The following is a 139815-nucleotide window of genomic DNA, read 5'->3' on the forward strand; positions in this document are numbered from 1 at the left end:
AAATACTGATTCAGAATCTCATTCATTCATTCCATTCCAAATATTGGCGTCTGAAAAAGACTTGCTTTTGAATGAGCTTCCAAACCCCTCATTGATTGCCCAATTTCAAAGCTTATTCCGCTGCTTAATGCAATTGGTGTCGCGTATTGTTGCTGCTGCGGCTGCGGCTGTGGCTGTGGCTGCTGGACATAAACCCCGCCGTAAACCCCGCCCTCATTCTCGTTCGAAGATATGTTGGTGATGGCGGGGAGCATCATGTGTGGTCCGGGGTTTGGAGATTGCTGAAACGGCGACGATGATGGCACTGGAATGCTGTCGGGTTTGGAGACGACGGTGCTGAAGCTGCCCATGCTGTAGCCGAGGACCGACCAGTATTGATCGGATGGGTCTTGCTTGATGGGGACTGCGAAGCTTAATGTGGCAGTGGAGGACGCCGGGGAATGGTGGTCTCGTTCTTCGGTTGATCGGCTTCCACCGCTGTCGGAGGCAGCTGAGTCGGAGGCTGTCTTGGATTTGCTGCCCGACATCCCTCCGATGGGGAGGTTGCTGCTGGCGATGCTCTTGACGTCGTAGCGGCTGATGTCGAAGTTGGTCACCGCATTGAGGCCTCGGAATTTGATGGCTGCAATATCGTAGGCCTCTGCTGCTTCTTCCTGAGTGCCTAAAATATATTGTAACCTATGAGATTAAACTTTAGGATAAGTTAATTTAAGGCCTGTAATTTACATTTTGAAAGAAACACATGTTAAGAAAAAGAAGAAAATTTTAGCTTACTGAATGTTCCAAGATAGAGATCTTTGTTGCCAGCGACTCTACCAATTCTTGCTTGCCATCTACCATGTTGGTGGTGCCTGAAGAAAACGATGTCGTTTTAGCAAATGGCCAGAATATTATTTCAAATTTTAAAAGAAAAAAAATACCCAAAAGGTAAAATACCTTGTTACACCTCTGTAAATGGAAGCTCCTCTAGAAAAACCACTGCTTTTCCTATATAGACACCAAGAAGGAACAACATATAAAATTTAATTTTATTAAAAAAAAAACCAAATGCATTTGAGACCTTAATTAATTCTATTAATCAAGGGTTAACTTTTTCTATACCTTCTTAATGAAGCAACAAATTCTTGTCTGGTCATGTTCTTCATATCCTCCAGTTCTTTCTCGTAATCCGACACCTTTAATGATCAAAACCCAAAGAGATTTAAAAAATAAAAAGTTAATATAAGAAATTGGAAATAGAAAATTTTGAAACCCACCGGAAAGTTGGTGGTGGTGGTCGGACCCCAGTACTTGAGAGCGGCGAGATCATAAGCTCTGGCTGCTTTTTCTTCCTTGTCATAACCACCTAATCACAAAAAACACCATAATAATTTAAACAATCAATTAATGGATGAAGAAAAAGAGAAAAAAAATTTCAAAATTCAAAATTCAGAATTCAGAATAAATCTTTAACAGAATCTTGGCACTGTGCAAACCCAGACAGTCACTCTGTCTGATCTGCGCCTTTTTGATGGCTCAATCATACATTTTTATATTAAAAAATCAATAAATTAACCACAAAATAAAAGGGAAAAAAAAACTCACCCAAATAAACTGAGGAGAAATTAGGATCCATGGCGGCAACGATCGATCACGTCCGGAGAAAAAAAGAAGACCCAGATCAGAAAAAACCCTAATTTATTCATATTATAATTATAATTTTATTATTCTTCAAAGAAAGCCAATTGATTAGAAGAGCAGAAAAACAGCCTTTTTCTTGTTCCACATTTGGAAACCCTAAAAACAAATTTTCTTTTTTCGGTGTGCATTTGTAAAAAAACAAAGAAAGAAAAAGAAAAAGAAAAAGAAATGAAAAAAATTACCTTGTCTTCCTTTCCTACTCTGACCCTCTCTTCTGCAACTATTATCCCACAAATGAGCTTCGTATCGACCAGTCCATCGATGCCTAAACAAAACCAAGAACAATAAAAACGACATATTTATCAATTTATTATTTTTCTTAAAAATGGTTTTTTTTTTGGGCGTGGGGCGTTAAATGTTACCTTGTGACGCCGCGGTAGATGGAGGTGCGTTGGCCGAAGGAATCAACGGCCTTCTTGGGCGGAGGCGGGGGCGCGTCGGGCAGAGGCGGGGGCGGCGCGTGGGGATGGTGCAGTACATGTTGTTGTTGGGGAGGGTCCCCGCGGAGGAAACTGGCGGCGATGGTTTTGAGGTCAGAATCGCACGGTTGGGAAAAGGCGGCGGCGGCGGAGAAGTGAAAGGGCGGCGAGGGGCGGAGGAAGTCCTCGAGCTTGGGGGCGGCGGTGAAGATTTCGAGGTCAGTGGGATGGTGGTGGAAGAGAGAGAGATTACTGTTGTGAGAGAGAGAGGAGAAGGGAAGCCAATTTTGAGAACAAGAGTTGTCGTTGTTGGTGCTGTTGTTGTTCATGTTTTGTGTTTTGTTTAAAAGTTATGGTTTTTGGGGAATTATGGGCAGTGTTTGTGGGTGAGCGTGAAAGAGAGAGATTTGGCTTTGGAAATAGAGCAAAGGGAGAGAGTTTTGGAGTTGCACTATTTGTTGTTGGGGTTTAGAGAGAGAGAGAGAGAGAGAGGAAAATAGGGTTTGGGTTTGGGGTTTGAAGTTTATGAATGAAGGGATGGGATCCTTCAAGTCTACAACTACGATCAGAATTCAGAAATGACACACATATAGAGGAGAGGAGGAGGACTCCTTCAAGGAACTAAAGAGAGGGAGAGAGACACAGCCTCACCTTTGCACGCCCATCGAGGCTCTTACATAAAACAAAACAAAGCCATATATTATTAACTCTATTTATTACTAATTTGGTTTCTAACCACTTGTTCTCCTTTCTTATTTTTGTTTCTTCGTTTTTTAACGAAGAAAAATGGAGTGTATGGTGAACAAATAGGAAATAAGGACAAGAAAGAACAACCTTTTCTTGGTTGCTTCCAAAATGTATAATATGTTATAAAAAAAAATTAGAACACAATAGAAAATGAAAACAAGAAACAAGAAATCGAAATTATCATACGAGCCTTAAATGTTCGTCTCAATCGTGGACTTCAACATAGTTTAATGAGTTAAAAGTATTTTTGTTAATATGAACTTAGCTCAACTATTTGTAACTACGAGGTCATGCTTTTGAATCTTTCATCCTTATTTATTGTACTAAAGGAAAAAAAAATTGGTTAATGTATTTCTGTTCTACTAAGAAATTCGTAAATTCAAATCTCCACTGCACATATTGTACTAAAAAAAGTGAATTTTATGAAGAAGTATCGAATAAATATTTAATGATGTGCTTAGTAGCTTCTTAAAGTTTTTAAAAAGATATGTGAGAAGTTTTATTTTTGTATTCAATAAGTTTTTGATTTATGAGATATTTTTTAAAGTTTAATAACCTAATAAATGCAAAACTAATAGTTAAACAAACTCATTGAACACTAGAAGTTCACAATCTGTTAGACAACATTTCTCCCTAATATATTAAACATAATTCTCAAAATTTATATCGGTTAAACTTTAATTTAATATAGACCCTATTTGGAATTGGGATTCACAGCAAACACTTGATATTTTTGTCATCCTAAAAATGGATCTTTTTTTTTGTTTTTCTTGTTTAATTGAACTAAAACCCCATTTAATAATATGGGTTTGATTTATCCATGCAAATACGCGTACAAATTAATACGATCTCATCTCTCTTGCTGTAATAAATCAATAATTTTGAAGAATGATAAATATATTAATAATGTTAGAGAGAGAGAGAGGGGAGAGGGAGGGAGCAAAGTGGAAGGGCTTGATTGGGTTGAGAAAACGGTGAGTTTTTTTTTTCTTTAATTTTGAATTTTGGGTGATAATTGACCAAAGCAATAAAATAAAAGAAAATACTTTAATTGAAGAAAAAAACAAGAGAATGGAGTTAGAGAGAGAGAGAGGGGAAGAGAGGATGGGCAGAATGGGAAGAAGGTAATATGTGTATCAAAGTGGGGAAGCAAGAGGGTAGAAGAGGGGACAGCAGCTGACCCCTTTTTTTTATTTTTTGTTTTTGCACAAGACCCATTTTAATTTCTTTTTTTTTTTTGAATTTTTGCTTTAATTTATATCTCTCTCTATCTTAAATTAGAGAGAGGGTGTTTTTGATGTGAGTAGTCATTTCTTTTGACTCATTGTTCATATAAGACAATTCCCGCCTCTTCTTTTGGCTTTTTTCATTCCCCACTTTCTTTAACCAGACCAGCAATTAATTACCTCCAAAAAAGAAGAAAAATAAAATACTACCTTTCTTTTATTTCCCTTCTCCACTCAAATATTTAACTTTCACCTTATATATTTCATTACGCTGTTTCCACTTTATACTTTTTTTATTATTATTATTATTTCAAAGGTTCAAATTTTATTTTTCCTACCTAAAGTTTGAAAATTGAAATTGTATGTTTTTACTTTCAAACACTTACTTTTATTTTAAAATTTTGTCTTCATTCTCATATGTAGACAGGTATTTATGATAGGTAAGGTATTGAGTTTTGAAACAAGTTTGACTTTTCTTAAAAAGATAATAAAAATATTAAAATAGTGTTTTTAACATAGAAACAAAAATATTTGAGAGAGAAATTAAAATGGGATAAGTATAAAAAATTCAAGAGCTGAAATAAGATTTTAATTCGATCTTTCTATTTCTTCGTTTGCATTCAAATTACTAACTTTATCTTAATCAAATCCCCTATTCAATTTCGGTGGCTTTTTTTTTTCTTTTCATAAGTTGGCGTTTTTTATTATTAAAAATTAACTCTACTCCGTTCCAATTAAATAAAATTCATCAAACTACTCAAAATCGTAGTTAAAATTAAAAACATATCTATTTAAAAAAAATCGATCAAGACATTAACAATAAATATATTAAATCAACAACAATGACATGGTTATTTAAATTTTAAAAAAAGAACGTGAAGGAGGTCATAGAAAATAGTAATATGTTAAATTATACAACATAATTTGATTTTTGGAACAAATTTTGCAATGAATAAAATAGAAGATTGATAAGAATTTAGTTAGTAAAGAAATAAAGAGAGAAAAAAAGGGAGGAGGGGCAGAGAACTGCAAGTGGATCGGGAGATGGATGGATGTCGTCTGGTAATGGCATCCACATGACTGCATGTTACCCTGTGGACACGTGTACATTATTTTACCCAATAATGTTTTAATATTTCGACACGTGTCGTCCTCGAGTTGAAGGATGTCAGAAATTGCATGCAATCAGTATCTTTGTTGAGGGTAGGGCTTGTGTGCTGCCCCTGCCGCTATCAGTGCCCTGTATATTTTCTTCTTTACAATTTGGATTTAGGTCCACACTTGATGGTTAAAAAATGCAGAAAAGATATATATATTTTTAAATTGAAAAATATCAAATTTTTATTGGTAGTTAATGCGAAGATAAATGTTGATTTGTAAATATTTAAGAACTGTTTCTTCCTTCCCAAAAAGAATGTGATGCTTTCCGTAGTATTTAAAATATCTACCTTCTTTTAGGAGCAGAAGACATAAGAATGTAGTTCAATTCGTGATAACATTACTTACCTGTTAAACAAAATGATAATAATAATAAATTATTATCTATAAAATATTTAACAATAAAGTTACATTACATCAATTTATCACTGGGAAAGCTTTTTTTTTTCTAGTACATAGTTGGGATAACTTGATGATTAAAATATAACATTTTAAATTATAAGTGAGAATAAATTTAAGAAACTAAAGGTATTCTTTAACGTCATATATTGACGTCTAGATTGCTCCAATTTATATTATCTCATACATGACGTCTTAGGTTCTGGTTGACAGACAAAAGTCGAGACGAATTTATTGAATAACTTAAAGATAATCTATTCTTTAGTCCTTACACATTAAGAGATATTATTAGACAATCTCAAAACGGCCAAAAAAATGCCAGATGTGATTAAATTAAATGAAAAGAGAAATATCCATCATTTATCTAAAATCATTGATTTTACTGGTTTAATTCAACAATCGCTAGTTGTAATAGCACCAAGCAGCTTATTCTGAAATAAACCATTATAATAAGGCTTAAAATGATATGATCATGCTCTAAGGAGGATACCCAATTTCAAAAGCCATACCATACCTGTGCTAAGTAGAAGTCTATTTTGTACACCTAGTCCGAAATATCACAAAATTACGTTACATTAACAGAGGAAATTTTAAAAATATAATACATATAACAGGTAAAGAATACTATAACAAGAATATACAATATTGGCCGACATGGTTCATTTTTTAAAGAATATGAGTCCAATAAATGGAGCATGAAAAATAGATGGAGGTGATGGTTTTTTAAAGTAAAAAAGAACAAGTGAGATGTGAAACGTGGAGGCAAAACTGAATTATTCAGTACAGAATGGTAGTCTAAAAGAAGAAAGATGCATGAAAGGATTAAAGAGTGAATTTGGATGAGAAGAGAATCCCTTTAATTTAAAGCATCAATTCAATATAATATAGTATGAATTATGAACATATCAAATCGGGCGAAGGGGCTTTAAATGGAGAGGCTGTCTTTTTGTGTGTACCAAAAGAGAATAGAAAAAGGGCATTGGCAGAGAATTCGGCGGGGCTTTGTTTGAATTTGCTTTCTGATTCCCCTTTTCATTATTAGTAATGTGAACCTGAAACTAAATTTCAGAGAGATAAGGGGAAGATAATGGGAACTTGGGATGATAATGTCTTACGGTCAAAATAAGTATACAAAGTTATGGGGATTTTGTGGATGGAATGATTCCTCACGTTACTGGCTTCCTATTTGTTTATGATCCATTTTCACATGCCTTTTTAATGTATTTTATTCCATGTTTTTGTAAAGAATATAAATCATTATCTGAATCTTTGGTTTCTTACTTTAGATTTTTCTTTTCCCCTACATACAGCTTCTTAGCAATGTGGGGCGGGGCCTCGTTGAATGATTTTTATTCTAAATCAACTGATTAAAGTTACTTGTGATTACATTTTATGGGGGTAGGTTGTTGATAAACTCTTTTTAACTTTTCTGATTCATATATTATATCTTGAGGTAAATTAAAAAGATCAACTTCCTGCTAATTTGTTATAGGATTCCATGTTTTTCAAAGTAAAGAACCCATATTTTAAACCCTACCAAAAAATAATATCTAAGATTCAGCAGAGACAGTTTTTGAAGGCACAAAAGATAAAAGATTTTGGTTGAAGTTTTGAGTTGGTCGGTAATGCATGTAAAAATAAACAAGGCTTTAGCTTCTAACATCCCCAAAACAAAAGTAAGCTACAGTTTTTTGTGGATTAGAAAGAACATACCATAAGATCCTGAGAATCAGCCAAAATCACCTCTGTAGGCTGCATCTGTGCTGAGCATTATATTAGTTCGTTTAAAAAATGTTGCACAATAGAAACAAATGTCATTATAATAGTTTTAACAAGCCATAGCCGTGGGACCATTTGTTCTCTCCTTTTTTTCCTCTGTTCGCTTGGCAGGTCACATAGTAAAGGCTAAAACAGACGGATCATATTTTGACTACAAAGATTTTCCCAACTTAAACCATATGAAAAGGACGGCAGGAATTAAACTTGCCTTGAATTCATTAGTTACAAACATAATAGAGACGTCAACCATTGGCAGTTGATTTGAAGTGGTAATCATCAGTTGTTGAGTAGATTAGGCCTTCCTCTTCAAGATTTTTCATTGCTGGGCTGCAAAATAACAACCAAAACGGTATATTTAGTTAAACCTATACTTGCAAGACAAGGGTGACAGAGGCAAAGAACCCGTACACTTCACATACGCATGAAAGAAAATGAGTCAGACAGAAATTAGTTAGACATGGGAGTGCAGGGTGAGAGTGGGGCCCCCATTTTTGTAAAAGGTTGGTACGGCCATAGACCGTTCTGGGGAGGGGTCCTTTGAAAGGTTGGGCATGGAAGTTTCTATTTTCTTAGGCTGGTATTTTGTTAGGCTTAGACTTGTTCTAAGAGGAGAGTGCCTGGCCTTTTTAAGTGGTAGGGAATTGTCTTTGCTGTTTATCTTTCTCTTGTTATTGAATCTTAGAGATAGGTCACCTGAGACCTATCAAAGTGCTTCTGTCAAGTAAAAGCGAAAGGAAGAGAGTAATACATGAGCTTTTCCATTGGAACATTGAGATTTTGTGCAATGACATCACGGTGTGCCCCCCTCTCAGTACTGAAACAAAAGAAAAGTGAATGCATAAGTCCTAAGGTTAAATTGAACCTAAGAAATAGATGAGCCGGGGAAGAAAATAGTGAAGGAGCACAGAACAGTAGTAAAATTCAGAAAGAGGCTATACTTCGAAAATATGGATCAGCCATACCTTATATCATGTCAGCTGCTTGGTAAATAACATTTCATGTCATTTATTTTGCTCCAAAGGAAACACACGCACAAAATGAACCCAAGCACAAAGGAAACATAATAAATAAACTAAATAATGGTCAAATCATTGTAACCCTTGCTTAATATATTGAGAGTCCATATTGACAAAATATTCTCTTGTCAATCGAACATAACTCATGCATCATTCAAAATATAAAGCTTTTCACTATAGATGGTTGCTTGTAGTGAGTCAAATATTTTTAATTCTGTACACCATTAAATACTTAGTTAGATATCCAGCCCCTATACTCCTGAAAAAGCAAAAAACAAATTAAGTAGATCGGGACCACACATTCTCTCAATAAATCCCATCTTGGGACAAACTTTTTCTATTGGTGCTTCAGCAATTCAACTACCCTAATAATAAATGTTTACCAAGCTATAGAGATCAAGTTTCACTAAGGGAAAAAAAAGGGAAGGGAGAAAGAAAGAAAGACACAGGCATTGATCAAGGTCACGAAAACCAAAAAACTTATAAAATGATTTCTCTTATAACAACATCTGATCTGACAAGATAACAAGTTCAAGACAAACAAGCATGGAAATACAAATGGGAAGTATGAAACGTGAAAAAGGCACTCACTCGCATGAAGGAAGTTGCAAAAAATCTAAGACCATCTGCTCAAGGCTTTTCCAACGATCACCACCTCCTACTTGACCAGAGTACTGAAAAAGATCATCAGAAGGATGCATATACAAGCGATAGCTTATGAAATGTGAATTGCGACAGGGTCTTACTTGATTTGAAGAGGCAGCTTGATATCCTTTCATAGGCGAATTAGATAAATTTGTCATTTGTGGCCGAGTAGTCATACTACTATGTTGTTTCTATCAACACAAATTAGACATAATCCAAAAAGAGAAGCATAGTATGACAATCAAATATTACTTCACACTTAATCAAAACATCGAGTAAATTTTGAAAGAGCTTGATCAATACCCGTAACCTGGTGTTGTAGAAATGAACATATATGCATTCTATGAAGTGACTTGTGATCTCATTATAGTCGGTAACAGACCTGCAAGCCAAATATTGTATGTCAAAACTCCAATGCAGCAACGTTATAGATATCAAGTACACAAGTAACAGAGAACAAGCACCACAGGGAAATTTTGAGGTAGAAAAGAACTGCTCACGAATGATTTAGTTACAAATAATCAAACTTTCAGTAACAGAAAATCATAATTAAATTGTTAGTTAACAATGTGGCTCACCATAACTCAATTTCAAAAAATATAACCATAAACTCAAATTCAGTATAATTCAGGAAGTGCATTGATGCAGTTAGAGTTTCATCAGGAGTAACAAAACCATCCTCCAAAAAATCCAAGGGAAAGGTATACTTGTACCTGATAGAAAAGACATTTAAAGTTGTTTTACCCTGAAAGCTTTTCAAGTGGCCATGGACCCGAACATACATGCCATCCCTGCAGCATGAGGATTTTATTTAAATGATAGAGATAAATAGGTCTAGATTATGAGAGATGACTCAATGCATCACTTAGTACAAATAGTTATCCCAAATGATCCAAAACCCTCGAGATCTTAATTCAAGTCACACACTGGCTATAATCCAGAAGAACCACAAGAGATATTTCAATGTACAATAATTGCAACATTTGCAACTTGATGGATATCTTACGGACGTGAACATGATTCCAGCAATCTCTCATTCTTTATGTGCGAGGTTCATGTATGATACACAAAATGTCTCGTTAGTCTAATATTGGTCAACTGAACTGCAAGTTCACATTTGGAGAGAGTAAAACGAGGGGAAAATAGGGTCCATAAAATGCTAGATACATACAAGTATAACAGGTTCAATCCAACAATTTACATATACCTGTTCAATAACACTAGATGATCAAGTTCTTATTATGATCAAGTTCTTATTATGATCAAGTTCTTATTATGATCAAGTCCTCATTATGAATAATTTGTTTAAATTGTGATATACAATGGGTATCTGATCAAAAAAGAAAACAGGTACACTCCATTTTCCATCAAAACTCGCCATGTCAATAGAATTGAGACAAATATGAGGCATTGGTATACTCTACAGCAGCATGGACTACAGGTTTGTAGTTCACTTTGCTGGAAAAAGCAAATTAGACTTAATCATAGCATGGCTAGAGGAAAAAAAGAAAACATCTATGGTATAAGACAGAACAATGAATTACATATATATATTAAAAATAAGACTGCTGGTTTAGTCATAGCCTCACAGGCATGCTCGTAAAGCTCTATACACGTTACAGAGTGAATGTGTACTTTAGCTACAATAATCATATTTCTTGAATCCTGTTATGTATGCAGAATCACTGTGTTCAGCTATAGCTTAAACCAAAACAGCTAGTTTGCAATTTTTTCACCCGACAGAGAGGATCTCATTTCACTATGAGTAAATAATAGAATTCCCCAAATGAGTAAAACTGTAAAAGAAAGCTTAAAACCATAGAACACTCATCAACCTCCATGTCTACAACATGCTATGGCACACAGAACATGTCAAGTTTCAAAGTTCCATCCGAATTACCGACATATTCTAGGAAATGAAGGAATGAAAACCCAATTATGAAAACTTTAAATTATAATGGCACAAAGGACATTATAATATTGGGGGAATATTTTAAATGTTATTGAGACAGGGTAAAAGGAACATTACAATATTCCCTCAACTTCATTTGAATCTGCTGCTTCATTGACCCTATGAATACATCGAAACAAAATCTATATTAACAAGGGAACAAAAGCTCAACTTCTTTCTCATCTTAGAAGGGGGAGAGAGTGAGAAAATCAAACCATTTGCTACAGTCAATCCGTCCTGTGCCATCGTCCAGTGCAAAAGTCACATCAGTAATTCTTCCTGCTCTATTGCTCACCATCCCTACAAGCTTAACCTGAAAAAAATAGGAGTATCAATAACTAACATTATTAACACGAGTATCAATAACAAGCAACTCAACAAATTTATAAAATTTATAAGAAAATAATAACTAAAAAAATACGAGTATCAATAACTAACATTATTAACATCAACACCATTAATGACAAAGCTTGATTTATCATCATTAGACAGGAATGCATCATTTATCTGCTTCACCGTTAATGGAAGCAACGCTTGGACATCTCTATTCTGCAAATCAGACACGAAAAATATAAGGCCTCATTATGTCGAGAACACGCTTTCTAAAGGAGATACAAAAGGTGAAAACATGTGAAACCAAGTGTTAAATAACTCACGACATAAAAGGCATGAAGGTCCTTTCGTATTTTTCCAATAGACGAAGACATACAAATACAAACTTAATTTTTCCGGCAACCGCAAGGAGAAGGAACTATCGTCCGCGGAAAACGTAAGGGCAAAAATACCATCATACCAAACATACTTCAATTATATGAACCAAACATCAAATCCAAATAATATATCCATTATCCACCAAATTAACTATAAAAGTTTGAATCATTTCAAACCACTGTGACGAATTCGGTCAGAAAATACATCAAACGTATGTGATAAATACAAATAGCGGAAATTATGAATCTATACGCAATTAAAAGGAAGCTGAAAGAGAGCTAATACTATATCTCGAAACAGAACGTACTTTCGCCGGAGATAAGGAATGATCAGGGGCCTGGGTGGTCTGAGATGGCATGAATCCGCCACCGGAGAAGGCAGCGTTGCCATCGAATTGACTTCCATACATCATTCTTCCACTATAAGAGCATCAAATGACTGATCGAGAGCGAACTGAAGTGCAGTCTTCGGAATGAAATTTTCTTCTGTTAAAACCTAGAAATACCAGTTCAGCTTCCCTCCCGCCATTTCTTTGACATTTATTTAATTTATTTTTCAATAACAGATATCTTTTTTGAATTACCTTTTTACCCTTGATACTTGCCCAATAGGGAAATTGTTTTAAATGTCATTAAACTTTCATTTTGGGGAAGATTTGTGGCTAATTGGACATTCAAACTCAGATTTTTATGTTTGATCTATTATTTTGATTGGGAGTGTTTTATTTATTAAATCGATTGATTTGACCATTTTTAAATTTAATCTTAAACATATATTTATTTGATGTTATTTATGTGAATGTCTCAAAATTTTAACTAAAACTATAATTCATGAACGGGATGAGACTTGAAGCTCACGTTGAGAATATATATTTTAACCAATTGAACTACGTATAAATTTACCGCTTAAGAAATGTCACTTGATAATGTAGTCTCAAATTATATTTAATGCAATATGTCACACTATTTTGACTTTACAAAATCACAATGTGTGGTATTTTATTTTCAACCAATTTTATCTTAGTTTATTGTGACCGTCATGATCTTTACTATTGGATAAAGATAACTTAAAACGAATGATAATAAAACATATTTTACGTCCAACTTAATTATTAATTTTTATAAAGATTATAGTGAGAGAGTCGTCACTTTAAATATTTAGTTAAACTATCAAGTCTATATAGTACTTTAGATGTGTTTGGATTAAACATTTAAGTAATTTTGGAGAAGAAAGAGTGGTTTGTTGTAAAATATAATGTTTTGGTGATAAATAAGTTACTTTTAAAATAATCACATTGGTCTAAAATTATCTTTTTGAAAAAATCATTTTTTAAAGTTGATTCTCAGTAAACTATCATAGGCGACTCATCGATCCAAAGAGACTAGTGTTAATTAAGAGAGAATGAATTTAAACCTCACCTATCTGTGAGATTAGTTAGTCGAGACGAGACGCACGTAAGCTAGTTCGGATACTCATAGATATTAAAAAAAAATTGATTCTCTGTTAAAAGTAAGTAACTTTAGTTTGGTATATGTAAAATCACTTTTGAAACCAAAATAGACCAAACCCACTCCTAAGAAAAGGTAACAAAACACAAGTATTTTAACTAAAACATATATATATATATGTTAAGAAATTTTTTCTAATGTTTAAATTAGAAGGTAGGTTAAACTCTTTGCCTAAAAAAGTGTTTAATGGGTCAAACTAGCTGCCTGTTTGACATTGATTTTTAGAAAAATAGATTCGATGATAATTGATTTTGTGAAAGTAGCTTTTATCTAATTATTTAAAATATTTGGTTACACTTTTCAGGTGAGTTTTATATAATTAAAAATGAAAGATAGAATTTGACAAAAATGTAAGAGAGAGATCTTATAGAGCAGGAGACTGAAACTTTAATACTTTTGAATTCTTGCAAAACATTTTATTTTAAAATGGAAATGGTTTTGGCACGAGTAATAGTGATTCTAGTCATGCCAAAAGCTAAAATCACTCTCAAACATGTCTTAGATATCTAAACTTTCAATCTTTCGTGTTTAAAAGGTCTACATTTTTAAACTTCATAGATGACATTTTTTTAATGTTCAAATATCTATTATTGGCCAACTTGAGGTTAAGGTACCTATGTCCGACCAAAATGTACGAAGTTCGAATTTCTACCTTATATGTTGTACTAAAACATATATATTAATGATTGGACGCAACCCTTAAATTTAATATCTTGTAAACTTATAATTTAACCAAAACAAAATAATTACTTCTGTCAGAAAGAAAAACTAAAGTAGACCTAAATGATCTTATTTATACATCGTTCCTTATTTGAACTTAAAAGAAAAACCAATTTTATATATTAAAATAATAACTAAGAATAAATATCACAATGTTATATATAAGTCTTTGTTACTCAACTCAAGTAACAAAAAATCAAAAAATTTTGGGACACTGATAGAAGCAAAAACTGGAAGAGTCTACTTCCATTGATCTCTTCTCTCATCTCATCTCTATAATAATGAAAGAAGGTTATTTCTCGTATGATCATCATAAATATTAAGATAAAAAGAAAGTAAAAATAGATAAAGAACACATAAATTGAAAGCTAAATTTTTTGTTGTACTTAAAAAAAACTTTTTCTAAAAAGTTTATAGCGATAAAAATCTATAGATATATATTTTGATATAATATATCATTAATCATATGGACATTTAAAGAATGTAAAAAGACCCTAATTAAAACATATTATTACTCCCATGCATTTTCTTATATCATTCCAATATAGTAAATAATTAGTAACAATATAATAGCTTTTGAAATTCGGGGTGGGTTTCCACTCATTAGACCTCATAAAAGACTAATAATAATAACAATAATTTCAAAGCTCTCTTAAGAGGTGATTTGATCTCATTAATAATAATTTCAAAGCTCTTTTAAAGGGTGATTTGCTCTCAATCGGAATTAATTATATAAAAATTGTAACACCATTTAAAAGTACATATTATTGAAGATAAAAATTGATTTTTTTTTCCTCCTTAAATTCAGATGAGTAGAATATAATACTAAAAAACTGTTGAAACACAACCAAACGACTAACAATTCAACACCGAAATTCTCTAAACTAATCAAACCAGATACTCAACACAACTACGAAAATCAACCCTAACAAAATTCAAAAGTTAAATAAAGGAAAAAAAAATTTCCTATTACAACCCTCCTCACTTTATGTAAATAATTATGATTTAAAATTTAAAAAAAAAACAACATTATATTAATTAGATCCGTAAAAGCTAAGATGCACAAATACGAAAACCAGTGGACAAAATTCCCAATTGAAAAAAACCTAAATTAATTACTTAACCATACAGCTACAAATGAGAGCTTATTCTGATACTGAATAAACGTACGCGAAATAAAACTTTTAGACGAAAATTGTCACAAAAAGGAAAAGGAAAAAAAATGCAAGAACTCTTTCAGAAGGCCCACCTTACGAAGCCCTTGGCGAGGCGGCCGAGTTTGGAGCGGCGTCGGCCATAACCATTAGAGGAGGCCGAAGAAGAGCTGGAGGATAAAGAGTAAGAAATGCAAGACGATGTGGACGACTCGTCGTTTGATTTTTTACATAACTGATCACTCTCGCGATCGACTCGTCGTCTGGACGATGAGTCGAACGCACCGTTTTTCTTGGGGACGGCGTTATTGTTATGCCTCACGGCCTTTCTCTTCGGTTTCTTCCAGAACCAAACCCGAACCGGCTCCTGCTGCTGCTGCGGCGGCTTGGGGACTACGTGGAGGTGCTCGGCGGAGGGCGCCGGCGGCGGGAGGGCGATCGCCGGCGGGAGATTTTGATCTGGGGTTTGGAGTTTGGGCAGTCCGGGCTGTGTCTCCCAGTTGAAGGGGACTTGGCCGGGCAGGCGGCAGGCGGCGAGACGGGCAGAGCGGCCGAAGGAGGAGTTTCTGGAGAGAATTTTGTTGACGAAAATTTCATTTTCTTGGAGTAAGGAGATGGGTTTCTCAGACAGAAGAAGAAGACGATGATCAATATTTGCCATGGCTGATTGTGAATTGTGAATTGTGAATTGTGATTGAGAATTTTTGGAAGTAAATTATTTGTGTTTGGTAAATAAGGGAGGGGATTAGGGGGTAAATGAGAAGTGAATAAAGTAATTTGGATATTAGTTAAGATTGTTAAGGGAATTTCTATTTCCTTTTAGAATCCCTGGATTATCTCCCATTCATGCACCCTCCTAATTTGAATTTTACAAATTAGTTTTGCCTTTTTTTCCTAATTTCCAAACTTCACTTTTATAGTTTTATATGTATTTTTTTGTTTCCTTATTTTGCTTTAACCGTCATTTTTCGTTCCATACGTTGTTTTTAATTATTCTAATTCTGTGATACTTATTGTTTTTGTTTTTTCCTTCCATCTTTTTGTTTTAACCTTAACCTATAACTATAGAACTAAGCGTGTAAATAAATATTTTTGGCTTTTGATCACTTAATATCATGTTGTAAAATAAAGATTTTTTTGGCTTTTGATCACTTAATCTAAAATAAATTTGAAGAGTGATATATGCATCAAAGATATTGGAATGAAATATATTCAATAAATTTTTTTGCTAACATTTAGTGTTGCGCGGTATAGTTAGCCCAAAATATAGGCTCCACCAAGCTTAATTCAAGCATCATCAACTTGAATATTTAGATCAAACTTTTGACCATTTAAATAAAGATAAATAAAAAATATAAGATTTACATACTGTCAAAAAAAAAAAAAAAATATATATATATATATATAAAAGATTTATAGCATTTTTCTTGGACGAGATTCACATAAATATTATATATTTATATTTGTTTAATAAATTTTAAAAAAAATTTGTTAAGTTCAACATGTGAGGGTGGGGGTTCAAACTCATAACCCTTTGGTTAGAAATAGGTGGTTTAACCATTTGAGCTATACTCGATTTGGCAATAAAATAAAATCTTTAAACCTATATTCTGCCTTGCATTATCTAAAACAGTCATTAATAATATTAACCGCATTTGTCTATTGTAGTTTACATATTTTTGAAATGTATGTTTTGATTACCTTTAAAAAGTGATTTTTTTCCTTTCATTTTTTTTATCTCATTCTTTGGATCATAATATAATTTCAACACAATATTGTACCAAATAAATTTATTCAAATTTTATATTATATTAAAGAGAATGAGTTGAAATTTTGCAAAAATAAAAACTAAAATAGTTCATTTTCAGAAGAAAAGAGAAAAAAAAAAAACGTTTCAAAGTACAGCAAAAACAAATCGGAGTTGAAAGTACAGACAAAAGCATATACATTTTAAAAAGAAACCAAAGCTAAAATTACAAGCTAAACCATTTATTTCTGTTATTTACAAACTCTTATAAAGTAATATCAAATCAAAGTCGCCTCCCAATTGCAATTTTAATTATGTTGATACTCCACGGACCGCAACCCGGCCGCCACCGGCCGGAAGATTCCGCCGCCGGCAAGGGCGGATCCTTAGAGATCGACGACGACGAGAAAGAAGAAGAAGAAAAAGAAGAAGAGGAAGAGGTTGTTTTGGTTGGAGATTCCATAAAATCACAGCCGTCGGATCCACAAGACCGAAATCTCTGATCGAACGACTTATCCAAACTGGAATATTTCTTGGCCTTGGAATTTGATTGCTTCCTCCACGACCCAAACAGCGGGTTTCTACTCGGCCGGCGACCCACAAAAATGGGCTTGGGCAGTCCCCGGCCGAGCGCCGCCGGGGGAGGGCTGATCGGCGGCGGAACCACCGCCTCGTGCGGCGGAATTATATCATCAATATTATCATTCTTGGGCGTCCCCGGAAGCATCTCCCACTGAAACGGAACCCCTTCAGAGCTCCGGTAGTACAAACGAGAAGAACAACTCATAGAAGAGTTTCTGGAAGGAAGCCTATCCAAACACAGCACAAATTGATCCCCATCTTCATCCTTCGCCTCCTTCATAACTTTAATTTAATTAATTTCCTCCCTCTAACTCAAAATCTAGATCCAAATTTTGCAGAGTATTCTATTTATATAGATTTTTGATCGGGAGTTGACGTGACAAAAATAATAATAATAATGAATTTGAATGGGGGATTGAAAATGGGACTAATTGGGGTAAGGGGGGGAGTTGTGAGAGTTGATTAATTTGTACATAATTAAGCACTTTAGGTTAAAATATCTAATCTAATTCGTCGTGTCTCGGGACAAGAATTAGGGATGGTGTGGAGGGGGAAATTATATAAGCAACAATTAATTAAGCTTTCTTGACTATACTCATTAATTATTTATTTATTATTACTAATATTATTTTTTGTTGTTATGCGTTAAGTAAAAAATATTGGTCATTGTTGAGGGGCAGGGGCAGCTTGGCTTTGCATTGCCAATTACCTAACCCTTAAGACTTGCTACCTAACTTTGCTTCCTTTTTACATCTCCCCTCTTCTTGTTCCCTCACTCCATATTGTCCCTAGCATTTTGAGTTTTTTGGTATAGAATAATATTTAGGTGTTTTAGAGATTTTTTTTTATCGACAAATGTTAAATTTTTAACAAATAAGAGAGAAGTATATATAATTAAGACCATCATTTCCAACGTCATTTATTTTTCCAATGTGTCGTATTGGGAACATATAGTTTCCTATTTTTTGAAAATTGAAGATATTATTTCGGCATACAGGTAAAAATTATACCTTCTTTGGGTGTTTCTAGGATGAGTGTTTTTAGTAAAAATGTTATGAATCGTAAATTATTTTTTGTAAGAAATGCTTGATTTTATTTAAAAGTGTTTCTTAATTAAGCACTTGGTTCAAAAACACATTATACAAACTGATTTTTCGCACAAAAGCACTTTAAATAAGAATTTCTTTTACCAATAAATCAATAGCTCTCGATCATACCCCTTAATGAATCCAAATTTAGACATAATTTAATTAATTAGAACTATTTTTTTTATTTACATATTTGAAAATTGTTAGTGATTATGTTTAAAATGTTATATTAAGGTGAGAGCTTATAAAATTTTTTTTATCAAGATTTAGAGATTATGTTATTTGAATTAGCTTAATTATGATCTGGCTTACATATGGATAGGTAGATATTATTTTATTTATATTTTATTAGTATAAATATATTTTTAAATTACATATCTTTTAAACAATTCTAATAATAAAACTTTAGCAGTCCCGTATTCTCTCATACTCTCGATTTTCCATTCCCCTAAATTCACAATTATGTTATATTTCTAAAAATAAAATAAAGTAAAATACAATTATAGAGATATATAATAGAGACTTTTGCTTCCAACTAACTAAACAAGCTAAGTGACACAACATTATGATGGATGACCTTTGAAACTTTCAATTGTGACAGACTCAGTCCTTAATTAGTTTAATTAATTTAATTTGATCACATCAAAGTCTTAATCTCTCATACTCTTTTTGAACTAACCACTTCTCATAAGAAACACCATCATTGTTTGGATTCTTTTTTTGTACTCTTCCATTTGAAACCTTATTCCCATTTCCAATTTTAATTAATAAATTAATAAAAACATCCCAAACCTTAAAATAACCTAACATATATTATAATAACCTCGTCTCTTTCTCTTTCATTAGGTGTGAAATTTCCAAATTTAATTTCAATTAATTGGTGCTTTACAAAAATAATTAATATATTATATTTTTCTCTTTTTCATTGCAAAGTTGCCTATTTGGCTATATCTTAGCTTTAGATATATTAGAGGCGGCTAGACCAATTGGATATTAAACTAAAATAATAATAAGGAATAAAAACAATGTTAAACTAAAGTTTCTTTTTTATTTAATTATTAATTAGTAGACTTTTATTGGTTTTGACCTATTGTTATTTTTTCTCGTGGCGTGCATGTGATTTGACTGGCTAAGTAGTTAACCAAAAGAACATGCAAAAGAGAGGTAGCTTGGCTTCTGTTTCAAGCGATGATATATCCTCTTGGTAAACAATGATTTCTGTGAAGAAATTTTGCTACAAAGTAATGCTAATTAATTTGTTAGTATGAAAAAAAATCGATGTCATCTAGTTATTTAAAAATAATATTTAAATACTTTTTTGTCCCTCTAACTTGTTTATTTTTGTTCATTTGTTCATGTACTTTCAACAGATTTTTTCTCATTTCTATACTTTCAACATCTATTTATTTTCATCTATGTATATCCAAGCGTATCTCTTGGTCTCTAAACTTCTATAAAGGTCTATTTGAGTTTATTTATTTTCATTTTTATCTCATTTATTTTGATAATAATTTTAAATGACATTTCACTTACTAAATTTCTTCGAATGTAGCCATAAATTTGTGTTAAAGGGTTTTCAATATTATAAAATTTGTGTTACAAATTTTGTAAATATGGATCAAATTGTACACTTTTAAAAGGTACATAAATTAAAACAAACATTAAATAAAACTTTTTTAAAATATAAGAAGCTAAATGAACCAAATCAAAAGTATCCTCGTCAAAATAATAATTTTTTTTTTGTCCATTTGCCTCATGGCATGTACTACCTTAATTCTTCATTTAATTTTAAATTTCAATCCTTGGTCATATATATATATATATATATATATATATATATATATTTTGAGACAATGGTAATTTATAATTTATAACACACCATTAAATGGATCAAGTTGAAGAGTATAGCGGTCAATTGTTAAATTGATAATTGGTATTAGATTATATACAGCGTCAGACATAAAAGGACAAAAAGGGTGAAATTCTAATAGGGTATATAAAATAATTATTTTTTCTTTTTTAATACCACATGTGAGAGAGTAGAAAATCAAACTCATATGCTTAGGTTAGCATCAGTTTTAATTTTATGTGACTATCCATAAAAATTTAATAATTCTTTTATTTTTGAAAGAAAAAAAAATTCTTCCACATTTATCTTTCTTACTTGTTAAAAATTTAATGGTGATTAGAAAAATATAGGTAATTACGAGTAAGTGCATCTTAGTAATTTTTAGATGTATAATATGAATAACAATAATTAGGTGTTGATTAGTGACTAGTGAACAGGCACCTAACTCTATGTTACATTAAGAAATTGACGGTTCATTATTTTTTAGAAAAAATATATTTCTTTTTTTCCTTTAATATTTATCTCTTTTATTTGTCAATTTACATCCATTTCTTGTAAACCATTCTATTGGGCTTTTTATCCTGTCTGGAGAAACATGGGCTTTATTAACATGCACGTGAAAAAGTGGGAATTCTAGGCCAAGCCTTGTAAAAGAGACTTATTTGGGGATCGCCTTGTGAACTTTTCACCATTGATGGGCTTAACCCCTAATGTTTTGGGTTCCTGATTTTGCAACCATCCGTAGCATCTCTCATTTTCATATCATGACATTTGTAACTTGAAACATTATTGTTTTTTTTTTTAGAACAACATTATTGGTCTTTTAGTTCAACCGAGCGGGGAATTTCGAATCGTAACCTTTAAAAAAGTAAATAATATATTGATCTAGTTATGTTCTTGCAGACTCTTGTAACTTAATTATAATTATTTTGTTGCAATTTTGAACTTTCACAAGGTGAGTATTCAAAGTCTTATATTTATTCTGTAGGAGTAATAAGATACCGAAAAATCTCAAGATACACAAATAGTCTGAGATACCTACATAGGGCATACAAAATTCCAAATAGCTTTCATGCCCTCCTCAGTCCATTAATTTCATAATCTAAATTTCTCTAATTTGTTATCTGTTTGGGGGTAAACTTACCCAGGACACGTGGATGACTATTATTCGTGTTGGAATAAATTAGATAAAAATGATTGCTTAGGTCCACCTCGGCCCCGCCGAGGTGAACCGAGTTTGCCCCTTAAAAGATGAAGTATGGGCACCAAAGTTCGACCCGATTGTGGTCTGACCTGCTCGGAACCCGACAGGTCCGATATGAGAAAAGACATGTAACCGCCGGTCGTGCGTGCTGTCGGGCCCATTACCTATAAATAGAGGAGTACATTTCGCGCTCAAGTATCGAATCTGACCTCGAACTAAATAAGGAGTCCGATCTATACTGACTTGAGCGTCGGAGTGTTCACCCTCTTGTGCAGGTCCACTCTAGTGTTCAGGTCGGAACCAGAGACCGGGTTCGAGTTCGATTCGTGAAGAACCGTTGTGCAGATTTCTGCATAAACATTTGGCGCCGTTTGTAGGGACGACATCTTAAGTCATCCCGATCTAAAAAAAATATACGCAAAAATGATGCGTCCAGCAAACTCTGCCAATACGACAGAACAGAGGGGTGTGAACGCTAATAACGGCCCTCAGCGAGACCTCGATGCAAGAATAGTCGAGGACCAGGTCTGAGCAGGGCAAGAGGGAGATCTGCCGCGCAGCTCTGCCCGTCATGCGAACCAGGAGCTACCACCTGCTCACCCGAAACCCTCAAAAGCCAACAGAGGCCGAGGAGGGACGTCGAGAAAAACCTCCCAAAAGGCCAACCAGGCAGCAGACCCTGAAGCTCTGTCTGCTCTTCAGCGCGAGTTGGATGATATGCGTCATCGGTTGCGCACAATGGAAGAGATGTACGCCGAGGCAACGCGCGCTAACCGAACTGCGTCTCCCTCTATGGCTCTGGGCGCACCCGGTGAAAAGGGAGCTCCATCTATCCAAAATGGCGATCGCAAGCCCATTCCAAACGATGGGGGAGTGGATTACAGCTTGCGAGACAACGATTTGAGAAAGCATCTCACTGAAAAGAAGAAGAGAGCATCTCGGGAGTCGGAAGACTCTCCCTCCTACTCCCGAGAATTCTCCAACTCGAACCTAAAGGCTCAATCAAAATACAAGCCCCTGACACCAGAAGCTGTGATCACGAGGGAAGAGTTCGACCTGATGAAGCACAAGTTCGATGAGCAGGTCAAGGCGCTTAAGGCCAGGTGCGAGAAGAAAGACTGTTCGTTCGACGATGGCGACTTGGGAGAATCGCCATTCATCGCGGACATCCTGGAGGCTTCAATCCCTCCGAAGTTCAAGACTCCCGTCATGAAGCCCTATGACGGGTCTAAGGACCCTAAAGATTATGTTGAGGTTTTCGAGGGCCTCATGGACTTTCAAGTGGCGACGAATGCGATCAAATGCCGCGCCTTCCAGATCGCGCTTACCGGTAGCGCGCGCCTGTGGTATCGAAGACTGCCGGCCAGGTCGATCTCGACCTACTCCCAGCTGAGGAAGGAGTTCATTAGTCAATTCTCCTCTCGGCATTATGATAGAAAGACAGCGACTCACCTTGCCACCATCAGGCAGAAGGAAGGAGAGACGCTGAGAGAATATGTCACACGGTTCCAGGAAGAGCAGCTTAAGGTCGTGCACTGCTCTGACGATTCGGCTATGTGCTACTTCCTCACCGGTCTGGCCGATGAGGCCTTAACCGTAAAACTTGGAGAGGAAGCTCCAGCCACTTTCGCCGAAGTGTTACAGAAGGCGAAGAAAGTCATTGATGGGCAGGAGCTCCTCCGAACCAAGACTGGCCGACCTGAAAAGCAGATCGATTAGAAGAAACTTAGCCAGGAGAGGAGGAGGATTGATGTCAAGTCCAAAGATAAGGGACCATCCTCCTCCAGTGGCAGAACAGAGTACCGAAGGTTGGAGGGCGGCTCCATCCGGAGCCGACCTTATGAGCGGTATACACCAACCACCATCCCCATCTCCGAGATACTCACGAACATCGAGGAAAGTGGGATGGAAAAGCTCCTCAAGCGACCTGAGAAGCTCCGAGGAGACCCAGAGAAGCGCAACAAAGATAAGTACTGCCGTTTTCACCGCGATAACGGCCATAATACGACAAGCTGCTGGGAATTGAAGCGCCAGATTGAAGATCTCATTCAAGATGGCTACTTCAAAAAATTTGTGGGCAAACCGAGGTCTAACTCGGTCGAAAAGAAAGAAGAGAGGAAGCGTTCAAGAACGCTGCCTCGCCGGAATGACCGACTTGCAGTCATCAACACTATTTTCGGAGGCCCAAGCGGGGGCCAGTCCGGAAACAAGAGGAAGGAGCTAGCTCGCGAAGCCAGGCGCGAGGTATGCGTCATCAGGGAGCAGAAACCTACTTGCTCCATCACTTTTGGCGATGCCGATTTGGAGGGGATTTATTTGCCCCACAATGACGCGCTCGTGATCGCCCCTCTCATTGATCATGTCCTGATCCGAAGGGTATTGGTTGATGGAGGCGCATCTGGGAACATCTTGTCCCTCCCAACATATTTAGCATTGGGATGGACCAGGTCACAATTAAAGAAGAGTCCAACACCCCTGGTTGGATTCTCTGGAGAATCGGTCTCCCCATAGGGGTGCATCAACCTGCCGGTAACTATAGGGCAAGATGCCACCCAAGTAACGCAGATGGCCGAGTTCGTGGTAGTCGACGGCAAATTGGCCTACAACGCCATTTTTTGGAGACCCATTATCCACTCATTTCGAGCTGTTCCTTCCACGTTGCATCAAGTCTTGAAGTACTCAACCCCTAATGGAGTGGGCACGGTCCGAGGTGAACAAAAAACTTCAAGAGAGTGCTACGCGTCCGCGCTCAAGGGATCGTCGGTATGTGCCCTGGAGGAACAAATCAATCGTGGCAAGCAGCAGGAGTCAGGGACCGACCTGCCAAAAGAAGGTAAAAGGCAATTCTCCCCGCCAACAGAAGAGCTCGAGCTTGTTCCTTTACTTAGCCCCGAAAAACAAGTAAGTATAGGAACCAAGCTGGGGGCCACTGACAAGGAAGAACTGATCAACTTCCTCAGGTCTAACTCAGACGTCTTCGCATGGTCTCACGAGGACATGCCTGGTATCGACCCGAAGATTATGGTGCATCGCCTCAACATAGACCCATCATTCCGACCTGTAAAGCAAAAAAGAAGACCTGTAAATAAAGAGAGGAGTGATGTAATTGTTGAGGAAGTAAACAAACTCTTAAAAGCTGAATATATACGAGAAATTTTGTATCCTGAGTGGCTCTCTAACGTTGTATTAGTTAAAAAATCCAACGGGAAGTGGAGGATGTGCGTGGACTTTACAAATTTAAATAAGGCGTGCCCAAAAAATTGCTTCCCCCTTCCAAGGATCGACCAGCTCGTGGACGCAACAGCCGGGCACGAGCTACTCACCTTCATGGATGCCTACTCCGGATACAACCAAATTAAAATGCATATACCAGACCAAGATCACACTGCGTTTATAACAGACCAAGGTATGTACTGCTACAAGGTGATGCCTTTTGGCCTAAAGAATGCAGGTGCGACCTACCAAAGGATGGTGAACAAAATGTTTGCCAAGCAGATCGGTCGGAATATGGAAGTGTATGTGGACGACATGCTTGTTAAAAGCAAGCAGTCAAAGTCGCATCTTTCCGATCTGACTGAAGCCTTTGGAGTGCTACGGAAGTACCAAATGAAGCTCAATCCGACCAAGTGCGCCTTCAGAGTTTCCTCGGGAAAATTCCTTGGTTTTATGGTAAATAACCGCGGGATTGAGGCTAACCCAGAGAAGATAAAGGTCGTGCTCGACATGGAGGCACCCAAGACTCTAAAGCAGCTTCAGTGCCTCAATGGCAGGATTGCAGCCTTGAATAGGTTCGTGTCAAGATCGACGGACAAGTGTCTTCCGTTCTTCAAAGTTCTTAGGAAGAAGGGACCGTTCGAATGGACGGAAGAGTGTGAGCAAGCGCTGGGGCAGTTAAAAGACTATCTCTGCTCGGCACCTCTACTCGCGAAGCCATAACCAGGGGAAAAACTCCATTTGTACCTGGCGGTATCTGCTAGCGCCGTCAGCTCGGGACTGATCAAGCAGAAGGGCGCAAGCCAGAGACCCGTTTATTACACCAGTAAGGCCATGACCGAGGCCGAGACCAGATATCCCCAAATGGAGAAGTTGGCCCTCGCTTTAGTCACCTTGGCCCGAAGACTTAGGTCATACTTCCAAGCGCACACGATCGTAGTACTTACAAACTTGCCCCTGAAGAATATCTTCCTTAAGCCTGAAACATCAGGGCGTCTGATGAAGTGGGCATTGGAATTGAGCGAGTACGACGTCCAGTTCGAGCCCAGAACTGCGATGAAAGGACAAGCGGTGGCCGATTTTATCGCAGAGCTCACTCCACCACCTCAGTTGGTCAAATCCGACTTCCCGTGGACGATCTTCGTTGATGGGTCTTCTAACGAGAGGGGGTGCGGGGCAGGAATCCTCTTGCTCGCACCAGGAGGTGAGCGATTCGAATATGCTCTGCGGTTCAACTTTCGGACCTCAAATAATGAGGCCGAGTACAAAGCACTCCTAGCAGGCCTGCGCGTTGCCAAAAGACTGGGGGCCAGTCACATAAAGGTCTTTAGTGACTCCCAGCTGATTGTAAATCAGATCAAGGAGGAGTACCAAGCGAAGGACCCCCGGATGGAAAAATATCTGAGCAAGGTCAGATCGCACCTCGCCCAGTTCGGGACTTACGAGGTGAGTCAAGTTCCAAGATCTGAGAACTCTAATGCAGATGCCTTAGCCAAATTAGCGTCAGCATACGAGACTGACCTGGCTAGGTCGGTCCCGGTCGAAATCCTAGACACTCCTTCAATCTTGGAGCCAGATGTGATGAAGGTTGATACTCCGTCACCCACTTGGATGGACCCAATCGTGGAGTTCATCAAAGGAAGCCCACCGCAAGAGCCGAAGGAGCAAAAGAAGATGACGCGAAGAGCAGCTCGGTTCACGCTCCGAGAAGGAATGTTGTACCGACGTGGCTTCTCCCTGCCTCTCCTCAAGTGTGTGACTCCCGAAGAAGGCCTCTACATTCTTAGGGAAATTCATGAAGGGGTGTGTGGAAACCACTCCGGCGCCAGGTCGTTATCGGCTAAGGTAATTCGACAAGGGTACTATTGGCCAAGTGTCGAGCAGGATGCAAGGCAGTTTGTGAAAGCTTGCGACAACTGTCAGCGTTTCGCAAATATTATCCACCAACCTCCCGAACTGCTCACCTCCATCTCGGCTCCATGGCCATTTGCCTAGTGGGGGATGGACATCATAGGTCCTTTTCCTTTGGGCAAAGGGCAAACAAAGTTCGCCGTTGTCGCTGTGGACTACTTCACTAAGTGGGCTGAAGCCGAGGCACTATCCCACATCACAGAGTCCAGAGTCACGTCGTTCATATGGACAAACATTGTGTGCCGCTTCGGCATACCAAATGCTATCGTGACAGACAACGGAAAACAATTTGACAATGCAAAGTTCAAGGACTTTTGCAGAAAACTTGGTATAAGCCACCTCAGTTCGTCCCCTGCGCATCCAAAAGCGAATGGACAAGTTGAAGCAGTAAACAAGATCATAAAGCGAGGACTCAAGCTAAGGTTGGGCTCCAGAAAGGGAAGGTGAGCCGATGAGCTACCTGAGGTTCTGTGGTCATATCAAACCACCCCACGGGAGTCAACTGGCGAAACTCCGTTCTCACTAGCCTTTAGTTCTGAAGCTGTTGTACCAGTCGAGATCGGCATACCAACAGACAGGGTAGAACAGTACGAGCCAACGAAGAACGAGGAAGAGCTACTTCTTAACCTGGACTTGTTGGAAGGGAAAAGGGAAATGGCTCAGCTGCGCTTAGCAGAGTATCAGAACAGAATGACCAGACATTACAATGCCCGAGTTCGACCTCGAAGCTTCCAAGTTGGACATTTGGTCTTGAGAAAAATTCAAAGTCATGTTGGCACCCTTGACCCAAGTTGGGAGGGACTGTTCGAAGTCAAAGGCATAGTCCGACCTGGAACTTATATGCTGGCCGACTTGGAAGGAAGGGTGCTTGCGCATCCATGGAACGTGGAGCACTTGAAGCGCTATTACCCCTGAAATGTCAAAATCGTCCCAAAATGGGCTTGTCAAAATTTTCAAGGGGCGGAATTTTCAATAAATGGAGTTATTTAATTTCATAACTCCGAGTTCGATTAGAAATTAAATGGGGGCCACGGACTCCCATAGGACTTAAAATTGATCAAATTCGATCCTCAAAACCCACGAGTTCGAGGTGCGATGTCAAGATCAATTACAAACCAAAATGCAATCCTTTGAACGCTTAAGTTAAAGATGCGATGTTGAAGGTTCAAGAAATTCAATCCTCTAAACCTACGGGTTCGAGGTGCGATGTGAATATTAACAATGGACACCAAAATCAACCCTTTGAACGTATAAGTTAAAGGTGCGATGTAAAAAGGTTCCAATTGCTTCATGTTCTTCCGGACTTCTGAGTTCGAGGAGAAATATTAAAAGTTGATAAAAGAAACTCTCAAATTCAAACCTTAAGTAAGAGGTACGATGTGAAAAGAGTTATCTTGAAGCTTAGCCCAAAGTTAAGTTAGAGGCGCGAGATGAATTTATTTATTGATAAGTTCCAGCTTACAAAAGTAAGTTCAAAAAGTTTAAGGAAAAAGCAATAGAAGAGTCAGAGCTAGATGCAGAACTGCAATTAAGTATATGGAAGGAATTCATTAATTGGAGGACAGAGCCAAGGCTTATAGACCTTGCAGCTCTGCCCAAAAAGAGAATATATATAAACACAGAAGGAAAGAGAGCCTCAGCTACTTCCAAGGTGGGAGGACAGCTCGCCTTGGGAGCCTAGAAGGTTAACCTCCTGAGACCCATCCTGCTGAGAAGGAACCACCTCTTGCGTTGTGCCGATCTCATTGGGCTCTTGGCTAGGAGCGTCCTCTTCTTCCATGTCGGAGTAGTCAGAGTCCAGCTCCCTGACATACTTGTCCACCAGCGGTTGGGGGCTAGGAGTCCCGTTAGGCCCAGAAGCCCACTTCTCAGAGTATTTCTTCTTGAGGTCGCTGAGATCGATCTGAAGGTGAGGCATGTCGGCAGCAATACCCTTCATCAAGTACTTGAAGCCGGCGTCGCTAAAGTCCTTGGCGAACCCATCGAAGTCTGGGTGTTGCCGGAACGACTCCTCCAGCAGAGGTCCGCTAGTGAGGCGCTCCTTCAGGTCTTTGAGCTCAGCTGTGAGACGCCCAATAGAGGCATCCTTCTCCTCAAGAACTTGGGCGAGATCGTCCTTCTCCTTTAGGAGTTGGAATTTCTCCTTCTCCAGCCCCTTGGTGATCGCATGGGCTGCTCGGAGGTGGGCCTTGTGCTTCTCACCCTCCTTCTTCAAAAGTTCGGCCTTGGCATCCATCTCGGCCCTTAAGATACCCACCTCGCCCTGGGCCTTTAGCAGCTCGCCCTTCAGCGTGGTGGCAGCCTCTAAGGCAGCAGAAGAGTTCTCCCTCTTCTTTGCTGCCAGAGCCTCCCTTCCATCCAGCTCAGCCTTGACCATAATAGTTGAATGAATGGAAGCGACAAACGCCTGCGAAAGTCAAGGAACACAATGGTTAGATCAAGCTGAGAATCGAGAAAAGATAATAATAAAAAGTGATGCAAAGCATATCTTACCTCGGCAGCGTTATCGATGGTCCTCTGCAGTACGGACCCAGGATCACTCACGAACTTGGATGCTCTCCTCAGACAGCGGTCCAAGCACGTGGCCGAGATGCGGGACACCTGGTCCTTCACCCTAGAGCTTGACGGTTCCATCCTGAACCGCTTTCGCACGTCGAATGTTCCCCCCATCCGAGCTGCGGGGTCGTCCACCAGGTCAGCATGGCTCGCGGGCAGGGTCCCACGAGCCCCAGCCTCCGAGAGGGAGGAGGTCTTCTTCTTCTTTCTTCTTCTCCTCAAAGGAGACTCTCCCCTCACCTCGTTCAGGGGAGATACATCAAGCGCCTCGGACTCCTCCCTTGGACACTTCTCTTCAGATCGACCCCCAGACAGGTCCAGTTTGATCACGGGGGTGGGAACTACAGAGGATGGCCCGGAGTTACCCTGAGCCTCAGTCCGTGGCACCGAAGGCGTCACTGGTTCAGAGCTCACCACGGTCTTGAGGGCGTGAGCACGACCCTTGGACTTGCGCTTCACACTTCCAATGAATCCGCACACCATTGCTGCAAAATAAACAAGTATAAAACTAGGGATTAAAGGAAAAATGAAATCAAGACCTAGGTCAAGCACGACTTACCGAGTTCAGAGTTCGGCCTTGAAGCTTCGATTGGCCGAACTAGAGGGTTGTAGTCAAGAAGCCCCGACTCCAAGAGAAGCTTGTCGGTGACCAAGGCTCCGATCTTTCTGCCCTTGGGGAAGTTCTCTTTGTAGAACTTGAGTGTGTCGAAAGTGGCTTGATCGAGCTCAGGGATCGGCTTGATCGACACTGCACAAAGTAAACAGAAAGTCAGAGTTAGACATGAATACCAAGAAACTAAAAGAAAAAGAAAGTAAGGAAGACTTCATACCTAGGTTCCCAAACCTAGCAGGCACGTCAAAAAAGGCACGACCTGATTCGTCCTTTGCCAGCCACTCTCCAGAGGCAAAGAACCATTTGCCTACCCATCCTTTGATGGAGATCGGCCCCTTAACTATGTCACTCGCGCCCTTCCTTGCGCACATATAGTACCGATCTGGTTTTTTGGCTATCCTCTTAGCCTCAAAACACCCAAGAAGCTGGTCGACACTTAGCAACTCGGCCTCATCCTCATCCCGAGCTCGCAACCAAAAAAGAATGGCTAAAGCAAAAATGACACCCCACCCATTGGGGGCCACTTGAGCAGGAGCCAGTCCGGTTCGGTTTAAGAACTTCTGAGCAAAGGGATGAAGGGGAAGTTTGAGGCCGTACTCAAACATCTTCAAATAAAGAGTGACCCATCCCTCTGGAGGATTGTCAGCTCTTTCCCCTTCCTCCGGAATCCTAAGGAGGACGTTATTCGGAATGTTAAACCCCCTACGAAGGGGTCCAAGGTAGTGCTCGGGCATCCTAGAAGGGTACTCCAGACCCTAGCCCGAGGTGGAGGTATCGTTATCCTCTTCATCATCTGAGAACCTAAAGTTCTCTATTTCTTCCAGCTCAGACTCTAACCTACGAGCTAAGACCTCCCCAGAGTCACTTGGCTTGGGGGACGAACTACTTATTGTCCGACCTACACTACCCAGGCTATCGCTACTGGAGGGGGAAGATAAGAAAACTACCATGTTTTGAAAGAAGAGTAAGAGCAAAGAAAAGTGACTGACCTAGAAGAGAGGGTTCGAGCTGGTTTCAGATCGAACTCCAGAAATTCAAGAAACGTAAGGTTTGACCTGAAGTTTCGGCACTATTTATAGCTGATCGGAAAAACCTCTGCGCCGTACACGTGTAATCAACGAGCGGCTGAGATCTCCTCGGGATACGCAACGGCGAAACGCTTGAGTACTCCGACAACCTGGCAGGTCGAAATGTATTTCGCAACGGTCATATTCCCTCTACAAATAGAAAGTCGCCACGTGTCCAAAAGAGATTCGAAGGGACTTCTCTGTCAGGTCGAGATCAAACCTAACAGAGAGGGGGCCAGTGTTTGGGGGTAAACTTACCCAGGACATGTGGAGGACTATTATTCGTGTTGGAAGAAATTAGATAAAAATGATTGCTTAGGTCCACCTCGGCCCCGCCGAGGTGAGCCGAGTTTGCCCCTTAAAAGATGAAGTATGGGCACCAAAGTTCGACCTGATTGTGGTCCGACCTGCTCGGAACCCGACAGGTCCGATATGAGAAAAGACATGTAACCGCCGGTCGTGCGTGCTGTCGGGCCCATTACCTATAAATAGAGGAGTACATTTCGCGCTCAGGTATCGAATCTGACCTCGAACTAAATAAGGAGTCCGATCTATACTGACTTGAGCGTCGGAGTGTTCACCCTCTTGTGCAGGTCCACTCTAGTGTTCAGGTCGGAACCGGAGACCGAATTCGAGTTCGATTCGTGAAGAACCGTTGTGCAGATTCCTGCATAAACATTATCTATGACTAAAGCATATTTTCATAATCCAAACCATATTTAAAATTAAAAATAACAAAAATAAAATCTGGCTTTTTTCTTTTTTTTTTTCTTCTAAATCTTGGAATCTGGCTTTAAGGCATGCAACGTTGCTCTATAAACTAGTGGAGGTGAGTGACGTACACTTTACAGCTACATGCCAACACAAAACCATATGGCTATCTTATGATCAACAAAATTCCAAAAAACGCCTCTTCAAAATTCTGAAAACAGTATTAAATAAAATCTTCGACCATATATTTCTCTATTTTATTTATCAATTCGACAAAAAAGTTTATTGTCCAATAAAAGTGTTATTTGTGGTTATAATTCTGACCTATGGAAATGTCAAAGAGAAAAAATTGAATGAGGGAAAGAGGGAGTAGTTGGGTGTTAAAACAGCATTTCTAATTGAAAGGAAGAAGAAAGTAGGTGAAGTCCAAATTTAGCTGCAAATTGACTTATTTCTCCCTGACTTGTTGCCATTTACCAACCCACTCCTCCCACCAACTTCCAACCAACCACAAACGCGGCTCGTCTTCTCCTTTCTCTCCCAAAATTAATTATTTTTTAAACTAACTTTTATCTTTTCTAAAATTTTAAAATATGTAACAGGTCCATAAATTTTTTATGTTGCGTTGAATTCGTCATTCACTGGTAAAATTTACAAAATTTTTATTTTGTAGGTAATAAGATTTTGACCTATTATAAATTATGTGCCTCCGTTGAAAATAATAATAATATTATGTGTCTGGTTAGATTCAAAATTAAAAATTTAGAATTCAATTGGTTTTAAACAACACAATATTGAAAGTTCAATGATATTAGATACTATAAAAAAAAAAAAAAACTAGATACATAGTATGTTAAGAATGACTAAATCACTATTTAACCAAATACTTAACCAAAAATAAATTTAATTCGTGTATATGGATTATCACTATAATAAACACCATCTTCCGAATTTTAAGAATCAAATTTATAATTTAACTTCAATTAATTTACCTTTCTGAATATATGAATAGGGAAATTTATAGTACTACAATGGTGTCAATGCTCTCTCTTTTTAATTTAACATGTGGGGTGTGATTTAAAACATCCTGACTTATTCGTGGAATTATAGTTTAGGTTGGCAATCATTTTATTTAATTAACTTATATATACTATTTTATTTTATAGACTCCACGTCATTTTTAAGTGACGATGATATGGATTGGCCAACATGAACGAGCAACGACGAATAGACATTTTATTCATTTTTTAGAAGTTAGACGTTTAATTTTATATCTTCATATTTTATTGTACTAAAAAAAAGTGTCGTTGATATGACCTAAAGAAAAGTGTGAAATTGTCATACATCCTACTTCATGTTTTGAAACATGTGCTAATTAAGCATATTTTTGAAAAACTAAAATTTTATACAACGATTCATAATATATAAATATTTGTTTAGAGCGATTTAAGAAATTTTAAACCTTCAATATTTAGAAAATAAATTATAATCAGTATAACTCAACGGTAATTAACTTATGCCTCTAACCAACAAGTTGTGAGTTTAAATCTCCTCTCCAATATATTATACTTAAAAAAGAAAAGAGACCTTTCATCGTTAAATTATCTTCATTTCATTGAATGAAACGGTTATTAGGCTAATGACGCGATTGAACGAGTTAAATAATAATGTGAATTTAATTACGTTGGGAATTTTGAATGATCTGGCAAGCTTGACTTGGTAACTCATTGATTTGGAGCAATTAAAAAACTATATATTAGTAGGAAAGAAAATTTTGAAATAATCAAATCAAATGAAACCTTCAGAAAACTGTGGGCGTGGAAGTGGGGTCGGCTTTTTGATTAAATTATTTACGAAAAATGTGAATCACGCTACCAATAATTCCTTTACACCTTTCCACTGACTATATATATATATATATATATATAAATATCTATACATACTTATATTTAATTATAAATTAGAGGGAAGGATTCAAATCATAGACCGATGCCAACCCTTATACTTTCAAGATGATATGATATTGTCTGGTTTGGAGCATAATCCTTATAGTTTTGGTTTTGGTTTCATCTACAAATGAAAATAATTGATCTTATCTATATTAGAGATCAATCATTTTTTTTATACTATTTACAAATCCAACAATTATTTTCAAAATCACATGTTCGAAGTTCAAACTTCCATGCCTCCAATTTGTTATACTAAAAAATATCCATATGTAAATATACATATTCAAAATTATCTCATTCATCTATTAAACTAAAATAACTGGAATCACAGTAACATTTTTTAAATAAATTTATAAATTAAAGAGAGACTTTCAAAGTTGGAGGAAGGGGTCTGAAATAAAATTTATGGAAGTTTAAAGGAAAATGAACGAACTTAGATACTAAAACAGATATTTGTGAGATGAAATGAAATAATCCGAAGAAAGAAAGTAAAACTGAAATTCAAACTGTAGAAAAAGTTCGCTTATTTTAGTATGAAAAACGGTCCACTTGCAAATGAGGAGGTGCTCCGAATCTGTCCACGTCAAGACAAGAGAGACAGAGAAGTGTTTAAAAATTAAAAGTTAAAAAGTAAAACTAGTGGAGGGAAATGATGGGGATCTTCAATTTTGCAATTTATTATTATTATTATTTTTTTAATATGAAAGTTTTTTCCACCACAAGTTTCGTCTCTTATTTCCAGCGAGCAAATTTATGTTAATTGTTGATATAATGTTACTTAATTTTGTTGTCATTTCTTTTTTAACATTTCATCGATATTTTAGGCACCAATCAAACTTTCAATAGAAATATTGAATATTATTATTTTCTTCTCTTTTGGAGTTCCACAGACTTAAAGTATTACCATAGATTTTCCATCTCTACAAGAGCAAAACTGGAAAATGTCCTAAAAAACAAGAATTTCATATTTATTATTGTTTTTTTTTCCCTAAAAAGAAAAAGAATGAATATTGCCTTTCAATGTCAAGTCTTTTTGTGCTATTTACTATTTTCTTCTTTCTTCATTTATTGTTTATTTTTTGTTTACTTCCTCGTATTTGCCTATTATTTATTAGCTGGTGTAGGGGAACTGCCATGTATGAATGTAACACGTGAAATATCGAGATTGCCAGCCGCACAACTTCTTTGCAAATATTTGTGGAATAAAGTTAGATTTCAGTATTTTCGTCAACTTTTTCAGGTTAAAATTAGCTTAGTATTTTTCTGTTCTCTAATACAGATCCCGTAATTATCTTAAAATTTAAAATTTGTTTTAATTTTTTTTATTTATTTCATTTTGGTAGTAGAATTTCAAAATGCCTATTTTAAGTGATTTCAAATTCTTATTTTGTTTGTCATCCTATGTGTGAAATGATTTAACATCTTAATTACCTGATTTCATATCATGTTTTTAAGTAAAAAAAGTTAGGATTAAAAGTATAAAACGTTGCATGGTTTAATAAACTTTTCAAGTAAATTATTTATTTAGTCTCGTCATCTTTTAATTTTTAGTTAATAAATTAAGATTTAAAGTCTATAGTAGCAAATTTATTGATTTTTTTCCTTTCCAACCGACGCTCAAACAAACAAATTTAATTATATTTATTTCAAGTAAATTATTTTGAAAAATATTAAAAAAATTTAAACTTTATTAATGTGAGGTTACTTTACGACTTTAAACATAACTATTTTAGTTTTGTATCCAGACTTTTGGAATATTTATCATAGTTATTAAGCTTTAACAATTAATTATTTTGATTAATTGGTTAAGATGGCATAACTCTACAGTCAAAAGACTAGAGTTCGAATTCTCACCTTACATATTATCCTAACAAAAATAATTTGTAATCGTTGTATAAATACATTAATCAATGTTTTGATTCTTTTTTTTCTATTTTTCTAAAAGTCAATTCCTAGTTTATATGTAGTTTTAGTTCAACTGCGAAAATATCAATATTTTATTATTCATAAATTGACATGGTTATTTTTAAAAATTTTCGAAAATCAAAAGTGAATAAGCATCAAAGTTTAGATGAAAAATATATATATATATATTTTAAAAGTTTACGAACCAAAATAAAAAGAATTCAACTTTGTTTGAAGGCATGCCATTTGGGCGTCATCGATGGTTTCAAAATCATAAATTTGTTTTCTACTCAAATTCTTATTTAACAAATTATATTATGATACTGTTATATTATATTGTTTTTCCATTCTCTGTCAATTTCTTAAATAAGAATGAGTATTTTGTAATCATTCCTTAAATGTGGCTTTGTCCTTAAATATTCATTTAAAATTAAAATTTATCATGTGATTTCTGGTTTTGTTATTCTCAAGATACGGATCGTGATTCATAGTGGAAAAACAATAATGCCAACTTACTTTGGTAAAATTAAAAATTTTGAAAAAATTCAACAAACCAACTATTTTTAAATCTTGTTTGTCAATGATTTTGTTCATTTTTTAATTAATTATGTGCAACAATATCGCTGATTTGGTATGCAGATTATGCACCAATTTGTTGCCCATTATTTATAGTTTTTTCTTCTTTAGCTTCTAAATTTCGAACAACATTTTAGAATAATTTCAACTAATTAAATTCAAATGTATGACACAAATATTTAAACTGATTTCCCTATCCACTCTCAACTCTATTTGTAACCTGTGTAAGTAACTTGGATGGGTACTGTTGATGTCGAATTTTGTCCATAACAGAAAGTCGGCTACATTTTTCACATAGACGAGTCAGCAAGTTTGTTAGAATCCATACAAATGAATTAAATTTACCCAACCCATTAACTTAAGTTTTTGAGTTTATGGGTGGTTTATTCATCTTAAGATGGTATCAGAGTGGGAGGTCTAATGTTCGACCGGAAAATAATATTTCTGTTATGACATCAATTGGTTTTTTTTAGTTGGTTATTAAGGTTGTTGAGCAATTTTTAACTATTTTTTAATGCTATCAGATTCTCATGTTGGCGTTTTATCTAATCCTTTTGAAACTATTAATATTCATTCTATTTCAAAATCAATTGTTAGTGAGAGGAGTAATCATATTATTATCCCTTATCAGATCTCTTATTTTATCGATGAGATTCTTAACAAAGTCAAGCATATGCTAGCTTTTAAGAAACAACAAATCTAAAATAAAATAACTATGAAACCGAAATATATTATATAAAATAACAAGTTTTACAATTTTATATGAGATATGAAAGATATTATCAATTATTTTAATTATTTTTTCTTTTGCATGATTTTTCGAGGCACGAGAAAGCACTATATATATAATTATCAGATTTCAGTTATAGACCTGCAATGTGTGATTGGTCCAAATTTATTAATTTATTTTTAGTTAGTGGTCCAGTTTCGAAAATTATTCGAAATTTGCGAAAGAAAGAAAGACTGCTCGGAGTTGTCGGAATTCCTTCTGCCGATTCTTCATTTTCTAATTATTATATTTTTTCCTTTGATAAAAATATAATGCAGGAAAAAATGATCTATAATTTGAAGCATTTAAGCACGTGAAACACGACGTACTTCATATCAGAGGTAAACGACAATTTCGCAAGATTCATGTTAAGCCACTACCGAGTAAAAAAAAAAACTTAAGTTGATGGTAAATATATTTTATTTTGTCTCCTCCCATTATCGTTGTTTTTTATTTCTCAAGTTAAAAATAAACGTAAATGAAATTTTGGTAAGATAATAATAAGATATCTTAATTGCGATGCTGTTTAAATGATTAAATTTACCTTAACTCATCTTTTAAACTTCTAAATTATTGGTGGTTTAATAATATTTAAACTTATGTATATTTATTCTAAAAATTATATTAACAATCACATAACATAGATTCTTTTATTTCGTGATTGATAAATTTACGTTGGCTTGATTAATTTTTTAATAAAATATTATAGCTTGTTTAATAGTGATTTGTGTTGTTATTGTATTTTACATGTTTATAACTCAGAAAAAAAAAACTTAAAAAAAAGTTGTAACCAATTTTTAGAAAGGTAAAACGAGTTTTTAAATTATTTCGAAACTTAGTTGATATATATAAAAAAGGTGAGATTGATATTTAATATGACGTGTGGTGTACAATCACTGAACATATGAGGTCACATGCTAACTTTTTATTTACTATATTTCAATTTCTTATTTCTATCCCTTTATTTATAAAAATAAGTAAATTTGGTAATATGAAATACTTTTTGTTTCCTCTCCAAAAAAGAAACTTTTTGTTTCTACTTTTAAAAATAAATAATATACCTAAAGTTGTAGAGACAAGTGAAAAAATCGTAAACAAAAACGATACTTACTAAATTTGTTTTAGTTCATTATTTTAATCAGATTCTTTATTAGAGCTCTTAAAATTTTGAAAGTGATAACCATAATTATAGTTTGAAAAATTACTTGTTTGGTTTTTAAAAGCACGATTCTTTACTCTGAAAACTTACTAATTTAATAAAATTCAAGTTTTGCACAAATTAGATTGATTACATAATAACATCTAATAATTTCACCAAAATTTATAAATTTCAACAAACAAAAAATCAATTATGAAGTAGATTTTGTCATGCAAATCAATCCCTTACCAAACATATGTTTTGTAATTCATTTGATACATATGAACAAATATTTTTAAACAAATTTTCAGACAAAAATTATTTCACATGGAAAAAACTACTATATCTAAGTTTAAGTGTGATATGATAAAATTAGAAATATATATTAAAAATCGATACACGTCATTAAGTTCACGGTGAAAATTAATATATTTTCATTATATCTATATGAATCTGTGCATGCTAATTACCACTGAGTTCTGCTCGCTTTGGCTTTGGATATACACTCTTGATTATAGTTGTGTTTACTTTTTTAATTGGATACTTAAATCTATTATTTTTGTGACGTTAAAAAAAATATTAAAAATGTACCTAGTGTCGTAGATAAACGAAGGATAATTCAAAACTATATATCATAAAAGGGTAAATATATCAAATGGTCACTAATATTTTATATTTTTTTCTCAATATTTTAAAATTAACAATTTTACTTTTATTGTATTAGAATTTCTCAATTTGGTTTACTAAAAAAGAATTGCTAGGAAAAAAATACATACACCATTAAGTTATTATTTCATTATTTATTCAAATATTAGTTGATACATAAATTTTAATAGGTTCAACAAGAAAATCAAATCCACCATAAGTTAATGGTGCCTTAACTAAAAGATGTTGTACTCCTTTAATTTCAGTTTCTTTTTTCTATACGTACTAAAGAAACAGCAACAACAAAATCAAACCTGTCTATTAATGCAATCAATTTCGTCCCATTAACAAATCTAAATATATTAACAAAACATAACTTTCTCTCCAAATTATCTGACAATGTTCTCAATTAAAAAAAAAAAAAGACTATCGTTTCACGTATTTCTCTTTTTAAAAAGAGAAATCCACGTTGTCTGACGTTGTTTGGCTGTCAAAAGTATATACATTATTTATTTTTTTATTGTGCCGGCTAAAACAGACTTCAAGAAAAATAAAAAAAATCATTATCGTTTTGTGCCGATTAAAAATAATCAAGTTTACAAAAAAGGTAGAATGATCCCACATTAGTTGAATAATTTTTTTTCGAAATTCATAATCTTGATATATACTATAATTAGTTAATCATAAATAACAATTTTTTTCAAAGGAAAAAATTATTTTTCTAAATTAGTAAAATTAATCTCCAAATCTATTTTATATTAGCAAAGTTACATATCTCGTTTGATCAGTATAACACGATATCTTCTTATTTAATTTCTGGATTTCCTAAATACAGATTTTTAAGAAAATGATCACGCGGGGATTAACACTGAGTAGCGGCACATGAATTGAATAATAATCCTGTATAACATAATGTAATATACCTTAGCAAAAAGAACAAAAAAAAAAAAGAATAATAATGTAATATAATATAGTGGAATGAAAAAGGGGAAAACGTGGAGGAGAGGGCGGTTGAGTTAACCATGGTTAAAATCGTGGTGTTAGGTGGGTTCGACCGGTCTGGTTTGGTAGGCCGTAGGCGTTGGTTTGGTCACGCGCTCCTTCACCCTCCCAATATAAACCCCTCCCTCCGCAAAATTAACGCCAGCGCAGCGCACGGCCACCACTTCCGACACCGACTTTCTCGCACCCGCATCCCATTGATACTTTTAATACTGCTGTTTACATTTTGCAGTTGCACCTCCTCAAATTATCAATCGGATTCCGGTGGTCTTTCTCCGTCTCCGCGCCACCGGATTCCAGTGAGATTTTTAGTCTCTGTGTTTCAGGTTCCAACATGCAATCGGAATCAAGTTCTATAAGGGTTTCTCCATTGGAGTTCATGTCGGCCATAATTAAGGGCAGGAAGGACCCGTCTAATTCTTCATTTGATTCGACCGGCGAGGTTGCCTCGGTTATCTTCGAGAATCGCGAGCTGGTTGCGATCTTAACCACCTCGATCGCGGTCATGATTGGTTGCTTCGTTGTTCTTGTGTGGCGGAGATCCAGCAATCGGAAAGTTACGGCCGTGGATCTGCCTAAGCCGTTGATTTCGAAGGAGCCGGAGCCCGAAGTTGAAGACGGCAAGAAGAAGGTTACGATCTTCTTCGGTACGCAGACAGGCACCGCCGAAGGATTTGCAAAGGTTTGCTAACGAAAAAACTTGAAGAAATTGAAATTTCCTTATGCTAATTCGTTTTTTTTTTTTTTTTTGTAAATAATTGCTGAATATTGCTCATGAATGACTTCGTATTTAGGCTCTATCTGATGAGGCGAAAGCACGGTACGAGAAGACAACATTTAGAGTTGTTGATTTGGTAAGCTTCTTTTTCTTATTTTGTGTTTTGAGTTGTGGTGATCTTTTGGTGCATTCTACTTTTTGTTGACGAACTATGATGCTGACATTTGGAGTTGGACCTTATTTCGTAGGATGATTATGCAGCCGACGATGAGGAGTACGAAGAGAAATTGAAGAAAGAGTCCCTCGCTATCTTCTTCTTGGCAACGTGAGTTTCAGCACACACAAGCTTTTCTGTTTATCTGGATCGCTTGTCTTGAGACCAAGATTTAAGTTTGTTTTCTAGCCTTTTAAAGTGGTTAATTGGTGAGGAATGCAGGTATGGCGATGGGGAGCCCACTGATAATGCCGCAAGATTCTATAAATGGTTCACAGAGGTAAATTTTTTATGGCATGTTTGATTTTTTGCGGATGACTATAATTGTTTATCTGATTTGAATATGCATGTTTATAGGGGAAAGAAGAGAGAGGGGAGTGGCTTCAGAACCTTCAGTATGCTATCTTTGGCCTTGGCAACCGACAATATGAGCATTTTAATAAGGTTTTGAAACTTCTTTCAATTTTCTAGACGTTGATTGTTGAATACTGTATTGGAATCTGGTTGAAATTAAAAGTTGTTAACAAGTTTAGGTTGATCTCTTTGGTTGTTGACAAACAGATTGCAAAGGTAGCAGATGAGCGGCTTGAGGCACAGGGTATATTCATGCCTTCTTTATTTTCATTTTCTAGGAGTCCATACCAAATGAATTCTTGAAAACATTTTAAAGCTCAAGGGCAGATTAATGTTTTGAAAGATAAATTTAACTTATCAAGTTTACCGATAAGATATTTTATTTTGTTTACAGGAGGCAAGCGCATTGTTAAAGTTGGTCTTGGAGATGACGATCAGTGCATCGAGGATGACTTCACTGCTTGGTACAGAGAAAGTGACTTGGTTAAAGTTACAGAAGTTTGCTAAATAAGATTGCCCCCTCATACTTCCATTATCTTCTCTGTTTTTAGGAGAGAATTGTTGTGGCCTGAGTTGGATCAGCTGCTTCGAGATGAGGATGATGCAACAACAGTGACCACACCTTACACAGCGGCTGTATTAGAATATCGAGTTGTATTCCATGATTCTGCAGATGTAGCTTCTGAGGACAAGAGCTGGATTAATGCAAATGGTCATGCAGTACATGATGCTCAACATCCATTCAGGTTGTGACAATTCGTTATATTGAATTTTAATTCGTAATTGGCACCACCTTGCCCCTCTCTGGAATTTTTTTTCCTAATTAAGTGAAAAAAAGTAGAATGAAATCTAACTAGTTGTTTTCTCCCTTGAAGATCTAATGTCGTTGTGAGGAAAGAGCTCCATACTTCTGCATCTGATCGCTCCTGTACTCATCTAGAGTTTGATATTTCCGGGTCTGCGCTCAAGTAAGTGGCCTTGACTGGTGTTTATGAGGTTCTTTGGGTATACTTCTTCACAACTCTTATTATTTACCGAAATCTTGTGGGGTAGGTTGCATAGATGAAATGTAGGAAAGACGAAATATGGAGTGCAATCAATTGATACCACAATTTATAGGCAATTAATAGATACTGCAATTTATTAGCATTACAATGCCTTAAACATCCGTTCTCTTTCTCAGATATGAAACAGGGGATCATGTTGGTGTTTACTGTGAAAATTTAACTGAGACTGTGGATGAGGCACTAAACTTATTGGGTTTGTCTCCTGAAACGTATTTTTCCATACATACTGATAATGAGGATGGGACTCCACTTGGTGGAAGCTCTTTACCACCTCCTTTCCCATCCTGCACCCTCAGAACAGCATTAACTCGATATGTAGATCTCTTGAATTCACCCAAGAAGGTTGGTGTCTTTTTTTGGAATTATTACTTCATGCTTCTCATTCATTGGGGAACATATCTGTTATTTGAGCTGACTAATGTAATCTTAATGTATGCATTTTCAGTCAGCATTGCTTGCATTAGCAGCGCATGCTTCAAATCCTGTGGAGGCTGACCGATTAAGATATCTTGCATCACCTGCCGGGAAGGTGGTGAATTTAACATGGATATATAGAATGATAGATTGGATGCTCTCGTACTTCTCAAATGTCACTCACTTGTTTGTTTGGTTGAAATTTTGTAGGATGAATATGCCCAGTCTGTGATTGGTAACCAGAAAAGCCTTCTTGAGGTCATGGCTGAATTTCCTTCTGCCAAGCCCCCACTTGGTGTCTTCTTTGCAGCTGTTGCACCACGCTTGCAGCCTCGATTCTACTCTATATCATCATCTCCAAGGTATTTACAGTTTCCCTACCTTCTTCTTTAGCATTTTTAATAATCTATTCTAAATTCTATAGATAAATTTGGCAAATCACCCAAGAGAATCTTGTCTGTGATTAGAATGAAGGCATTTCTAGTGCTATGTTTATTTTTCATTACATAGATGTAGGTGTGCATGGGTATAGAAGTTCTACTTGGTTTCAGTTGGTTAAAAATCAAATTTATAAAATTCTCTTTGGGTAAAGCACATTGTGAAGATTAGTCACAAGGAAGGGAATGTAAGTTTGGATTTTAGCGGGACTTTCATGGGAATAAAGTTTTGATAGCCGTACAGTGAGAGAAATGTGATGTTTGGTCGAAGGTTAAAATTTAGGAAAGAATATAATTTTTCATACCTTGTTCTTTACAAGACACGTTACTGTTGAGTTGTTGATATCTGTATTTTTTGCACTTAACAGGATGGCTTCATCTAGTATTCATGTTACTTGTGCTTTAGTCTATGACAAAATGCCAACAGGGCGTATTCATAAAGGAGTGTGCTCAACTTGGATGAAGGTATGCTTCATTTATTTCTTGCTTCCGTGTCCAAAGATGAATCTGATATAATGCACAAGAATCTATAAGAGTTACTCAAGATTATTGAAGAGCAATAACCCTGAATAATTGGTTTTTCTGAGCAACTTGAGATGGTTCTTGGTGAAGGATTCCTGTTAAAAACTTGAAACATCATGGATTATCTTTTCCTACAATTACTTGGTGGCTATCGGTTTTAATATACTAATAAGTGAAGGTTCTCCACTTAGAGAGAGGTTCTGGGGTGATTTCTGACCTTACTGGATCTATGATAACTATGTGCTTGAAGGAGCTTTATTATTGTCAAATTCATGTTTTATTCTGATCGTCTATGTTGTTCTTCAATTCTCTAATTGGTGCAGATAAAATTTAGTGCTTCAGCTCATAATGTAGGTCACTTCCGTTGGACTTTGGAAATTTATTTAATAATTTTTCCTCATTCTTCAGAATTCTGTGCCCATGGAGAAAAGCGATGAATGCAGTTGGGCTCAAATTTTCGTGAGGCAATCAAACTTCAAGCTTCCTGCAGATAGTAAAGTGCCGATTATCATGGTTGGTCCCGGAACTGGGTTGGCTCCTTTCAGAGGTTTCCTACAGGTACCTGCGAACTTGCTTTTGAGTCTCTTGGCTTACTTCTACATGACTTTTGTGATCCTAAATATTAATAAATTTGAACTTCTCAATTTTCAGGAAAGATTAGCTTTGAAAGAATCTGGAGTAGAATTGGGGCCTTCCATATTGTTCTTTGGATGCAGAAACCGTAGGATGGTATGCCAAGTTCTCAAATTCAAGTTTTTAGTCCGGCTGTCGAAGAAAATATTATTCATGGATTTTTTTACCTATTCATTTTGCATATTCTTTCTGAAGGATTACATATACGAGGACGAGCTGAACAACTTTATTGAAACTGGTGCTCTCTCCGAGTTGGTTATTGCCTTCTCACGGGAAGGGCCAACAAAGGATTACGTGCAACATAAGATGGCAGACAAGGTGAAAAGATTAACATATTCAAGGGTGTGACCTATGATTCTGAGTTCATAGAAGATATTAAAGCACCCTTTTTCTTATTCTGCAGGCTTCCGATATCTGGAATCTGATTTCACAAGGGGCTTACTTATACGTATGTGGTGATGCGAAGGGCATGGCTAGGGATGTCCACCGAACTCTCCATACTATTGTACAAGAACAGGTAGATTCATGAGTCCTTTATATGCATTCTGATTCTTTTAGTTAATACATATTTTCCATTTTCTTTTCACTCGAATCATTTAATTTCCATTCAATATTGATCTTATCATTCAACCTCCTCTCCTATCACAAACTTCATTATGACTCTTAGCGAATAGCTCAGCCATCCAACAGTTCCAAATTCGTTGTTTGGACCTAATATTGTTGTTGGTCTATACGCTAACTACAGTTGCTTGATATCGATTTCAGGGATCTCTTGACAGCTCGAAAGCCGAGAGTATGGTGAAGAATCTGCAGATGAGCGGAAGGTATCTGCGCGACGTCTGGTGATGAACTCCCTCCATGTGTTCTCCAAAAGCATATATCAGAATATTTAACGAAAATTAGATCTGGTTGAATGAATTATTGAGAAGGTGTTTGCAAATTGAGTCCCTTTGTCAAGCTGGTCTTCTTCTCACATGGCAGAGGTTTAATTATAATTATATCGTCTTCTTTTCAATCCCCTTCTCTCCCATTTTGGTCCACAGCTCGTATGTGTTATTCTTTTGTTCGTGTAATTTATAAAATACAGATATATTCATTAGTTAGAGCTCTCGTTTTTCTATTCTAGCGTTCTAAGATGAACCAACAAGATGGTTCAGAACTTCAAGTTCATGTATACTTGTCTGTAACATTAAACAGATGAAATAATTTAGACTTTTTTTTGTCCATAGTGCCTTGTGCTCTCTCTCCCCCTCCCTCTCAATTTCATACTTGGAAAATTTTAGTCCACGTTTGACAGTCGGTTGAAATGGCAATTGTCTCAGTCTACACTTCTGGAAAAAAGGTAATTTCGTTTTGCTAAGATTTCTGAATCAATGTAAAAATTGGAATGAAATAATAAATACTAATTAACTACTTACAATTTTAATGTTGGCAATGTAAACATATGGTAATCTAAACTTTTCTCCGGCGTGTCTTATATTGGTTTATAAAGATATTAGCAAGTATCAACAAATTGTTATGGTTAAATTTTGAGGAATGTATTAACATGTAGAACAGTTGAGCATGCTTTTACCTTTCTATCCAGTGGTCTCATGCCAAAAAACGACCAAACTCTGAAAGTGGAATTCTACCATTTTATATATAGCAAAAAAATTTTGTACACAATGCAAAAGCCAATCATTATCAGAGCCAGGTTTCGATCCTGGGACCTGTGGGTTATGGGCCCACCACGCTTCCGCTGCGCCACTCTGATTTATATCTATGAAGCAACAAGCATTATATTTATATTATATATCCATGGTTTCAAAAACAAGTGATTTTCTTTGAGTGTGGCTTGGCGAATTGTTGGCCATTGGTTTTGCAGCTGCAAACATGTGGGTTGTCTTTGATGGAGTGAGAGTGATAGAAAGCAACTCCTAACCTTTGCAATTGCAACCCATAAAAAAAACCAAAAAAAAAAAAAAGAAAAAAAGGTAAGTCCCACATCATCCTCCTTTCCCTTTCGCACAGCTAGTTGTCAAGGTAGATAATTTTTTTTACAGTGCCTTTTCAACAGTACATTAAAAAAACATTTACATTTCGTTTTTTTACTCCTCTCTCTCCTTACTCCCCCCTTTTTTAACTGTCTGTTCGTTTTTATCTTACCTTATCACTCAATAGCATTTGTTTTATTTTGACCATAATTAAGTTTAACGTCTTTAACAATAATTCAATGAAACATGGAAACACGATGGCAACAATGCGGCTTCAAAATTCAAATGACGAGAATTTTTAGAAAGAAAATTGTGGAATAGACATATTCCATGAGAGGGTAGTCATAAAGATGTATTTATTTTAATATATGAATTGAGTAGAATAAAAGAAAGCAATGAATATGAGATCGTTCCTTGATTTATTTAAGATATATATATATAACAGATTCAGTTTGGTCGATTTCGAAATATGATCGTCTCGTAGAGATCGACAGTTAACAAGATTGAAAGGGAGAAACTGCAGCATTAACAACATGGTTTCATTTACATTGGTAAAAATTGATAATCTAAGTTCATAATCTGGCAAAAAAAATGCCAAGCACACTAAATAACCTGGTAAGAACTAAGAACCTCTCTGTCACACTGAGGAATGAAATAATATTATGCATTAAACATTCCCATAAAATGATAAGTTTGTATATCAGCAGGCAGCGGCATGAATCAAAGGTGAGGCCTCAGCTTTCTGAATCTTCAAAAGGAGGCAGACCCCATTCTCTGGGGTTGAAATCCAAGAGGGAACTCAACACTTGGTCTGCATCTTTACGATAGGAATCATCCAACCTTGGATCTGGAACCATAATTACTCTCCTGCTTTCCGATGGCAAAACAAGTTTTCAGTGACAATAACAATAACCAAAATTATTACAGTTAAATTGCGTTTCGATATTTGTTTCATTTTTTTGTTCTTTGTACTTCTGTAAACATATTGATTTGGTCTCTGATATAAATTCTAAATAAAAGCCAACATGCCATTACATAGATGCTTATGTAAAGCTCTATGTGATTCTGTGTCAGCTTCTAGTTACAGTTTAGACTAAATTGTCACCTTTACGAAAATACAACTAAAATGAATATAGAGACAAATATTACGAGTAAAGAAGCACATGGCCTAAAATTATAATTTAATCAATCATAGAATATATTTGGTTTCCTAGTCTACCTATAATGAGGTCCAAAACTAATAAGGGCAAGAAACTGTATATTTGAGTTTAGACATTGAAATCATGAACAGGCAAATATTTGAGTTTTGGACTAGCTAGGGAACTCCATCGAAAATACAAAATATGCAAAGTCAAAAACATTGGCAAAATTATGAATTATGATATGCTGGTCAAAATCAAATCTTTCACAGCCAGACTTATATTGAAAAACTGTGGCTGAGGAGTGCCAGAGATTAAAATTTCAATCAATTGTAAAAGATAGATGTAGCAGAGGCTATTGATGCAAAGTTAATCAAATTGGGTGGCAAATTTACTGCTGTTGGTAGTTGAGACTCAACAATGGTAATAAAGGCAACACACCCTTCCATGTTGAATTGAAACACATTTGGTCAAAACACTAAAATGGTAAAGAGCTATAATACGTAAGAAATTTAAATTCCCAAACTTACATTCCCGCACTTTTAGCAGCAAGAACACCTGATGGAGCATCTTCAAACACAAGGGTTCTGCTGGGATCTACGGGAGCATCCTGTTTAAAAGATGTGGCATAGCCACCATCACATTGTAGCACAAAAAGGGGAAGCACTTATATGCAAATAAACGACAGAGTGAACCAAGATTTTAATTAAAAAGTTACAACTATACCTCAAATCTTTTAGCAGCTGCAAGAAATACATCCGGTGATGGCTTTCCCTTCTTAACCTCTGGATCATCACCAAGAACAATGTGATGCATCAACTTAAAAAGTTCACCATGTCTTTGTGTTTTTAATTCAAAATGACGTCTATGAGATCTGTTGAAAATTTTCAGATAAAATAATGGTAGATAAATTATTTATTTTATAGCGATACAAACACAATCATAAAAGAGATAAAAAAGAACTATGATTTTAATAAGAATGGCTGGAATTTACAATGAAAAACTAGGCCAAAGCTATGAGCTATCATATAGAATGCTATACATACCCAGTTGCCAAGCCGAATGGTACTCCTTTTGCATGAAGATGTTTGATCAACCGGCTAGCTCCTGCAATAAATAGGCAAAATGGAGTGTAACTAAAAGCAATTTATGACAATTAAAAAAACGTATTTAAACATCAACCACTAGCTATTGCATAGAAAGAGAACACAGACACTTCAGAACAGGTGAGCGAATCTGAGATAAAACTTTGAAGTTTGTCTGTCTCGTGGCACTGTAGGTTAATTGGTCCCTAGTCTCACCTAAAAAGTACAAGATGCTGTGCTGTATTAAACTTTTGATAGGGACTGGAGAGTGTTTACATGTTCGCAAAATTGACTAGATTTGCTGGTCCCCATGTGGATATCTCCAATCATTGTCTTTCTTTTTAAATATCGAACTCTCTACTCTTATAGTTTCATTTCTTTTCCTTAAAAACACTCAACTCAATCAAATGCCGTCCTTTCTTTCTTACTTCTCAGTTTTTTCCTTTTATGTATGAAACGTTGGGACGGTGGTTCGGTACCTCCATGTCAGCCTTTCACTACCAGGGGGCTTGTTGGAAGTAGAAGACAGCCAACATAATTGACATGCACTGAGTCGACATCTCTTAAGTGATTTCAATTAACTGTTCACCATGAAATTTTGCCTTCCAACAAAAGGTACTAGTGACCAGTATCTGTGTATCATTTTTCAAATGCAGGCAGAATTGATAGAATAATTTTGAATCCTTGTAAAGTTATCATTTTCGTTCACATTGTGGATGTTTGACTTGACATCTCTCTCAAAATTCACGTGAATGCAATGAAATATGACTTAATTACAGAAAATGATCATAAGCATCAAGCATTCTCATAAGTGGTAATACTAACCTGGCATAAGCTCACTATTCGGAAATAGACTTCGTAGCATGTCCTCTCTTTCCACAAGAAAGTCCTCCGCACTAAGGGAATCACTAATTCCACTCTCTTCAACAAAGACTCGAGCAGCTTCTATAGCTTTCATACCCATCATCTTTGCCTTAAGTGACCAATCAAAAGTTTTATTAAATCTTGCCAAAATGTTCTCTTGTACTTTAGTGTAAAACACCTCAGTATCTGCAGTAGAAGAATTACATATTAGTTCATGAAAATTTTAACAGATATTATCTTTAGATCCAAAATCTCCCAACTGCTGAATAGTAGATTGTACTGAAAACAAGTACACGCTATAGCCAACCAAAGATTCAGGCACAGTCAATGCAATGGTGACCTAATCTCATACTTTAGCTTGTACAAAGCAGGATATATATTTTAGAAACCAGCGCGAATCAAGCAACAGTAAGTTGCTTACAAGCAGCAGTGAACAATATGCAATAATAATAATGATAAAAAGAGCAGCAGATCCGGGGGATAAATCCGGAAATTGGAGAATTGATAGGAAAGCAAATGACAACATAACAATGAGGAAGGAGAAAGGGAAGGAATATGAAAAGCGAATTTACCCAATAAGAGGCCGTCCATATCGAAGATAACATGAGTGATGGATCCTCTGGAAGGAGCGTCGGAGGAAAGATCCGCCATTGGAACAGTAGTTGCAGAGCGATTTGGGAACTTCAGCGGAGAAGAACGGACAATTTTGGATTTGGGATAGCGTATAAAGTTTTGAAGAATTCTATTCGGAGAGGTGCTCTGAAAAGACAGCATCATCGAACACGAACAAAACAGAATTAAGTAATCATAAGTAATTTATTTATTTTCTAAACTTTTAATTAAAATATTGTTATTTGGATGATCTGGAATTGATGGAAGAGTCGGTGACAAATAACGTAAAATCGGTGTCCTAAAAATACAATTTTATTAAAGAGACGGCGGATTTCGTATCAAGATTGGAAATTAATGGTTCTCAGAAAAAAAAAAAGGAAATTAATATTTAAAAAAAGAAGATTGGAAACCAATGTTTGGAATATTTGAAGCACATATCAAATAATTCCATATATCATCGTTATCTCTTAATAAATCATACCATATTGATTTTGTTTAGATTATTAATTGATTATGATTTACTAAAAAAAACTGTGCAAAATAAGTGCTACCAATAGAGTTTTTGCCTTAATTTACTTGGGTACATTTAAGGTAAAAGAAATGATGCATCGTTTTCAATATCCAATGTTAATAATGTAAATAAAAAATGAGGATAAATATAATTTTTTCTTCCTTCAAAAACCCCGATGGTCTCGCTTTTAATATTATCCCATAAACATTTTCAAAACAAAATATATATACATGGGAAATCCTTAGGAATGGTTACTTGGTTTGGGTTGACATTAGACTAGGCCCAATTACTGTATTATGGCCCAAAATACGCGGCAAAGGCTCGACGGCCCAAACTTTTGGTTGGGCCCAAATGGACAGCATGGGAGTGCCTTGATGGAAGCTGCTAAACTGAAATTGAGAGAATTTTTAATTCATTAAATTTGAGAAGCAAACTTAGCATGTATCTTGCACTTAAAACGTTTTAGTTTTAAATGACTGTTTGAAATCCAATCTAAATTAGCTAAAAGATATAGCTTGTACGTGTTGACATTTTATATATTAGTTATCTAATTTTGCTTTAAAAATTAGATGTTTAAGCAAAGAAATCGTACAAAAATAGCATTTCTGAAACTCTGGTTTTATAAAAAGCGTAAATATTATTTTCGAGAAGCTAAATTATTAATAAAAAGCCAACAAAATAATGTCAGAAATTAGATTAATAAACTTTTTTTGGGCTTAAAAAGAAAAAAAAAGAGAACATTATTGGGGGACACATGTAAACTACAAGGAAAGAAAACTTGATTGTTACAAAAGCCACTCTTATTTATTCTCAGAAAAAGGATGGATGTTGTTATTATTTTACTGTTCTTGTAATCAATGGGTTGAATATCTACTCCAAAATAGTAATAGTAGTAGTAATAATAATAATAATAATAATAATAAAATGTTAGAATCTCACCGGTCAACAACTTTTAGTTTGACTATTTCTTTGCCATCATTGTCTCTTTAATATTCTCAATTTCATTTTTAATCTTATAAATTTTCAAATCAATCATTCCGTTAAAAAATGGTTGAGTCCAACATTTATATATATATGGACTAATCTTTTAATTATCAATCGGTGAGTCCAAAAATATCACAAACTTAGAGAGCATAAGATCATGAATATATTATTCGACTCAATTTTTTTCCTTTTTTTAAACAAATTTTAACAAATGGCGCGATTGAAAATAAAATATTAAGAACTAAGTTGAGAATTAGAGTACAAAGATACTTGTCAGTCAATTTTATTGAATTTCCAAAGAGCAATTAAGTATTTTTAATGATTATATAATTCTTAAAATACAATTCCATGGGAAGAATTAGAATGCTGTAATTATTATAGTCCTCAAAAGTCCATATATTTTTCATTTATGGTAAAGAGCTATGTGTCCAAAACGTAGAAAAATATCAACACAGTAAAAAATTCTTAGAATATGGAAAATTGTAATTAAATGCTGTGACAAGGTCAAATAATACCACCTAAAGACCTACAATTTTTATTTTCTTTTTGAGTTGAAGATTTGGTTCCCAAAATTCTTCACATTGCATTTATGTAAGGTGTCTGATTTGGTCTCCCCAAGCACCATTTTTCCTTCCATCTTTCTGGAAGAACTCTCTCTCTCTCTCTCTCTCTCTCTCTCTCCCTTCTCTTCTCTCTCTTGTTGAAGCTATCGATTCTCAAGACTACATTTTATTGGCTCAAATGACAAGTTTGGACAAAACAAAACTTCAGTTTTTGGCAACATCGGGTTCGATTCTCACTTTTTTTGTTCTTTCCTTTTTTTTTTTTTTTTTCTCTTCTTCTTCTTCTTCTTCTTTTTTAATATAAATATTTGACTAATTTTCAATATAATAAAGGATTTGTTTGTATGTTGCCTCCATTTTATTAATTTAATTAATAATATTGAAATGCTTTAGGAGTGTTGTTCTTAATTTTTCTTGTTTCCAACGAGATTTGTAAAGACAGATAAAGTGATGAATTTGTTGGTGAAAATTTATCATTTCTTTTACGAAGAGTGTAGGTGTAAATTTTTTTTTCTCTTCACCTTTAAATTTCAAAATATTTATTTAAACGTTAGAATAATATTTAGGTGTTGACTAAAAGACATACAATTTTCTTAAAAAAATACACATTCAAAAGTGTTTCGAAAAGTGTCAATAGTTGCGTAAAACTGAAGCACATCGTGTTTGCTCACTTCAGAGTCTTCATCTTTAGATAACAGAAGAAAGGTTTTCATTCCTTAGGTCACAAAACTACGACAAAAGTTACACTTTTGTGCCACGCCATGTAAGGTGACGGTTGAGTAAAGTATCTCCTACCGACCATCAATTATATTTTTTACTATATGGAGAGAGGATATTCAATCCCCTAAAATCTACCATAGTACATTTGTGCAAGCTAATCTATTTGGCTCTAATATGTGCTCAAATATACATATGAATTTTGCCTAACAAACAGTGAGAACTAAAATCACTATTTTTCTTAAGCTTAGAAATTAAATGAAAATTTTTGGAAGTTAATGGACCAAAGTAAAAAAAAAAAAAAGTTAAGAAATTAAGACCTCTTATCTATTTTTAGAAATTTACATGAGATAACATATATTTTTTAAGAAAATACTTGGATTCTTACTAGTAAGGACCGTCTCCATATCTATTACTACTGTATGTTTGACAACTCATTAATTTTTTTATTTCTTTAAACCTTCAATAGTGATTGAGATAGGTTGTTATCGAAAATGATCCAAATATTTTCCTCTTTTTTTTATACACCTAAATAAAATCAAAGTACTTTCCTATTTTTTATTTATACACCAAAATAAAATCTATCGTAAAAGATGAGGAGATCATGTATCGTATATATTTGAAATTAATGATGGAAAATACGAGATGATATTTGGCTCCCAAAATCCAAACATTAAAGGCAGCATTGTTTTCATCTCTCTCTCTCTCTTTCTATATATCATTTTCGCCGTCTCAATTTGTAAAATTCCACCAAACAGACCCTTCTTCCTTATCTTGCAATCCACAAGAATGTTCATGGAGATGGACGACACCAACGAATCCAATCCTCTGACCTTGAATCACACAGGAGAAGACGAAGAACACGAATCGCTCTCCCTTTCCGATCTTCCACTCGATAACGACAAATCCGACGACCACACTTTCGACGGCTTCCGCAAGAATCCGCGAAGATCCTCATCCGAGCCTCTCGATCTCTTCGAATTCTTCACCACCGGACTCAGAAGCTCTGAGATATCTCCGGCCGAGGATTTGATCTTCTGCGGCAGATTGCTTCCTCTCAACGATCAGACTCCGCTTACGCGCGCCACGGAGAAGAATTTCAAAAAGGAAGAGAGCCGAAAGCAGGCTGCCTTTCGAAAACGGTCCGAGTCGTTGTCCGGATTACAGAGCTCTGTTTCTCGATCGAACAGTTCAAAAATCAACCTCAAGCGGAGCAGTAAATCGCTCGATTACCGGAAACTCTACCGCCAAGGGAATCCGATTTTCTCGCCCACGGCGGAAGGCGATCGTAATTATCCGATGAAGAGCGCCGTGAGACCTGATGCGCTGAACAAAAAGGCGTCGTCGAAGCCGCGGTGGTACTTGATGATGTTTGGAATGGTGAAATTTCCGGCGGAGATGGAGCTCAGCGACATTAAGAGCAGACAAGTCCGCCGCAGTTCGTCGGCGCTTTTCCCGGCGCACGAGGATAAAGGTAAGTTTCCGTGCAATCGGAGCTCCGGCGAGGCGGCCTGGAGACTCCTCCGGGCGCTAAGCTGCAAGAACCACTCTAGCGTAGATGTAACGGCGTCGTTAACTGCCTAAGTTATGTGTCACGTGCATCGCACATGACTGGCGGTTGCTTTCCGTACCGTGTTAACATCGCGAGTGCGAGAAGGTCAGTTTGGGAATTTTAAATTAAAATGAAAATATCATTATGCTTTACGTAGAGGGGGTGGTTGTGTACAGTGGCGGAGCATGGCTGATAATGGTGGTGCGGTCTCTTGAATTTCTTTTTTTTTTTTTTTTTTTGAACGAATGGTTTGGTTGGTTGGCGATAATGAGAATCACGGGAATCCCGACTATGACATATGGAATCACATTTACATTTATTAGAATTTTTTGTGCTCATAATTTTTAAGCTTTTTAATCGATATCTTTTTTTTCCTAGAAGTTTGGTTTTCCCTAGTAAATGCACTTCACCTTGAAAACGATCCAACAGGAAGTGATTGATGGCTTCCCTATTTATTATTCGTTTAATTTAGGTAATATGGATTATGGAGGCTTTTTAACTTTAAAATATGGGATTTTCATGTTATCATCGTTGCACTGTGGCATGCCTGTTGGTGGATGGTCTTCAATCTTCATGGATACTAATTTCAATTCTATTATTGAAATATTTAACCATCTGACACTTGAGCTATAATGCCTCAAATTGAGGATTCAGACAAACCACTGTCTTTATCTAAACCACATGCATATGTTTTATTAGTATATATAGTAATCATCAATTCTTCTTATAGTACTGATTCATCACATGAACTTCCCTTCTTACACAAATATTAAGTTCGATAAATCACGTCTTTACGTCGAAGTTAGGATAACATATAATTCTTTTCTCTCTACACTATTCACAACTTTTCACATGAATAGGTGTTGTCCAGACACATTTCCTAGATAATAATCTTGGCACATTTGTAAAAAGGACAAATATTAGTTAAAACTAAAAACAGAGAAATTCAAGAGCAAATTACGTCAATTTAATTACTTGTTTGATTCTTAATGTAAACAAAGCAAATTCAGCCCAGTAGTATACACTTATTGGATAAAGAATGTGATGTTGCATTGTATGACATTTGATGCTTTAATGACGTATCTCCTTTTCAAAAAGAAAGAAAAAAAACTCTCTTCAACACAATTTACCAGATGCAAGTAGTATTGAGCAAGCCTCCTCCATTATAATGGTTTTCAAAGCTGTTCATTTCGATTTTGTCAAAAAAGTGGCCTTTGGCAACTTATTATAAGTTGGCAAAAGATACATGATTACAGGCCAACTTATTTCCTCCACGCCGATGTTAATGTCAACTCGACAATATCATAGGTCCATCCACGGCCTTCTGTGAAGTCCAATAATTCCCTATAATACATTATATGAATTCTGAAATAAAATTGTATTGAAGCGTATGTAGGAAATTATGGTCCTCACTCTTCAAAAAATCATTTCTTCTAATATTATGATGTCCATAAAATAATGGCTTCAGGCTGATGGAAAGGAGAGTCGTTTAGATAGCCTACTCTATATGCAATTATGCAGTCACTCAACATTACATATCTAGGGAATGTGCTTTTGGATGGTCAGTTTCTAATATAAATACAAGCCAATATAAGTGAACTATGGGTCAAACAAAAAAAAAAGAATTGAATTCTGGTCAAAACTTGCTTTCCCTGCAGTAAAATAGATTTCAATTCATGTTACATGTTATTATCATGAAGAGGAAGAATTAGGCTATCTAGCAATAAGGAAGCCACAAAGAATAAGATAGAGAATACAAATACCTCCGAAATATACCAGAAATAATGCAAAGATTATATCATAGTTAAACAAAATATAAATCTACTGAATGATATGCAAACAATTTCATTATGCCCCATCTGGCTAGTTACATCACATTTCAAGCAATGGGAAGAATATTGCAGAATATCATCATCAAGAGAATGATTTTCTTTTCCCGATCGTAGTTTTAGTAACTTATGTTTTCAAGTTCTCCACATATACTCAAAACAAGAATGTGGTTAACATCTTCTGAACTATTCTTCATTTACGATTGTCAGTGGGTTTTAATTCTTATATATAAGTACGTCGCATTAAATTCAAATATTATCTGGGCCAGTTTATGCGCACCTCGACTAATCTCACGAGACAACCGCCTGACTATACTGGTGCTGGGAAACACATAGAAATTACTAATTCCTAAGGTAAGTGGCCATCATGGGTTTGAACTCATTCCTTCTTAATTAACCCTGACCCCACTTTGATATAATTAGTCACCCATAATGGTTAAGTTACACTAATAAATTAACGAGAGAGAAGAAAAAGAATTAGTCAAGAGAACCAAGAACTCACTTAACCACGTAAAAGCTATTTCAATTTTGACTAATGAAAAATGGCAAAACTATAAGACTACAATCAACCAATGCACAACAGGAAAGTTTAGACACGCAATGATGCAACTACTAGCAGCAGCTTAGACTTGATAAATAGAGAGTTTTTTACCCTTCCCATATTTGACTTGATCCCTCTTTTGCTTGTTATCTTTCCTCACGTTTTCTATCATAATCATGAGACTAAATAGTTGGAAGTCGAAGATGGAGCACTAGGCAAAAACTGAGGCACTAACAAGAATTGTACCAGACATTCAACCTAGAATCCAAGAAAAAGTAAATCACTCAAGGTCTTGCACCCTTAAAATTTGCTGAGCTTGACAAGATGAAAGTAATAGAGGTGACAGTTCTATACAACTGAAAATGATAATAGGCCAAATGGAAGACTGCAACATAGATTTAAAGTGCGGTAATAGAATTTTTCTTTACACAAGAATAAAACTGAGAAAGTACAGAAGAGAACTCCATGACCTCTGTGGATTAAACCACAGTTTTCATTAATTATTACTCAGTTGGTCAACTTTAGGCTTCGGCTTAAGGTACATATTAGGAAATCATCTCCGGACATTTCCCATTCATATCTCTTTAATCCCTCTTTTGGACGGAGGGTTAAAAGATGGTGCATGAGCGAAGTAAGATCATTTTTTTTTGCATCCCATCGACAATATTCTTTGGTTTTGGTACAGAGTATTTTGTCTCAAAAAATAAATTGTGCATAAGGAAGAATAACAGTTGTTAGGACCATAGAACCACAAAAAAGTGTCAAGAGACAATTAAAAAAGTACAATCTTTTAAGTGTCAACCTGGGGAACTAAAGATCAAGGTTAATATTTAACATATACTTGCAAAAGCATAAGGTAATATTCAGAACCTTAATCAATTGGATAACAAAAGACATTCACGAACTGCTAGGAAAAAGATCGTTGAAAGAAGTACTGACATTTCAACAGCATCTCTACCGTTTGCATGAAGCTCCTAGCTTCCTACATACGTTTCTAGTGATGGTAAAGCATAGTTCATTGGTGAATCCCAAAGGCTTCAGTAATATACAATCATATTATACCAGGAAAAACAAAATCATATGTTCATAAATGAAATCAATGTAAATATGATGGACAACTTTCACGAACCCAAATCTAAATTACAAGCTAAACCGGTACAAAACCTAAAACACATGCCTCACTGAAAATACGAGGAAAGAAAAACAAAACCATCTGTAAGAGCAAATACCTTTAAAGGCTTCAGTTGCACATATAGACTCCAGTCTCAAATTTGTGATCTGTCTCGTAGAAGTCCGTCTTACCCTCAGTAGCCGGCCGTAAACAAATCCCAGATAGTGATCTATAACTTTGAACTGAAAATTTCACATAACCTACCACTTCAAGTTCTTCTCCTTCATCTTCCTCGCCCCTATCCACAGGCATCCTTGCCCTCAATCGAACAGGAGAGCCCTTCAAAGGAATCTCAGGGATATGCCATTTTATTTGTTTCTCGGACCTATTCAATACAGCTTTTGGAGACACCTTTAACAATGTAGGATCAACCGGCAGTTTCAAAGTAAAAGTTACATCTTTCAAAGGTGATGGCAAATCAGGGTTCACAGCGTACTGAATCATTGCAGAAAGTAAAGTCCCACTATGACGTTGAAGGAGACGAACTCTCAAAGGCAATGGGGTTAATCTAGGTAGCAAACTATACTTGATAATTGGTATGGGTTCATTTGAAGGCGCTGTTCGCACATGAAACATTCCATTTCCAAGACTACTAACACGAGAACCCTGCATGACAAATCGTTTAACCGGAGCTGTATCCTCGACGCGAAATGAAAACTCTGTTTCTTTGTCATCAGAAGTTTTAGGTGGCAAAGTTTTCAAATATACAACCCCCGTCAATCCTACTCTTGCCAACAGCGATTCTCTGAACTCTGCACTAATCTGTTCGGTGATATACATTTCGGGACCCTTCATTTCAGTTTTAGTCACCAAGTTCTCAAGTGGCGTTCCTGTACCGCTAGCAGCAGCAGCAGCAGCTGCTTTCGTTCCATCAGCCTGTCCGGTCTGTAAGAGTTCCAACCCACCAAGGCCTTCAGATTTTTTAACCTTGTCAGGACCCACGAACTCAGATGGATCCAATCCTCCACCCCAAGCGTCACTGAAGCCCTCAAAAGTTTCTTCCATGGTAGCTTGATCAGTACTGAACTGTATTCCACCATAGTCTCCTTCGAATCCCTCCACACCAATATGTGTTGATTGGGTGGCTTCCGCTGGTGGCAATGTTGGCACCTCAAGACCTGCCAACACCATAGTCAAATCCGTAGCAGAAGGGTCCTTATTCTTCTTGAACCCACTCACAAGCTCTTCAGGCTTGTTAATCATGTCACTTGCCGCAAACGGATCCTGCTCTGTGGCGGGCTCCTCAGTCTTCTGCTGCTGCTGATCCTGTTGCTCATTCACACTCTGAGTGGTGACAGGCGCAAGACTTGTTGCTACTTCATCCCCAGCTTCAAGAGTCTCCGCAGGTAACTCAAACCGCGCACTTGAAAATGCCTCCACATTGGCTTGATGCTCAATCGAGTGAACCTCCATGGTGTTCCAACTATCAGCCCCACGAATCTTATTTTCCGTATCGAGAGCCGAATGAACCATTTTCGCGAGACCATCTCCGTGCATCGAAGCCAGCATTGCCGCGAGCCGGATACTGCTGACACCCCTTAGAACAATATCCAACGCCATGTAAATCTCAGCGTATTTCCGGCTAAGCTTCTCCGGCGTGACATCAACGCCACGACAGGCCGCGACAATGACGCTGACGGCTTGGTTTACAATATTGATACACTCAAAGACATTAATAGAGTTATCTTGATCGGCGGTGGTGATGCCGAGGACATAGATGCCATTGACGAGGCGATAGACAACTCGGTAGCGGCTCTCTACACCGACGATAACCTGGCCATTAGAGGCGGCCAAAGGATCATCACCAAGGGAGGCAATAGAGTCGGCGAGCGAGGAATCATCGCCAAGGGCGGTCGAGGCATGGTGTGTCTGGTGCTTGGTGGCAGCGAAGGCTAATCGCGTCTGCCGGAAGGCGGATAGGGCTACTAACGCTCGCGGGGGAGGGAACCATTCGCGAGTTTGAAGAAGGATATCAGATCCATTAGCAGGTTGCAGAGCAAGGGCTAAACAGGACATGATGGAACGATGGATCCAGATCCGATTGCAGAAGAGAAGATCAAAATAATAATCTCTGGTTCTAGGGTTTTGGGGTCTAATTTATGAACAGAAATAAAATTGAGGACATACTTTGATGGTCTTCCAATTGCGGTCTCTTCAGGCTTGTTGAATCTTGTGTTCGCCGGCGAGAGAGAAGGGGAGATCGCAGTTGGTCCCGAGCTCGGCCAGGACTCGGTAATTGAAACTCAGAGTCCGGAGCGAGCGGGTGAAACTGAAACAACGGGTTTCAATTTGGGCTTCTGAACTCATCGTTCAAACGGAGCCCAGAACTATGCGTCATTTTGAGCTGGGCTACATATCTACATAATTCTGCAGCATTTATATCACTTTTTTATAAATTTAAAAATAAGTAAAAAAAATTTAATTTAACTCCGCCACATTCTTGTTTCAAGTTTTTAACCATATTTTATCTTTATATAAATCACGGCAGATCAACTCTCCGGCTAATAACTAAAATATTGTCAATCTGAATCTAATTTAACTAGTTAAGTCATTATATCTCTGTCCAAAAAATATCATAGGTTCGAATCTCCAGTATTAAAAAAATGATCATGGCATTTATATATTTCTTAATCTCAAAAGTTTGATCCTCCCCACTATATTTATTGTTCTTTTTAAAGATTATAAATGGTTTGCAAATTAAAAGTTAGTTTTAAAGATTATAAATCAAAAAAATGAAACAAACCCTTCGTTGTACTTCAAAATTATTAAATACAAAATAAAAGAGTGTGATCAATTAACTTAAAGCATTAATTAAAAAATGTTACTTTTGATTCTAGTACTTTCATAACCTGTAACAATTTAATCACTCCATTTTTAAATTGATAATTTAGTACATAGAGCTTTAAAAATCATCTGACACGGTTATATTTAAAGAGACCGTTTTAATATGAAATTGTAAATCTTCGATTCCTCAAATAATCCCTTGATGGACCCAATACAGACGCAATGCTACTAGAGATTCTTCTGCAGCTTATGTCTTAGAGACTACAGATGCATACACAGTGTGACGCTACGAAATATCTAATAGTTACATCCTAATTCTTGTTGCCTGTTTACTTCTTGATAGCAACAAAAATATAATTGGTCTGCTTCAATCCTCTGGAAACACCTTCATTTCTCCAGAGCTTTGAGATTTCAATCTGTGTTGTAACTGAACTGCTGCACATAAAAGGAAAACCAAGTTCAGGATGTCTCCAACTCAGAAACTTTAAGAGTGGACCAGAAGCATATTAAGAACCGATATTTAACATCACCATGGGAAGGTTATCAGACAGTAACAACAACCACGCAGTTTCTTTCTGAAAGAAAACATGAGCATGCATGAAAAAGGCTTCCGCATCACGTTCAATTCTCGCTAGCAGCATTTCTTTCTAGTTTTGTATACTCTTTCTGTTTGCATAACATTTATGATCTGAAGGTCATAGGTTTAGGCATCAAACGTTGTAAAGTCAAGTAGCTGGCATCCTCTCTAGTTAGAAGAGATGTGCTCAAGTTGTAGTAAACATTAAGAAATGGAGTTACTGTGAAGTCACCTGTCGGAATTTCCCTCCCCGAAGAAGGAAGAGAAAAATAACTCAATAGATCTTCTGGTAATAAGTTCTCACACTCTAGCCAACTAAACTAATGGAATTACTAGCCCAACCTCCCAAACAAACAATAGAAATAGGACAAGATAAAGGCCTGGTTTAGGACGGTCCCATGTCATTAGTCCAGCAGGTAGTGTACTTTCAAAGTGGTATTAAAAGGTATTGGCATTGCTTTTTAACAAATTTAGAGGATTAGAAGTCTCAGATCAAATATTTCTGATTCAAACTTTCCTGCTTGGGGAAAATGAGAAAAGGAAGATAATAGTTAAAACTTACAGATTTCCAGAAAGGACAGAATATTATTAGTCTTGCAAGACAAGAGACATTGATTTCTGATTGGAAGCAACAAGAAAAAGTTGACGGGAAAGCTTTCTGAAAAAAATTCATTCTTACGACATTTTGCTAGCAAATACCACTAACATTTTTTAGTGGTGGACCCTAAAATCCTTCCCAATGAGATTAAAATAAAACCGTATCTTTTTTTCCCCTTCTGATCCTATGATCGAAGTTCAAATTTGTAATAGACTAATAGTTATTCACTTGGTAATTAATCATCCCAAGAATTGACGGCCCCATTAAAACTTCTAGGCAAATCCTCTAGTGGTGGCAATGCAATGTCCTATACCAACTCAGAGTTTTTGTGTCCGTTTGAAATTCAAATAATGAGACAAATATTTAAACAGAATGAGGTACCTGCTAAATTGGAGATGTATCATACAGGACTGTCAAGTTGAATAAAGTACAAAAGGCACTGCACAAGGAAAGAAAAGGCAAATAAGAAAAAGATACCATAATAGAGAACAAAGATTTGCTCAAGGTCATCTTAATTTTTCATATTATGTTATTCAGATGAGTATATAAAATTTGATTGGCTCTGTCTATAGAGTTTAAAAGGTAAATAGGAGACCCATAAAACTTTCAACTCACCTGAAACAGAAAAGAAGAAAAAAATTATATAAAAATTTGATTGGCTCTGTCACCCACTTAGGCAAGTCCAAGGTGAGTTCATTTGAATTTTCCTTAAGAGTGTCTTACTAGTTGGAGATGAAGTCAAATGGCTAGAAAAATTGCAAGGCTAACTAACCCCTGATGGAACTGTCCTCTAATCTTTCAAGTAATTCCTTAAAACTTTCTCAAACTGCATAAAGTTAAGATTGAAAGTTCGACATAAACCATCCACAATGAACTCTACTGATTCCCAAATATAAGTGAATTATCCTACAGGAACTGAATAGAAATGTTCTACCATGATATCAAAATTTATTGCACTACAAATGGTCTGAAATTCGTTTGGGTTACATTAACAGGATCTATATGAAATCCTGAAACATTTGATGTAGGGGAATTTGACTACCACATCTGAACCAAGGAAAAAAGTAATCTATTAAGGCATCATGATTTTCTGAGTACAACGAGAGAACTCCACACATCCTGATCCCTCGCAAAGTTTATCTCACAGAAATTATGCAAGTTAAAAGTCTATATGCATATTAATAGTATCCTTTCATCATCCTCATTATGTCAGTTTGACTCCTTGACTTGCAAAATGCAGGCTTTAGCTTATCAGGAACTTACCCAAAAAGAAAATACTTAACATCAGAGCAAGTGTAAGTTGAACTGAGCAACCACGCGGCATGTTCCTCGAACTCTGCAATTGTCTGCGAACCAAAAACCTAGCAAAGAGCTAGCAAAACCAAAACATGAAATATCTATTAGAAAATTTCCAATCACAGTCACATTCAAACAAAATGCACGGGTGGTATTCTCAACTAAACTTGAAGAACAAAGGGAGTGTTTACTTTTCATGCTTGTTGAAAGTTCAATATTGCTTTTCCAAAAACAAGAAAACCCAACCTGATTGCGTACATGACCAGCAACCTTTGCTGGAAGAAACTCCCGGCCTAATTGCCTCCAAAGGATGGTTCTGGATCCTTTTTCTTTAGGTGTGGCCTCAACAGTTGGCATTGGGTTTCTCTGTTCATCCTCATCAGGAATAACAATGGTCAAAGTATTAAAGTTTGGTGAACTCCACACTCTCCTAGCATTGATCGTCCTATCTGTATGGTTTACAACATCATCCCTTGCAAGTGAAATTGCATTATCCTCAAGTTCCACGACAAACTGTGCATTTGGAATTTCTTCAACTTTACTGGCAGTGTCTAGGCTGCTTTGGTTACTGCTTGCTTCTTGCCTTTCACTATGAGTCTCATGAATAGATTTTTCAAAAGAAGGCACAGGTTCCAAATTTTCATTTTTTTGACCTCGATTAGTAGGGGTTGTCCCAGACAGAAATGCAGCTAAATCATCACATTCTTCCTCATCAAGATTTACCCATTTAAGTGGTTGCTTGCCCTCCTCAACAAAATATTCACGTAATGATGCCTCAACAGAGAATATCTGGTTTTCAATGGCATCAATGAATTGTCTATGTCTTTGCAGCTTAGTATCATCACCATGATGTCCATAGCTCAACCGCACGGCCTTCTCAAACTCTTCCAACTAAACTTGCACCCACAGTTGACATGTATAAGTATCAACGCAAAGGGAGTCCAAAGACAATGTAATTGAAGGATAAAACCAGAGTTTGTGTCATTTAATAGGAGTGTCATACTCATACGTAATATAGAAATTAAGAAACAAAAAATGCTGAATATGAGAGCAGATAAACCTAAGAAAAATAATTATGTGTCATAGTTGTCAACAAACAAGGTTGGAATGTCTGAAACACTCTACATTAACAACAAGACTACTTTGGATTAAAAATGAAGTAATCGAGTAGAGAATATTAATCACCTGCCATTTGGCTGTTCCCAAAGCAGTTCGTAACTCCCTGGTGAATTCATCCAGATTATCTATCATTACCCTTGCTCTTCTCTCTCTTAACCATGTCCTATATGTGGATTCCAATCTGACGTTTAGGTAGAAGAAACGTGAGAGATTCAAAACCATCAGATTTAGATCTTATTGAAAATAATATGTACTCAACGTTATTATGATATAATATATCTAACAAAGCGATATACGGAGAAAAGGACAACCAGTATTAGACTCAACTTATTGACAAGAGAGTTAAAGGGGACGTGGCAAAATAAAATATAAAATCAAAAGCACAAATAGAGATGAAGTTATTGCTACTAATTAGAGGCCCAAAAAAACTGCAACCAGAAATGAGGATTACAAAAAAGAACCCCTTGTAATCAAAAGTAAAGCATAGTTCACGGATATTAAAAAAAATAATAAAAAAAAAAGAAAGGCATAGTTAAATTGAATTAAGAGCCCAAAAGAAGCGCTCAAATGTACAAAATCCAAAATATTATCACGCTACTTTACCGAGCCCTACATGTGTTCTCCTATCCCTTTCCAGCCCAACAAACCACGGTATGGCAAAGAAGTTGATCTGCTAAGGAACATGGCCTTTCCCTCGAAAATGAGGAACCGGGACAGGTTCCTCTGTCATTTCCCAGACACCTCAATCGCTGAACTACTGACAAACTCAAACTCTACCATTAAAGATTCTAACTCTCAATGAAAAGGGCAAACCACAAAACAAGATTCAGATTCTCTACCCGGCACCTGTAAAACGCACCAATTCTAGCCTAAAACACAAGAGGCTCTTAGCAAAACTTCAATGGTGTTAATCCTTTCCAGAGACGCTAGCCAAGCAAAAAATGTGATCGCTTATTCCTTTGTAGAAATGCACATAATTTCATCTGCTAACGACATCAAATCAAATATGACAGTACCAAGATGTAACACATTATGGGAAACAGCTCGAACCAGTCTGCAAAGTATCCAATTGCTTAACCATCCTCCCATCCAATGTTTTGAGCTGATGAAATATCATATTCAAATTATCAAATTTTCCAAAATCATTTAAACTATTTTACGTCTTTCCCCTTTCCACTTCCCGTATTCTCTCTCAACCTCCTAATGAACAACGACACCAAGGTATAACCATAAATCAATAAAATCAACACGAAAACAATTCACAGAAAAAGAAAAATACACAAGTACGAGGACACGTTTAGAAGAATTATAAGAATAAAAGCCAGGAAACCAAAGCAAGTTATGGGAACGCGTAGTTTAAAAGTCAAGACCATTAATAAATCTGCGACATCGTCGAAAGGGAAACCCAATTTCCGGAATCAATTATCATATCCACGTGATAGAAGCAAAGCAACAAAATGATAATTCAATTTCACGCACTCTAGAGCAAATCGCAGAAAGGAAAATTAAATAGATTAAAAAACAGACGAAATAGTTCGTGCTCAAAACACCAAAACCCGCGATTCAATACGGAACTTACATGTCGGCTGATTCTTGCACCTCCTCGGCGGCGGAAAAGAAAGCATCCTTCTGCCACAAATCAAAACTCCGTGCAACCAACATCTCAAAGCGCTGTACCAATCACTCAAAAATAGACGACGATCCAATAGCACGACAAGATCGTAGCTCTTTTGAAATTTCCAGTGGATGCAATAATCGCAGTGCTCGAACGGATTAAGATAGAAAAGAAAAGAAGAGGCAGAATCGTGTTCTTCACTCTCTTTCTCTCTCCTCTGCTAGCAGAGAATTGAGAGAGAGAGAGAGAGAGAGAGAGACGTAAAAGCGATTCCCTTCCCCTTTCACCTTCCCTTCCCCTTTCCTTCCACCATATTTGCAGAAGTTGCAAGTTTACATCCGCTGCATTCTGTCACACCGCTATTCCATGACGTGGAAGCTTCCAATTGGTCAAAGATTTACTGATCTTCTGGTGACCGTTCGATCGACTCGGCACGATAAGTCCAACCCATCTGTAAAAAAAAAAGGCCATCAAAAATGGCGTCGGTTGGCGGATATGAAAGACGACAAGAAAGAGTATGCTGCCCTATCCGTTCGGGCAGTTTCCGGTCATCTCTATCTCATTGACCGACGCATCTAAAATAAGCTGGGCCCACTAACCATCTATATTATATTATTATTAATTATCATTATCACTGTCGGATTAATAAAATAGTGAGATTTTCTTTTATTGTGTGACTAATATATGTCGTGGGTTTGGTAATGAGTCAGCCACATAATTATTTATTTATTTAATTTCCCTGCAATTTGGTCGGAAGAAAAAAGTTCGATAAAGAGGAAGCAAGCACTGAAGAATTAAAATTTTAAAAAGGAGAATGACAAGAGAAGCCAGGACTGACTCATAAAATATTTAAATCATGAATATCATTAATATATATTATATGGAGTTGAAAATAATATTTGTGAGAAAAGGCAGAGGTTACAATTTTGTTTTGTTTTGTTCTGTTTTGTTTTTTATTTTCTTTTATGTTCTCTCAACGTCAATCTCTTTTTCTCCAAGCATCTCATGCCTTCTAAATTCATTCTCATCGCTTTCATTTTATTAAAAATACTCATTGCTTTTCTCTGCATATTTCTATATATTTACACGTACTATCCATGGATTAATAAAATTATTGTGGTAACATATAAATCCAAACTTTGACGAGTAACGATGCAATGAATACTTGCACTATCAATATCAATAAATATGTACACGTGTATAGTCTTAAGTCCAACACACTCTCGCATCTAAGTCATCGAAGTACCTAGTTGAAAATAACAAATAGTCAGATTTTATATCACGCACCTCATACCTCTCCTCTTATTTATAGAGGGAATCTCCTAAAGTTAGTTCTGGTGGTCGACTCAATTGGACTTTGGGATGGTGATCCATCCCAAAGTCTTAATCCATGTTGCTTCCTTGGTCTTCCCTTAAGTGTGCTTGGCATTGTAATTTCACCCCAACAAAGATATTTTTTTGTGTGATTATAATCTCAAATTTTTATTCTAAAATAATTTTGAATCATAGAGATGTTTTTTTCCCTTTGTTGTTGGTTTAATTAATTTATCATTTTGGTCCAATAGTTTAATTTCGATTCATGATTATGTCAATTATTTTTATTGTATATATAAAAAAATATGAAAATTTTAATTCAAATTAAAGATTCATAGATTGAGCAAAACATGAGCATAATTCATTAGTTAATGTATCTTACTCTTTCGTTGGAGATCGGACGTTGAACCCTCCATCCTCGTTTATTGTACTAACAAAAGTTATTGAAATAAATTTATTGTTTTTTTATTTAACTTTTATATTATTATGTACTATCACGCGCTTCCCAGCCCAAGCCCAGTTTTTTGGGGATCCAAGTTCCCCAAATTAAGAGTTGGGCCTGATTGGGCTGACTCCAAAATGGCAATGCATGGAAATTAGCCGGAAATTTTAATATTGTAGGCTTGTGGCAAAATATTAGTAGATACGAATTTTATTTTTTAAAAAAATTATAAATATAATATTTTTAAAAATATAAATCTCTAAACAACTTTCTTCTTTTTGAGAAATCCCTAAACAAATATTAATTTTAATGTGATTTTTTTTGCTGTGAATTGGTGTGATGTGGTTTAAATAAATCACAATTGATCATTGATTTAGAAAGTAGTGAAATAAAACGGTGAAGAGATAATTATGTAAACATTATAATGGTTCCACATTAGGGAAAAAAATAAAAGGAAATGCAAATTCTGGAACATGCTTTTACCAGGTTGCCCTTTTTTTTTTTTTTTTCAGTTAAACTTGCTTTCTTCTGTCATGTCCAATTCCAATATTCACTTTTTAAAAGTTTATAATATAAAGTTATAAACAAACTTCCACTTGGGTTTTTCTTTGGACAAGCATAGTATATGTCCAAATTATATGTTCCCCATCTCTCAAATAAGGATTATTTATCTTTTACTTTTATCCACAAAAGTTGAGATTCTAAAAATGGGCACTGTGCAGTGCAGTCATTTTTGGGGAATAAAATAGATAATCTAAACCGAAAATGTCCAAAATACATAACTTTATTTTAAAACCCAAATGCCACTATGCAACAAGCACATACCATTTTCAACTTTATCCTTAATTAACTAATGCAATTGGTGTTGGGATTATCCTCCAATTATTTAACATCTTTTCTCTGCTTATTGGTGTCCAAATAAATGGGTGGATTAAGGCATTAAGCTATGTGTGGTTTGGCATCAAGAATCGACCTAAACAAACTCTAATATTTTTACCTCTCTAAATTTTAGGATAGATTAAAAATTTTGTTTCTTTAATTCTTTCCGGTTGTGCTTTGATAAGTCGCTTAATTTTAAATTGTGTATAATAGTTATCTAAATATTTAAATTTTATGTCTAATACGTTACTAAAATTTAAAAGTATGCAATAGTTAAACATTAAATTTTGTGTCTAATATGTCCACAACCTATTTGACCTTTCCCTAAAGTTTTGTTGACCTATTAACAAAAATTGAAAGCTCAATGTTCTATGACACAAAAAGTAAAAAAGAAAAAAAAAAACTTCATTTTATGTCTAATAAATTTAACATTTAAAAAATGTCAAATAGGGTGAGTGACTTATTGGAAACATAATTAGAGTTTATTATACTGTTATAAAATTTATGGATTTATTAGATGTAAAACTAAAATTTGAAAATTTTTTAGAGTTCATAAATTTATTTGAATTAATCCAAAAGTTTAGAGAATATAATTGTAATATAAAAATAAAATTTTTAAATATTCAATTTTGGCCTTACAAAGGGATGTCAAGATTCATTTATTTTGTTTGCCTAACAAACATATTTCTAAGTTGAAAAACAAATCATGTGATATCATCCACTATTGACAATTAAGTTCAGTCTCTCACTTTATTAAAAGGTGTCCAACATGAAAATAAATAAGGTTTAGAACTTTAAAGGTCAAAGTAGAAAATGAATAAATATTATAAAACTGTTTTATAAAATAAATGACGAAAAAGTAAACAATAAAATAAAAATGGCTTATTTCACGCATAAAGATAGATTTAAAATATTATTTTGATCTATGTAGTTTCACGACGTTCCTTTAGCTCATGTATTTTAAACCTCTATTTATTTTAATTTTTATACTTTTAGACATTGATTTTTGGTCTTAGTGTTTTAAAAAGTAACCAATGTAGTCTATTTGTAAAAGTTTAGGGTAAAATATATTTTTAGTTCTTGAAATAAGTGTCTATTTGGTCCCTAAAATTTCAAAATGAACATGTTTGGTTTTTGAGGTTTAAAATAGGTGTTAATTTGGTCCCTGAAATTTTAAAATAAACATTTTTTGTTCTTGAAATTTGAGAAATAGTTTTAAATGGTCTTTTTTTTGTTTTGACGGTTAATATTGTTTATTGTAGTTATTGATGTGTGAAATTATATTAATTAAATAATATATGTGCAAGTGATTGGTAATTTCTCTCTCCTCTCCTTATCTCTTCCTCTCTCCTTCACCTACCATTTTCGAGAGCGCTTTGCTACCGCGGTAGTCATTCATATCGGACATATATCAATTTTTCTTAAAATCAATTTTTTAATTTGTCAAAGATAATTAACGAGGAGGAAGTGATTTTAACGGTAACAAAAGTGATTTTAACACACCCTGATGATTTTGAAAAATAAATTTTATTAAAAAAAAATTTTTCTTTTAAATCATTCATTCTAGGGTGGCTCTCAAACACCCTTAATCTTACTCGAATAGCTCTAAATCTCTTTGTTACCAGTTGGGACTGTGGACGTGGTATTGGAATATAAACAACTTTAGTCAAAGAATTGATTAATTCACTGGAACCATTGAACAAGATACAGCACCCACATATCGAAATCCGATTATTCAGTTCATAATGTTTGGCCCCGAAAATGTGTGGGGCTACGCCAAAACGCAAGTAAGAAGGATGAAGAAGCAAGTAATTTGGGATGGCGATGTTGGTGTGGGAGTGGGGTTAGCAAGAGAGAATGGGGTTGAATTTGGAGTTGAACACGAAGTTGCTCATAATTCCATCGAATGGCTTGGGATGTTCCGAAAAAGCAATGCCCTTAATGGTGGGTCTTTCTCACGCGATGGAACTCGCTCAATCACTCACTACAACTCAGTGCTCATAAAGTGTTTGTTTTAATGCCTGAACCAGAAAATAAGCCTCTTTCTCTTCTGCTAATTTGCTAGTTCTAAAGCGACGTGGCTCCAAGGAAATACTGAATTCTGATGATCCTTTCTCGGCCAGACAATGTTTAAGCTTGAATTATTCTGAATTCTGATCATGAGTTTGCATTTTCTTTTTTCTTTTGTACGGAGTTCTGAATTTTTGAGATATGCGGCTCCTGCGGAAAAGAGAGCAATGGCTTTCACATTCCTACTCTTAGACTCGTCCCGCCCCTTTTCTTTTTCTTCGGTTTAATCATATTTGTTTTTGTCTTTTGCTACCCAGCAGATTTCCTAAGATCTCTCTCTATCCAAATCCTGTTTCCCAATCTTACTTATTTGGTTACCTTCTTTCTACAACTGTGTTCCACCTGTAGTACAACTTACGTCGATGACACAAATTAAAGATAAAAGCAAAGTTCTAATCATATAGACATAATTGAAGAAGTTCTGTAAAAATTATAGATTGAATACACTCATCAGTCAATCTTAGCGCGTAGGTTAATGGGTGAAATATTTAATTACTTTTCTTGAGATTGAATGTTCCATGTCCTACCTCCCAAGAGTTAGGAGGGCTGAGAGGCATACGGCTTATAGTGAGCTATCGAGAAGGTAACCTCTAGACCTTGCAATCGGGCATCGTGGTGCTACAACTCCAACCCCGCCTAGAATTCGAGTCCTTTTCTATTTAGCTTTAAAAAAAAGAAAATCAAATAGGTACAACTTATCAATGGATCTATATTTTTTTTTTCAATACTAACCATTACTACCTTTCTTTTTTTAGTACAACAATTTAGAGGTAGGGATGGTCGAACCTCTAACTTCAAGAGAAATATTACATGTCAATTACCGTTGAATTATGTTCATGTTGACAACTTTATTATACCTTTTTGGATGATCAATGTTTTATTTATAGATATATTCCTCTTCAAACTCCTTAATAACTTCCGGAAGATTTTAAATTTATTTATTTATCTTTATTTCAACAAAATATGGCTCTCATGTTTTAATAAATATATATGTCTTAATTAATTATGATACGTTGATTATCTTATATGGAGAACATTGACAATTCACAAAGGTTTTTTTAACTATATATATTTAATTTGTTACTAAAATATTCAAATATTTTTTTAATTAAAGAATTAAACCGTATGGAAGCTGAATGGTCCCGAACCTATATATATTATTTTTGGGAACAGTACTACAAGCTATGATAAATATATAATAATATGTACAAAGATGCTCCAACCCTCTAGACCCTACTTACAGATACAGGGAGCTACATAGTACATGATATGAGTATAAGATATAAATAAGACTAAAATAGTAACTATACCTAGAAACAATTTAGTCTAGTCCTTTCAATTAAAAACAAGACCTTCCCATAAAATTATTTTCACAACAATTCGTTGTCTTAACGTTGAGCAACATTTTAATTTGCTTGGGTTGATGTTGATGCGGGATTCTACACAAGGTGTGTCGGCACTTGAGACGAGGTGGACTCTAAATCTATTGATCTGCCGATCTGCAATAGAACCTTGCACTGCTGTGATGTTTGATCACGTACTAAATTTGTATCGGTCCGAGTTTACTAGAGTGCAAAGAGATTGCATACCTTTGGAATGGTGGAATAACTTCGCATTTTACAAGGGGAGACTTGATAAATGACGCTCCATGACTGTGACGTCCGTATCTATCATTCAGTAGATCTTCTATCGATTGTTAGTGGATTTGATGTCAATAGAATATAAGTCACATTTTGCAGACTGTCACATATCTTCTATCAGTAGAATCTTCCTCTTACATCGACGATGAGTTGAGTTTCGTTTTAGGCACGCTCGTGGCTTATTCCACTTCGTCCAAAGTGAGAGGGTCACATGTATTTGTATCCCTTTAATTTTGCCTCTAACAATTTTTTAAGAAAGTTATCTAAAAATATATATATTATTATTAAAAGAGCAAACAAAATTTGTAAGGTAAAGGAGCAAAATTATAGTTGAGTCAAGTAATGGAAAAAAAAAAAAAAGAAGAAGAAACGTAATGTATCCCTTCAAAAGTGAGGGCGTAGAAATTGAGGACGAAAACTACTTTCTTTTGGTTTTAGGAAAAATGTACAAGATTTTGAAAAGTAAATTTATTGTTGTTGAGCATTGCAAAGCAATATTAATAGGAAAATGGAAATGGGGAAATATGGCTTTTGGGAAATATAAATTCACATGCTTTATAAAAAATAAATTCACATGGAAAAGACATAAAAAGGTAGAGATGAGTCAGGTGTCAGTTGTCACCACGTAGGCCAAAGATCTACTCAACTCAACCCATGAAATCTTTCCTCTTCTCATAACTCAAACGTCAAACTCAACACCTAAGAAATTTGTTTTAATTATTAATAAAATATTTTCAACTTTTTCTCATTATAACTCATGTCTTCTCATAAGTGCTCCTTTTTCGGCATCTAAATCCTCTTTTTCCTTCCACAAAATCTTCCCCTTTTTACCATTTTGCCCCTCCCTCACCTATCTTATCCATTCGCTTCATTTTTTTTTGACCTTTTTACTTTTTCTTTTTCCAGAAATTTCTTCGTCATAATGTAAACCCTTTGAATTGCTTGCTTTTGTTTTCAATGATATTTTTTTTAATAAAAACAATATCAACACATGAGTAAGAATCCATCTCACAATATCTTGAGTTTTGACAATTTATTAAATTTGATTCATAATTTTTAAAATATTTATTTTAATCCATAAATTTTTTAAAATAAAAATTTTAATTCTTTTTGTTACGGGATTTCAAACACCCAAATTAACATGATGATATTAGAAAAAAAAAATTATTTCAATGTTCAAATATAAAAAAAAAAGAAAAAAAAATATGAGAAAAGAACCGGTTACAATTTGACACGAACACAAAAGGAGGTGGAAAATAACTCTAACAATGCTCAAAATGTGAAAAGTTCACTAAAAGGAACCATAATGAAAGACACTTTTGGAAACCATATTCCAATATTAATTAGAGTAATTAGCAACCCCATTAGCCACATCCATCCACCACCTAAGTCCAATTCATTATAAAATTTTAAAAAGAATTAAAAGATTGACGCAATAATCCCGATAGATTGAAATAGATATCTCATATCAATTATTTATCTCAATCATTATAAATTCAAATGTCTTTTAAATCACTGATTCAAATTATAGTAACCTAACTCATCTCTAATTTGTAACATGGATTATGTTTATATATATATATATATATATATATATATATATCAACATATATTCTCAATCATATGGGCACAAATTACAAAAGAGTATTAATTATTGAGACGCCCACTTCACACTTAATGCATTGGGATCCATGTGTTAAATCACAAACTTCCAATGCCTTTTCAATTTGGGGTCCTTAGTGGCAAATTACACAAACCATATTATATCCCTAAAATTAGTCTTTTCAAAATAACAAAACTGGCTAGAAACCAACTCATTGGCCAATATGCATATATCAAAATTGCATTATATATTCACCAATTAAAATATGTGATTCCAAATATTCCCATACAAAACGATGACGTAATATAAATTTCATTATTTTAACAATAATGATGATAGATTTTTTGACATGTTAAGAAGGATTGGATCCAAAATGATTTCACAGATCTTCATTTTCCTCACCACAGTAAAAATTTTTCCTTTTGTAACCTTTTTTTCACTTCAGTCACTGAACCATGACCATGAGAGGAAAAAAGAAGAGGGGAAATAAAAATGAATTTTACCATTTTTACTACCCAATGAAATTGTGGCTTTCTTTTTCATCGTCTTCTTTGCTGCAATCCTCCATGAATTCAGACCCTTCTTTTGGACTATCCAGAGCTCTCTTCTCCTGTTCTTCAGCTTCTTCTTCTTCTCCCATCTCCTTCATTAATCGTCCATTTTTCTCGTTTTTCTCTGCTCTTGATTTCAATGTCTCCAGTAACTCCGCCATGGCTCTGTTCTTGTGGCGGCGATTCTTGATCAGAAGCTCGCTCACGTCGGCCGGCGTCATCTTCGCCTTCTCAATTACTTGTTTAATTTCGTCCAAAATTTCGCAATCGACTTCGTCTTCTTCGGAATTTAAGTAATTCCTCAGAAGAATCTTCAATGCCGGAAAAGAACAGTAACTCATGAAAATGTGCATATCCATTCTCCCACTCCGAAGCAATGCCGGGTCCAGCTTCTCAATGTGGTTCGTCGTGAACACGAAAATCCTCTCGCTGCCGCAGCACGACCACAGCCCATCGGTGAAATTCAGTAGCCCGGACAGCGTAATCGAGCCACCGCCCCCGCCGCCGTCGTCGCCGGAAACAGAGCCGTAGCCACCGCCCCCGCAGCGCAAATCCCCCAAATCGCAGTAGTTCCTGGCGGAATTCTTCTTCTTCTTCCGATCGGAGAGATTGATGGAGCAATCAATGTCCTCGATCACAATAATCGATTTGGAGGTGGTCTTCATAAGGAGCTTCCGAAGCTCGGAATTGTTATGAACTTCAGTGAGCTCGAGATCGTAAATGTCGTAGCCAAGGAAATTGGCCATGGCCGCGATCATACTGGATTTGCCAGTGCCAGGGGGGCCATACAGGAGATAGCCCCTTTTCCAGGCCCGGCCTGTCTGCTGGTAAAAACTTTGGCCGTTAGCGAAATCTTGAAGATCCTCCATTATCTGCTGCTTCTTCTGTGGGTCCATGGCCAATGTGTGAAATGTGCTGGGGTGTTTAAATGGCACCGACTCCCACGGATGGCCTCTGGAATCCAACGATCCGCCGCGCGAGTTGGTGTACAGGAGCCGCTCCTGATTCCTCCGCCGGATTTCCTCTGCTCGCTCCATGACGAAATCGAGATACGAATCGAGAATCAGGGGCTTGTCTTTCTTCTTGATTCGGAGAGTGAAGCCTCGTTTCTCCTCCGGGAGTGGGCGCCATATGTAGCCCTGGGCCTGGCGCTGGGTGACGATGTGCTCCCATTGGACGGAGACGCCGTTGAAGGCGTCGAGGATGCAGTCATTGTTGGAGAGGCCGAAGGTGATGGCGCTGGAATTGAGGGCGCGCGTGAGGCTCAGGCGGTTGCCGGAGATGGAGACGGAGGAGCTCAGGTAGAGCTGGACGGCGTTGTAGAGCTCGTTGGTGTTGACGCCGTCGATTTCGGTGATGTCGAAGTAGACGTAGGAGGAGAAGCATCGGGAGATTTGGGTGAAGAGTTTAACGGCGGCGAAACGGAGCTCCGGCGGGAAAATAGCCTGGAGAAGAGTTTGACAGAAGGCGAGAACGCCCATGAGAGAGGCTAGAGAAGACCAGTAGTGGTTCATGGCTGTAATTTTTCTGAATCTAATGGATGAAGAAGAAGAAGATGGAGGATTTATAGAGAAGAAGATGGTGTGAAAATGGAGGAGAGAGAAAGAGAGAGGAGAGAGAGAGAGTTGAGGATGTGGGGAATTGGCTGGCAAAGAGAGGGGAAGTGGAAGAAAGTACAAGGGAAAACAGCAACAGAAGAGGGGAAAAACAAAAAGGGCTTTTGGAGTTTTGATGGGTAGAGATCAGAGATGGGGCCCAATTACGGCTTCAGTGATTTACAGTGAAGATTTTCATGCCTTTTTTTTTTTTTTTTTTTTTTTTTTTTTTTTTGGTGTAATGTAATTTAGCTGTGGCTTTGTCAATTATTATTTATTATGAGGATTTTGAATAAGTTTTTGCTAAAACCAAGGAGTACAATAGCAATAAGCAAGCCTAGAAGCCGATGAACGATATTTCAATTTTTTGGAAACTGACGCTCAAATGAGATTTTACTGCTACCCTCCCATTGCCTCCTAAGTTTTAAAATTTACGCCTAAATTACCCAAAAAAAATCAAAACTTTGCTGTTTGTTTCAAAAAATACTCTAATTATTTAAAAAGTTCTAACAGTATATTGACTTTTCATAAATTTTTCAAAAATAAAAAATCTGGAACAATTTGGATTAAGTCTGAAAAATAGAGAAAATAGATAAGAAGCTATAATTTTTGAAATGTATATTGTGGTAAAATTAAGTAGATAATAGAGAAATAAACTCTCTTAATAGTGGAGGAATAAAACTTTCAGGATAAAATTAGGACGTAGAGTATTTTTTAAATCTTTAGGGAAGGTTGATCGTAGAATTGAATTTTTTAATGGATAGAGTTATTTTTAAAACAAAGGACAAAGTTGAAAGATATTTGTATAATTTAACGAAATCTTAGGGGTCATTTGGTAAAGATCTTGTTTCTGTTTCTTTATGTTTAATTAAGAAAAATATGTTCCATGATTTCAACTCCAAGAATTCAAATATGATAAAACAATGTTTTTATTTATGTTTTGGAATAAATTGAAAATGAGAACAATAAAAGAGAAATTTATTTTGATTGTTCCCCAAATTTCTATACAATTGTGAGAATATTAAAAAAAGAGTAGAAATAAGAAACAGAGTTAGTTATAAAATACTTAGATTTCTTAATAAAAAAACGAGAATGTTACCGAACAGTCTCTAATTTCTTGATGCTATCTTAAGGATAAAAAAAATCTTCAACGTGCATTTCATCTTTTTTTTTTTTTTACCTTCAAATTAAACACACTTTCGATCTATGTAATTTTATGCTTCGCGAGCTTATAAGTATATTATTGTCCTGGATTTCAAATATAGTATCCAGCATATGCCATATGAATAGCTATTAGGTGTTGTATTATGCAACTTAGAAATTAGGTCGAACTAAAAAAATTGGAAAAATTAGGTTATAAGGATGAGAATTAGATATTTAGTTTATTAAGATTAAATACTAAAGCTGGATTCAGTTCTTAACACGAGATAGCTAATAAGTTAAATTTAACTAATATTGATTGTCAGCCAAAAAAAAAGAAAAAAGCTTTTGTGCACAATATTAACATATAATTAATGACAAAATAAAATCTTTATTATTAATTCTATTTAAGTATAATAGTTTAATAATCCAATAATAGCATTCGAGATAAAGGTCATTAAACCATACAGAGAACTAAAATAATTTGCTAAATATGTTAACCCTTTTAAAAACAAATATTGGCCCAAAATGTTAAAATAATAAAATTATCCCAGAAACGTGTTGAAATTTGTAACAAACTTCCAATAAAGTTCACATTAACCTTGTCAATCCTTAAATGCCACGGGTTTGGAAAAATCACATAATTACCATCAGTTTAATATGTTTGCATAAAAATAATAATATTGCCTTTCGAAATATAGCTGAATTAAATATTATAACTTTTCTTAGGCTCTATTGTCTTAGATAATATACGAATAGCATCCAATTCCGAATTTTATCGTTAATTTAAATTTATAAATAGGAATATACCAACAAATTATTAGTTTTATGAAAGTTGGACTTAAAATATTAACCAACTCAATATGATATAAAAAAATGCGTTAGTAGAATAAAGTGTTTTAGAATACATTAAAATCATTATCCTATATTCTTATATGGTAACTGCAACAAATTAGTCAGAAATAAACTTCAAACCAACCATGGTGCTAAAAAAACAAATAAATAAATTATAAAAACCACCCCTAAATGATATGGATGGTTACAATTACATCCTAAGATCAATTCCCCAAATTTGTTGTAGCTAAGCCCTAAATATTAGGGAATGCACAAACCACTCTTAAACTTGATTATTACAAATAAACCTTCGATTTATAGAATTGTTACAACTCAACCTAATTTTTCTTTCAATTCTATAAATTTTGAAAACTATTATATTAATTAACCATGAAAAAATTTTGGTTCTTTTAATCCATACGAAGTCTATCTCTCAATTTAGGAAAACAAAATATTCATATAAAGAAATCGAATTTGATTTCAATCAACTTATAGTTTATTGGTTTGATTGTAATAATATTTTTTTATTTCATAGGTCATTTGTACCTTTTGTAATATTAATGGTTTAACTGCAACACTTCATAAGTAATTTTAGAGGTGATTGATTAAATTAGAAGTTGGAGAGTGTGATTGTAACAACTCCCTTAATTCATCGGTGATTTTTGCAAATCTCTACAGAGTTATATCTATCAGAATTCCAATAAAACATTTGATTTATAAGTTATAACTACTAATGAAATGGTCAAATTAAATATATAAATGTAGGACTTAGATTTCCCAAATATAATACAAAATTCAGATGGCTTGTATTACACTTGTTAAAAATCATTAGTATATTGAAAATATGCATTGTGCACTAAGTCACTTGGAGGAAGAGAATGTTAGTTAAAGGTTATATATATATATATATATATATATATATATTTTTTTTTTTTGGGCCAAAGTGTTAGTTAAAGATTATATACAATAAATAAGCAGCTCACTTTTGAAGCATTTGGTAAGGCTGAAGATTGAGATCTTCATTCCTCTTTTCAAAGTCAAATGGACCATTTATTAAAATCATTAATTTTGGATTTGTTGCCCTTCTTTAATTTAATACCAATTAATTTTTTATTCTTTTTCTGAATGAGGTGATATATGTATTTTCTTCATTTTTCTTTTTTTGCAATGCATTCATCTTATGGTAACTATCAAATTATACACTAAATGAATTTTCATAAAATTTAATTACCAAAATTGATACACATTTCATATAATTTAATTTGGAATGGTTATGAATGTGTCCAACTATTTTGGTAGACTTCTGACATTAAAAGTTATACCTAAGTAGATGGGGGTAGTTTGGCCATAAAAGTATCTCCATAAATAAACTATATTTAGCTAAATTTAACATTCTCAAATTGCAATAGAATTTATTTAGTTAATTAATAATTGTATATATTAATCAATAATAAGTCCACGGTAGATTAGGATTAATTTCCTTCTCAGAGGTATAATATGTTTATAAACTTGGCATTAACTATTGTTTTTAAAAAATTGAATGTCCGCACAAATGTTAATTGTCATAAAACAATTTTAAGAAAATTTTACAGCTATTTTAAATGAAGTGTGCTGATCCAAATATAATTTAATTTATAGTAATAATATTGAAATGAAATATAGTAATAAACAACCCACCACACCACGGGACAGAAAGATATTGGTCAAGCACACGGAGGTATGTTTATTCTCCGACCTTGACATTTCAAGTATAATGCCTAAGATCTTCAATGTAAGTTCGGACCACATCGATGGCCAAGCCAAACAATAAGAAGTCCATTAACTCGGAACTATCGAGTATTGTGCCACAAATCATATAATCGTACGAAAGCGATAGGAAAGTGGGGTCCACTAACCTATACAGAGATTTGAAACGGTACGCACGCACCCAATTATGATTCACCATCCTCAAGCAAAAACTTCGAACTATAACTAACTTGAACGTTAGAGTTTTTTTCTCTTCTTTGTATAGATTCTATACTTAGCTCGGTAAATTCGTCCCTACTTTGAACATAGTTAGAATTTGGCTTCAATATATCCCATTTTTATATTTAAAAATAAAATTATCAGAAAGATAAAAGCCGTACAAATTTTAGAAACAAAAAATAACATTTTAAACCAAACAATAATTAAATTCACTGCTTTATTAAATATAACCAATAGAAATAGACAATTATTATTATTTTTTTTTTAGTTCATAGAGATAGACAAATTAGAGCAAATAGAAGCTGAAAAGGAAGAAATTTTTTATTTTCCTAAAAAATACTTTTGCAGAAGAGGCTATCTCCATAACGCCATGTGTGCGTTGGGCTGTCCAGAAGGACGGATACCGCCACGTGTAATGCCCTAATCTGGTTGCCTTTGTTGTAAGCTTAATTAATTAAGAGATTAGAATATTAATTAAGAAAAGTTTAGTGTTAAATAAAATAGTTAGGTAGTCTGGATTAAGATGAAGATTGATTAATGGAAAGGTACAACCACTACAGTGTTGCTACCAGGTTATATATTAATACTAACCCAATGTGGTATTAAACTATTATAATTGGATTAAGAAAATGTTTATATTCTAATTTTGGTACTTCAACTTTTTCATTTTTAAATCTTTTATTTACAAAGATTTAATCATCATGTTTTAGTCCCTAAATCGTTTTATTCATTACTGTATGTCTTATGTCCATTTATGTAAGACGTAGACGTGTAGATGAAAATATGTTATAGATTTTTTATTTTTTATATAATGTTTAGGAACTAAACTAACATAATACACTAAAGTTGAAGGGATATGATTGAAAATTTCAAGTTTGATAACTAAAATAAAATAAGTATTGAAAGTTCATTTATTAAATTATAACTTAATTTTAAAGTTATGGCTATTTATCAATGGGTTAAAGTGAAGATTTAGAGGACAACTCATGAATTTACATTCAATTTGAATAATAAAATATAAATCTTACAAGTTCAAAATTTATAAAATAAAAAGTTAAAAAAGTAGTTATTGAAACCTCTGTTACATCGTTCATCCTTAATATTTCGAAGATCGTGATGTTTAGTAGATACATAAATTAAAAAGAATATCTAATATGTCTACGATTTTGTGTGTATTAAATTTATAACATTTATAAAATGTTAAATAAATTCATGAACTTTCGATTTTACCTCTAATAAATCGCTAACTTAAAAAAATGTCTAAAGATGAAGAATATATTAACTACAAAATTCAAGGTTCGAAAAACTATTGCATAACACAATCGAACAATTTTAAATACAGCACTAAAATTCGGTATTAGACGGTTTTTAATGTTTGGAGACTTAGAATTTAACATTATCAAAATAAAAAAAATCATATTTTGGAATGGAATAAGCATAGTAAACATAAACTAAGATTTGTAGATAAAAAATAGAATAGTTGGAGAATGGAGGAGCGCGTGAGGTAAAGGGGTATAGGATTATGCGTGTAGTTTGGAATTGGATAACAGAGGGCGCAGTATCAGTATCAGTAGTAGCAATGGCATCAGCATTAGCAGATTGATGGATTGTATTTATTTGTATTTGTGCGAACAAAACAAACAAACCCCAAAAGAAAAAAAAAAAGAAGAAGTCGTAATTAAAAATTAAAAATAATAAAAAGGAAAATGAAAATAGAAGCTGAGCTGACACACAAAGGAAATAAGTGATGGGAATCAATCTCTATTCTCTCGTCAACTTTTGTTTGTAGTGTTAAAAAAAAAAAGGTGATAATATTATATTATTGAGGCGCAGAGAGGTTTCAGAGGGCAGATGTGTCAAAAGAGCTCACTGTCCAAAGCAAAGATCCGAATCATTCATTTGGGTTGGGAGCCCTGACCCAAATCCTCTCTCTCGTCTTCTCTCAGTTTTCAGTTTTTTGATAATGAAAATGAATGAGGATTGGTCAGAAGCAGAAGCAGAAGCAGAGGAACCCTTTTTGGATTTAAAACACATTCACTATTGAGTATTGAGTAGAGAGTAGTGTCAAGTGTGCAAGTAAGCCTTAGCTTACCCACCACGTCAAACCAACCTCTCTCTAAAATGTTGGAATTCAAAATTCAAATGCACACACGTAAACCCACAACAAACAAATGGATACAGTACAGGGCCTGCCTGCTCAACACTCCAGACTTGAGATTCAAGATTTTTTGAAATAACAACAACAGAATCTTTTTGAATAATGGTTTTATGAATTATTATTTAGAAGCCAAGCAGGCTGGACAGAGCAGAGCAGAGCTGTTGTGGATGGTCCTTCTTGGCTAACCCAACCAATCAAAATCCCCCAATCCGACCTACCGATAAATCCCATGTTTATGATGACGTTATATTCTCAAATCAATAACCCCAAAACTTGGATGCAACTAATAAAAAAAAAGATTTTTGCATAGCCATGAAATATGGTGGATGGTCTTCTTTTATCATTGATCAACGAATTTAGCCATAATTGAACAATGTGAAGTACTATTTCCCCTTGTAACCAATTTTCCCACCACAGTATAAAGTTGGCAATGTCAATGAATGAAGGTGGAGACAGAGAAAAACATCCATGGTTAGGTGTCGAGGAGAGTACAATCATAGAGAGGAAAGAGGGGGCGATCCCATTCAATGTTCATATTATTCCCGACATCAGAAAATGGAATTTGAACAATGTAAGAATAATACAAAACCGAATGAAATTTCATGATATTGAAGAAACCTGAAGCTGGAGAGATCTGTCCGTCGGTCTCTTTAGCACTTATGCGACATAAATCAAAGTGAATGGCGAAAAAATGGGACTTTGCAAGCAAAATGTTGGTCCCTCAATATCCATTCCTTTCCAAAATTGGTTTCTCTAATCCTATTTATGCCTCGAAATAACATCTCACGAATACACGGAAGAATGCCTCCTCTTCCAAACACAAATTGTGAAATTCCGTAATGAATATTTTGGGGAAAATTATAACGACATCAAAGTTATGGGTATTCAATCACCGAAATAATCTTACTGCTTCCCTCATATCATGGCTTGAGAGCAATACCAAGGCCTAGTTTTGGAGACGAGTTAACTGCTTTTGAGTCGTACTCGGCAGACAGAGTTACCAGAGATTTCGGCCTCCATTCTCGCTGGTAAAGCATGGCAACTTTTCCTTTGTCGGAGAACCGTGTTTTTAAAAGCGTAACTGGATCTAGAACATGGGAACTTCCAATGGTAAAGGAGTTTTCAAAGGTGGAGAACTTGTGAGTCATTTCGGCAGCTACCATAGTCTGATTAAGTGGATCCAATGAATGAACATAAGATGCCTTCAGAGCCTGTCCCTTGTCAGTTCTGTATTAACATTATCAACACTATTAGTTCCAATAGCATAAGCTAGGTTAGAAATAGGGAAATCAAATATATCAATTTCATTTTTGACCTCATTTGGACGTCAGAACACACACCAGAGATTACCAGTTATTTCGAAGTAGAATTGCAAAAGTTGAGTTCCCAAGGACTAACTAGTTTGTTCACATGCTAGGAGCCATAGTTGGTAATTAAGCATAACTTACAGTATAAGAGCCGCAGAAAAGTCTGGCTTATTCAAGCTGACTCCAGCGTTGTACTTTGTGAATGAAGCAGAGGTAGTATCAAATCCCACATCACCACCTAAACTAAAATTCTTACTACCGATTGCAGCTGAAAATTCCAAAAGAGGACTGGGGTGGAGACCAATACTGGAATCAATGGCCGCATGAGGATGGAAGTACTGAACATCCAGCTGCAGCATGCAGTACCATACATAAAGTCATTAGCATGAAATTCCTGCTACTACTAAGTTTACAGTCTTTAAATCTGAGAATTCTAAGGAAATATCATATGTAGGACACTATTATGCTTCCAACAATTCCAAGATCTAACATAAAAAAAGCTGCAAACATGTTGGCATGGAAGCAATACCTCGAGTAGGATATGATAATTCGAAACTATATATGGTTTAGGACATATAAACCTATAGCATTGATTTCAGAAAAATATATTCCATGATAGTCATGTCAAGTTCTACCAAAATATCCAAGCACGTTTAGAAGCAAAAAACAATAACACCATATCACAGTAATTGAATTTTAGCAAGACTGGTACGGTAAATGCAGCATTTCAATGATCAGTGAGTGCAGGGACTCAGGACACATGCTCTATATAAACAATATGGACCTTGTTACAGCAGGACGGCATGGAATGATTGGTATTATAATCTAAAACCAATTGTAAACATGGAGATGTAAAAACAGAAATACAGTTCTATAATCACAATGGGTTTCTAATTATGGAACTGAAAAATCATTTTCAAACAAGACTACGAGTTTTTCTTCTGAAAATGTAAACAAAAGACAAGATTTTATTGGAAACGCACTTAGCTTTTTTTCGTAGGTTAAGAGGTCAGAAAAAAAAACATAGGTCAAAGTATAACCTATTGTTACTTTTAGTCTAGGAGTTCATATAATGCGTTATGGAAGATACTGTTAATTTTTTTCATTCACATTACGGAAGATTATCCAACTAATTTTAAAACTTCTCAAACTTGAACTTGCAGTGATGTTTTCTTTCTCACTAAAAAATTATCCACACATTTCACAAACCTTGCCAGACTTGTGGTCAGGTATTCTGAAGCTAAACGTGGCCTTGGTAGTGGGCAAGATATCACTCACGGTCACTTTGGTAGAAACCTGAAAAATGTTAAATTCAGTAGAATGTTATTGCCTTTTGGCTTAGAACATAACGACCATTTTTCTTCAAAAGTATATCTAGGAAATTTAGCAATGCCTCCTAAAACAGTAGCATAAGCCTACATGAGTATTTTATAAAGCTTATAAAAACTAGACATCAGGACAAGACGTTTTTCATTACATTTGAATAAGTATCAACTTTCACATCCACTGTTGTCCTTCCACTCTTGTACAGGGTACTGATATCACCAATAAAAACTTGATCCCGCTTCAAACCTGTAGCAGTTAGTCCCTGCAATATGTAATTTCATTTCGGAAGATTAGACCAAAGAGCCCCGAAAAGTAAGTTAAAAAAGATAAAATTGCATTAAAAATAAAGTCAAATTTTGTTGTCATAAACAAACATGTGTGCTCATACATTATCTTTATACTATATTCCTCGGCACTTTCAGATAAAGGATGTTATAATACTAATGAAAAGAAGACGGCATGTAGAACATTATGAGTGTTAAAAGATCAATGAACAAGGTTAAATTGAAACCGATGAAAACTAAGTGTAGCAGAATGAGTAACAGATAGGCAGAGGCCTATTAAGGAATGTTTTCTGATTTAGTTCTAAACATACAAGTACACACGAAACAAACAGAAGAATTTAAAGAGATTTTTCCAGTTTGCTCAGTTAACCTAATATCTATCATTTCAGATGAATAGGTGAAATCAATAAACTCATCAGTCACAAACACAAAAAAAAAAGACATGGTTAAATACAAAATAAAGTTGATAGGCCTCAGCCTCAATCATTTTTATCAATAACAGAAGCCAAGGCAAATTAGAGAGCTCCCCTTCTCTCCCAATTCTCAGCAGAGAAAACACAAGCAAAATACTCAGAATATAACATCAGAAAGCAACTAACCCCCTAATACCCCTTCAGCACTTGGCCCCACTCCTATTACGTAATTTCACCTTTCAGACAGCCTCCTCACTTCTCACACGCTTACACTCATACACTAGTGATTTGGGGCTTAAGATACTTCGGCTCAAAAAATATAAGCTAAAGAACATCAACATCATTGAAAGAGTTAGGAAAATATGGGTACAAATAGGGAAGATAATTCCTTGTCAATCAAATATAGTAGGGTCAGACGGTTGGCCCGTGATTAGTCAAGGTGCACGACCCGGACACACAAATATCACACAAAAAAAAGAAAAGGGAAGACAATTAATCAAGAGAAGGAGCCTAATATATTAGAACCAATAATACCATTCCATTGGAGCTTGGTAGTGACAGAGTAAACTTGTGATCGTAGTTGTAATCTTTAGTCAAGAGGTCTGCAAGGTCACCATCAAAATGAAAATAAGCTTTGGAATTTACAATACAACAATACCAAGCCAGACCATCACACAAGGATCCATGTTTCACATCAGATAGAAATACAGCATACAATTATGGTCGAAAGAACAATACATCCTCTTGACTAGAGAGGAAAATAAACACGAAAAATTTGAACCTGATGTGTGTTGTTTCAGAACACATGATAGCTATTTGCCTATTCCAATCCAGAGGATGCAAAACACTTTAGAAGGGAAGTTACAGTCTTACAGACATGGTCATAAAACAATGCACAAGGTACGATTGTTTTAGATGTATTTTTATACAATGTAGTAAAACACTGCTACCAGTAAGTAATAGAACAATGCAAATATCTTCCCATGCATGATTTTTTCAATTATCCACCCTACCCATAAATAGTGTCGAACTAAAGTATCACCCCACTTTCCATATATGCACCAAAGGTCTTATTAGTAATTTATAACTCCAAATTGCAGACAATTTATAGGGAAACATCTAAAATCCATATATACATTTCAATCAGTGGTATCATTGAAAAGGTGTAATACAAATTCTCGACACTCTAAACCGCATACTATATGGTTAGCCTATTCTGGGGCAATAAAGAAAATGTTAATCATATACAGATCCTTGCACATTTAGCATTCCAATTATAGACATTTAAGCAGTTATCAAGATGACAGATTTCGTAATTTCTCGTTACTATAGAAATAACGATTTCAGAGTCGTGTGAGATATTAAGAACCACTAAAACTTCTTTTTGATAGTATGAACAAAACCACCCCTTAAAAAGATCAATAAAAGAAAAGGAAACTAGTTGACATGAGCCTATTAGATGCACAAGGGAAATAGTTAAGGTATTTACCTCTGGCCTTTTTGCCAATATGTGAAAATGGTGCTGGAGAACTGGCCATGATTACACAGAATGGTCGAAGTTTATAAGTTCCTGAAAAACATATCAAGAAAATAAACATGTAAAGGCAAGCAGAAAAACTGCATCTCTGGCCTTCTTTTATTTTGGTGTGTGTGGGGCGGGGCGGGGGGGGGGGGGGGGGGGGGGGGGGGGGGGGGGGGGGGGGTGTTGCAACGTAAAGACAAGTGTATTAGACTTATTATAACTTAGAACAATTATAGGTGTTAGACTTCCATTCTATATTTTCATTTCCTAGTTGACTTGTTAGACTATAACAACAAAGTCTAATCATTGTACTTTTGAGCACAAAGCATTAACCTTATAGACTAGAAAAATGAGGAATCAACAAGCTGACGAATAAAAAAAAGATCCCACATCTTTTTCACCATCCATTAACAACTTTGGATAAGAAGCATGAGAGCAGCTCCCTGAGCCTACTTCCTGTCAGAACATCTCTTCAGAAGCATCCCTTGTATACCCAATCGAGTGCTCCAAATAAGTGGGGGAAAATCTTTCAGTTCAAGTAATGCACGTTACAAAGGGACCCCTGGGACCTGGGTTAATCAACCTCTTTCTTGTATGGGTTATCCTACTTCTATACAAATTCCATTCTCCTAAAGTGGTATTTTACGAAATAATAAAAGGAAATTCCCCAACATGTTTGCTCATCGTAAGTCAAGATATTTGAACTGCATTAATTATTCTTCCTGACATAAAAACAAAACCATAGCATCTTCAATCTAAGAGAGGGAAAATTTGATTAGCAATCTGCGATCAACAGTCAAGACTCTGCATTTCTTCGATTTCTCTTTACGAAGTACAGTTTCTAATTAGAAAAAAGGTTAAGGGAAAGGGATGGAGTCCAAACTGAAATGGCAAAATAAGTCATCGATCAGAAAGCATTAAATAGGTAAAACGTCATCCGAAACCTTTGAAATCATTTTCATTTCACATAGGCCTCTTGAATTTTCTTAACACAGTTGACAAACTAAGGTCTCGAGGTTTTATGATTGAACAACTAATATCGCTAACTTGAGACCAGATTATTAGAAACGAATTTTTAGAACACTAAACGAGAAAGCACGCTGAAGATCGAACGAAGCGAGAATTACCTTTACCTAAGAAGACTATAATGAGCCAATACGCAAGCTAAACTTCTTGCTAAGAAAATTTAACAATTAGTTCGCTGAAAGGCCATTCATTTCCCAATATTCCCATTGCAAACTCAAATCAGCTAAGTCAGTAGAGGATTGAAACGTCGATACGTCGGAAAATAGTATGGAAAATGACTTACCCGCTGCGAATTAATCGAAAAGGTTTCGGAGCAGGAATCGCCGACAATCCCCGAGTCCCCAAAGCCCTAAAGAATAATAATGTTACAAACACTGTATCGAGCGATGGGCGACGAGGAGGATGCCAGGTTGGCGCGCGTCCAGGTGAATGCTGCGTCAACTTGAGTACTGATTGCACCGCCACTATAATGCCACGTCACACCCATTTAACGTATTGATTGGCTGATGCAAAACGCATAGGTTGACATGGCGGTCATGTAGTATGCGTCACTGGCCATGGAATTTTTTATTTTATTTAATGGAAGCAAGGTTGAGAAAAAGACCCGAAAAATCGATCAGACCGATCGGAACCGACTGAACGGATGTTGGTGGTCGGTTCTTTAGTATGTCGGTTTGATTGTCGATTCTGGTTTTTTTTATAATCGACAAGTGGATTATACCTATCAATTTATTTTGATTTATTTTTATGTTTTTAGATATTAGGTTTGAAACCATGATCGTAGCTTCACTACATGTTCTTATGTAAACAATAATGAAAAATATTATATACAAGAGGAATTGAATATAAATATGAAAAAGATGAGAATAAATTAACAACAAAATTTATATATATATATCATTGTCGATTCTTCGATACACAAACCGACCAAACCAATAGTCGATTCGGTTGTCACCAATTCCTATAGGTAAACTGTCATTCGACAATTGACTCCAACTAATTGATGCTTAGCCCTATATGAGAGTACCATATACTTCCTTCCATTTATACAAGTAGACTCCCACAATATTTTAATATAGTGGTAGTAAATATAAGAGAGTACGATACTCTCATAGTTGCTTCTTCCAATACTTGTCCGGTTCCAAGGCCTTATTCCTAATCTCTCTCTATATATATTTGTTTTAATTATAGAAATTACTTACTCACTAAAAGTCATAATTTTTGGTTTACCGTCACTAATATTCAATTATTTACAAGCAGAAAATGAGAGAATACAAATATACTTGTTTCATAAAAAAATAACTATCAATATTATTGGTAGTAATTCCTATTAATTGGTCACCAAGTATTGTTTTTATATTACATCTCACTTTTAACTAGTTAACTACTATTGAGTTGGCGTACACATTTCTTTGAACTTGAAACAACAACATGAATTCGTCTACTCTACTTAGTAAGTAAGTTTTTAAAAATTTTCAGATAAAAGTGAATTAATCAATCCCTAAACTAGTTAGAATTAATTTTAGGTTGACACATGTACTACATTTACTACCTACCACTTTTATTAGAAATCCACCAATAATTAAAAAAAAAATATATATATATATATAATTGGTAAATCTACAAACATCAACTATGAAATCATATACATATATATTTTTCATTGAATATTAAAACTCAAACAACTAACTTTACAAATTTGAAAGTTTGAAGTCCTTATACATGTATGCATATATATTAAAATAGTGAAAAACAATTCCATTATCAACAAAGATACATTAGAATATAAACTATAGTAGGAAACATTTTGAACAATCTTCATAGTGCTAAAAAATTATGAATTAACAATGGCTGCAGAACCAATGGCATATGGGAAGAGTCAGCGCTTTTGCTTGCTTTGTAAACAAATTGGGTGCAAAAGTACCTAAATTACGAAACCTTTATTTGACCAAAGCACTTTGAGCATGTAAACGCGTCCCCTTTCTGTGGTTTTTCCATTAACTTTTTGTTCCCCTTCTTCTCACGTTTTCTTACACCCAAGCTTGCTTCATTTGCTTCCGCGAAATTTCAGCCCTTTAATATGGAAAAAAAATAATGCCTTCAAATTACTACAAAGTACAAATTAAATAAATGGTGTAATACCTAACAGAGATAAAAGGTAGATATTATTTTATTAAAATTGGAATTTCAGTTCGTGGGAGGGAGTTTTGGTTTCTCTTTTCTTATATATTTAACAAGTCAAAAAAAGTTAGTCCCATAAGCACGAGATTGACAACTAAATGCGTTTGATATACGAAACTTTTCTAGACTCAATTCCTTCTGCTTATTACATTAATTACTCAATTTCCAATGCTGAATTCCCCCTCTCCATCTTTCTCTCTGGATCTCTTTCAAATGGAAATTACGAAACCTTCCAAGTCCGACCGACGTCGTTTCATTCTTTCTTCTATTTTCTTTATCTTTTTCCTCTGCGTCTTGGCCTCCATCAACGAAGCCCGTTTCGATGCCCTCTTGAAGTTCGGCCGATGCACCGTCGCCGGCGCCACTGCTTATTCCCCTACGACGCCGCCGTTTAATTCCTCCGACGGCAGCCTTCTTCCTGTGAATTCTTCGTCCTCTGCCTCGAACGATACGGATATCCGTATTCTCATCGGCATTCTGACTCTGCCCGATCAGTACAATCGCCGCCACTTCCTCCGTCTAATTTACGGCACGCAATCCCCCGCCGGAGCCAAAATCGACATTAAATTCGTCTTCTGCAACTTGACGAAAGAGGATCAGAGGATTCTGGTGGCGTTGGAGATAATGCGGTACGACGACATCATAATCCTCAATTGCAAGGAGAATATGAACAAAGGCAAGACCTACACCTACTTCTCCAGCCTACCGGAAATCTTCAACGGCGGTGGCGGATCTGATCAGCCGCCGTACCACTACGTGATGAAAGCCGACGACGACACTTACATCCGGCTGGACAGCCTGGCGGAATCGCTCCGGCCACTGCCGAGAGAGGATCTGTACTACGGATACGTGATTCCGTGTCCGAGTATGGATCCGTTCGTGAACTACATGTCGGGAATGGGATACTTGATTTCGTGGGATCTGGTGGAGTGGATCAGAGAATCGGAGGTTCCGAAGACGCATTTGGAAGGGCCGGAGGACAGAGTATTCGGAGAATGGATCAGAGACGGCCGACGAGCGAAGAATCGGTTCAATGCGAAGTGGTCCATGTACAATTATCCGGAGCCGCCGACGAGATGCACTCACGAGCTCTGGCCGGAGACGATCGCCGTTCATCTGCTGAAGAATCAGGAAAAATGGATTCGTACCTTGAAGTATTTCAATGTCACTGCAAATTTGAAGCAATCGAAGCTGTACCATATCCCATAGGTAAATCTAAATCCAACGACGACGGATTAGCTTTTTTTTTTTTTTTTTTCGGGGGGGGGGGGGGGGGTGGATTATACGGTGGCATTTTTCTTTTATATTTCATTAATGGATCAAAATCCATAAATGTGGATGTATACTATATTTTGATCACAATAATTTAATCATTTTGAGCTAACTCTATATCTGTGCCCAATATTAATTAAGGTTTTCTTTTTATCTCTTTAAGCCATTTATTTTGTAGTAATCTTAGATTCGGAGTATCCAATTTTATTATTTGATTAGTAGTAATATGTAACATCCTAACATTTTAGGATGTTTAATTAAGAAGCATATGGGGATTTTAGCTGCCTTCCTCAATTACTTATTACGTAAAATCCAAAATTTTAATATCTCTCTTAGTATAACATATCAAGATATATACACATTATATCTAAAAGTGTATATACATCCTCTCAATCATTTGTTTTCTGAATAGGATAACAGTTCTTCATTTTTTAACAAAAATCATATTTAATAAATTAAAAAATGGACATTCATCAATGATGATTTTTTCGAAATTTCACGGTTGGAAACTTGGAATTGGATATTTGTCCAACTTTAGAGGAAAATAAGATAAACCTAGTTACTTAAAATGGAATTAAGAAACCTAACAAAATTTCCATTATTTTTCACCATAGTCAATAAATGAAAATGACAATAAAAAGTGACATCCAACCCAAATTTAGACGGGTGAGGAGAGAACTATAATGTAAATATATTAGTTTGATTTATATACCTTCATTAAGTAAGAATTTAACATCCTATTTTAAAATTGGTTACAATACAAAAATTATGTAGAAATTATATTAAGATTTAGCATAAATCTAACGTGCCTACTAATTAACTAGGGTTATTTGTACACATTAAAATGTGGCTCAGGTAGAATTATGTATTGGTCATGGCTTAAAATAAAAGAAAAAGAAAGAAAGAATAGTCTCGTCCCCTCACCCTTTAAACCACTCTCTTCTCCATCTCAAAGACAAAAATTTCAAGAAAAAACTTTAAAAGAGTCGTAATCATAGGCACTCAGGTTGAATAGAAACTCAAAATTTCGATAATCAATCATGGAGCGTATTCGATCCTTACCAGAACTGCTACAATTGCTTCAGTGAGAGTTGCAGCCAGTATTGGAAATGGTTCTCTATCCCTGTAGGGATGGAATGACAGAAATTTTGAGAATTCAATTGTTCTTTCTTTCTTTTTTATTACCTTCCTCGCGTAGGTATAAAACCGAATCCATTTCGAAAGACTCGTTACAAAAGAAATCAGTTACTTTTTCGATAATTTCCTTAACGAGCAAAATAAAAAACCACGTCAAAAGTGGGAAACCAATCAAAACTCAACAATCCAAAAAAATAAACATGATCAATTTCGGTTTCTACCTATGTCTCCAAATTCCAACAAAAGAATAAGAGATACGGACAGACTTAAAAGAGAAAGATAGGGTTTGATTGATAGATACAGATAAATATCAAACTAACCATAATTTTCCACACGTGGCTTTTTCTAGGTGTAAAAACAGATCCTAGTTTAATGTTTGTCTAAAACGTGAGTCTAAAAGGTTTCTTTTTTCTTTCTAAATTCAACAATATTCGAGGTGGTATATTCCATCTTTTGACTTGGCCATACTTACAAAGTCAGAATATAAGGAGTGGGGGTATTTTCGCAATTAGATGTTATTGCAATGATAGTATTGATTTGAATTTTTTCTTTTTATTATTTTTTTAATACATTAGTATGATTTGATATTGTGAATGATATAGTAATTGGAATGATGTATGCTCTTTTAAATTGGTCGCCCGACATAGTTTCTTGAATATTTTTTTGTTCTCTTATTCACCGGGAAATCTAATCTGTTTTCCATATTCCATTTTATTATCTTAATCGTTAAGCTTTACCTATTTACTGAACAATACACGTAAAGTAAATATATAGAAAACTTCCAAACCATCACTTTGTTAAAAGAATATAAGAAAACTATCACTTTGTTAAAAGAATATAAGAAAAAAATACGCGTCATTTAAATGTATAGAAAACATTTGACTATTCTATTGGTTAACAGGAAAAAAAAACACTATGCATAATGTAGTCCATTATAAACATTTTTTAAAAAAGAAATATTCTTCAAAATATTTGTCTCCCAATATTAAAAAAGAAAAAGAAAAATTAAGAAAGATCTTTTATTCTTGGTAAGAATTTGTAAAGTATTATGTACAACATGTGAATGCAGAGATTCGAATCCAAGACATTTTGATTAGAAATAGACACCTTAACCAAAGTTGACTATTGAATAATATTTATAATAGTCTATCCTCAAAAAATATTATAAAAAAAATGTACAATAATGGTCATTGAATTATTGCTGATATTAATACTCGTTTGGTTAATAAATTTTACAAATTACAATAATAAAAAAGACAATATTTTATTAATACGTACATTAAGAATAACAAACAATCCCTTAGATCAGCAATAATGCATCATCCAATATAGAGATGAAATTATACCCAATTTGCACATAAACATCCAATATATATATATATATATATATATATATATTCATAGATTAAGCAATGCATCAAAGTATGTTACCCCATTCAATGAATGTTACAAACAATAGATCAGTCAATCAAAAACCAAAGAAGTTTATTAATAAAGAAATCAAAATAAATACAATAGAAAGAATTAACCAAATATTTGCATTCCCCTTTTTATTCATGAACATTCACAAAAAAAACAAAAAAACAAAAAAAAATAGACAACATACATTTCAAAATCAAATTCCCTTATCCCCACCATTTGGCCATGTAGCAAAAATGGTGATCAGAAACAGAAATCACACCGCCATAATTGAAATTTAACACCAAAATTCAAAGAATAATACCGAATAATTCAAGGCGAAGCGTTGAATTCTACATCAACGATGAATCCCATTCCCACGCCACCGTGGCTTCAAAATTTGATCTTCTTGGGAATTGAATGGAATCGAAAAACCAATCCCAAATTCAAATTGGAAATCGGAGATCCTCTTGAAAAACAAGAAGAAATTAAATCAAAATCGAACTTAATTAAGGAGAAGGAGAAATTAGGAGGTGGTTGTTGAAGCTATTCCCACGGCAGTACTGAAGCTCCAGCGACACCTGGCGCTCGATCTGAAGCTGCCGGTAGAAATTAGCTATAAACATATCCGCCCGCTTGTCCACGTCATCTTCGGAAGCATAGCTGGCAGTTCTCTGCAGCCCTGGAGAGTAGTGTTGAGATGATTCCGTAATATCTTCGGTGCAGGCCTTCAATCCTGGCCGTTCGTTGAAGCTCAGCCGTAGATTTCTCGACGAAGTCCGCCCCATCATGGCCGCCAACCGCCAGCTTTGGATGCTGAAGTTTATCATAAATCTCACCTTCCTCACCGCCTTCCGCAGCCTTCCCAGCAAGCTACTCCCCGCCATTATTTTCGATCGCAAAGCTCTAATTAATTAAATTCTGTGTTTTGATTTCAAAGTTCAAACTCAATTTGGGGTTACCAAAAATTCTGACTTTTTTCTCTTTTCGGTTGTAGAAGTTGAGGTTTTGGATAATATAATTTGGGATTATTTGGGGGTATTTGTAGTGGTGTTAGCCGCCAATTAATAATACGGTGTCGTGTGGAAGTTGGTGGGAAGTTTCTGTGTAGCAACATGGGAAACAATAGAAAGCAATGCGTGTGGGATTTCAACTTTCCAGACCGTGTTTGGATCCAAGGACGCTTTCGGAATTATCACAAGTTTGTAAGGTCAAAACTTTGATAGGGTCTTAATTGATTTCGTTATATTTATATTAATCACATTTGGCTTCTGGGTAATTATTATGTGGGATATTCGGTAATTACATTGAAATAATATTTAGATACTAATCAGTCCACCGCTAGACATCGGATATCCAAACATCTTGAAATGCCCGAATATATATCTTATATTATTTCTGCAAAACAAATATGACTCTATTTTTATGAATACAATATAGAGTTGTCATTGGCATACTCGTTAACAAGATAGAAGATAAATGTTTTAAATTTCCTTATAATAATGTCAATTTTTCAGTTTCCTAATCATTTTAATTAGTTTTGAAAGAAACTCCTTTACTCTTTGCAGATGTGAAATTTGAATTTTTTTTAGTTCATCCTAGGACGTGGTTAATGAAGTTTGGGTGTATTTAAAAATGATGGTAAAATTAATGATTTTGAAAAAATAAATTTAAGTATAATTGATTTTTGAAAGTCACCGTTCTTGATGCCTTAATTTAAAGTGATTTAAATCTTGTTTAAAATAGAAATTTTAATTTGACATAAGGGAAGTGATTTCGATAATGAGAATATCAAAATTACTCTCAGATACATATTTTTTTGTTGTCAACTTTTTAATTCCGAACTATAATAATTTATAAGCATAGTTTCTGATGGGATGCATCGTATCATTATGCCCAGTGAAAGTGATACGAAACCTACCATTTTTATAGTTTATGATCACAACAAAAACCTCCATAATAATGATAAAAAAAAGGGCCATCCAATGGCTCATCTTAACATGTTATTTCCATGTTATGGCATCTTCTAATAGGATAAAACAAGGTAGATTAAGTAAATTTTTTTTGGTTGGTGCGCATCCCTGCTCTCATTTACTCTTTTGTATTGTATCATTTCGAATAATTACTTTTTAATTTATTAATATATTACGTCAACATTTTTTAAAATAGGAAACATTTCTTTATTGTATTTATTTATTTCTTTTGATAAAGTTGAATTTTCAAATCAATTCTTTAATTGAAAAATTGCACTAAATTAACAATCAGAGAATTCGACCACATCACTACGTGTATGTGGGTTATCTATGGAATACTTTTATTAAAATTAAGAATAAAGAATATTGAGAGCTTTACCAACACTTTTTGTATTTGAAATGATAATGTAATAAAAATAAAATAAATGATATTGAATTTTATTTGCTAATTGAGTTAATTTATTTTTAACCACATAGATTTGAACTATAAAGTTTGAGAAAAATAAAAAATTCAAAATTTGAAGATGGTCTTTAGAAGTTCATGAATTTCATAATAATTTCAGAAAAACGTAAATCATTTCTAAATGATTCAAGCTGAAACATCACAATCACATCAAAAAGCACCTTATTTTATTATTAGTTTCGTTTCAAGCAACCAATTTAGATTTCTGGTAGATAACTGGACCATTAAAAAAAAAAGATTACAAAAAAAAAAAAAAACTGGACCGTTAAACAAAATACATATTTAATAGGGTAATAAAATAATAAAATTGTTCTGCAAGCTTTACTTGTGAAGTTGTTCAATTATAAATTGAGAAGACGTGTAGAAGTTAATAATATATTATATAAAATCTTTGAAATAATTAACCTAGAGAAGAGGAACGTTTCCAGATTAATAATTGCCAGGCTGTGACGTATTATTCCTTTTTCCTTGCTTCCCAGCTGGCGATACGGGCCACGTGGCATGTTGACTTGGTATTTTTTATTCATATATTTTTTTTTCCTTTGAGAAATAGGTCGTCATATGGTATTACTATTATTTTTTTTTTGCAAAGCTCGTCTTTGGTATTATTATCCATGCATGCAATAAGAAAGTACCGCTTTTGGTATTGTAGTAAAAAAAAAAAAGTATCACGATTGAAAGAAAAAAGTACGTCAACCCAAATGTAATTCATCTAATTAAGATATATATATTTTCAATCAAAATGTGTATTCAAATCTCTACTCATATTGTTATACCAAAAAAAAACATAAAAACTACAAATTGATGTCCATGAAAAAAATTGAAAAAGTATACCATATTAATTTAATATATATATACACACGTACTTTCACAACTTTAATTTTTTCTAGCATAAGTTTGATTTTTTTAATATTAATTTCACATTATATTTAAATTTATTGATTTGAATTATGTTGCTTTAAAAAATTTTAAACTTTTTGCTATATTTAAAAGTACATAGTTATTTTATATTATTCATGTAATTGCCTAAAATATGATTGGTTATATAGCCTCGTTTATTGTTTGTTAAATCTGCAGTTTTAATTGAAAATGAGGCTCTGCCAAAATAAATAATAATAATAATAATAATCAAAATAAAGGTTGTTTAGGTAATTATACTCTATATTAAATTATAAATTTACTTCTTTTTAATTCAAATTCAAATTTTCTACATTTTGGTGTCGGAAAACAAATAGGAATTTTTAATTCCTAAGGTAGATGATCATTATGGAATTTGATCACATTCCTTCCTAATTAACTATAACCTCTTTGGATCAACGAGTCACTTGGTATATTTACTATTTTAAACCCATTCATCAGTTTGCAACAACTTGTCACTTGTCAATTGATTTTTTTCTTTTTTGGTGAATACTACCATTTAGAATAAGAGGAATCGAAGCCAACATAAATACTTAGTTCAACGGATTTGACATCTATCTCTAATTATGAGGTTGTACTCAAACAAATAGAATAAGAGGAATTGAAACTCCAACTTTCAAGTAAATGAGTATTTACACTGAACTATACATTTTGGAAGAGAAAAATTGAAGCATATAAACGGTTCCACCAAAAAATGCTCTTGGACTGATATGAAAATTGCCCGTCAAAGTACAAAACTCTATTAAAGTTCACATCCAAAGACAAAATAACTGATACAATCAAAGTCAAATCCATACATCTGGTCTTTCTATCAAAGACAAATCTGAACTAATACAATGTCCTTAGCCATTTATTATGCATATTTACTACATCGTCTATCAAAAAAAAAAAAAATATATATATATATATATATATATTTATTTATTTATTTAAGATCATTTGTTCCTCCTGAAACAACTTTGACATTTGGAATATCTATAAAGCCACCCCTCGATTAAGAATAAATAACATCTACTTCTTTCTATGTTGAAGGTTCAAACCTTCGTATTCTATTTAGAATAAAATTTGATTTCTCATCCATTAACTTTTTTTTTAAGAACAATTTCAGAGTATTTTTTTTTTGTTTTTATTGTTGGGTTGGTAAAGGAAATGCAAACAAAGTTTCATATTGGCTAGATAAGTGAATGATCTATGGTATATAAATAAAGACAATTATCTCTATTGGTATGAAGATTTTTGGGTGGAACCAAAGCAAAGCCATGAGGCTTATGTCCGACAATATCATACAATTATGGAGAGAATAAAGGAAGCGGTGAGTCTCGGAAGATGTAATCATGGTGTGATCCGTGGTTGTGCTCTATCAAGATGTAGGGAGGCTTATGTATAAGAGCAAACACAAGTGAAGGCAAACAACCATATTGTTGGTTTTTTTAAGTTTAAGTGAATGCAAAACAAGCATATTGTTGGTTTTTTTAAGTTCTGTTTCATAATTATTTTGTTGGTCTTTTTGTTTTTCTAAAATTTTAACTTATAAATACTATCCCACCTAACTTAAATTTGAAAAATTATATTGTTTTTCTAAAATTTCTAAAATTATATTGCTTTGTTAGAAATATTTTAAAATCTAACTTAAATTTGAAAAATTAAACAAATAGGGTTTAAAAAACTTGTTTTTATTTTACAAATTAGATAGAAATTTAAATGTGTTCAGAAGAATGATAAAAAAAATATATCAAATAAGTTAAAGAAAAATCAAAAATAAAAACAAAATTGTTATCGAATCCGACCTACATTATTGTTCTAGTTTATTACTCTCACATATATATGGTTGTGGTACATATATATGCATGGTTGCACTGCACCCTCAGCAAACAACTATTATCATTTCCATATTTTCGGTAGTTTCTTCCGAATTAAATAATAAAAAAAGCTATTAAAAATAAGATATTGTATGAATAAAACTAAATGAGTTAATTTAATTATTTCCAAAAGCATTGTAATTTTTATTTATATATAAACTCTATATTTCACCAACCACATAACTAGCTGCTATCTGCTTTGTGCTCTCAGTTTTTCTCAAACCATACTTCAACCAAAACCCTAAATCAATAGAATTCTCACCTTCTCGATTAATCCCTCTAATTCCCCGCACTTCCTACTTCGCAACAACAAAATCACCGATGGCGGCGGCCGATCCACCGCCGGAATTCATATTCCGGTCAAAACTCCCGGACATTACCATCCCCAACCACCTCCCCCTCCACACTTACTGCTTCGAAAAGCTCCCGGAATTCAGAGACCGTCCATGTCTAATCAACGCCGCCACCGGCGAGACCCACACCTACGGCGAAGTCCACAAGACGGCGCGTCGAGTCGCCGCCGGCCTCCACAGAATGGGCATCCGGAAAGGTGACGTCATCATGCTTCTACTCCAGAACAGCCCGCAGTTCGTGCTGGCCTTCCTTGGCGCCTCATTTCTCGGCGCCGTGGCCACGATGGCGAACCCGTTCTTCACGGCGACGGAGGTGGCCAAGCAAGCCGTCTCCGCCGGAGCCAAGCTGATCGTAACCCAAGCCGCGTTCGCCGCCAAGGTGAAGAATCTGACCTGTCACGAAAACGACGTCATCATCAAAGTCATATACATCGACCAGCCCCCACCGGACGACGACGGAGGGCGGCATTTCTCGGAGCTGATGCGGGCGGCGGAAGAGGAAATTCCGGAAGTGAAAATTAGTCCGGACGACGTCGTTGCGCTGCCTTATTCTTCTGGAACGACGGGTCTCCCGAAAGGAGTTATGTTGACCCACAGGGCATTGGTGACCAGCGTGGCGCAACAAGTGGACGGCGAGAACCCGCACCTGAACGTAAGCCGCGACGACGTGGTTCTGTGCGTGCTCCCGTTGTTTCACATATATTCGCTCAACTGCATCATGATGTGTTCATTGCGAGTGGGAGCCGCGATCTTGATTGTACACAAGTTCGATATTAACTCTCTCGTGAAATTTGTGCCAAAATATAAGGTCACGGTTGCGCCATTGGTGCCCCCTATTGTTCTGGCAATTGCGGAGTCTCCGGCTGTGGAGAGTTCCGACATGTCGTCCATACGGATGGTGTTGTCGGGAGCCGCACCTCTGGGGAAGGAGCTTGAAGATGCGGTCAAGGCTAAGCTTCCGCAAGCGATTCTTGGACAGGTAAAACATAGTAATTAAATTAATGGTTGTTAAATATATTAAAAATTGAAAGCATGTTTTAATTTTCTCCATGCTTCACATGATTACGAGTGGCATCATATATATATATATATTATAAATCGCAGGGATATGGAATGACGGAGGGGTTGGTGTTCACAATGTCATTGGCGTTTGCGAAGGAAAGGTTTGTTAAGCCAACTGTATTTAATTTCATTGAATAATATTTATTTAGTTTCATGTTGACCATCATCAAAAAGAAATCGAAAGCTCATATATGTTCTTAATATTTGAAAATTAGGTTTGAGGTAAAATCGGGTGCGTGCGGGACGTTGATGAGAAATTCGGAGATGAAGATAATCAACCCTCAAACGGGGGCTTCTCTTCCAAGAAATCAACCTGGGGAGATTTGCATCCGAAGCACTCAGTTTATGAAAGGTTTGCACCATTTTCCATATATATATTTTTTTCTTTTCTCTACAATATATACTTAGAAATGTGTGTTCAAATTCACACGCAAGTTCCTGATCATATCCACACGTTTCTAAACTTTTAGCTCAAATTACTATGAGTTTTTTTTTTTTTTTTTTCGGGTTTAGTTTTCAATTTGACAATCGAATTTTATAAATCATTGTTGCCACGCGACTAATTAAACAAAAAGATAAGAGATTGGAGCTTTCTATTTTTTAAATGGTAAATAATACTTTGATAGCTAGACTAGTTGAGTTATTGCTTATGTGTCAGATATCATATTTTCCTCTTACATCAACACAAGTTCATGTTTAGTTAACTATAATGTTAGTTGATAGATGAGGGTCTATAGTTGATAGATGAGGGTCTAGGGTTGGACGAAAAAGATAGCAAAAAGAGCGAAGAAAAGATTGGAAATGATTTTGGAGATTTAACTAAACTATATTCATCAAATTAAAATTAAGTCAAAACTATTGAGAATATTTAAAAATTATTAAAGCTAAATTCAAATTGAGCTTGAATCATAGGGAGGGACCAAATTCATAATCTAGCCATACTTCTATTATTTTGTTTATTTTAATCTTTACCCTTATGTAATATTTGTTCAATTTTTAATATAAATGCAGATTAGAAAAAGAAAAAAATTTGTGGAAACCAATTCTACATGAAGCTTAAAGAAAATTAAAGAACTGTAGGAGAGATCTAAAAGCTACAAAATTTTAGGTGATCATTACAAAATCTGAACTATTTTCTCTAAATCATTTTTATTTACATTAGTCCTGGACAATGAGTCAATCTACCATGGTTGGTTACTATAATTAAATACATAATAAGTTTTAGTTCCATCGAAAAAATTAAAATTTTGTGAAAAATAAATACATTTTTTAGTGAAAAACTCAATTGCCAGTCCAATTCAATTTTTTTACTACAACAAATATTGATTTGACTATTAAAAACACAATATTTTAATTGATGATATAATTCAATTATACATAAATGAATGTTAAATTCAAAGAAATTAGTTCTTTTAACTTCAAATACTAAATTTCATAAAACATTTTTATTATTATTTTTTTGGGATACGTAAAATATTATTCGATTCTAGAAGTTGTTACCCATGCTCTTCATTAAAAAAAAAACAGAAAAAATAAAAGAAGCTGGTACCCATGATAAATAATTAATATCGGTCCAAAGATTTAATTAATGAATTGCATTAAATTGTGGAACGGAAAGGGTAGCTGATGTCATTAATTAATGTTGCCTAGCCTTCCAAAATTACATTAATGCAGAGACGTCATCTCATTTATTTGGAAGCATCAATTTGGGCCAAGCCCATATTTATTGGGCCTAGTGGGCTCATAGCGAGTGCAGTAGTGTGTTTATGCGTCAAGTTTTGGTTGGTTGAACAGGGTATCTCCACGACGAAGAGGCCACGAAGGGCATAATCGACAAAAACGGATGGCTCCACTCCGGCGACATAGGCTTCGTCGACGACGACGACGAGGTCTTCATCGTCGATCGTCTCAAGGAACTGATCAAATACAAAGGTTTCCAAGTGGCGCCGGCGGAGCTGGAAGCCCTGCTGATTTCCCACGGCCACATCGCCGACGCTGCGGTCGTACCGTACGTGAGCCTTCTCGTTCGATTCTTCACCCGCCCCGTTTTATATTTATGTGCTGCGTTTTTTTTACTATTTCTGCGACTTTGCAGCATGAAAGATGAAGTTGCCGGAGAGGTTCCGGCTGCTTTCATTGTCCGATCCGACAGTTCCAACATCGCCGAGGATGAAATTAAGCAATACATCTCCAAACAGGTAAAACTCCGGATTTGGCGTTAATTTTTGCAGATTTAGTATGTTATTAGGTTAGAAATTGATGTAGATTTTGACATCGATTTCACCAAAAAATTAGGTAAACTTCCTATAATATGATATCTCGTTGTTGGTCACTGCTATAGTACATGAACTTTTGGAATGGGGTCTATTTAGTCTTTGAAAGGTTTTTATCACTTAAAGTTTGTCTGTACGTCAAGTTCTTTTAACGAATTCCTGCTGTTAACTTCGTAAATTGAATGCATAGCTATCAAATACCTAAACCTCCCTAGAAGCAGTCCAGTACGTAATGTTTCAATAGTACAATGAACGTGCGACATAAGTGCTAAGGAACGGAATTGAAGGTCTAGGGATGAATTAGAAACTTTTTATAGTACAATGCCTAGACGAACTTGAAAGTTTAGAAATTTAACTTATAATTCAAAGCTTAACATGAAATCTTGGAGATTTGATACATGGATTGTAATTACCGAGGATGTGGGATGCAGGTTGTGTTTTATAAGAGGATCAATCGTGTTTTCTTCGTGGATTCCATCCCTAAAAGTTCATCTGGCAAAATCTTGCGGAGACAACTTAGAGCTTTGCTCGCAGCCAGTATTCCAAATTAGACCCCAATCCCTACAATCCCAAAAAACTCAATTCTCTCGCTCTCTATCTCTCAAATGTCTGTATGTAAAATAGAGAGAAGGAGAATAAGCTTTGTGGATTATGTTTATATAAAATTCTGTTCCAAGGCTGCAAGTAAACCGCTCTGTAGTAGTAAAAGTGCGGCTGGTTTTCAAACTTCATATAATCAACGGCAGTTTATGAAAAAATGTTGTCTTAGTTTTGATTTTGTTATCAAGATACCAAGTCGAATGGCTGGCAATAGGAAGTCAAAGTTCTGATGAACAAACAAATTACTTTATAAACATCTCCAGATCACATAGCACAAGAACTTGCATAGTGCCAGATAAGAGAATTTTCTTTTTCAGAACATTGTTCTATGTTTAGGTCCACTAGGAGTCACATCGTAGTGGTCCAAATGTAAGAAATTGATTGGAATCAAATGTTCACAGTGTTTCTTATATTGTACGATTGAAGTCTCATAAATATTACTGAAGAATAAGAGTTTAATAACCACACATATAAAAGGATATATATCTTGATTTTGACTGTGAAGTGCTTGTCCTTGTCCAAAATGAGTAAAAAATAATACATCTATCAGTCTAGAAACTCGTTTTTTCCAGTGTCACCAATGCAGCAAAACACTGAAAAATCATTTGATTGTATGATTCATAAGCTGCCCAGTTTTGATTTTGAAGTGGAAGCAATTCACTTCTTTAGATTTTCTGTGGAAAAAATCCTCCTGTTCTCTGGTTGCCCAATGGAAATGGTGCATCTGTTTGGAACATTTAATCGCAGAGCTAATTGGCGCCCCATCATATCAGTACACACACTGCTGTTTTGAGAATATCCAACAACGCTTTTGTGAGCAATCGATATTTATATCTTCAAACAAGTTAATGCTCTTGTTAATTTTTCTTTTTATTTCCACGTCACACCCACCCACCTCTCCCTTCATTGTTTGGTAGAAAAACCTCAATGTTTAAAGGAGACGTCAAAATTCAACCTTGTTAGTTAGAAGAAGGGAGGACCACAAGTTTATAGATAAGGATGATTTTTCATTTAGTGAAAAATGAAAAATCATCAAAAAATGGTAAATTGCGCTCGTAAAGATATTTCACGTTAAAAAATGTTTGGAAGTTTAAGAATGAGCCATGCTCAAGGATCATGGAAACATAGATCTAGAGATGAAACTTCATCACAGTTTCTCTTAGTGGCCATCTTTTTATTTGGATTGATGCATGAACTTGAAAGAGTTCTAACTGTTTAATTATTAGTGAACTTGTTGCGATGGTGGGATGTGGTTGAGATGAGAGCTAGATAAGTGCAGACAAATAGGATACACAACTGAAGAAGGAAATTATGATACCTATAAAACTACGAAGGGGGGGAAGTCTCAATCCAAGCTCAAGAGAACCATTGATAAGTGAGAGTATTTGACACAGCACACGATAAACCTTATCTTTCCCTACGTGTGGATGATAAAGTGTATTAGTTTCCCTTTTTTGGTGCCTTCCAGGAGAGGTAGAAATGGTAGTCTCTGTTCCCATTACTGTATGCATAAATGACTTTTGTACCTCGTTTATCACGGCCTTTGCCTTCTGGGACTTTGTGTGTATGAGATTGAGAAGAGAACCAGATTTTATCCTTTAAGATGTTTCAATGGCCACTTTCATGAACCGAGCTGTGAGTGGTGAAAACTCAGCATCCAAAAGCCAACGACGTGTCGATTTCTCTGATGTCAATTAGTGTTGCCTTTTCTGTCTGCCACAGTTGAACTCCCGAGACCTTTTTCCCCCACCATGGCTTTTGTCGTTGCCTGCTTTCCTTCTTTTCGCCTCAGTTCGCATCCGCAGCACATTAAAAAAGTGAGAGAAAAGAAAGGCGACTCATCCGCGACCCGCTCATTGGCTGCACAAAATGATGAGACTAAAAACTGAACATATGGCCTATGACCTATCTCATCCATCTTTTCTTTCCATACTTTCACAGCCGTTTTTATCCTCTTTCTTGCCTTCTACCTTTTCCCAACAGACGTCTATTCTACATCTTAGCTTTCACAATTTTGTCTGGTCTCTTTGTCAGCTAGAATTATTTCCCGAATGATACTCTTAGAAGTCATTCAGCGACATAACAATCAAGCAATTAACAGAGGCATCTTCACAAACTTCTGAGTTCTAATACTATTGCTTCAGAATCATAAGTATCTTTTTTCAGTTTTAGGATTAGAATGATGGATATTGCAATTGTGATATACATTGTTTAGCTGAAATTTTGAGTTCCACTCCAACAGTGGAGAAACAGGGTCCGAGAAGGAGCAGGAAATGTGCTGCGTGTTTGAAAGCACATGAAATGGAAGTACTTTTTAAGGGTTGTGAATCTTTGGTTATGATGAGCACACGGGGGAAAATCACTCTTTGCATGGGCCATGCAAGGCGGAGAGAAATGTGTGAGCAGCATGGGAATATAATTTAATCGTGCTTACTGCTTTCCTTGTTTCAAACAAAAAGAGCATCATTTTGCTCTTTAATGCCGCCAAACCATCAAATCCACTCATTTTCGTTAATGGATCCCATTTGTGTTCCTTGCAACCTCAAAAGGTTGGAGAAAGTGCTAGCATTTTAGGATAGCGTTTGGAGAGGGGGACCCTATTCTCTACCACCTCTCTCTCTCTCTCTCTAAAGAGAATCCTAACAACAACACTGCGATAACCATGGAAAAGAAAAAGTTGGGATTAACTTTGAGATGACACTTCACTCCATGTCCAGTCAGTCAAGCTTTTGAATTTTCAATACCCCATATTCCCTCAGCACCAATAAAGTATTACAAACCCAAGTAGGAGATTTAGATGGATGATTGATTATTAACCACATTGTTATCTGTTTGAGTGCCACAGTGTTAGTAGTGTAGTTTAGAAAAAAATTATACTGAGAACTTCCATGTACTACAGAACAAATTTGGAGTGTCAGTGTCCTGATGAAACACCAGAAAATAAGTGTACTGATGCGTCGTAATTACGAGTGAGGTCCCGTATGTAAAATTTATAGAAACTCTTTTTACTCATTAAAACCAAACCGGCAAACCATGAACATTGTCCACTACCTTTCCATCTCAAGTTTTCTGTGTTAATAACCTTCTCAACAAGGTCCAAGAGTGAGAAACAGAATTAGAAAGAGGGTCCGCCGTCTTCATATTTTACTGTCTATATATGATCTCTCAACTTTGCGTTTTCCCCATGTGATCTATCCAATATCTTTATCCCAGATTTTTCTACGCATGCATAATATCTTTTGCTATGTGTGCTTTCCACTACTTAAAAAGTGAATATCTTTGCAGTAATAAACCTCTCTCTGTCTCTGGCTCTAGCTCTACATTTAGGATATATAGATTTTTTTGACATTTATATGGCCATTATTTTTGTATTCTACTCTGTGGAAGTATAAAAGGAACTAAAGTTCAATTGACGCTTTCTTTTTAGAAAAACCACTTGTACAAGCATATATAATCCCCTTTGATAGCCTGCAGATCCAAGCTCTGAAGATGGGCAAGTTAAATGAACTAGAAAGAAGCTTCATCTCACTTTCTCCTAACGAAAAGCTTCAAAGAGTAAGATAGAGAGATTCATTGTTTTCTTGAATAATCAGATACTGAGAAGGTGTCTGAAAATTGAATCTTTTAGACTGAATTGAAATTGAGTGACCCGGATCATTGTACTTTGACTCGGCCATTTTGAACTTAGGAGAAAGGACGCATTCCATGTATGTATTTATTATCTGAACCCAATTAAGAGAGAAAGTACGAGGAAAAAGTACATAGAGAATATATAATTTGTACATGATATCTTCAAATTTGATTCCTGTATAATGGTTGGGTGCTCAAAGTACAAGATCAAGCAGATTTCAGTAGCTGAATTAGGGCAGTGAAGAAGGGAATTAGTGTCCCATTTCAGGGTGGAGACCAGACTGAGGAGGAATTAAACCCAGTGGTCTCTGATTCAAAGACATTACCGCAAACACCGCCAAGGCTGCGAGATTATGATCCCCCAATCATTGTCTAAAAACACATATAATTATTTCTGGCTGTCGCCGATGGACCAAATTACTATGTTATATGTCTGAAATATAACAGAGTTGATCTAATTGCGTCAGACACTGATTAGTTTATGGAATTTGAGTAAAACCCATGTGCTTGGTTCAGTTTTTTATTCGAAATGATTAATATGGGTGAAATAGTTTGAAATTCAGAGAGAGAAGTCATGTGGGTGTGATTGGTGAAGTAGAAATTAAAGGTGAATTGAAAAGATTAGCAGCCATTGGTGGCTAAGTTGTCTTGTCTGGTAGTCGATGCATAAACTTTTGGGTCCTACGCCTCATTGCTTCATTGACGAGATGGAAAGATCCCATAAACACTTTCTGGGGATATGGCATCGATTTATGTTCGGTTGGGTCTCATCTCACTTTGTAAATAATTAAATCAATCAAATAAATTATTGTCATGATTATATTATATGTTTATTGTTTTTCTTTAATTATTAAATTCATAGCTACGTCGAGTTCCAAGAGCACTCATAATGTATGTATATACTATATAGTATGGTACTTAGAACAGAGATATTCTTTCAAAACTATAATCACATTATAGAAAATAGAAATTTTGGCTATCGTGATTAACATTTAAGGGTTTCATGTTGGAGTAAATCAAGATTCTTACTCTAATTTGTAGAACTTTTTTGGTACGACATGAAATTGATTTTAAGAATATAATTATTGAGTCACAAAATTCTACTATTCATACTTGAGATAGACTAAAGTTGCATTTTAACGGATTCTTTTCAATTAATATTTTTTTTTTCGGTTCTAAGTAGTGTTACACTTGAGTAAAGAATCTTGGAATAAAATTTAATAAAGAGATGATAAAATTAAAATTTGGCGTAAATTAATTAATAGATGAGAAAATAAACTTTGGAGTAAATTGAATTTGGGATAGCAGCATCTAATACTTGGGAAAAAAATGAATACAAACGAAGAATATTCAAATCAAATGGAACCAAACAACCCAAGTTACCCAATAACTAAACTAGTTCCAATTTCTAAAAAAAATGTATATGTCCCTAAATGCTTAGTGGTTGCTAATCAATTCCAAAGTACAAATTTAATATGCTATTAATTGGAAAACCTACTTTATTAGATTGCTGAATTTAAATCATATATATATATATATATATAAAATATCCACGTGGCACAATGTTAGCAGTGGCCCTAATATGTAGTTTAATTAATGAAGACTGTGCAGAGAGGGTTCAATGAACCAGAGGACAAATATTTAGGTTTGAATGGAGAGATTTAATTGAATTATTTGATAAAAGAGAGGGAAATGTGATGTGTAATGATGTTTCATGTTTGGTCTAGTCAAGATGGTTTTATCCTGTAAATGATTTATTACTTAAATTAGAAGTTGGATTGACATTTTTTAATTTCTAAATCCCTTTATGATAATGGTGTGGAAATAGTACGTTTTTAAACTAATTTGTTGACTTATTTTACTGTGATTTGACCACTTAATCAAACTACCTGCATCACAAATTTTACTCCCAATGGTAAATTCTAACCCATTTAAAATTTGGAATAAAATTCAAATTTTTCGCTTAATTGAACTAATTAAGCTTGCTTCTACTCTTAAAAGCATTTGAAATTTTGAATAAAATACAATTGTCTTTTAGCTGATTAGTTCAATTAATATTGCTTGTACTCTTAAAAGCAATTTATCTTATGCTTTGGTTAATAGAAGCTCAAAAATCAGATCCATGATAATTGATATGACATTTTGTTTGAATAATTCATAAATCTAAGAAGTTATTTAAATTGAAAAATATGGGTTGTTTGAGTAAGTTTTTTTTTTTTCTCAAAATAACGACAATGAATGAAAAATAGAAAATTTAATTTGATTTTAGACTATGTTGAGATATCAATATATGATTAAATTTACCTTAAATCATTGGCTTAAGTTTTGGGTTCATTGATAATTAAATCATGTTTAACATAATATCATAGTAGGATGTTTTGCAAATTTTCAAACATACAAGTGAGCAAGGATGTTAAATAATATTTCAATTTTAAACCTAGAAAACAATTTCAATTTGTTTCTTCTGGTATTCTCAATAAATTTTTATGGTCTTTCCTATTATTCGTCAATTCTATCTTCCAAAGTTTTATTTGATAACTTCAGTTTTTAATTTTCTAATTTTCAAATATTAAGCGAGTCCACCCATTACTTCTTTCATTTTCTTCTTTTTATTTTTGTAACACACCACTTTAAAAAGTTAGTCATATACAATAGACTTAAATGAGGGTGTTCCAATTTTAAATATTTATATCGAAGATACTATAATTATAAAACAAAGTACATCTTAATAACCAAGATGCCATATGTGCCATGGATATGAGGCTACGGTACAATATTGGAGAACAATGCCTCTATTTGGAGGGCTTAAAAAAAACCATTGTTTTATTTTGTTCTAAATTCGATCTCTTAAGAACACAACCGAGTTCTTAGTCAATTTTTAGAAACTAGAAAGACAAATATCTAGATCTCAAAACATTAACGCACACAAAGTAAAGAAATTTAAAACAAACAAATATTCACCAAATCAAAAACTAGTTCAGTCTCTAGCTATCTATGTTAGGAATACAAATGTTGACAATATTATTGTAACTAAAAAATGGGCAGTGACACAAAAATGAAAAGACCCATAAGTTGAAATGCAAAATAATTGAGCAGAAATACATTGTTTGGGGTGTGTTATTTTTTAAAACATTTTGGCTATACATGTGGGCGTTAGTGGAAAAGGAATGGAAGTAACCATTTTTAATTTTAATTTTCTAAAAATATTTTGTAGGCCGACAATCAATTTGAGTGCTGCCATTACCGGAGCCGACAACCCTTCGATCCTCACTGATTCTTTCCAGCCCCTCTGTCTCTCTCTCTCTCACTTAAATCACCAATTCCAATTTAAAAAAAAAATATCTCTTAAGCATGATTAAGTCAGATAAATTAGAGTAAATTTCTCCTCTAATACCATTTTAAAAAACAGTGATCTCAACACATTACACATATTCTCCATTCTTCTACAAAACCCACTTCCATTTCTCATATTTCTCTCCACACCCACCACCTCTTATTTTCCTTTTTTTCTGTGTGTGTGTGTGATGGAGTTCAAACACAGCCAACTGAACCTGGAGCTGGTTCTAGAACCCTCTTCATATTCATATTCCTCGTCGTCTGCCGTTGATCATGTGATTGGGAGCACTCCAAATTGTGATGATGATCAGGCGAGGGTGTTCTCATGCAACTATTGCAAGAGAAAATTTTACAGCTCGCAGGCGTTGGGTGGCCACCAAAATGCGCATAAGCTGGAGAGGACTCTAGCCAAGAAGAGCAGAGAGATTAGAGGAGGAGCATACGCTGGAGATGAGAGCTGCAACATGAACATGAACATGATGATGAACAATTCGAACCATCTTTGGAAAATTGAGACGCCACCAACGGTAATTGGGCTTTGCCCACGTGGTGGCCATGATGCTGCTGCGAGTGGGAGAGATCATCAGATGAGGGCATGCCGTCCTGAAAATCAAGACCTTGACTTGTCTTTAAGGCTGTGATTAATGTGCATGTCAAATTGTTTAGTTTCTGATCTTTCTCTTTGATTTTTCATTTTGACGTATAATTTAGATGAATTGTCGATCCAGAGTTGTTTTCCAAGTATATATGTCATATGATCGTTGTGGGTTTCCAATTTTCAGTCCATCTCGTTTAGGCGAAAAACCAAGCATCCAAGTGCAAGGTTAAATGCCCCACATTTGTTGGGCTGACCAATTTTATCGTCGTCCTCTTGACAATCAATAACAACTCATTATTTGGACGAGGGATCAAGAGACAATGGAGTGGGAATGACGTATCAATCATTCTGGTGGATCTTCCCTTTCAACAGTCACAAAGCTCTCGACTGAGTTGTTTAGGTTCTGGAATTTCACCTCTAATTGGGGGTTTCGGTTCGAAGGTTAGAAAATGTATGTGTTGCGGGTGATCTCTCGACCAATTCAAGTGAAAGGAAAGGGTGATTGAGGAGACCTAGACGTTGAGATCTCTTATCTATGAGGGAGGTTGATTTTGTCTCCACAAGTGTGTTGAGGGCTAGAGAGGGAATACCTATACCTCTAAATTGCAGTCGTAGGCGAAGGAGACAAGGGTGAGACACCGAACATGTTCTAGAGAAATGCAAAAATAAAAATTTCTTTTAAAAAATAATGAGTTGTTAAATCGAAGGACAAGACTGGTCATTCACTTGTGAGGAGCCAAGTATTTTTTTTTCCTTTTGTTTCTTTTTTTTTCATGTCCCTTGCTACCTCGTCTTTCATGTGTTTTTCCTCTCCCATCTCTCAATTTAATTTAATTCTAACTAATGTTTGGCATATTGTTTTGTTTATTATTGTGTACTCTCTCGTTTTTTTTTCTTTTTGTACGCGTGGCTATGCATTTCAAAACCTAATTAATTAAATATACTATTAAACACAGTTTCAGTTTTGATTTATTCGTGCTAATTTTTTTCTGCATGCATGCATTTATTATCGAGACTTGATCATCATAATTAAGTTTTGAAATGAATTGGATGTAAATGGTAAATCATCATAATCCCTTTTGCTCGATCTAATAATTCTCCCTTTCCAAAAAAATAATGATATATCTTGATTCTTGAGATTTAAAAGCCAAAAACTAGGTGCATTTCTAATTGGAGTCCTTACATTAGATGCATATATATACACTATACAGTAACTGGATTCCTTCATTCAATCAAACTAAATTAAATATATAATGTGAGGACTATATATTATATACTTTCAATTTCCACTAATTGAAGAAAGAAAAAATAATACAAGGAAAAAAAAAAACTCTTGATGAGTGTTTTAATTGCTTTTTCCCAACTCACATGCCCTCCTCAGGCAGACAATATTCTTTGCGTTTTCAGGCTAATTCCATTTAATTAAAGTAAAAGAGATTTAATAAGAGGACACCTATATATACACTCAATTAATCCTCATGAGTTGTTAATGCATCAATTGTTATAAAGAGAGCATTAATGTTACTTCCCACTAAAATGAAGACAAGATTAATTAAGTGAGGAATCATGAAGTTAATTTATAGATATCATGTTTGCTAAACTTTGAAACAATGAAAAAACTTTTACTTTGTGTATATATTTGATACTTTATTATAAAGTCTTGAATAATCACATTTTCGGGATCAATTTTGTCAATTTCAAGCACCAAACTTCTTTCAAGTTAACTTTTCAAATATGGTTTCAACCTCTAGTTCCAAAAATCTATGGGAGTAAATTTTGTTAAGACAATATGTATCTCCAAATAATATGATACTGTCCACTCTCAATTACACTCCGTTTATTTCATGGGATTGAGAATCAATGTAATTTTCAATCCATTTGATGGTGCTTACTATAATAAACTTTGTGGGGTCACCAAAAATTTTGTAATCACTCCCCGAGATGTTATCTCATTTCTCTCATATAACCTCATCAATCCCATTATCTTTTACTTTACAATTTTTATCATTTTACTATCATCTACTAAACAGGGTTGTTAAGGATGAATAAACCACCACTCGACCCAAAAAGCTGATGGATTGGATAAATTTGATTCATATATTAGATATCTAATAGGGGCTTAGTCTATCCCCTCGTGATTTTACTTCTAATCTCACTTAAAAGGCTCTCGTCACCTCACTTATATATCTATGATTTTATTTTTATTGAGTCAATGTAGGATTTTTCAAAAGCAAGGATATATATGTAATTGATGTGGGGGGTTGTAATTTGTTTTGAGGGAAGAATGTCTATTCTGAGCAAGTCAGATAACAACTCCAAATGAGACGATATTTCCGTTGAGAAACTCAGTTTTGCGAACCAAAAACATTCGAGTTCCCCAAGCTCAAGAAATTCGACCCAGAAAAATGAAAGAATTTTAGTTTTTGTTTAATTGAAGACGTAAATTAATAATAAAACCAAGGGATGAGGGACCCAAATTTTCTATTTTAGAGATGCCCGACGTTGCTACCAAGCCATTAAAAAGCCCCTTCTCCTAAGCTACATTTTCTCCAACCTTTGTCAAAATCTTTATGTAATTTTCAAAACTACTTCAATAATTGAAACCACCATCTTAGTTTAATACTCTCGTTTTTTCAAATTCATCACAATAACCATTTTTGGATCTTTGATTTTGGACATTTCTTTGCACTTTAATCTTTCTACTTAGTTACTTTCATTTCTTTCTACACTTATTTTTCCTTTTTCTCTCTGTTGTGAAAGATGGCGTAGCATAAAATTGGGCCAATTCAAAGCCCAACCTTTCCCAAGGTATTGGGCTTGGCGGTGCTTGGTAAGCCCGACCTTTCCCGAAGCATAAAAAATGGTTTTTTTTTTTTTTAAATTTTATGTTTTCTGTTTTTAGTTTTCAAACGAACAAAAACCATATTTGTCGGATAACAGTCTGTTATTTTTCTGTTTTTTAAAAGGAAAAACCAAATACGTTGATGACTGATTTTCTATTTTTAAAAAGTTAGAGAGTTAGATAAAGCTAGAGAGACAAAAATCTACCTAGAGTAGAGATAACATCGAGATGAGGCGGGAGTAGAGCATACCTTCTCATCCTTGAAATTTTTAATCCTTCTTTCCACCTCATTCTTCAATTTTCGAGGTCTGGGTTGAGGAATCCTCGTTTGGAGATGGGGTTGTTTGTGGTAAAAGTTACCGATTTAGTAATTAATTTTAATTTTAATAAAAATAAATAAATAAATAAAATTTATTATTTAATTGTATAAATAATTAGTTTTAAAAAATATTTAATATTTTATTCTTAATTTTACTAAAATAGTTAATAAAATATATATTTATTATTTAAAAAATGGAATTCGTGCACGGTGGGAAATACATTATTCCTTGTTCTGGAGGGGTACTCAATGCTGTGTGGGGATTTTTGTCATTAGAGGTTAAAAAAATAAAAGTTTAGAGAGGATAGAACTTTTTGAAGAGAAATTGTAGAGAGAGTAAATTTAGAGAGATAAAAAATATTTTAAGGAAAAAAATATTAGTGAGAGAAAAGTTAAAGGACAAAAAGGAGGAAGAGAGAGAAGGAGAGCCGTAAAGTTGAGAGAAAAAACATGTTAGAAAAAGAAAGAAAAACTATGGTGACAAATTTTTAGATAAAAAAATTTGAGATATATTTATTAAAGAAAAAATAAAAATACAAAAACAAAGAAAAATTACAAGGAAAGAAAATTGAAACAGAAAGAATTTAGATAGAAAAAAAGTTGGTGATATATTTGCTACTCGAAAAATAGATTAGAAAGAGAAATAAAAGTTATAAATGGTGAAATTTGAAAGAGAAAAAAGTTTGGGATAATATTAAGGTTTTAGTGAAAGAAAAATGAGACTGATATGTTAGATAGAGATAAAAATTTTAGAGAAGGAAAAAAATAATTGTAAATATTAAATTTTAGAGAGAGAAGAAATATTTTTTTAGAGTGAGAAATTTAAGTATGAAAAAGTTTTAGAGTAAGAAAGAAATTCGTTAAAGTTTAATATGCCAAAGAAAAAAAAAATTGAGCATGAGAAGAAAAATAAGATTTTGAAAAACAGTTTTTGCTCCGAAAAATATATATCCTTCCTAGTTCCTACTTTGTTTCAAAAAATTTTCACGTCGAATATATAAAACGAAAATTATAGAGTAACAGCAACATGCACGAACTTTTAAGTAAGACCAAAAGCAAAATTACAAGGAGTTAAATCAAGGGTGGTAGAACGGTACCTTTATTATTTAAATATTCATAGTATAAACTATAGGCTAAACCAAAATCAAAACATATGACTGTTATATATTGTGATTTTAATTTGCCTATCGGCTTTTCCCCAGAGGTTTAAGAGAGAAATTGTCTATAAGACTAAACTGATCAGGAGGGAAATTGTCTATTATATATGATCTAGTTCAAGAGAGAAACAAAAAAAATATGCCTAAATTATCACACAAGGAAGAATGAGAATCCAGAATACACAAAAATTATTTATATTATAATGGATAAGCTAGTTAATTAAAAGTAAAACAATAGAAATTACAACCTAATTAAGTAAACATTAAATGAGGGACTAATTAAACTAATTGTGGCTGAGATATATGATGGCATGGAAGGAGAACTATGGGAACAATTCTACATGTGCTCAAAAACAGAGCAAATTTCTCAACATCAAAGCTAAAAATTAGGTCCTTCACTAAGGATTCTGAAAATATCACTGATATCCTCATCCGTTAAGCCGCCGCCGTAGGAGCTTCCGTTATCAAATTGCAGTTCAGAATATTGTCCTGAAAAACATATCAAAACCCCACAAATTATTAAATGGCCCTAATTAAAAAGGACCATAAATAATACTATATTTAATTATACAATATTTTATACGTACCTGTCGTAGTAGCATTGTTGGGAAACGGCCAGCGGGTTGCACCAACATTATCAATCGGACAATTTCCAAAAGTTTGAGAAGTCGTTGAATAATTCAAACGATCACCTCCCAATGGACTAATAATGTTACTAGAACCAAATCCTAAGTATTGGTCACACGGTTTCAAAATCATAGAAGAAGAATTATTATCCGTTGGAAAATTGAACCATTTGAATTCAGGCACCGGAAAGTAGCAGCTTCTTGATGATAATCCTGATGGAATTGAAGGGTACTGAAATTGGGCACTTGTGGGAATTTCAGCTCTCAAATTTGCTGTGCTAAAGTTTGAAGCTTTGTTTCTAATTTGGTGTTTTAAACTACTGTAGTAGTTTTTCTGGCTAACAAATTTTCCTACTCCTCCTCCTCCTCCTAATATCTTCTTCCTCAGCCCGTCTCTGTGTTTCTGCATCCAATTAATATAATTTCAAATCCAAAAACCCAAAACTCAACCAAACTTTAAAACCATAGAAAAATTTTACAAACCTGGAGGTGACTCGCAATGCTTTCTCGACTCAATTCTGGTTCATTCATCATCTTCAGTATTTTTTTTGGGACTCTCTCTGAAACAGAAATCAATAGAGAGAAAACTTATAAATAAATGTAATGTATATATAGATATACATAAATACATTAAATCAACCTAGAATTTCATCTTACCCATTTCTTCCAATTGCTCATAAGCTTGGACAAACTTGGCATGTCGTTCCTTTGTCCATATCACCCGAGGCTTCTTCTTAGAACGCAAAGATGAACCGACATTATTAATATTATTCTTATTTTCATTATTTTTGGTCTCATCAATCTCATTCTCTTCCTTCTTGTTGAGTTTCTGATCTTCTTTTTGTACCATAATATTAAAATTGGATTTTTTACTAATTCTTTTCCGCAATACATGCTGCCAAATGTTTCTCACTTCTGGTAGCCTAACGGGCTTCAGTAAATAGGCCTCGGCTCCCTCCATAACGCTTCTTTTCACCATCTCCAATTCATCATTTGCAGATATCACTGGAAACAAAAATATTCAATATAATTCAATTTAGGGTTTTGGAAGTGGAAAAAAGTTAATAGGGTTTTAATTTTGGAAACTTACTAACAACTGGAATGTCCATTGCATGATCAGTAATAGTGTTAAGGAGCTTGAAGCCATCCATGTCAAGTCTGACAACATCTGTAATAACGATATCGAAAGCTTCTTTCTCATCCTTCAGTAGTCTTATTGCTTCAGCGGCTTCCGTAGTCGCAGTTACTAAAAAAAAAGGTTCAAAATTTAGGGTTATATGTCGAAGAATCGCATTGATGAGATTTTTCCCTCTTTTGAACCCTATATTTCATTCAACATTAATTGTGCAATTCCTTCCTTCTACGTCAGTTTTAGGGTCTATTCAGTATTTGGGTTTCGATTGAATTTCACAAATCCCTTCGTCAGAGCGCCATTAATCAACTTTTACGTTCTTCTTGGAACATACCCATTGCGGTTTTTAGGGTTCTTTATGGGTGAAAGGAGTTGAAAATTATACAAAACATGAATTAAACTTTTTTTTTTTTTGAGGGGGGAAAAATCGAAAGAAAAGGAAGTACCTTTATATTGACACTTTCGAAGAAGGAGAACCAGATATTTGAGGCAGACAATATTGGCATCGATTGCAAGAACTTTGAGACCAATAGGAAAGTTTTCGTCTTCGCCCTTTTGTTGCATACTCAATAATCCATTACTATGATCCTTCTTCTCTTCCATAATCTTGAAACCCAAATTAGCTGCTGCAGAATTTTGAGGCTTTGTTTTTTTTGTTGTGTAACACGAGATGGGGTTCAGTTTTTTGAGGGGAAAAAATCTTGGGGACGAAGTTAAATATATAAGAAGGGTGCTTGCAGGGTAAGGTTGGGAGAGAGTGAGATAAGGAAAGTTTTGGTAGAAGACGATGGAAAAGATACTGGTAATTAATGTGGGATATTTTTTCCTTAAAAAACATGAGGGAAACAATTGGACTATTTGTTTGAAGAAGCAAACTTCAATGGTTTGTGGATCCGTCGTATGGGAACTGAGTGGAAAATTCCCAAAAGTATCTTACTATTCCAACGCCTTGCTTGCGACCATGTCATGATGATTGTACAGAAAAAAAATAAATGACAAGTTTTTTAATTCTTAAACAGCCAAAAAAATCGATCGAACATATAACCCATGAATCGTTGAACTCCCGTTTTTTTTTTTTTTTGCTCTTAAACTAATGCAACTTTGTAGATTCCATGTCAAGACAAAATAGCTCCATAGCTTTGTCGTATACACGTGGATGGCAAACAGCTCAGAAAAATTCAGTAGACACAAATTTGAAAATAGAGAGGTTTATTAGATACAAATTTGAAAGTTCAAAGACACTCAAAATTGTATTAAATATGAAATTTAAAGTTTAGTAATTTATTCAACACAGTTTTGAAGATGAGATACTAACTCTTTCATTTTATGACTGAATTGAAAGTTGAAATCAAACGAAAAATATTTAACTCCTTACTCAAGATCTATTTTCATCATCATCTTGTTCAAAATTTGACAACTCATTATAAAAAAAAAAAGAATTTTTGTCTTTTGCAATTTTTTTTAAGATATGGAACATTCAATAGTAAGAACAAGATAGTCCTAATGGTCCTCAAACCAGAATTAAAAGGAGAGGATTGGCGATGAATTAACACTCGGGAGGAAGACCTTGAGGGAAACGAGCGGTGTCATTACAATAATCATAGAACATAAAGTTGCGTTGAGCCCATTTCATGCGTCGTTGACTTCCATAATCAAGTGTGGAGGACGAAAGCCACGTGGCCGAACTTGAACTGCAGTTGGATTTGGATTTTCCATTATGGTCGGACCATAAGCACCCATCGGCCCTTAAATTCTTGAACCACGCTCGGAACGGCGCTTTGGTCCAGTCTGTCTTCACCGCCCCACCTCTGGTGGCCCAGCTTTCCGCGTTCCAAAGGCTGCCGTATAATCTCATCGGCTGCCGGAGCGGGAACGGAGCTCCCGTTTCTTTCTTGTTCTTCAACTCTCTTATCGGAATCCCGTCCACGTACAGACTGTCACAACTCAACAAAACATAACACACTTTAAATTAGAATTAGTTTGAGGAAATATTGCAATAAACATAATTAGGGATTAATTTGAAATAATACTGACACGATATGCAGAGGAGTCCAGAGAATGGTGTAGTTGTGGAAATCCTTGGTGGGGTCAAACCAAAGGAAGAATTGGGTCTCTCTTTTGCCTTCTCCATGAATGAACATATTGGTCTGAAGAATGTAAGGATCCCCATCAACTCTCCCCAAGAATTCAAAGTCTATCTCGTCATGAAACTCCCCCACAGACGACACCTGAACATCCCATCCAAATTAAATCATCCATAGTACACAAAACAAAACAAAATTAAATTCATTCATTAACACACACAATAGGCACTACTCACGTAAAATGCAGTGACAGTCCCCGCAGAATTCCCCGGGACCAGCTTGATTTGCAAATCCATCTTCGCAGATAAGTATTGATTTCTAGACCGGAAACAGGAGCCGGAGGTTCTGTCCAGAGACACGCTCATGACTTCCCCATTTTTGAGTATTTGGGCTCGGCCATCTCCCCAGATCTGGTCAACCTCCTCGTAGAAGTTGGCAGAGGCAGCCATTAAAGCGCTGCTGATCATAAGACAAACAAATAACAAAGAAATTGGAAGTTTCTGATGTTTCATGACGGCCAAAATTTTGATCTGGATATTGCAGGTTGTGTGGATATTAATAATGTTTTTGTGGGAGATGTGACCAACCAAATCCACACAATTGTATATTACCACAACGTGACACCCACAACGTAATTAAGAAAGCGTGTTCATAGTATTGGAAACCCAAAAATGCCATCTCCAAAGGTATCAACTGTGTTGATATATTAGTTGAGATCACACCAATTAAATAAAAATGTAAAAGTTTATTTATATATATATATATTTTCTTTTTTGTTTAATCAAGATCTATCCGGTTAATTAAATTAACATATAGATTCGGATGTAAATTAGTATTGAATTGTTACATCGATGAAGTAATTTTTGAATTGAGTCAATTTTGCATGGTTGATAGAAATATTATAAATATTTTAATGCAAGGGCTGTGTGGATAATCATGAATAGGAGGGGGAGGGCATTACGGGAAAAATAATCCCAAATATCTAGTTTTGAGAGATATTTGAGCGGAAAGAATGAAAATCCCGGCACATTTTCCAGCTGGATAAAATCTTACACTTTGAGCCACGTAGCCATTTTCGGGGCCCCTTTTGGCACCTGTCCAATAATCTCCTCCACTTTTACCCAACCCAAAAATATCTCTTGCTTTGGAAAAAATAGACCCAAAAATATCTCTCTTAGATTTTTACCATATAATAATAAAATAAGTTTTATCTTGCATCCCTTTCACAAATTGTATTTTATTTTGGAGTAAATCAAAGAAAATTTTCATTTTATCAAACAGTGAAATTAATATTCAATATTTACAGCATTTTTTAAAATTCTTAAAAAGTACTATCTTCCCATGCTTAAAGACTATTAAATCATACTATTTTAGTTGCAGTTATGTTGTTATTTCTGGTGTATTTTGTTAAGCAGTTATTTATTTCGGTTTAATTTTCCATATCAGTTAGTGTATTTTGGTCTATAAATAGGTCTGTAATATCTTTAATAGGGTAGTGGAGAATTACCTTTATTTTTCAAAAGGTATTATTACTATCAGAGCATTGTTGTTCCTCCCCATTTATTATAATTTCCATTGGGTCTTGATGTTGTTTTCCAAGCCCACAAGTGAGGAGTGTTAGAATCTGAATTAAATTTACCCAATCAATTTGGATTTTGTAGGCTTGAAAATTAGATTTGGATACAAGACACTCTAATGCAATTTTAAAGATAAAAAATATTAAATCACCAATGAATGTAAAATGTTAAGCGTCTAAATTAGACTAAATTTAATCCAATATAAATATTTCAACCATTATTGTGGTAGGAAATGAATTGAAAAATGTCTAGCCAAACTAATTGGGATTTTTTGGGTGACCCTGAATCTATCTAGTGAAAAATTATTCCAAAAGATAACAAAAATAAATTAATATTTAAAAAAAAAGTTTCGCTCTTCAATAGTTAAGACTAATATTGTATTCTTGTATTTTGACTACCATTAAATATTTTTTTACTATTGACACCTGAATATGAGCTAAAATCAACTCCAACGAAGAACCAAAGTATGTTACTTAGAAAATTTGACTACTGATTTTCCCATGCATACCAATGGAGGAAATAAATTCAAAAAAAAAAAAAAAATGGGCACATTTTTTTTTGTCTTTTTGTTTTTTGTTTTTTGGTTTTTGTTTTTTTTTTCCTCCTTTTATAAACAAAGCACAATCTTGGGCTGTTGCCGATCGATTAGCGGCTAACTATTTTCCACGAAAATATGAGTGGAAATTTTCTCAAAGCAATCCAAATGTAGATAAACAGATTCGAAACACCAAACTTGAAGAACAATTCAACTCTCTCCAATGTTTTTCGTCGATAAAACAAATATTAATCTTCAAATTCCAAAAGTGGTGTGTACATTATAGCTATACTAATACAATACAAACGAATATCGGCCATTATTGTAAAAGCAACAAAAGAATCATACATCAAAACAATCCAAAATCTAGGCAGTGGCATTACATTCCGGAGGCAGCCCCTGAGGAAATCGCTTCGCATCGGCGCAGTAGTTGTAGATCATGTAGTTCTTCTGGACCCAGTTCAGTTTTCCCTGGCTGTCGGAATCCAGCTCCTGCGAGAACCACGACTTGTCGTCGGCGGCCGGCGACGAACTCGACCCACAAGAAGACTGTCCCGACAACCAAACGCACGCGTTTTCGTTGAAATTCCGGTAAGACGCGGTGAACGGTGCGTTGGACCAATCGGTCTTCACCAGCCCACCTCTGGTTGCCCAGTCATCGGCGTTCCACAGACTCGATTGCAGCCTCATCGCCTGATTCTTCGGGAACGCAACTCCAATCGACTCCATGTTCTTGAACTCTCTAATCGGCGTGCCGTCCACATAGAAGCTGCCACATAAATTCAACTTCAATCTTCCATTTCCAGGCTGATAATTGAAAATAATCGAAAATTGAAATTGAAACCATTATAATTTTAATTTATACTTACACAATGCGCTGGGGATTCCAGAGAATGGAATAGGTGTGGAAATCGGCGGTTGGGTCGAACCAGAGACGGAACTGTTGCTCTCGGTCGCCCTTTCCTTGGCTGAACACATTGGTGTGAAGAGTGTAAGGATCGCCGCTCAAATTTCCCAAAAACTCGAAATCGATTTCATCCCACGCCGACCCTTCTGACCGCAACTGCAAATTCAGTCAAATTCATGTATCAATTAATCAACCCATCCACCGAAAATGAAAAAAAAAACAGAGCATTATATTAATTGAACTTACGTAGTAGGCAGTGACAGTGCCGGCAGAGTTGCCAGAAACAAGCTTGATTTGCATATCGATTTTGCCGTAGAGATACTCGTTTCTGGAGCGGAAGCCAGAGCCGGAGGCTTGGTCGAGGGAGAGAGTGAGAAGGTCGCCATTGTTAAGAATCTGAGCACGTCCGTCCCCAAACGTAATGTCCACTGCTTGGTGGAAATTAGCAGCAGAGGCAATGAGCAGAGAGCCGAATAGTAAAGAAATTAGCAACAAATTGCTTGAGAGAACAGCAGAGGAGGCCATGGGAAATTAATGATGTTTGAAATTTGGAGTGGGATGAGAAGCTGGGGAAGGGGAGCAGAATTTATATAGTGGGATTTGGAGGAGAAGAGGAAGGAAAGAGGGGAGAAAGTTCAGTTGAGTAGAGTTCCTTGGTGTATGTGTACCGCCATGGGGATGTTGGATACAGCTAAGTGGGCACAATTTGCAATGGTCTAGGAATCATCCTGGAGATGGAGCACCAATTTTCCTTCATCGTCTAATGCTGAGGTTGGTGTTGGTTGACCCACTCAACGAAACACCTAAACAAAATTATGGGCATTAATTTTGTTATAAGGAAATATTTGAATTGTTATTAATGAGTTTGAATAAGTTTTCGTTGTATTCGTGGTGTTACGCGTGTTGATGAGTGTTTTTAAATATCTTATTTTAATTTTGAAATTTGCACAAAAAGAAATTTAATAGAAATTTTGCATTAATGTCTGTGCACAAATTGGAGAATACAGCGTTCCTCCGTAACGCGACAGCTGTCCCTTTGGTTCGATTATTCGCCGCGTCTTCCAAGCAGCTCGCCGACTTCTATTCTTTTATCATATTTTCCGAATTCCAATAAGTGCTTTTGCACACGCCACGTCATCGTATCACCAATTACTATTTACTATTCAACAATACGTATGGTTAGGTGTTCTGAGTACCATTCAAATTTTAGTAGGTAAGAATTAAGATGCAGAGGTGTAGAAAAGGGAGATATTTTTTTTATTTTCTTAAAATAATTGTCAAATTCTTTTGTTATTGATGGCAGCAAGATGTATTTTTCTTTATCATTGCCAAAGTTTTCTTAGAGATAGAGTGGAAAATTTTCTAGTAATTAACCTATCTATTTATTGTTTGTTACATTAGTATCCTATTAAAAATAATATAGGATATATTAATATTAAAAAATAAATTATAATGTGAACCGACAAAGTAACTATATGAACAAAATTAAATTGATTAAGACATATATCTTCAAAAAAAAATTGGAAGTTTGAATTATCATCTCATATGTTGAATTCAAAAAGTAAAAATAAAAACATCTACGAGTAAATATAAAATTTTAAAATGATACTTTTAACTCATTTATTTGGAGTTGGAAGTTAAAAATGAATATATATATATATATATATATAAATTTTCATCTCAAATATATTTTATGAAATGTACCTTAAATTGAAATAAGTATTGTAATAATTATACTCTAGTATTGAATAAGCATTATGGTTTTTACATTAAACTTGAATAAATGTTATGATTTTTACCTTCGAGGTTTTTCTGAGAAAAAAATTCTTCATGTGCACTTAATTAGTGTAAAATATATGTTTAGTACAAAAATAATAGAATTTAAAAGAAAAAAAACATTATAGTTAGCTTTTTTTTTATTATTGAGATGGTGAGATTTGACACAATTGTTCAACCATTGTTTTTGTTAATTGGAAACTTAATTTTGTGGAAAATTTAATATTCAGTTGTAATTAGTGAGTTATTTTTCTTTTTTGGGTAATTTTTTTATATTACCTTTTGTTAGAATGAGTGGATGAACCATAAAAATTACAACAATTTAATTCGATAAAAGTGAAAGTTTAAATGAATTTAAAAGTAAAGAATGTGATTTTCCCCATATTTTTGAAATATGGTTAGGCTATGGAATAAGTAACTTTCCATTTATTGGAAACTTGACTACAACTCTCTTGCCAAGAGAATTCATCACTTTTCAAAGTTCAACATTTTAAAATTTCACTTTCGTCTATGGCTTGAAATAAAAAAAAAAAATCATTGAATTAAAAAGTCAGTGGTTGATTATTTGAGTATGGTCATCTCTTCACGAGATGTTATAATATTAAAAGAAATTAGCAAAAGAAAAGCAATAAGCATAGAACTAATAATTAAATATCCACGTTAAAAAGACAACAGGCGTAACAAAATGAATGTTTAACTCAAAATCTAAATAATTTTCAGACTGGAAAAGAATAATATATGAATATGGGAACCAGCTGGAGATGCAGGTAGAGGTTTATTATAGTATATATGTGAAGCTTACGCGGTTTTCTTTTTGAGCAGTGTCTTCATCTTGGGTGTTGTTAAAAGGGAAAAGAGTTGTGAGGCTTTTGTTCTGCTTCTGCAGCGCATCTCCCAACTCTGGCTTGGCTGCATTTACCTACTACCCTTCACCCACTTCCACTTCTTCTCTTTCTCTAACAATAATAAAATTAAATAATAAAATCAATTATTATCTAGTTCTATTTCTTGCCCAGTTTAAAAAGTGTTTAACAAGTCATTAAATTTAAATTTGAAAAATATTTAAATGATTCAAGTGTCCGTAAAATTAATAAGAGATACAATACATAAATTAAGAGAACATAAATTCTTTTTTTCTTTCAATAAATAGTTGTCAATTTTCCATTGTTGATAAGTAACTTGAAGGTAGCGGGTAGATATTTATTGACCTATAAATATCTAACAATAATTCCCTAAATTTACAATATTGTATTTAATAAGATATTGTATTTTTAGAGTCTTAATTTTGTGTTTAATAAATAGATCTTTTTGTTGGAGATAAATGTCTTGAAATTTGAACTATGTTCAGATTACTATATTCAATGTTTTTTAAATGTCAAATATGTCAAGTACCTATTAGACACTTTTTAAAGGTGAAGAATTAAACTCGTAACTTAACTAATCAATTATTTAATGTGACTAACATAATATTGGCCATATTTGATGTAATCATAATTCTACAATAAAAGATTAAAGTATAGTTTTTAAAATTTCTCCATCCTAGATAAATTGTTAAGTATATTTTATCTAAAAAGGTCTGTGTGTGTGTGTGTATGTGTGTATATATATATATATTATTTTTAAGGTAATGAATTATTTGATTCAATCTTTGTAAAATAACAGTATTGAAATTATTGGTACAACAGCACAGTGATGTGATATTTAAACACAGGATCCGACTCCTCCCAAAATTTCAACGAGTTGGAGGTATACATTCACTCAAAACATATATATTTTATTACTGAAATTATTTATTATTATTATTCTTATTTTTATATTTGTGAGTGTCTGGATCAGTTTACACGCACTTCGACTAATCTCACGTGGCAATTACCGCTTGATCGTACAACATTCGATGTAGGGAAACACATATGAATTACTAATTACTTGACTTTGAACTTATTCCTTATTAATTAACCCTAGTCGTCGTCATCCTGATTCTTTTATTTATTTATTTTAACAACCCTCCTTTTTCATTCATTGAACCATTTCCTTCTATATTTCACTTGTTTGTGAGGCGAAATCATTATTAAAACTTTGTGCTCATATGTTCATTTTAGTCAAATCAAGAATATAACTTTCATTCTTATTAGTTTAAAGCTTGTTTATAAATCTAAAATAACATATATTTTGTAGCATTATTTCAATATATTTCAAAATGTAAAATTCGCACTACGAATTATAATTTTTCTTTTTAATAAAGTATAATGCTATTGATAATGTTTTTTTGATTGGTTAGTTTGATGCTATGCTATTTGAAAAGGAAAAAAAAAATCAACTCAATATAAACTGGATACGACAAAAAGCTAAAAAGTTATTTTGCCTTTTGATATTCAAACAAACAAAAAAGTAATATTCTCTACTTTACTAAAATATTTGAAATCAGTATTAATGCCAAATAAAAAGTCTAGAAGTTTCGTTCAATATATTTAAAAGAATGTAGTGAAATAATTATAAAGATTAATTTCTAATAGTGTGAAATTTAAATTCATCACAAATTCACAATTAAGCATGCCAAAATTGATAATTGTCATCCATGGCAAAAATAAAAAACCAATGCGAAGTCGGTTATTTTATTCATTTAATTACTCGCAATAAAATAGGTACAGGACTTAAAATAAATTAAATCTTAACAGAATTAATCTTCCGCCTATGGCTTGGTGGGGAGAGTGCACTCCGGAGGAAGGCCTTGAGGGAATCGCCTTTTGTCAGCGCAGTAATTATAAATCATATAATTCTTCTGAACCCATCGCAGCATCCTCTGGGTGGCGGAATCGAGCTCCTGCGACAGCCACGGCGCGGCGTTCCGGCAAGACGACGCTCCATTGGACAACACGCACGCATTGGGATTGTAGCTTCTGAAGGAAGCCGTGAAGGGGGCCTTGGTCCAGTCCGTCTTCACCAGCCCTCCTCTCGTGGCCCAATCGTCGGCGTTCCATAGGCTGCCGTATAGCCTCATCTCCTGTTTGTTTGGATACGGCGTCCCCATGGATTCCACGTTCCTGAACTCTCTGATGGGCCTCCCGTCCACGTAGAACCTGACCCGGCCCAGCCCAAAACACATAGTCAAACAAAAATTCCATCACTATTCGATCTTCAAGGAGGACGATAGTTTATTAATACTTACACTATGTGCGCAGGATTCCATAGGAAGGAGTAGGTGTGAAAATCAGCCGTTGGATCAAACCACAGGTAGAATTGCTGCTCCCTGTTGCCTTGTCCTTGTGTATACACATTCGTATGTACAATGTAGGGTTCCCCACTCAAGTTTCCAAGGAATTCGAAGTCTATTTCATCCCATGACGACCCTTGCGAGCGCAACTAATAAATAATTAGAACAATTACTTAATTTGTTGATTAAAACACACCAAAAAAAGAAAAAGAAAAGAAAAAAGTGGACTTACATAATAGGCGGTGACTGTGCCTGCTGAGTTGGCAGGAACGAGTTTGATTTTCAAATCGAACCTGCCGAAGAGGTATTGCTTCTTTGACTGGAAGCCTGAACCAGAGGCTCTGTCAAGGGACAGAGTAAGGAGATTCCCATTCTCCATTATCTTTCCCCGGCCATCTCCCCATGTTACGTCCAGTTCCTGGTAGAAGCTCCCAGCTTCTGCCGTCTTCAGTACAAACCCCATAAGACAAGGAAGTAGCAAGAACAAAACTAGGGGATCAGGAGAGTAATTATTGAGCTTTTTTGGAAAAGAGCAAGAGAGAGCCATTTTCAAAACAAAATTGTGTAATATTGTTGAGGAATGAAGAGGGCAGCGTTGGTTATTGCCATTTTTATAGCCCCCCAGAGGCTAGCTGATCTCGAGAGGATGTTAGAAAGTTCCATGGAAATTGAAAAACTTGGGTTGTTGGGGGGTGAAGTGGGATAATCCAGCTGGACGGCAAAAGAAAAAAAAAAAAAAAAAGCTAAGGTCAAAACCGATCAGATTCAGAACTAATGGTTTTCGCTTTCAGCTGTGTGACTAAGCAGACAGATAATGGTGGAAGCTGCTTCTTAGTGCAGCAGTATTATTAATTTGTTACACACAAAATCTAGCACCATTTGGCAACTTCCTAGGTTGGCTCTTTCCGAACCACGTCCGGGTCTTGACCCTGTCTTTGTCCAAATTAAGAATACGTCGTTGTCCTTTTTTTTTAAAATAAATATTATGAGGTGTTGACATCAATGCTATTAAACTCTTTTTATACGAAATTAAAAGTAAAATAACGAGAATATATGTTTAAAGTGAATAATACATCTACATCTTACCTCTATGGAAAAAAAATATATAGAGTTTCTCTAATAACTTCTAGTCCAATGGGCTATTGAGTGACTGCAGAGTGCAATTAGAATATATAGAACGGAAAATACTTGGCTCCTTAACGGTAAGGAGCAAATTTACTCTTGAAAATTTAATAATTCATTATTTTTTTCGAAAAAAAATTCATATTTTTACATTTCTCACTCTTAGTTGTCAAATATTTAATGGTGGTGAGGACACACTTACTCGTTACCGTTAAGGAACAAGTATTTTCCGTATAGAATTCAGTGTGTTTTGGTGTGCAATTTTTTATTCTAGAAAAGCCACGGCCCACCTATAGATAATGGTCCTAACCCATTTACCTTCATTTCATTACTATGAAGAAAAGGAAAAAAAAAAAAGAATGGCACAAAGGATGGCCGCCCTTAATTTCATGTCATTTGCAGCCTTGTTCCGGTTCCCTTTCGGCGCACTTCACAGTGCTGTAATATAATAGTAACCAAAAATGGCTCAAACTTCAAACTAATTTCTCACCCTATCCTCTCACTTTTTTCATAAATTTATTAAACAAATTTTAATTGGATTCAATCATTAATAATTAATTATCTTTTTCAAGCCTACCTCGTTCTGACCGTGACCGTGCCCTTCAAATTTTTAATTATTGTTATGTATCTCATTACGAGTCCTAACCTGCTAACCTCCTTTTCATAAATAAATTAACTCAATTTTGATCTACTCGTGTTAATTTCTTTATTTCACGTCCTTTTTTTTCTAAAAATAGATAGAAAATTAATTTCTAAATTTTATTCACTACCTTTGCTTATTTGTCTATACCCTTTTAACTAATGAATCACCATCCTTGTACATGTAATTTATTTCCATCATGATATTATTGTTTTTCCAATTAATATTAATAATTAAATAATTTATTTACTTCTATTTAATCTTAGTAAATAATGATTTGTATTTAGATTTAGTTTAAAAATTTGTAGTGGAGAGGTTACATTCGTAGTATATCAGATACTAATATCAATAATATATTAAATGTATATCACATACATATTGTGCATATATTCATATCAGTAATATATAAGATATATATCATGACGTATATCAGTAGTCATATATATTACAGATGTATATTATTTTGACAAATTTGTCATTTTAAAAATATACATTCGTTTTTTTTTTAAGTGTTGTGTTTGAAAAAACTAAATATGTTTACTATTTTGTTAATTTTAATAAATATTTTTGTCATATTTGCAACTTTGTCTATTAACAAAATTGACTAATATAATTATTCTCCACCTAATGTGCTGGAATTGAATAATACAACGTTATTCATAAAAAACAAAACTGAAGAGTTTGACGGGTTTCATCCACCCCTCGTATGGGGCATTGGCATTGGGGATATAGTCTTCGCTCCCATTGGATTAGATAATATATAATATTTCTTTAAGCGCCAAACAAATTGAGAAATCCCACAATCGAAAATGTATAAAGGCAACTATAGCTTCAACGAGGAACTTGGCTCTATCATTTTCAATTTGGACACTTTAAGCATTGCAATTATTCGTTGTTTTCCATAATTAAATTTACTTTTAACCATAAGTCACATTCCCTCCCTCAAACTATATATATATAAAAGAAGTTAGTTTTTAGTTAAAAATGCTATTAAAATTAAGTTGTACGCCCACAAACCTTCCTATCGTAGAAACAACCCAATTGTAACTTCAATATGTATATCTCTTCTTTTAATTTGAAAATTTCACCTTTTGGATAAATGAGATGGATTTCAACCTACCAACTCTACCAAAAAGAATATAATACTTAATCATTTGATTCTGTTAAATTTGACTATCATTAAATATTCATTTGAGCCATCTTTTATATGTTCTTTATACAGGTCTTAATACGATAGTAATTTTCAAGTTAATCTTTTTTCTTCGAGTTACTTTATTGTTTAAAATGTTTCAATTTAATCTTTTTATATTTATTTTTTTCCTATGATACACTCTCATTATATTGTTGGTCAACTTTGAGGTTAGTTGATAGATCAACTTATTGACACCATACTTATTTAAGCAAAAATATTGGTTGAAGGAATTAAAGAAAAGTTTGTTAAAATTTTGGAAGAGGAACTGAAATCTAGAGGAATTATAAACTTTATTTTCTTTCCGTCATCTAATTTCGTCAGTCCATTTTAATATTCACTAGCAACAATGAAAGGTACAGTGGAACAATGTTATTAAAATATTAGGGATTAAATTAAAGAAATATCCAGTTAAATTATAAATGAAATTAGGTTAAATTACAAAAAATACCCTGAGATCTTTTCATTTTGTTTCAAAAAAAAAAATACTTCCTCTCAAAAGTTTCAATACTACCATTGATCTTTCATTAACGTTTTTAAAATACCCTTTAAACAACCATGTGCATTAATATTTTGAACAAAAGTTGGCAACATAGTCTAGAGCAACGTTACAATAAACATAAAAACTTATTTGGATTAAGTCTGAAAAGAGAGTAAATGTGGAAGAAGCTGATATCGTTGTTAAAAGAGGAATTATGTCAAAATTAGTTAGACAATTGAAGAAGCTATTAAACTTTAACATGTGGGAGTGGGTGTTTGAACAAATAATTTTTTGTCCGAATTACATGCTTTTAAGCTAGTTTCAGGTTGGGGAAAAAATTTACACACTCTCCTGACAATGAAGAATGTAGATTTTTATGATAAAATTGAGACGTTAATTGCCATGTAGACTTCAACTTTTCGTTTCAAAATAGTAAGGAACGTTTGTTTGTTTAAAGCGTGTTTTGAAATGTTTATGAAAGATCAAGAGTAGTATTTAAACTTTTAAGAGAATAGAGATATTTTTTAAACAAATGATAAATTTCAAATGTTTTTTCTTTTTCTTTTCTTCTCTTTTTTGTAACTTAGTCATGAAATTATAAAGAGAAATGGATAACCCAATGTGACAAAATGGACCGACAAATAACCATATGATCAGTCGGTTTATTTGGTGCCTTGCGTAACATTACGTTGTCTCTGTTCATCAACCGAATACGACCATATATGCTTCATCCCATTCCCAGTAACGACGAAGAGACTGAAAGGGAAATGAAATAAATTATTCATTTAAACATCAGTTTTTTTATTCCTTTCTTTTTTGCATTAATAAGCAACAATTATTCATTCAAATTCCACTAGTTAATCGAATCAGATCAGATCCATATATGTAGATGGATTCCTGCAGATGCCATAAATCCAAGTGCACCCATTTGATAGATTTGCCATTCATGATGTTTTAATCTCCGAGAAATTATAATTAATATCGTAGTACTGTTAATGGATACAGAAATTAAAGAATTATCATTTTAATGCAATTTCATGATTATGAGATCATTATTATTTATGCTATTAAGGTCAATAATTTATACGCAAATTCCAACATGGTTTAATTGTAATTAATGGTTGAACTCACATAATAATAATAATAATAATTTAACGGTTGTCATTTGTAAATATGACTCTCTTTTCCTTGTACATTGTCTGAAGCGATCAATGTCTAAATGTAAATGAGTGACAGCCGTCTATTACAAATAAAAATGCGATTTCTTACTTTGTGATAGTCATGAAAATCGTTTTAATTACAAGATCATTACTAGAAACCTTTTATATGAAAAAGTAAGTAAATTTTGTATTTATTCATATCATATAGATGGTACCCAATAAAATGGAGGAAAATTCTGAATTGTATTACTGCCACATATTTATATACGTGGAAGTAGAAGAAAGAGCCACTGTACCATCTTTTAAATTAATAGAACTAGATATCAAAAAAAAAATAAAAAAAAAATTAATAGAACTAACTGTCAACTAAAATAATTACAGCCAATTTCCATTCATACACGTAGTGTTCATTAGACAATTAGACAAGAAAGCAATTAACAAAACAAAAAAACAAAAGAACAAAAGTAATTGAAGAAGAGTTTTTTATTTTATTTATGTGTATTCAACCGTGTCAATTCTAACCTTTAAATAGATGAGGTAAAACAACTAAGTTTAAAAATATAACAACTTGAAGATTTTGTATAACAATATTATACCAATATTAACAATATCAACTTAATCGGATGAAAACCAACTTGACCTCTCCCGACTTGGGTAGCATGTTCAAACTTCTTAAATACGATTAAATTATTAATAAATCAAAAAATTTAAATGGATGAATTAAGATAAATTAAATCATTTAAAGCGTGTTTGGTTCTCAAGTTTTCCTTGATTTATTAAATATAAATTTGTTAAGAATGAGTTGTTAAGTGTGAGTCTGTTAAATTTGTGTTTAAATGACCTAGAAAATAGGTTTATTGATGGGAGGAACACCAAACATATCCCAAACTTCTCCCTCCCACCAGTCAATTGACCGAAATAGACTGACAATTGGAGATATTCACGTGTTACTTCGTCTGCACATACTGGTTTGTACACGAATGCATGAGTTCTATATCGAGTATTCAGTAAATTATAGACCACTTCAAATCTGTGTTTTTTAGAGGGATAAACAACTCCGATCAAAAAATAGAATACGATCAAGATCGATGAGTCAAATTAAGAACTATGATCTTGAGAAGGACATGTTAAGAATCTCAAATTCAAGAAAACTCATAAAGGTTTATAAATGGGCATGGACTACTCTCAATTAGATTATTATTTTCATGATACTCCTCGCAGTCTCCATAGGATAATGTATCTAATACAATTGTCAACTTAAATCAAAATGATTTAGAGGGAATAAGTTCAAATCTCGTGATAACCGTCTACTTAAGAATGAATTTTTTCTATATTTCGTCTCAAACAACCAAATATAGTAGAGTGAGATTAATCGAGATAATGAAACTAGTTATTATAACAAGAATTATATTTTTATATGTAGTTAGGATGAATTGCAATAGTCTAGTTCAAACCCAAAAAACTTAGACCCGAATTGATAATCATTTTTTTAGTTTTTGTTGTTTTCAAAATTAAGCTTATAAATACTATTGCTATCAACGTGTTTCCTGGTTTTGTTATCTACTCTAAAAAAGCGTTTTAAATCTAATAATTTAAAAATTAAAAAGTGTAGTTTCTATCTGTATAGAAAAAATCATAGATATCTATAGATATGTGGCTTAAGGTGGTGAAAAAAAGGAATGATATGCATGAGGCATTGGAATTGTTGATTGCAAATTGTGGCGTATTAAATCTAATTTATAGGTAATTAAATAATTAATATGTAACCACAAATTAAAGTGGGATTCTAAATCAAGTAGTTAGCAAGTAGCAAAAGCTGGATGCAAAACTCTACTCTAATATATCAAACTGAGCCCAAAGCCAGCTTGCAAAGTAGGTAAGTGTATGAAAGGAAAAGTAAAATGAAAATGACCTTTTGGGTTATGGGGCCAAATTGCATTAACTACTTGCAACCAATGAATGAATTTTAGCTACTCATCCAAACTTTAGTATTCGCTCAAATAATCCGATTGACATTATAATTCGAGAAGGTTAGGGAGACTGATTATAACAAAGTCGGAAAAAATAATCCTACTTTCACTGATACAAGCTAACTTAAATAATTATATACCCATTGAAAATCAAAGAAATCAATTATATTCGTGTCGCTCTCAAGAGAAGAAAAACAAAATTTTGTGGCAAAGAAAAAATTGTAGGAAAGTAAAATCCTTCGGCGTAGGCCTACCAACTCCTGCACCATAGACACAGATATTTCCATATGCTCCTCTTCGATGTCTGTCGTATTATACTCTGATTGATGTACGGGTGTTTTTTACACCAAGAAAAAAAAAAGTATCTTCTTTGCTTGGCTGCTAAAATTAATTCGGAAAGGAAAAAAAAAGTATATATATATTAAAGTCTGTTTAGGAGTGATTAGAATTAATGACGGTTAAAAAAAATATTTAAATCAATCGCGAAAGTGATACCTTCAAAATTAATTTAAAATGATTTTAAAATTAATTTTTTAATTTGTTAAACATGATGTATAGCAAGAGAAGTGATTTTGACAACGATAAAGATAATTTTCTTTGGTGTATTTTGATGGACAGTTTTCTTATTTTTATTTTAGTTTCTATAATTTGCCCTCGTGCATTTTGCGTGTGTGGATGAGCATGAAGTTAGGTTGAATAATAAATAATAAATAATAAATAATTGAAGTGCAGCAAGCTTTTCATCAGAAATATAATCTCTTAGCCTTTTACTTCTAAAGTACAGTTACTACCATTATTGAGTTAGATGGGGCATAAATAAATTAGGGTTTTCTAGTTTTGGGTCCCCTCTATGACTTTGTTATTTCATTGCAAAGTTAGGTAATTATCTAGTCCCGTTCGACTATTCAATTTTCTTGTTTTTCTGTTCTTAAAATTATGCTTGTTTCTTTTATAATTTCTTTAATATTTGTCACATTTTTTAAAGTAATATTGTTTCAAGAAATTAGATCTTTTCCGACCATCACTCAAAATTTGATAACTAAAGTTATTATTTCTTTCTTGGAAAAACAAGAAAAAAATATTCTTTTTCTCCCCCTTAGGTTCATTTTTCTTATCTTATTTGTCAAAATTTTAATGGTTTAGTTTGTAAGTATTTTTCTTTTGACAAATAAATTAGATTTTTTAGTAAGTTTTTAAAAACTACTTTTGTTTTATTTTTTTTAGATTTCGAAATTCTGTTTGAAATTTGAAAAAAATAAAAAAAATAAAGATAAACCGAACAAAGAAACGCATAAATAAATAAACATAAAACAACAAAACCACATTTGCTTTAATATTCTATTCAAAGTAAGCATTTGACATACAACCTTCTTAAAAGTAAAACGTTTTTCTAAAGTTAATAAAAATATTTCACACTAATTATTCACATAGTAATAAATACTTTGAAGTAATTTAAGAAAAAACACTTAAAATGGTTACATCTAAAAGGACTAATAGTCTAAAATTCTTTTTATTATTAATTTTTTAACATTGAAAATGCAATTAAAATGTGGTATTAGTAAGATAAGAGAAATATGTAAATAAACAAGGGAAGGACAAGATACCTAAGCCTTTTAAGCGAAATTAAAAGCGATGGAATTTGGAGTAATAGAGATAAAGTGAATGAGATGGAAAGGGAATTTGGTTAAAAAGAATTGAGAAGAGGCCGAGGGTTGTGTGTGCATAGTGAAGATGGTATGGTGTCACACATTCAAAATCCCATGCACATTATATTGCCATCTGTGTCCACCTCTGCATTCCCAACCGCCTCCCCTCTCTGTTTTCCCCTTATATAATCCCGCCTCTCCCCCAACTCCAACTCCAACTCCAAACATACCAATAATTATTGAGCCCCAACAACCTCAAATATCCAATGCCTCCTCCTGCTTTGTCACTCCTGCTCTTTCTGACTCTCTCTGTTTCCTCTGTTTTTGCTGCCAACTTCAACCAGGATGTTGAGCTAATTTGGGGCAATGAACGTGCCAATATCCTTGACGATGGCCACCTCCTCACTCTCTCCTTGGACCGAGCCTCTGGCTCCGGCTTCCAGTCCAAAAATGTTTACCTTTTTGGCAAAATTGAGATGCAGCTCAAACTTGTCCCTGGAAACTCCGCTGGCACTGTCACCACTTACTATGTATGAATATAAACTGATTTACTTTATCCAACCCAACCCAACCCAATTGCCTTGCACACACATGTTTCTGATTTAATATATATATATATATATATATGTATGTATGTATGTATATTTGTTTTGTATGCAGCTTAAATCCGAAGGGTCGACGTGGGATGAGATAGATTTTGAATTCTTGGGGAATTTGACTGGTGACCCTTACACTCTTCACACCAATGTTTTTACCAATGGCGTGGGCAAGAGAGAGCAGCAATTCCACCTCTGGTTTGATCCCACTACCGATTTCCACACCTACTCAATCCTCTGGAACCCGCAGCGGATCATGTATGTCTTATCAACCAATCATGTTTTTAAATTTGAAAATTTTATTTTGTTAATTTCGGTTAAATTGGGGTTTGTTTCAGCTTCAAGGTGGATGGCACGCCCGTCAGGGAGTTCAAGAACGAGGAATCCTCGGGCGTTATGTTCCCAACGAATCAGCCGATGAGGCTCTACTCCAGCCTCTGGAACGCCGACGACTGGGCCACCAGAGGAGGGCTCGTCAAGACGGATTGGTCCAAAGCTCCCTTCACCGCCGCCTACCGGAACTTCAACGCCGACTCCTGCGTTTGGTCCGCCGGCGGCTCCTCCTGCTCCTCGGGCGCCCCTTCTGGCCACGGATGGCTCTCCGAAAACCTGGACAACACTCAACAACAGAGGCTGAGGTGGGTGCAGAAAAATTTCATGATTTACAATTACTGCACGGACGCCAAGAGGTTCCCGCAAGGCTTCCCTCCCGAGTGCTCTGTCAACGCCGGATCCTAAATTTGCCCCACGTCGCGTTCCCTAATTTGCTTCCGCCCAAAGTACAAATTATACAATATAAAGTATATTGTATGTATAGAAGAAGATCAGATCATACATGCGTAATCTTGCTTTTCATGCCTCATGTACTCTGTTTTTCTGTTGCTCCTTCATCTTCCAAATCTATTTGGAAAAATCATTAATAATAATTGTTAGTTTTTTTTTTTCTTTTACATTTTTGCTACGGGAATTAATAAAAAATTTCCGGAACAGGAACATAGGATATGAAACTGGCTCTTTAACAACAATGTCCAAATCTAAGAAGAAGATTACTCTCTTGACTCTTTACCGTTAACTCCATTAATCAATCCACCCACTTAGCTTAGCTTTAAATTTATAAATTAAGAATGAATGAATAAAGTTTAAAACTAAAATAGAATATATCAAAGTGTAAAAGCTGAAGATTATCATGGAAAGTAATTTTAATATAATATCTGTAGCTTGTCAGGAAACCTTTATGAGTCCGATTAATAAATATGATAAGGTCTACGTTCCTTTCAAAAAAAAAAAAAAAAAAAAGATAAGGTCTACGTTGACTACTAAATAATTTTGTGATGAAGTCACGTGACGGCGGCATGTCTATCTTAGTATACGATTACTTGACTATATTCTGGTGCATGTTCTAGCTATTATCATAATACACTAGAATTTCCTACAAAATAAAATACACACACAATTTGTGAAAATTGAGAAAATAATTGTTGATGCAAGATGCTCCCCTGTTTCTATCGAACCATTGTCATGATCGTGAATAGTCCATTTTCTGAAGTCATTTCAGAAACACTTCCTTTCTGGGCCACATGTACAGAAGACACAGACGTTGATATGTGAACCGAAGGTGGCGATTTCCAAAATAGAAAAAACAGGGGAAAATGAAAATGAAAATGAAAATTGTTTGCAACACCGACAAAATTTTACAAATTTACACTATACTGCTCAATCTCTTTTGCTTTGTCGACTTCACTGGAGTTGAGGAAGGAGGACAAATTTGCAATTTGCATTAGAAGATCAAATGAAATGAGACACCATAATTTGTGTAACCACCCATTGAAATTATTTTGTTAAAAAGTTGTATTTTTATGGTGTGTGGTGTTGCTGACCGACACTCCATTAATGGCGATTGGACAGAAACAGAGTTTTTGAAATGAGATTAAAGGGAGGGATGGATGGGAAGTCAGGGGATAAGCAAGAAGGTGAGATTAAAGATAAAAGCGGTCGCCGTCGGTGGTGCTTTTTGTTTTTTTGGTTTGGTAAGGTGGGAAATTGAACCAATGAATTTGAGAGATTTCATCAGAATAAGACACTGCACAGCTAAGGCCATCTCCTCTCACTTCGAAAATGACATATTTTTCGTATATTCTTGAACCAGCTGTTTCCCCATTGCAATGCAAACAAACCACCCCATCACATTATCTCTTTGGTTATATTTTCTTTTATTTTCCATCTAAATCCTGAACTCTTATCCATTTTTTCATTTTAATCTCTTTTATGAACAAAACGACTTGTGTGATTCAAGGGAGATAAACTTATATATCCAAAGTTTATCAATTAAATCAAATAAGTTGTTGCTTGTCCAAAATTTACAAACTAAATTTAACTCTCAAGAACATGACCAAACTTCTAGGTTGGTTAGATAAGAGTAGGATCATACCTATGCAATTGAGAGATAACATCTCTATCAATTACATCTCTATTAAGACGAAGCTTTTTGAATGAAATTAAAATCAAAGTTTACGAACTGTGTTAGGAATATTATCAAAGTTTTACCTTGACTAAATATGAAAAAGATTGACACTACAATATAGAAAAGAATTTATCTTTCTCGATAAATAGGAGTAAATTATTTAATGTGGCTACCACATAGGGCGGCTTCGTACTAAATCTGTATATACATGGTAAAATTATAATTTATGAATTATATTGGTAGCAAGTAACCAATTCTCAATTTTGCCTTCAAAAAATCGGGATTTTGGGTTGGGCCAAAATAAGAAATAAGAATCGTAAAGAAGCCGCCTAGTTTGCTGGGTAGGGCCTACAAGCACACCCATGACCTGGGCCTACATTCACCAAACCCAACGTGGGCCTACCGCATCACCGCCTTCCTCTTACTTTCTGACTTCATCTCAATCCACAATTTCCCCCCACATTTAACATTCTTAATTAATGGTACATATGATTATATTTAATAAACCATATTATAAGATTAAATTACCCATTTAATTTAGTGATTAAAATATCCCTACTTTTGCTGAAGAGTTATGGTTAGAATTCTTTGTTCATCCATTTTCATGATGTAATATTTAATTTTATATAAAATTAAAATATAGAAAATATTTCTTCCTTAATAATCAAGGTGTAATTGTTAAGACATCTATTTTCCACAAAATACCGTGAGTTCAAATTTCCATATTTATATATCTATATATTATATTAAAAAAATATTATTTTTCTCTCTAGTTTTTTTCCCTTGAGAAAGATATTTTTCTTTCCGGTTAATACCAAGAACATCATTATATTCTTTACTAGAATATTTTTTTTCAAAACAAATATTTGTTTTCTTGTATTCAACTCCTCCCGGTACAAAGTTGAGAGGTAAGTAGCAATTAACCCCTGCAATACAATTAATACATGAATATTATCCTTTTAGTACATAATAATACTTTGTCAATTGGTTCTTTGTTTAAAAAAAAAAAAACTTTGTCAATTGGTGAACAAAAATTTTCTACGTACTATCACTAAAATTAGAAAATACTTAAGTCATAAATAGTTGGTAGATATCTTATGCATACTATATCAAATATTTAAAGAGAGAAATACAAAATCACGGTGGATCAGCTTATTAAAAATGTTGTGAACTTACATTTCTCTCACAGTTTTTAAATATTACGTCATTTTTCTGTTCTCAAGGAAGAGTGCAGAACGGCATTAGTGAGTAGTGACAGTACCACAAACAAAGATTGTAGCACTCCACGGGCTAAGTTTAGTTTTCCATGATCCTTCCCCTGCTTTTGCACTGAACACATTCCTCTTTTCACTATAAATTAAACCCCAAAATCCCATCACTTCTACTTCTCACCAGTTGGTTGTGTCTCATTACAAATGGCTCCCACAACTCTACTGCTGACCCTTCTCTCTGCCTCCCTAATTGCCCTCTCCGCAGCCAACTTCAACCACGACTTTCACATCACTTGGGGAGATGGCCGGGCCAACATTCTCGACAATGGGCAGCTCCTCACCCTCTCCCTCGACAAGGCCTCCGGCTCCGGCTTCCAGTCCCAGAACCACTACTTATTTGGAAACATTGATATGCAACTCAAGCTCGTGCCTGGCAACTCCGCCGGCACTGTCACTGCCTATTATGTAAAGCCTAAGCCTAAGCCTAATTTTTTGCTGCTAAATTAGCTTAATTCTGATTGTTT

The 139815-nt window shown here is 34.7% G+C and overlaps 20 protein-coding genes and 1 non-coding gene across 37 annotated transcripts in view; 7 read left to right on the forward strand and 14 right to left on the reverse strand.

Moving 5' to 3' along the window:
* AIL5 (AINTEGUMENTA-like 5) overlaps positions 1-2699 on the reverse strand; it is a 2882-nt gene extending 183 nt beyond the window's left edge. Inside the window, exons 1-8 of the mRNA XM_022279744.2 lie at positions 2043-2699; positions 1863-1945; positions 1585-1593; positions 1257-1345; positions 1102-1175; positions 937-987; positions 775-851; positions 1-661 (exon numbers count right to left, since the gene is read on the reverse strand). The exon at positions 1-661 is cut by the window's left edge and continues 183 nt beyond it. Of these exons, the coding sequence (XP_022135436.1) occupies positions 27-661; positions 775-851; positions 937-987; positions 1102-1175; positions 1257-1345; positions 1585-1593; positions 1863-1945; positions 2043-2428 (1404 nt within the window). The 5' untranslated portion in view covers positions 2429-2699 and the 3' untranslated portion in view covers positions 1-26. The remainder of the gene's footprint in view (positions 662-774; positions 852-936; positions 988-1101; positions 1176-1256; positions 1346-1584; positions 1594-1862; positions 1946-2042) is intronic.
* A 4657-nt stretch (positions 2700-7356) lies between these two features.
* Positions 7357-12262, reverse strand: LOC111007382 (replication protein A 32 kDa subunit A). 2 transcript variants are annotated; one of them, XR_015791853.1, is made up of 11 exons: positions 12039-12262; positions 11459-11569; positions 11236-11333; positions 11099-11140; positions 9783-9860; positions 9373-9451; positions 9171-9260; positions 9016-9098; positions 8371-8385; positions 8157-8222; positions 7706-7735 (listed from the first exon to the last, which is right to left on the reverse strand). XR_015791853.1 is itself a non-coding variant. In XM_022279733.2 (10 exons), the coding sequence occupies exons 1-10, from the start codon at positions 12141-12143 to the stop codon at positions 7651-7653; spliced, it is 837 nt and encodes a 278-aa protein (XP_022135425.1). In that variant the 5' UTR covers positions 12144-12260; the 3' UTR covers positions 7357-7650. The 2 variants fall into 2 exon arrangements, 1 of the variants encoding a protein (XP_022135425.1); XM_022279733.2 differs by lacking the exon at positions 8371-8385 and having other exon boundaries at positions 7357-7735; positions 12039-12260.
* Positions 12263-17024: 4762 nt separating this feature from the next.
* LOC148210564 (uncharacterized) lies at positions 17025-17772 on the reverse strand. Its single transcript, XM_088125991.1, has one exon. It carries the CDS (start codon positions 17720-17722, stop codon positions 17144-17146), a length of 579 nt encoding a protein of 192 aa, XP_087982117.1. The 5' UTR covers positions 17723-17772; the 3' UTR covers positions 17025-17143.
* A 21993-nt stretch (positions 17773-39765) lies between these two features.
* On the forward strand, positions 39766-45223 carry LOC111007383 (NADPH--cytochrome P450 reductase 1). Its single transcript, XM_088125461.1, has 18 exons — positions 39766-40320; positions 40433-40492; positions 40605-40681; positions 40793-40850; positions 40928-41014; positions 41132-41168; positions 41319-41388; positions 41476-41670; positions 41800-41892; positions 42108-42333; positions 42437-42520; positions 42616-42767; positions 43211-43307; positions 43773-43922; positions 44016-44093; positions 44193-44315; positions 44401-44514; positions 44763-45223. The coding sequence occupies exons 1-18, from the start codon at positions 39973-39975 to the stop codon at positions 44841-44843; spliced, it is 2130 nt and encodes a 709-aa protein (XP_087981587.1). The 5' UTR covers positions 39766-39972; the 3' UTR covers positions 44844-45223.
* A 455-nt stretch (positions 45224-45678) lies between these two features.
* Positions 45679-45750, reverse strand: TRNAM-CAU (transfer RNA methionine (anticodon CAU)). The gene has a single exon. It is a non-coding gene; the product is annotated as a tRNA-Met (tRNA).
* A 723-nt stretch (positions 45751-46473) lies between these two features.
* Positions 46474-49856, reverse strand: GS1 (Haloacid dehalogenase-like hydrolase (HAD) superfamily protein). The gene is made up of 6 exons (XM_022279889.2): positions 49631-49856; positions 49020-49244; positions 48156-48216; positions 47836-47983; positions 47640-47719; positions 46474-46837 (listed from the first exon to the last, which is right to left on the reverse strand). Exons 1-6 carry the CDS (start codon positions 49833-49835, stop codon positions 46705-46707), a joined length of 852 nt encoding a protein of 283 aa, XP_022135581.1. The 5' UTR covers positions 49836-49856; the 3' UTR covers positions 46474-46704.
* A 3220-nt stretch (positions 49857-53076) lies between these two features.
* LOC111007302 (uncharacterized) lies at positions 53077-54294 on the forward strand. The gene has a single exon (XM_022279615.2). The coding sequence runs from the start codon at positions 53091-53093 to the stop codon at positions 54027-54029; it is 939 nt and encodes a 312-aa protein (XP_022135307.2). The 5' UTR covers positions 53077-53090; the 3' UTR covers positions 54030-54294.
* A 648-nt stretch (positions 54295-54942) lies between these two features.
* LOC111007131 (muniscin carboxy-terminal mu-like domain protein) lies at positions 54943-59867 on the reverse strand. Of its 4 annotated transcripts, none has more exons than XM_022279347.2 (2): positions 57597-59867; positions 54943-55341 (listed from the first exon to the last, which is right to left on the reverse strand). In XM_022279347.2, exon 1 carries the CDS (start codon positions 59552-59554, stop codon positions 57608-57610), a length of 1947 nt encoding a protein of 648 aa, XP_022135039.1. In that variant the 5' UTR covers positions 59555-59867; the 3' UTR covers positions 54943-55341; positions 57597-57607. The 4 variants fall into 4 exon arrangements, with proteins under 4 accessions (XP_022135039.1, XP_022135041.1, XP_022135040.1 ...); XM_022279349.2 differs by lacking the exon at positions 54943-55341 and adding an exon at positions 55391-55649; XM_022279348.2 differs by lacking the exon at positions 54943-55341 and adding an exon at positions 56318-56625.
* A 611-nt stretch (positions 59868-60478) lies between these two features.
* Positions 60479-65831, reverse strand: LOC111007027 (uncharacterized). 7 transcript variants are annotated; one of them, XR_015791693.1, is made up of 7 exons: positions 65492-65830; positions 63979-64093; positions 63040-63684; positions 62761-62869; positions 61879-61936; positions 60853-60897; positions 60479-60754 (listed from the first exon to the last, which is right to left on the reverse strand). XR_015791693.1 is itself a non-coding variant. In XM_088125642.1 (6 exons), the coding sequence occupies exons 1-5, from the start codon at positions 65572-65574 to the stop codon at positions 61911-61913; spliced, it is 960 nt and encodes a 319-aa protein (XP_087981768.1). In that variant the 5' UTR covers positions 65575-65831; the 3' UTR covers positions 60479-60757; positions 61879-61910. The 7 variants fall into 7 exon arrangements, 3 of the variants coding, with proteins under 3 accessions (XP_087981768.1, XP_022134870.1, XP_022134869.1); XR_015791692.1 differs by having other exon boundaries at positions 60479-60757; XR_002600942.2 differs by having other exon boundaries at positions 60853-61010.
* A 7866-nt stretch (positions 65832-73697) lies between these two features.
* On the reverse strand, positions 73698-75808 carry LOC111006909 (P-loop containing nucleoside triphosphate hydrolases superfamily protein). The gene has a single exon (XM_022279010.2). It carries the CDS (start codon positions 75538-75540, stop codon positions 73987-73989), a length of 1554 nt encoding a protein of 517 aa, XP_022134702.2. The 5' UTR covers positions 75541-75808; the 3' UTR covers positions 73698-73986.
* Positions 75809-82215: 6407 nt separating this feature from the next.
* VDAC4 (voltage dependent anion channel 4) lies at positions 82216-88036 on the reverse strand. 2 transcript variants are annotated; one of them, XM_022279701.2, is made up of 8 exons: positions 87880-87974; positions 87698-87746; positions 86538-86618; positions 85583-85650; positions 84503-84613; positions 84235-84321; positions 83167-83375; positions 82216-82945 (listed from the first exon to the last, which is right to left on the reverse strand). In XM_022279701.2, exons 3-8 carry the CDS (start codon positions 86584-86586, stop codon positions 82639-82641), a joined length of 831 nt encoding a protein of 276 aa, XP_022135393.1. In that variant the 5' UTR covers positions 86587-86618; positions 87698-87746; positions 87880-87974; the 3' UTR covers positions 82216-82638. The 2 variants fall into 2 exon arrangements, with proteins under 2 accessions (XP_022135393.1, XP_022135392.1); XM_022279700.2 differs by lacking the exon at positions 87698-87746 and having other exon boundaries at positions 87880-88036.
* A 1700-nt stretch (positions 88037-89736) lies between these two features.
* LOC111006982 (Galactosyltransferase family protein) lies at positions 89737-91059 on the forward strand. Its single transcript, XM_022279108.2, has one exon. The coding sequence runs from the start codon at positions 89946-89948 to the stop codon at positions 90984-90986; it is 1041 nt and encodes a 346-aa protein (XP_022134800.2). The 5' UTR covers positions 89737-89945; the 3' UTR covers positions 90987-91059.
* A 2651-nt stretch (positions 91060-93710) lies between these two features.
* Positions 93711-94609, reverse strand: LOC111007290 (cotton fiber protein). The gene has a single exon (XM_022279601.2). The coding sequence runs from the start codon at positions 94469-94471 to the stop codon at positions 94094-94096; it is 378 nt and encodes a 125-aa protein (XP_022135293.1). The 5' UTR covers positions 94472-94609; the 3' UTR covers positions 93711-94093.
* A 4390-nt stretch (positions 94610-98999) lies between these two features.
* On the forward strand, positions 99000-107238 carry LOC111007257 (4-coumarate--CoA ligase CCL1). Of its 6 annotated transcripts, none has more exons than XR_015791553.1 (6): positions 99000-100129; positions 100255-100313; positions 100428-100564; positions 102007-102224; positions 102308-102410; positions 106553-107238. XR_015791553.1 is itself a non-coding variant. In XM_088125352.1 (6 exons), the coding sequence occupies exons 1-6, from the start codon at positions 99119-99121 to the stop codon at positions 106589-106591; spliced, it is 1563 nt and encodes a 520-aa protein (XP_087981478.1). In that variant the 5' UTR covers positions 99036-99118; the 3' UTR covers positions 106592-107238. The 6 variants fall into 6 exon arrangements, 3 of the variants coding, with proteins under 3 accessions (XP_087981478.1, XP_087981477.1, XP_022135247.2); XR_015791554.1 differs by having other exon boundaries at positions 106560-107238; XR_015791552.1 differs by lacking the exon at positions 106553-107238 and adding an exon at positions 102917-103253 and having other exon boundaries at positions 99003-100129.
* Positions 107239-110239: 3001 nt separating this feature from the next.
* Positions 110240-110692, forward strand: ZFP2 (zinc finger protein 2). Its single transcript, XM_022279109.1, has one exon. The coding sequence runs from the start codon at positions 110240-110242 to the stop codon at positions 110690-110692; it is 453 nt and encodes a 150-aa protein (XP_022134801.1).
* A 4654-nt stretch (positions 110693-115346) lies between these two features.
* On the reverse strand, positions 115347-117328 carry LOC111006984 (two-component response regulator ARR10-like). Its single transcript, XM_088126121.1, has 6 exons — positions 117172-117328; positions 116684-116839; positions 116251-116598; positions 116077-116153; positions 115555-115996; positions 115347-115456 (listed from the first exon to the last, which is right to left on the reverse strand). Exons 1-6 carry the CDS (start codon positions 117326-117328, stop codon positions 115347-115349), a joined length of 1290 nt encoding a protein of 429 aa, XP_087982247.1.
* Positions 117329-118010: 682 nt separating this feature from the next.
* On the reverse strand, positions 118011-119321 carry LOC111007299 (xyloglucan endotransglucosylase protein 7-like). The gene is made up of 3 exons (XM_022279611.2): positions 119046-119321; positions 118760-118953; positions 118011-118659 (listed from the first exon to the last, which is right to left on the reverse strand). Exons 1-3 carry the CDS (start codon positions 119319-119321, stop codon positions 118272-118274), a joined length of 858 nt encoding a protein of 285 aa, XP_022135303.2. The 3' UTR covers positions 118011-118271.
* Positions 119322-121119: 1798 nt separating this feature from the next.
* On the reverse strand, positions 121120-122438 carry LOC111007479 (putative xyloglucan endotransglucosylase/hydrolase protein 23). Its single transcript, XM_022279860.2, has 3 exons — positions 122075-122438; positions 121791-121984; positions 121120-121690 (listed from the first exon to the last, which is right to left on the reverse strand). Exons 1-3 carry the CDS (start codon positions 122351-122353, stop codon positions 121288-121290), a joined length of 876 nt encoding a protein of 291 aa, XP_022135552.1. The 5' UTR covers positions 122354-122438; the 3' UTR covers positions 121120-121287.
* A 3751-nt stretch (positions 122439-126189) lies between these two features.
* LOC111007154 (xyloglucan endotransglucosylase/hydrolase protein 22) lies at positions 126190-127406 on the reverse strand. The gene is made up of 3 exons (XM_022279390.2): positions 127048-127406; positions 126771-126964; positions 126190-126681 (listed from the first exon to the last, which is right to left on the reverse strand). Exons 1-3 carry the CDS (start codon positions 127360-127362, stop codon positions 126294-126296), a joined length of 897 nt encoding a protein of 298 aa, XP_022135082.1. The 5' UTR covers positions 127363-127406; the 3' UTR covers positions 126190-126293.
* A 7756-nt stretch (positions 127407-135162) lies between these two features.
* Positions 135163-136569, forward strand: LOC111007155 (xyloglucan endotransglucosylase/hydrolase protein 22). Its single transcript, XM_022279391.2, has 3 exons — positions 135163-135553; positions 135684-135877; positions 135958-136569. The coding sequence occupies exons 1-3, from the start codon at positions 135290-135292 to the stop codon at positions 136355-136357; spliced, it is 858 nt and encodes a 285-aa protein (XP_022135083.1). The 5' UTR covers positions 135163-135289; the 3' UTR covers positions 136358-136569.
* A 2762-nt stretch (positions 136570-139331) lies between these two features.
* Positions 139332-139815, forward strand: part of LOC111007410 (putative xyloglucan endotransglucosylase/hydrolase protein 23) — a 1906-nt gene continuing 1422 nt past the window's right edge. Inside the window, 1 exon segment of the mRNA XM_088125505.1 lies at positions 139332-139756. Coding sequence (XP_087981631.1) covers positions 139496-139756 — 261 coding nt within the window. The 5' untranslated portion in view covers positions 139332-139495.

The sequence above is a fragment of the Momordica charantia genome, assembly GCF_013281855.1.
Source record: "Momordica charantia cultivar OHB3-1 chromosome 6 unlocalized genomic scaffold, Mcharantia_2.0 BLBB01000006.1, whole genome shotgun sequence".
Taxonomy (NCBI): domain Eukaryota; kingdom Viridiplantae; phylum Streptophyta; class Magnoliopsida; order Cucurbitales; family Cucurbitaceae; genus Momordica; species Momordica charantia.

Bases quoted from the DNA above. Each gene is read 5' to 3' on its own strand.
- LOC111006909 (XM_022279010.2), bottom strand. From the start codon at position 75,540: ATGAACCACTACTGGTCTTCTCTAGCCTCTCTCATGGGCGTTCTCGCC.
- LOC111007302 (XM_022279615.2), top strand. From the start codon at position 53,091: ATGATATTTGGCTCCCAAAATCCAAACATTAAAGGCAGCATTGTTTTC.
- LOC111007257 (XM_022279555.2), top strand. From the start codon at position 99,119: ATGGCGGCGGCCGATCCACCGCCGGAATTCATATTCCGGTCAAAACTC. The intron at 102,221-102,307 runs GTACGTGAGCCT...GCGACTTTGCAG, and splicing joins GCCGACGCTGCGGTCGTACC to CATGAAAGATGAAGTTGCCG. The intron at 102,411-102,916 runs GTAAAACTCCGG...TGTGGGATGCAG, and splicing joins AGCAATACATCTCCAAACAG to GTTGTGTTTTATAAGAGGAT.
- ZFP2 (XM_022279109.1), top strand. From the start codon at position 110,240: ATGGAGTTCAAACACAGCCAACTGAACCTGGAGCTGGTTCTAGAACCC.
- LOC111007479 (XM_022279860.2), bottom strand. From the start codon at position 122,353: ATGGCCTCCTCTGCTGTTCTCTCAAGCAATTTGTTGCTAATTTCTTTA. The intron at 121,985-122,074 runs GTAAGTTCAATT...CTGAATTTGCAG, and splicing joins GCACTGTCACTGCCTACTAC to TTGCGGTCAGAAGGGTCGGC. The intron at 121,691-121,790 runs GTAAGTATAAAT...TTTATGTGGCAG, and splicing joins TGGAATCCCCAGCGCATTGT to CTTCTATGTGGACGGCACGC.
- LOC111006984 (XM_088126121.1), bottom strand. From the start codon at position 117,328: ATGGAAGAGAAGAAGGATCATAGTAATGGATTATTGAGTATGCAACAA. The intron at 116,840-117,171 runs GTACTTCCTTTT...CTTTTTTTTTAG, and splicing joins TCGAAAGTGTCAATATAAAG to TAACTGCGACTACGGAAGCC. The intron at 116,599-116,683 runs GTAAGTTTCCAA...TTTTGTTTCCAG, and splicing joins AATGGACATTCCAGTTGTTA to TGATATCTGCAAATGATGAA.
- LOC111006982 (XM_022279108.2), top strand. From the start codon at position 89,946: ATGCTGAATTCCCCCTCTCCATCTTTCTCTCTGGATCTCTTTCAAATG.
- LOC111007383 (XM_088125461.1), top strand. From the start codon at position 39,973: ATGCAATCGGAATCAAGTTCTATAAGGGTTTCTCCATTGGAGTTCATG. The intron at 41,389-41,475 runs GTACAGAGAAAG...CTCTGTTTTTAG, and splicing joins GAGGATGACTTCACTGCTTG to GAGAGAATTGTTGTGGCCTG. The intron at 43,308-43,772 runs GTATGCTTCATT...CTCATTCTTCAG, and splicing joins TGTGCTCAACTTGGATGAAG to AATTCTGTGCCCATGGAGAA.
- LOC111007154 (XM_022279390.2), bottom strand. From the start codon at position 127,362: ATGGCTCTCTCTTGCTCTTTTCCAAAAAAGCTCAATAATTACTCTCCT. The intron at 126,965-127,047 runs GTAAGTCCACTT...ATTATTTATTAG, and splicing joins GCACAGTCACCGCCTATTAT to TTGCGCTCGCAAGGGTCGTC. The intron at 126,682-126,770 runs GTAAGTATTAAT...GGGCCGGGTCAG, and splicing joins TGGAATCCTGCGCACATAGT to GTTCTACGTGGACGGGAGGC.
- LOC111007382 (XM_022279733.2), bottom strand. From the start codon at position 12,143: ATGATGTATGGAAGTCAATTCGATGGCAACGCTGCCTTCTCCGGTGGC. The intron at 9,861-11,098 runs GTAATGTTCCTT...CTCATGCTGCAG, and splicing joins AATGAAGTTGAGGGAATATT to GGATGGCATGTATGTTCGGG. The intron at 9,099-9,170 runs GTAAGACCCTGT...GATCTTTTTCAG, and splicing joins AAGCTGCCTCTTCAAATCAA to TACTCTGGTCAAGTAGGAGG.
- LOC111007131 (XM_022279347.2), bottom strand. From the start codon at position 59,554: ATGTCCTGTTTAGCCCTTGCTCTGCAACCTGCTAATGGATCTGATATC.
- LOC111007290 (XM_022279601.2), bottom strand. From the start codon at position 94,471: ATGGCGGGGAGTAGCTTGCTGGGAAGGCTGCGGAAGGCGGTGAGGAAG.
- LOC148210564 (XM_088125991.1), bottom strand. From the start codon at position 17,722: ATGAAGGAGGCGAAGGATGAAGATGGGGATCAATTTGTGCTGTGTTTG.
- VDAC4 (XM_022279700.2), bottom strand. From the start codon at position 86,586: ATGGCCAGTTCTCCAGCACCATTTTCACATATTGGCAAAAAGGCCAGA. The intron at 84,322-84,502 runs GTAATGAAAAAC...AACATTTTTCAG, and splicing joins AAGTTGATACTTATTCAAAT to GTTTCTACCAAAGTGACCGT. The intron at 82,946-83,166 runs GTAAGTTATGCT...ATGTTAATACAG, and splicing joins TTTTCTGCGGCTCTTATACT to AACTGACAAGGGACAGGCTC.
- LOC111007027 (XM_022279178.2), bottom strand. From the start codon at position 65,574: ATGTTGGTTGCACGGAGTTTTGATTTGTGGCAGAAGGATGCTTTCTTT. The intron at 62,870-63,039 runs GTTGGGTTTTCT...TGGTTTTGCTAG, and splicing joins CTGGTCATGTACGCAATCAG to CTCTTTGCTAGGTTTTTGGT. The intron at 61,937-62,760 runs GTAAGTTCCTGA...TTCCTTGTGCAG, and splicing joins GTTAAGTATTTTCTTTTTGG to TGCCTTTTGTACTTTATTCA.
- LOC111007155 (XM_022279391.2), top strand. From the start codon at position 135,290: ATGCCTCCTCCTGCTTTGTCACTCCTGCTCTTTCTGACTCTCTCTGTT. The intron at 135,554-135,683 runs GTATGAATATAA...TTTTGTATGCAG, and splicing joins GCACTGTCACCACTTACTAT to CTTAAATCCGAAGGGTCGAC. The intron at 135,878-135,957 runs GTATGTCTTATC...GGTTTGTTTCAG, and splicing joins TGGAACCCGCAGCGGATCAT to CTTCAAGGTGGATGGCACGC.
- LOC111007299 (XM_022279611.2), bottom strand. From the start codon at position 119,321: ATGAAACATCAGAAACTTCCAATTTCTTTGTTATTTGTTTGTCTTATG. The intron at 118,954-119,045 runs GTGAGTAGTGCC...TGGGATGTTCAG, and splicing joins GGACTGTCACTGCATTTTAC to GTGTCGTCTGTGGGGGAGTT. The intron at 118,660-118,759 runs GTCAGTATTATT...GAGTTGTGACAG, and splicing joins TGGACTCCTCTGCATATCGT to TCTGTACGTGGACGGGATTC.
- GS1 (XM_022279889.2), bottom strand. From the start codon at position 49,835: ATGATGCTGTCTTTTCAGAGCACCTCTCCGAATAGAATTCTTCAAAAC. The intron at 49,245-49,630 runs GTAAATTCGCTT...CTTCTACTGCAG, and splicing joins TATGGACGGCCTCTTATTGG to ATACTGAGGTGTTTTACACT. The intron at 48,217-49,019 runs GTTAGTATTACC...TATTTATTGCAG, and splicing joins GAATAGTGAGCTTATGCCAG to GAGCTAGCCGGTTGATCAAA.